Source organism: Scyliorhinus canicula, chromosome 14, assembly GCF_902713615.1.
Source record: "Scyliorhinus canicula chromosome 14, sScyCan1.1, whole genome shotgun sequence".
Taxonomy (NCBI): Eukaryota; Metazoa; Chordata; class Chondrichthyes; order Carcharhiniformes; family Scyliorhinidae; genus Scyliorhinus; species Scyliorhinus canicula.
This window is the reverse complement of record NC_052159.1, coordinates 94,046,462-94,190,640: the sequence shown is the minus strand read 5'-3', so window position 1 is coordinate 94,190,640 and position 144,179 is coordinate 94,046,462. Positions and strand designations below refer to the sequence as shown.

At 46.5% G+C, this 144,179-nt stretch overlaps 1 protein-coding gene and 1 pseudogene across 3 annotated transcripts; both read right to left on the bottom strand.

Annotated features, from left to right (window-relative positions):
• Positions 1 to 27,859: 27,859 nt before the first annotated feature.
• Positions 27,860 to 138,842, bottom strand: LOC119977721 (piwi-like protein 4). Of its 3 annotated transcripts, XM_038818905.1 has the most exons (21): positions 138,657 to 138,755; positions 135,118 to 135,190; positions 122,073 to 122,163; positions 113,621 to 113,746; positions 104,424 to 104,638; positions 94,370 to 94,491; positions 89,572 to 89,652; positions 86,527 to 86,724; positions 84,957 to 85,068; positions 81,335 to 81,461; positions 78,544 to 78,661; positions 74,144 to 74,255; positions 71,690 to 71,874; positions 65,754 to 65,826; positions 61,815 to 62,012; positions 59,089 to 59,189; positions 50,815 to 50,885; positions 48,252 to 48,405; positions 42,092 to 42,217; positions 41,145 to 41,292; positions 27,860 to 28,947 (listed from the first exon to the last, which is right to left on the bottom strand). In XM_038818905.1, exons 2-21 carry the CDS (start codon positions 135,157 to 135,159, stop codon positions 28,831 to 28,833), a joined length of 2,517 nt encoding a protein of 838 aa, XP_038674833.1. In that variant the 5' UTR covers positions 135,160 to 135,190; positions 138,657 to 138,755; the 3' UTR covers positions 27,860 to 28,830. The 3 variants fall into 3 exon arrangements, with proteins under 3 accessions (XP_038674833.1, XP_038674834.1, XP_038674835.1); XM_038818906.1 differs by lacking the exons at positions 135,118 to 135,190; positions 138,657 to 138,755 and adding an exon at positions 138,785 to 138,842; XM_038818907.1 differs by lacking the exon at positions 135,118 to 135,190 and having other exon boundaries at positions 138,657 to 138,667.
• Positions 126,081 to 126,357, bottom strand: LOC119977722 (annotated as a pseudogene).
• Positions 138,843 to 144,179: the final 5,337 nt, after the last annotated feature.

Here is a 144,179-nt window from a genome sequence, read left to right as displayed (position 1 = left end):
CAAGCTGTGGGCACCAAAAGGATGTCCTTCTGTAGCTCGCTGGCTCAATATTGGATGGTTTTGAGTCCAGCAGGAAGGTTAGTCGGAGAAAAGGAGGAGAGTGAGTGTGAGGAAGAGGAGCTCTCAGAGTCAGTGATCCATTATTCTTGTAGAAACCAGTTATCCTGAGTCACTCAGGATAATTTGAACACTATCGTTTCCTGAGCCTCTTCTGTTTTTCTGCTGTAAAAATTGAAATCGAGATTCTATGTATGATGTCAAAACCATTTTTATATTAAATGGTCCTTGTAACTGCCCAGTTGAAAGCCCCTTAAGGATGGTCGCTGCACAAAATGAGCCAGTTCTGGGCTGCTGCTGTCCCCATTGTACCAGGGGTCCAGATTGAAATCAATTATATGTGCTTCCTCTGATGAAATATACAGTATTTGCTGCTTTTAAAAATTGGAAGCAAGAAATCCAACCAGTTGGAACAAACCAAGGGATGGAGGAAGAAGAAGCATAAACCCTGGCCTGGATTCTGTTGGACGGACCGGGGTCTCGTCCACCAGTCGGAGAACTGGCAGGGAACCCCGTCGGTTCTACAGAGGAGGCCCAACCAAATCGGGTGCATTATAGGGACCGAACTATCGCTGTTGAGTCTTCCCGATGATTGATGTCCCTGTCGGTGGAAGTCCCAGCCACTGAGAACTGCCAGCCACTCAGTGTGAGCAGTGGCTACTGGCAGAAATGCAGCTGCTAGAGTGATCAAGAATAATCACGGGACAGCAGGCCAAAGGAGGGCAGGGGTTTGCGGGGTGGGGTCAAGGGAAAGGAGGAGCAGGGACGTCGGGGGTAAGGGCAGGCTGTGACTTTCAGCAGCCACCCAGCTGTCTGATGAAGGTAATTTGATCAGGAACAAAGTGTCTGACTAGAATGGACATCCTCTGGCAAGTTACGGCCTTCCGAGCGTACAGGCAAGCTATGCGGCCTCCATTTATTCCCTGAGCCACCACAAAATTGCAGTGGACTCAGGGTTAATGAGTGTCAATTGAATCATTAATGAGCCTAGTTGACGTCCTGCACGTCTGTGAATTTCACATCAATCCTTCTTTCCCTCAGGTGTAATCGGGGAGGTTTTGTACAATCGAGAGACTGAAGTGCATCCTTTTTAATGATTAAGCTGGCCACCATGGTTCCCACAGGCTGCATAAAGTCCAGGCCCACGAGTCAAGTTAGCTTTGGCCTGTCACAGTCAATTCTGGATTCAATCGCTTGTACAGTTTTTTTCGAACTGGGAAAGAGACAATTTACAAAGATCATTTTATTTGAAACAGTGAAAAAGCATTTAGAAAAAAAATGCTAAATATAGCCAAGTCAGTGAAAAGCATGGGAACAATTAATGTAAGCTTTAAGATGCAGGGGAATTAAGTGAATTTGGAGAAATGTGAAAGAAATAGAGGGATAGAGCAAAGGTTAAAAGTCAATGTTCAAAAACATATAGATTTCATAGTGTCAGGGAAAAAGATGAAATGTTATTCCTGAAACTTGCGTTGAGTTTGGTTTGACCTATGTAGGAAGTCAAAGAGAAAAGGTCAGAATAAGAATGTGAGGGGGAGTTGAAGCAATGAGTCACAAGGAAGTCAGGGTCGTTCTAGCAGGCAGGATGCACATATTTGGCAAAGAGGTCAAAAATAAGCATTCCTCAATACAGTGGAGCCTACCCCATTCAGAAGGCTAAGGGACGTACATAGAAATTGTCTCACAATGGAGTTTTGAAGCCCTAAAAATAGCATATGAATAAGAAACTGTTTCCTTTTCGTTCAGTCAAAATGTTCACAAAATGTAGAAAAGTGAATCTATCTCCTGTAAAACCAGAGAGTTTGCAGCACAGAAAGAGACAAGAAAGTCCATAATTGTTTGAACTTTAACTTCTCTGGGCAACATGCAACCTTGCCCCATGACATATGCCAAGTAGATGTCTATTGAGATCTTGGAAAACTCAACTCTTTGCCAAAATTATCACCAAATCAGCTTTTTCGTTGTGTAGTAAATAGTGCACTTCTATGTTCCGCATGTTCTTCCCAAGTGCTACTGCAGACCAATAGATCATCAATGTACACAACACAGTTGCATAATCCCGCAATGATTTGGTTTGTCAGTCTTTGAAAGGTGCATCCTCATTTCAAATGGCATAAATTTAAACGTCTAAAGGCCATTTTAGGGTTATGAAAGCAAAGGTTGTTTTGGCCGATCTGTTAGTGGAACTTGCCAAAAGACTTTTAGCAAACCAATCTTGCTAACAAAGTCTGAATTTCCAACTATATCAATGTAATCCTCAAGTTGGGGAGTTTGACAAGAATCTGCATTAATTACAGCATTAACTTTCCTGTAGTCAGTGCCAATCTTAGTGACCCATCACATTTTGGAACCAGTATGACTGGAGAACTCCAGATACGTATGACTTGGTTCAATTATATCATTGCCCGCCATAAATTCAATTTCCTCTCTGATTTGAGCCAAGTGGCCAGGACTGTTTCCTTTTCGTTCAGTCAAAATGTTCACAAAATGTAGAAAAGTGAATCTATCTCCTGTAAAACCAGAGAGTTTGCAGCACAGAAAGAGACAAGAAAGTCCATAATTGTTTGAACTTTAACTCAGTAAGGGCTCAAGCATTTCCCACATCAATGTCATGCATAGCTAAAGGAGTTTGCCCTGGTCTGTCTATACACGCTGAGACAATTAATTTTCTACAGCTTGGCTATGTCTGCCTGAGGCCTTTCTGGATGTTGTGTAATATTCTATACAATTTTTTTTAACACCTCCATTTGGCTAATTTAATCACTGAGGGTTCAACCTGAGAACTTTCACTCTCTGACTCATCACTTGAACACTCGAGTGTATTCATATCAACACTTTCCTCCTTTACTACCTGGAGTACACACACTAGTTGGTTAGCCTCGCTGACAACATATTGTTTCAGCATATTTATATGATATGGTCATTGATATTTACTTCTGACTGTGTGCCTAATTACACAGTTTCTCAATGAGTCTCTTTTTAACATAAGAGGGTCCACTAAACCAGGCCTTCAGTGATTGACCTGGCAAAGGTAACATAACACATACCTTTCAACTCCTTCCTCACAATATTTAGGCATGAGGCAAGTATTCCTTGATGAATCAAAACCCAGAGATGAATTAAAATCACTGTCTAACATGCCAGTCATTCCCGGTCCATACAAACTAAGCCTTTCTCTCGCCAGTTTAATTTTTCTTCTTTTTCTCTTTGAAACTGTCATTCAAGTTTTTGCATCTCTTAAGTCCAGTTTGCGTTCTCTGCAGCTGAATCCTGGCTAACTCAAGCTGTGCTGTTCCTGGGTTAGGCTTTTCTTCAAATTCCAAATGCTGTGCTATTGCCTCAAATACCAAAGCTATTTCAGTCCCTGCTTTTAACTCTATTTTCAGATTTTCGACTACTGCTAATAACAACCTTTGTTGATTGTTGCAAATCACTCAAAATCTTCCCTCTCAATTGACAAAGCCATTCTGCTTTCAGATAGGTACAGTAAAATTCACAGTGAAATCCTGTTAGCCTTAACTTTAGCAAATTAAGCTCCAGTATCCTTTCATGGATTCAAATCCTGCAAAGAACACCCAATTTTGTTACATTCCCAGACAAGTTTCCAATTTTGTTATAATCTTGGTAGAGACTAATTACTTCTTTAAAAAATAGAACTCAAAAATCCCAGTTATCTACTGAAAGAACAAAGCCACAAAATTCCACGGTTTAAAACAGAAGAATTTAATTTTTCTTAATACATTCAGTGTACCCAATTCTTTTTTTTCAATTAAGGGGCAATTTAGCATGGCCATCCACCTACCCTGCACATCTTTTTGGATTGTGGGGGTGAGACATGGGGAGAACGTGCAAACTGCACATGGACAGTGACCCAAGCCAGGATCAAACCTGGGTCCTCGGTGCCATGAGGCTGCAGTGCTAACCACTGTGTCAACTTGCTGCCCATTAAAACAGAAAATTTTCTATTGTACAAGAGTCAAACAAAGCAAACACTGAACCCACTGTCCTAGGTACTCTCCTATACTCGAAAACCCAAAATTTGCATTTATTAAACAAGAATAAACCGGCAAATTGTGGTCAGTTATAAATTATAAACTACGCATTAAATGGTAGATACAACTAAGACAGATCTTACAAATTGCCTCAGCAGCCTACTAAATTTGACATAATCAAACACAGCCACAAAGTCCTTCAAAACTTGGTCTTCTTTAAAAAGAATTTCAGAACCACTCCTCCGAGGAGCTAGACCCAACTGACAGCAGCATAAAACCAACCCAAATTCCATGAGCATGGTCTTCAACATTGCAGCCATCTGAGATGGCCACCTGCAAAGGACCATGGGAATTATGGCCAACCCAGGACTCAGACAGATACACAGCCTATGTGTATCTAAAACACAGGTAACCAGACCTGACCGAAACCTCTGCTCGTTTACATTTCAATGGCCAATTTTCCCAGGACAATGGAACTCCAATCAAGCAACCGGTACAGCCACAGACTGATCGGCGCCACTCCCTTTATTCAGAAAGCACAACTGCCAAGGTCAATGACCGCTTATGACCCGCCCAGCTACCAAGGCACCCGCCCCTTTATTGGCCGAAATCGAAGAGAGTTATCAGAGCCCTGTCGAACTATTGGGTCCAAGGTTAAGGACTGCCCCAAAGAGCACGAAATCCAAGGGGGATAAAAGAGAGCAGCCATGTGTTCTGTCTCTCTTGGATCCGGCCTGTGCCACCCAATTGCAGCAGGAGAAGCCAGCTAAGTTCAAGACCAACGATCACTACCTGATGGATGAGCCCAGCAGAGACAGAGCCACTTTCTTCGAACTAGCCAAGTGAAACCCAGATAAAGGCCTTTATCCATTTGCACAGTGCCGATTGCCCTGAAGTTAAGTATAGGTTATTGTAGCTGATAGGTGTAATTTAACTTTTAGTAGATATTGTGTTTGCATGTTGAGATAACTCTTGTGTATGTAAATAAACCATCTTTTGAACTAATTAACTGGTTGTGTGGTCATTTGATCAATATAAGGGAAAGGCTTGTGGGTCACTGAGATAAATAAATAGAGGAACATTATTGGAAACTCCGATGGGACTCGATTAGAAATGACTTTGTCACTCTGAGAGAACCCACAAACGTTGAATCCAATTGTGAGAAAGCGAGAGAACCACAAGTGCAAGTCCCATATCGACCAAATAACCAAATTTCGGAAGTGTGTATTAACCCGCATGCATACCTAACAGGAAGAGTAAGGTAAACTCGTTAGAATTGTGTACAACTATCGAGGAATTGTGAGCCGGAAAATAGCTTAAGCCATACCCACTGTTCAAATCGCTGCCTTATTCCCCTGTCCCGAATTAAAAGTAGAGAAAGAGATAAGAGAAGTAATGGCCACTAAAGCAATGGAAAGATTGATAAATCCACTGGAACCTGAGGTCGCAGCGACCAACAGAGCAGAGCTAAGCCCCATAAGGGAGGAAGAGTTAAGGAAATACTTAAAGGGGAAAGCATGGCCCCTTTGGTCAAATTTTTACGCTAATGATGAGTCAGGTCCAGGAAAGATAGGATAGACTTGGTGGGAGGACCTAAGCGAGGTTCACAAGAAAAACGTAGGGAAAGTCAGAAAGCCGTCCTGTTTAGCACAGTTGGGAGGCACAGAGGAGGTCGTGAAGCAGTTAACTCCACAGGCAGTTAATTGAGAAGGAAGAAAAGAACAAGGGAAACAGTAATGAAAGCGAGAAGATAATTGAGCAACTCTGGGAACAGTTAGCAGCTAAGGATAAGGAAATGGCCGATGTAAAGCACGCACATCAATCTTGTCTAGTTCACCTTAGTAGCTTCCAGACCCAGTATGATAAAGCCTACCAAGATACACAGTGCGCAGTCCTGGTAAGAGAGGAAACAGAACAACAGGTCGCCCAGCTAACTAGCAAATGCGCAGATTTAAAAGCAGCTTTGAGAGCGCTCCACAGCTCCACCAAGGAACAGAGGCAGAGTACCGTTGACCATGCTAAATGCCGACAGAAGATAGACAAGTTACAGTCACTACTCTCAGTACAGGATGGCTTCAGGTAACGTTCGGGCAGAATTTAGATGAGGAAGATGCTCCCGATTGGCAAGAGTTAAACGAAAGCGCCCAAAAATACGTAGGGGACACGGGAAATCAAAAGCGAACCCCCCACACCCCAAAAAGAAAAGCACCCGCAGCACCGACTGCACAAGCAGTTCACACCCCCACTCACAATTCGACCCCCATGAATCCGGTTACCACAGAATGCAGGTCATCGGATCAGGAGGAGCCTGATATCGTTTACACCATCCCACTATCCATAACCCAATTAAAAGACGCTTGCACGAAAATTATTCCATTCCAGCCCACCGCAGACCCACACAGCTTCTTTGAGGCGGTGCGCCAACAAAACATTATGTACGGCCTAGATGAGAAAGAGGAAGTAAAGCTAATAGTTATGAGTCTTAGCCAGTCCGTAAGATTAGCTTTGCCAGAACCCCAAAATGTAGCAGGAGGAACCCTACAGGAAATGAAAACAGCCATATTAGATGCCATCGGGTATAACAAAGGAGATCCAGTCGAGGGTTTAAATCACTGCATCAAAAGAAGGGAGAACATCCGACCGCATTTGCTGGTCATCTATTGATTCATTTCATGGCAGTTTACGGACAATTGAACCGCACACACCCAAATGAGGAGGACACCACTAAATGGTCCCGTACCTTAGTCACAGACTCAGCTCAAAAGGCTTGTGTAAACTACGACCCCGCAGAGCACACAGACAATGAGGTTTGGGTACTTAAATGACTTTCTAGAGCATGGGAACAAACCCTACACCGATGGACAGATCAGGATGATATAGAAGCAAACATGCACCCAGTTACGACTAACCAGGACCCAGCATGGATAAACGAGGGTCGACACGAGGGACAGCACCCCAGAGCACAGGCACCACGAGGTTGTTACAATTGTGGCCACGTAGGACATTACGCCTGCGATTGCCGACAAAACCCCCCGAACCATCAACGATACCACCAACCAAACCCCCCACCTAGGAACAATGTTAGGCCCATGCATAATGTTAGCGCCCGTTCAGACGACTTAGCATTTAACTCCCTAGATTGATGGTGTTCAGACTCCCCAACTTGGGTCTGTGACACACGCTGGGACAAATCAGGCAGACCAGTATTTACAGGCACAGTCCGGGGACATACAGTTGATTTTCTTTGGGACACAGGAGGATCCCGCACCACTTTGAACTCCTCCACCAGGTTTCAACGGGACAAATGGCCCACCACAGACACCATCACCCTGAGTGGATTCACAGGCCACATGCAACAAGGATATATCACAGCTCCCGTACCCATCCAGATAGGGAACATTAACACCAAACACCCCGTCCTTTTAGTTGACTTACCCCAAACTGCAGAACACATCTTAGGCATTGATTTTATGAGCTCCCATAACCTTTTGTTTGACCCAGTAAACAAATGTGTCTGGCGAATGGCTAAAACAGCTAGGGCTCCCGCTATGCTCACAGTAGGGGATTATGAAAACAGGATTTGCTCAGTAGGGGACTATTTGTTTAATCCACAAACAATTAGTGCAGACCAGACAATTAGAGAGGTCCTCATAAAACACAAAGCTTTGTTCGCACAACACAAACACGACTATGGGAAGATCCCAGGTAGAGTTAAGATTTCAGGTCCCAATCCAAAGCCGCAAAAGCAATACGGTTTCCCACAGCAAGCCGAGGGTGAGATTTTGAAGGTTAGTAACAGTTTGTTAGACCAAGGAGTTATTCAACCCGTAGCTTCCACAAATAATGCCTCAATTTAGCCCGTAAAGAAGCCCGATGGTTCATGGCGACTAACAATCGACTACCGAGAACTTAATAAGGTAACCCCTTTAGCAGCCCCCACTGTTGCCACGAGTCCCGCAACCATGTTCAAACAGGGAGTACAGGCAAAGTATTTCACAGTGCTGGACATCAGCAATGGTTTTTGGTCCATCCCGTTAGACAGGGCCTGCCAGTATAAATTCGCATTTACGTTTGAAGGGCAGCAGTACACTGGACATGCTTCCCGCAAGGATTCCATAACTCCCCCTCCATTTTCCACCGACAATTGGCCAACGGACTTTCTAAATTTTCCCGACCCGAATGCCTAATACAATATATAGACGATCTGCTCTTGCAAATAAACACAAAAGAGGGACACATAGAGCTCTTATCTGAATTACTAGGCCTACTGCAATCAATCGGATGTAAGGTAAACCCCAAAAAGGCCCAGATTTTAAAGGAAAAGGTTCTTTATTTAGGCACCATCATCACCCATGGGAAGAGAGAAATTGAGCAAAAACGGATCGAATCCATCATTAAATTGTCCCTGCCCCAAAGTGTCACTGCTCTCCGGTCATTCCTAGGTTTGGTAGGATATTGCAGAAATTATATAGATGGTTTTATTACTAGACGGTAGATTAAAGGACAGTTCAGTCAGCCAAATCAGAGCAGCTCGCTGGACACTAAAATTACAAGGCAGGGATATTACGATAAAACGCACCAAAACCCACACATTTCTGGCTGATAATCTCCAACATGCAGGGACCCCACATGAGTGCCAGATCATAGCAGCCCAACACCACACAGGACCCTTTATCCCAAAGTCACTACACCCACGATTCCCAAACCACAGGGAATACTTAAAAAATGTATGTATATGGTTCTTCCACAATTGAAAATGGAGTTAGAATGACTGGTTATGGAATTTAAGTGGAAGACGCACAAGGACACCCGGTGGAGGAGATCTGTTTAAAATTGCCCGGCCACCTAGGTTCACAAGCAGCAGAACTCGCAGCCATAGCCGATGTAATTCAGCACCCCGACTCTTTTCCAACTCCCGCAGACATACACTCCGACAGCCTGTATGTGTGCAACAGTTTAACAGAATTCCTGCCCCTGTGGGAATCTTGAGCTTTTGTTTCAGCCGATGGAAAACCCCCTACCCTCTGCCCATTCTCAAGACAGACTTAGATCACACATACGGTATCATTAAAGTAAGAAGCCATCATCGCTCCTCCCCACCCGGTAATGTAAAGGTTCCTTAGCTAAAGAAGGATCACGCCATGGTCACTTCTGGCAGCCACACAAAAGTGAACCGATACACTCAGTCCAGGTTTCCCAGATCAATATTTAGGATCTATCTCAAGCCCAAAAAGCAGACGACACCCTCAAACAGGTTTTAGACGGCACCTTCCCAGCCACCTATGATAAATGGAAGGACGCACTGACTGTACAGGACGGCATAGTTTAAAAAAAACGGAATTTATGTGGTCCCCACCCAGGGCAGAAACCAGCTAATTTACCAATTTCATGACAGACACGGACATCAGGGGATAGACAATACCATTGCCCATTTAGGACCTTTGTGTTGGTGGCCCGATTTAAAAAGCGATGTAACCTATTATGTTGAGAATTGCCATATCTGTGCTCAGAACAATCCTGAACGTTACTCAAAGAAAGGACAATTACGTCACACCCGAGCTGCGAATGGCCCGAGGACAAATTTGCAAATTGATTACATTGGCCCCGTTCCCTCTTGCAGAAACAGTTTCAAGTACGTGCTGGTTGTAATCGACACCTTTACTAAATGGGTAGAAGCATTTCCCTCATGGACAAACACAGCAAAGGCTACTGCTAAGATTTTGAGCCAACAGACAATTGCATGCTGGGGTCTCCCCCCGCAGCATTCAGTCAGACCAAGGTTCCCACTTCACCAGCAGAGTCATGCAAAATGTTTCAACAATTTTTATGATCAGGCAGAAATTCCATAGAGCATATCACCCCCAATCCAGTGGCATTGTCGAGAGAATGAATCGAAATTTAAAAGCGACAATTAGGATGATGGTGCAACAGAACAATACCACGTGGGACACAGTCCTCCCATTTGCTCTCATGTTTATTCGGAACACCGTTTCCAGTTCCACAGGTTTCACCCCCCAAACTCTCATGACCAGACGGCCCATGAAGGGTATTGAATATTTATCATACCTTGATCTGGCAAGCCCTACAGTAACCGCCCTCACCCACAAAAAAACAGTCCAACAGGTTACAGATAACATTAAAGCGGCACAACTCGCTGCAGCTGTCCGATTAGGCACTAGAAAGAAGCAGAGTAAAGCTTGCTTTGACAAAACCGTCCACCCCGTAGAGTACACAGTCGGTCAGCAAGTAATGGTTTCACTTTACAACCCCAGTTCTTTCCTCTCCCCAAAATTTTCAGGACACTACTCCATTTCCGACAAAGTGAGCCCCTGCGTGTACAAGATAACGTACCCCCAAAGGTAAAACTGGTTGGTTCCACATCAACCAACTTAAAGTCTACGGATCACAATCTAGCCACTCCTACCACATCTCTCTGGCAATAGAAGAGGATTATGCCCCGCCCATCGACAACCTAGTCCAACCCCTACGACAACCCTCCCCAAGCTATGCCGGCATTTATCCCTTGTCTACGCCCACAGACCCGAACTTGACTCCGCCTACAGGTACAGACTTTCACCTTGAACTTGACTCCGACGACAGCGAGAGCCTCCCGGATTTGATTACTATCCCTGAACACTGGCACGATCTCTCTGCCACCAGTCACCCCAGCCCCCGGAACCACAACTTAGATATCTTTGACCCCCTATATGCCCTCCCCCAGCCTCCGCTACATCCACCGCCCGACCACAGTAATGTGCCATCCACTCCCACAGCCCCTACGCCTCACAACAAACAAGCCCCTCTTTGGCACCGCGACAAGTCTTGCAGACTGGTAAGGCATGACGATTCGGACCATTCGACGGCCCACGCGGCCAAGGCACAGAAACGGCAGACACAAGTCTGGCAACCGGGACTGGTGATGATTCAGATACTGAGTCTCGTTTCGGTAATGCTTTTACAACACTGTAGAACGCTGAGGTGTCCAGATGATGAGAACGAGACACCGCCTAAGTATTAAGGTGTCCAAATTCTGATGAAGCCTGCCCGCCTTTTTCCTTCTTCTTCTACCACATAGTTTAAATTAATGTCTTCCGACACCAAATTACTCTTCTGATTCGAGGGTACGATGCCCTATGACATTTAAAGGCACCAGTTTGTTGGGAAACAGATCACTGTTCTCCCAGTCTTTATGATAGGTTTCCACACGAATACAGACTCTTTCCGTCCACCCAGGTCACCCAGGTAGGGAATCATGGCACTGATTCCCGCCCTACCTGAGGACTCCAAATTCATCCGGTCAGTTAAGCTCGGGTAGTGGAGTAACGGCACTAACCTCCGCCTGGTCCGACGATTCCACCCATTCTTCTCCTGCAGCGGCCCGAACACTACCACCCAACAGACCACCACCAGCCTGGACACTACACCACACATAAAGACAGACATTGAAATTCCCACCTGGTGCAAAAACATTGCCAAACCCCCTTTCATACATAGTAGTAATTCTAGTAATTGCAATAATCTAGTGTCATTCAAACACTCCGACTCCGTAAATGGTGAGCAAAAGCCTCCCGCTCCCCGATATATACAGTCCAGGCCCCATTCTTTGGAATTCAACAAAATTGAACTCATGTAACAATCGCTGCTAAAAATAAACCATGTAGCTCTTTAACTTTATTAGGATTAAATAGAAATGTGATGCTGCTGTTTTAAATTTTGTACTGGTCATAAGTTCTTTGATATTGACCAGCAGCATGAGAGTAGCTTAGATAGCGTTAGCTAGAGATCAACTGTGCGGATAAATTAGTGACCTAAATTATAGTAACCATTAGAGATGAATTAATTTATGAATGTATTAATGGAATATTAGGTAAATGTCCCAAACCATAAGATAGAGAGTAGAACCTCGCCTTGACCAAGGATGACCGGTCCACCAAGAATGAACAGGGATCAATAGTGTGATCCACCACGCTTCGCGTTCAGGATCAAAGGATGGAATGTAGCCATCTAAGATGGCCACCTGCAAAGGACCATGGGAATTATGGCCAACCCAGGACTCAGACAGATACACAGCCTATGTCTATCTAAAACACAGGTAACCAGACCTGACCGAAATCCCCGCTCGTTTACATTTCAATGGCCCATTTTCCCAGGACAATAGAACTCCAATCAAGCAACCGGTACAGCCACAGACTGATTGGCGCCACTCCCTTTACTCAGAAAGCACAACTGCCAAGGTCAATGACCGCTAAGGACCTGCCTAGCTACCAAGGCCCTCTATTGGCTGAAATCGAAGTGAGTGATCAGAGCCTGTCGAACTAATAGGTCAAGTTTAAGGACTGCCCCAATGTGTGCGAAATCCCAGGGGGATAAAAGAGAGCACAGCCATGTGTTCTGTCTCTTATGGATCTGGCCTGTGCCAACCCAATTGCAGCAGGAACAGCCAGTTAAGTTCAAGACCAACGATTGCTACCTGATGGATGAGCCCAGCAGAGACAGAGCCACTTTCTTCGAAGCAGCCAAGTGAAATCCAGATAAAGGCCTTTATCCATTTGCACAGTGCTGGTCGCCCTGAAGTTAAGTATAGGTTATTGTAGGTTGTTGTAGCTGATAGGTGTAGTTTAACTTGTGGTAGATATTGTGTTTGCATGTTGAGATAACTCTTGTGTATGTAAATAAACCATCTTTTGAACTAACTAACTGGTTGTGTGGTCATTATTTCGATATAAGGGAAAGGCTTGTGGTTCACCGAGATAAATAAATAGAGCAACAATATAAATGGCGCATGTTTTCAGAATCTACTGTACCCAATTTAGATAGCATAAATCCCCAATTTTATCTTCAAGCAACAGAAGCAGCTGCAGTGACCTATATATTTGCTTATTCTCAGCTTCTGGTTCGATCCTCTGTCCACTTCTGCCTGCCTGCACTGCACCACTGGACTCACTTCTTTTTAAAAAAATGTATTTTATTAGTACTGGATTCACTTCTAGTGAGCTCTGAGATCTTTAGCATGATTTCAGCCAGGTTCAGATCTCCCAGAAGTTTTGGGTTCCAATCTCAGTTCCCTGAGAAACAGGGTCAGATTATTTTCTCTGTTTCGTTTTATTGTTTCCCTTTTCCGCAAAGGTCTGTTTCAAAAACTACAAGTTTTGATAGAGGATTGACTGACTGGCAGAAAGCAGAGAATGGGGATAAATGGGTCATTTTCAGGATGGCAGCCGGTAACTAGTGGTGTGCCTCCGGGGTTTGTGCTGGGACCATAACTTTTCACAATAGACATTAATGATCTAGATTAAGGAACTCCACATGGACATGACCCAGAGCTGGGATTGAACCCAAGTCCTCAGCGCCATGCTGCAGCAGTGCTAACCACTGCACCACGGTGCCGTCCCCTTCTCTCTACTATCTTAACTTATCCTTTATTATTAATATTTTATCCTTTATTTAATATTCCACCTTTTATTATCGGGGTACTCTAACTCATTTCCACTTTGCACACTTCTAAAAGTGAAGTGTCCTGAAATATTTAGTTCCCAATCTTGGTCACTCTGCAACCACAGCTCTGAACTGGTTATTCGCCCGTACCCATTCATTTCTTACTCTGCTATTAATTCATCTACTTTGTTGTGACTACTTCACACATTCCGCTGCACTAATCCCTTCAATTTTCTCTTTTTTCTCTGTTACTTTAAAGCTCTTTGAATCTGAAGGCAACATATTTGTGGAAAGAACAAAGTGAATATGTTTTTTGTAATTATATTTGCGTGAAATGGTAGCAGTGGGAGCTACTCGGTAATGGGGAAAGTCAGTGGATAAATTAATGTTTAAAACAAGGATACTTCTCCAATGTTCATCTCTGTAGAGAGACATCCCTGTTATTTCTTTTTAAAAATCAGGTAGAAAGGGTCATTATGGTTAAATTTGCTTTATCTGACACTCAATCTTCCTTCACTGCTCAGTAACACCAGCAAGTGTGTGCATGTATTCCATTTTAATTATTTTGTCATTACTTGTCATTAATTATAATATGCACCAAAATGGAGGCAAAAAAATAATGCTGCTGCAAATCACGGATTTATTTTTTCTCTCAAATAAATTTAGAGTACCCAGTTCATTGTTTTTCAAATTAAGGGGCAATTTAGCGTGGCCAATCCATCTTTTTCGGTCGTGGGGTCAAAGCCCACATAAACACGGGAGAATGTGCAAACTCCACACGGACAGTGACCCAGGGCCGGATCGAACCTGGGACCTTGGCGCCGTGAAGCCGCAGTGTTAGCCACTGTGCCACCGTGCTGCCCTGCATGGATTTATTTTTAAATTGCATGGATAAGTAAAGAGACCACTTACCTCCAAAAGCAACTGTTTTCTCAAAAAGAAAGAAAATTAACACCTATTGAAATAAAGTGCCACTGCTAAACAGCACCTAATTGAAGTGAGGAAAAATGAAAATACAGTGTTAATAACATTGTACAGATTCTCTGATCACAGTTTTGTTTAAAGAGGCCCTAACTGTTACCCTAAAGTTTAACCTGTAAAGTTTTCTTTAAAATATAGGTTCAATTTAATTATGTTGCAGGAACTTTATCCATTTGCTTACAGATGACATCGCTAATCAACACATTAATCAGAGCAATTGACTGATTTTTATCACCATAGAGATTTTAGTGGCAATGCAAGAGATGTTCGCAAGCCAGAGGTGGATTTACAATGAAGCAATCAGCACTGCCACATGGGGCCCCCTACTGAGAGGTGGCTGTATTTGCACCCAAAGGTGTAAGTCCCCTCTGCTTCGAAACCTTCACTGAGGCGATGGGAATGCGCTGGCCAAAGACCATTGAGGAGAGCTGCTCTTGACCTTCAGGCTAGGGCTGAGGGCGGGCAGGCAACCAACCAAAACGAACAGAGCCAGATAGCCAGCAGCAGCCAGGCAGCCAACCAGGAGCATACGTAGTCGTCGAGGATGGAGGCCGTGCCACTCAAGCAAGAGTCAAGAGGTTAGCAATGTAGCAGTCGGGAGGTGTGAAGAAGACCAGGCAAGAACTGGCGACGTGTCTTGTGGAATCAGGGAGCAACGGCCAGTGGGATCGGGGCAACTCGACCAGAGCCAGAGCCCAGCCAGACAGAGCTGAGAGTGAAAGGGCTAGGCTGGGCAGCACAGGTGAGAGAGAGCAGAGGCCAGGCAGCAGCCAGCAGCCAGCCAGGAGCACACGTGCGTTGAGGCTCAAAGCCGGCCACCCAGGCGAAAGCCAAGAGGTGAGCAGAGCAGTAATCAGAAGGTGTGATGAAGACCAGGCATGTGCCGACGTTGTGTCTCGGGGAATTGGGGGAGCAGTGGGCGGCAGGAGCGGGGCAGCACGACCAGAGCCAGAGAGGGCTGGGGTTGGCAGTGTCATGATATGCAGACACGCAACCAATGGGTCATCAGAACAGGACACAACCAATGGGTAATCAGGACACCCAGAGGTGGCATTACCACAAGGGGGCACCACACAACCTCTATAAATAGACAAGGCACACAGGCCCTGCCTCTTCCAACGGCAGAAACCTAGAGAGCAAGACAGGGTTGATTAACAGCAACATCACACCCTAGCACGTGGTCTAGAGCAAGCTCATATAGGTAGTAGAGTAGACCTAGTTACTAGAGTCAGATTAGTAGAGTGTAGACCTCATTTAGGAGCTTTGTCAACCGCTCAATAAATACGTTCAACTTATCTCAGAGTCTGGAGTATCCTTCAGCAAAGCCTACATCAAGTAGCAGCCTATGTTACTCAAAGTAACGTAACACCACATGGTGCAGGAGTGGCTACTCAATCTCCCTAGTTCAACTCAGTAAGGTCAGAGACACACTCAGACGAACAGCTACCAAATCCAGGCACAATGGACAAGATTCAGGCTCCTCATCAACTCAGGACCACCAGTAATCGTAGTGCTAACTGACGTTCGTTCAAACAAAAGTTCCAACTACATGTGGAAGCATCTGACCTGAATGGCGTGATCGATGCTTGGAAGATAGCTCTCTTAGTTATCTTCAGCTCGTTTCAATACACAGAAGGGCAGGACAAAACGAAATACCAAACTATCCTGGAAAAATTTGACATCCACTGCGTGATTGACACGAACAAAATATTTGAACGTTACATCTTTAAACAGAGGATGCAAGGTAAAGATGAATCCTTCAATAGTTATCTCACTAACCTTAGACTGCTAGCACAATCCTGCAACTTTGGTGACATAACTGACTCCATGATCAGAGACCAAATCGTTTTTGGACTCCACTCTGATCCTCTGCGAGAGCAATTGCTGAGAATCAAACACATGACAGTTGTGTTAAGCACAGTAAGATAACACGGGCCGCAACTGGATGCAGCTTTACCTGAGAGATACTCCACACCTTGAAGTTAGTTCAGTATGATTTATTGAACCTGTCACACAGTTAGCTCAATCCTCTGTGAGTTTGAGTCTCTGCTAATCTAGTGTGATTAATCTATCTGACTGAACCAGACTAGCTCTTAGCCACGTGCTGTAGGAGTTGTATGATATGTACACCCTGACTCACACTGTAGATGTCACCAGTGGAAAGAGACGGAGTGTAAGTGCCTCGTGCCTTTTATAGTGGGAAATCATCCCCAAGCGTTCTGCCTGCTGATTGGTTATGCCCTGTTCTCTGTATTCATTAGCTGCCTGCTTGTATTTCATTATGTGCATGTCTGCATATCGCGACAATGTCCTTAAAAATCGCTATTGAAACGTGCACTGTGAATGAACATTGAAAAAAATCGCTACTCACAATACAAAAATGCTGAGAGTGAAAAACAAACCTGCCCCGAGGTGGAGAGTGTTCAGGAAATCTCCCAGATACAGCGCCTCCACATCTCTGACGGCAGCCATTTCGCGCGCTCATTCCGGGGCCCGGTGCATGCGCAATACGACTGTGAATATGAAGCGGCTGAGAACCACGCTGCGTAGGTGCAAACGGCCTGGGAACCACACCACGCATGCACAACGATGCACTGAGCATCATGACGCCGACGTCATGACGTGTGCAAACTGTGGCACCGCCCACTTCAGAAAACAATGCCCTGCAAGAGGCAAATAGTGTCTCCACTGTGGGAAACTCAACCACTATGCAGCCCTGTGCAGATCTGCACCACAAGTCAGGGTCAACGGCCACAGTTCAAACAGAATCACATCAGGAGTGTGCAACACCAAATCTGATCAAGGTAGTGCTCCAGATCCAGACGAGGACTACCTGGATAACACATACTGAGTAGGCAACATCACAAAGTGTGAATACGCCACACCAGGCACATCGCAAGTCCAATCAATCCTTGCCGTGGATTCCGAGGACGAATGGAACTCAGTGATGGATGTCAACCAATGCCCCATCCAGTTCAAACTGGACACAGGTGCCTCCCCCAACCTGATCTTGAAGTTGGACTTCACGAGAATCAAGAAGGCTCCCAAAATCCTTCCAGCTGCTTGCAAACTCCAGGACTACAATGGCAATGCAATTACGGCATTGGGGTCCTGCCATCTGACAGTGTCCAACCGACACATAGAGACAAGCCTACGCTTCGAGATTGTTCAACCAGACAGGGCGTCCCTGCTAGGTGAGCACGCTTGCAAGCAACTGAACCTCATCCAAAGGGTCTACACCATGACGCCGTCTCATCAGGATCTTCAGGCCAGCATCGACGACATCCTGAACCAATACCCAGATGTATTCAGCGGAATGGGCACACTTCCGTACAAGTACAAGATTCTACTGCGGCCTGACGCCAAACCAGTGGTCCACGCACCAAGGAGAGTCCCTGCTCCACTGAGGGAGCGACTGAAAGCAGAACTCACAAGTCTACAAAAGAAAGGCATCATCTCTAAGGTCACTGAACCAACTGACTGGGTCAGCTCGATGGTGTGCGTAAAAAAGCCTTCGGGGACCTACATAGTGGAATCGACCCCAAGGATTAAAACAAAAACATTATGCGGGAACATTACCCAATCCCCAAAAAGGGAAGAAATCATGAGCGAAATGGCACACGCGCACGTCTTCACGAAACTGGATGCATCTCAAGGATTCTGGCAAATTCAACTTGAAGAATCCAGCACAAAGCTCTGCACCTTCAACACGCCGTTTGGCAGATTCTGCGACAACCGAATGCCATTTGGCATCATCTTGGCATCAGACATATTCCATTGCATCATTGAACAGATGATGGAAAGAATAGAAGGGGGGCGTGTCTACATTGACAATATCATAATCTGGTCTTCAACTCTGGAGGAACATGTGTCACGACTAAAGAGAGTATTCTGGCGCTTACATGAACATGGCCTCAAACTAAACAAAGCCAAGTGCTGTTTTGGGATATCCACGCTGAAATTCCTGGGTGATCAGATATCGAAACACGGTGTACGCCCGGACACGGGCAAAATAAAAGCTATCGAGGCAATGTGGGTACCCAAGGAGAAGAAAGCAGTGCTACACTTCCTTGGAGTGGGATAAACTTCCTCGGCAAATTCATCCTGAATTTGGTCACACACACAACGGCCCTAAGAAGACTGATCAAGAAATCAACCGCCTTCGAGTGGAAGATGGAACACCAGACAGAGTGGCTGGAGCTAAAGGCCAAGCTCACCATTGCACCTATCCTTGAATTCTTTGACCCAAATGAGAAACTAAGATATCAACTGATGCGAGTCAGGATGGCATTGGTGCCGGACTGCTACAAAAAAAAGACACATCATCATGGGTTCCAGTAGCATACGCGTCACGGGCAATGACACCGACAGAGACCAGGTACGCGCAGATTGAGAAGGAATGTTTAGGTCTTCTCACCGGCATCCGCAAATTCCATGACTATGTCTACGGCCTGTCAACATTTACCGTTGAGATGGATCACAGACTGCTGGTTCACATCATCCAAAAGGACCTGAATGACATGACGCCCCGATTGCAGAGGATTCTGCTCAAACTCCGGAGGTACGGTTTCAATCCAGTGTACACGCCTGGCAAGGAGCTCATCATCGCAGCTGCATTGTCCCGCTCCGTCAACGCACCCAGTGATCCACTGGCGATCATCCAGCACATTGAATTGCAGGTACAAATGTGCGCAAGCCTGCAACAGACGAAAAACTCGTTCTCATCAGAGAAGAGAAGGCCAAAGACCCCCTGTTGCAGCGAGTCATCCACAACCTCAACAATGGGTGGCCAAAAGGGCAATGCCCTCAATTCTACAACGTCAAGGCCGACCTAACGTTGATCAACGACATCCTGCTAAAAATGGACAGAATAGTGAACCCGCTGCGTCTCCAGCACATGGTGTGGTGGCAGATTCACGAGGGACATCTGGGCACAGAAAAATGCAGACGCAGAGCCCGAGAAGCCGTCTACTGGCCCGGCATCAACCAGGACATCACGGACATGGTCCTGGACTACGAGACCGGTCAGAGGTTCCAACCAGCGCAGAGCAAGGAGACGCTCCAACAACACAACCTGGAAACCTCTCCATGGTCCAAGGTCGGCATTGACCTATTCCACGCGAATGGTCGCGACTACATCCTACTCATTGCTTACATTTCAAACTATCCTGAGGTGCTGAAGCTGTCCAACCTCACCTCAAGGACCGTCATCAAAGCGTGTAAAGAGAACTCTCGTGGCATGGCATCCCGAATACCGTCATGAGCGACAATGGCCCGTGTTTCCACAGTCGAGAATGGACCGCGTTTGCTAAGAGCTACAAGTTCAAACAATTTACCTCCAGTCCGCACTCCCCACAGTCCAATGGCAAAGTCGTAAAGGGGGTGCACGTCGTCAAGCAACTTATCCACAAAGCCTTGGACTCCGCCTCCGACATACACCTTGCACTACTAGCATACCGGGTGACTCCCTTATCAACTGGCATGTCACCAGCTCAACTGCTGATGAATAGGGACCTGTGAACAACACTTCCAGCCCTACACCTGCCCAACCCAGATCACCTACCGGTACAAAAGATGCAACAGCTTCGCAACAGTCAGAAACAGAACTATGTCGCACATGCCACTGATCTGGACGTACTATTCCCATCAGACACTGTCAGGATCAAGACATCAGATGATGGGTGGTCTGCCCCAGCTGTCATCGTTCGGCAGGCCGCACCCAGATCCTATGTGCTAAAAATGTCTGACGGCACCATTGTTCGCAGAAATCGAAGGGCACTGCGGAAAATCATACGCCCACAACCAATTCCCCCTCCACTTCCACCTGTTGAAGTGCCACCTCCAGACACCACAAACCACGGGTCCACCAGTCGTGACTCCCACACACCTACCAAGACACCGGCATCCCCTCCGCCACCTCTCCGGTGGTCATCGAGGAGGAAGGAGGAGGGTTTAGTGTCTCCTAGTCTGAAGACAGATGCAAAGAATTTATTTGCTAACTGCCATTTCCTAATAATGTCTTTTCCTGCCTCTGAGGGAAAGAAACCACGTTAACTTTTGCTGTTTTTTTTTCCTTTTCATAAAACTTGACAATGTTTTTTCAGGTCTCATTCCTTTTTCGCTATCAATTTCTTGGTCTTCCTTTGCTCCTTAAAATCTTCCCAATTCTCAGGCTTAAAATGTTTACTGGTAACATTATAGACCTCTTCTTATCAATTTATACTCCTTTTATTAGTCACAATTGGACCACTTTTCCCATCAGGATTGTAATCTGTAATTGATGATGGGTGAGTGATGGGGGTATGGAGCACACGGCAGGGTGCGAGGTTTAGGGTGTGGTGTGTTCGAAATATCACGAGAAGATGTGTTCACAGATAATCCACATAGACATTGAACGTCTTCCGGCACTGCTGCCAAGTCCTCAGGCCAGATTCTGGCCATTGGCCTCTCTAGCCACTTCCTCCCATTCCCTATCAGGGGATAGCTTTGAGAGCCTTGTGGCCCTCTGTGTAAACATGACCTCTCTCCTCCTGTAACCTTCCAATTTTAAAGGCTTCCATGCCAGGTCAATGAAGCTGTCTATTCCATGTTGCTCTGTTTGTGCAGCTGTTACATGTGACCATTGTCAGTGCAGGCCGTCAGCAGAAGCTCTATTCCAATGATTGCAGCCCACTCCCTCTATGAGAGGTAGTCTGCCTTTAAGAGGATCAGGCCGTCTGCACCACAAATATCAGTGATGTACGATCAATTCACAAAGACGAGAGTTGGATGCAATCGAGGCTTTAATACACTAAGATGTGTGGCCTCCTACAGCAGCTGGCGAAATGGCTGCCGTACGGGGAGCACACATATTTATACTCCACCTACTGGGCGGAGCCAGCAGGCAGGGAACTACCCCCGTACCTGTAGTACAGGGCCTTACCACAAATCACCTAATATATACATCAGTGGTGACTACCACAATCAGCATATGCTGCGAGGTATATAGGTATACAGTAATGTGGGTTCTGCTTCGTCCAATAGCACAATCACTGTATTGAGGAGGCAACACAAAATTTTCATGCTAAATGCCTCAGTGGGAACAGGTACAGACAGATTGTGAACTGTGAAAATGGGCCTTTTAGACTTTCTGGGCTTTTGTATACATTCTCTTTCTATGGACCAAACACACAGGGCGGGATTCTCTTATCGCGTTCGGCGATTGGCCAGAGAATCCGTTTTCATGGCGAAATCGGAGGCAGTGCCATTTTCAGATCCTCCGCCCCCTCAAAAATGGCATAATTGCTGAGTACGCTGCACTCCGTCGGGACAGCCTCAGGACCTCACCTGAGGCCCTCCCCCGATGCTCCGCCCACGATGGGCCGACTTCCCGTCGGTGTCGGTCGTGTGTGCTCACAGTTTTTGGGGACGTCACGTGGCAGCTGCGGACTGTGTCCAACGCCGCCACAGTCGGGGGGAGCCATTCCGCTGGCGGGGAGGGGGGGTTCAGTGGGGGCTGGGGGCACTGGTGGGTGTTGGTCCAGGGGTGGCGGGGGGAGTTACAGGGGGGCACTATCTGGCAGGCCGGGTCTGCGTGCCTCCGACGCCATGTTGTACGGTACAGTCGCCACAGGTCACCGCGGTCCGCATGCGTGGTCACGGACCCGTCAAATCTCCATCTATACCTACAGGTAAAGCCAGGGGCTTTACATGGCGCGGCTGCTGGCCCCCTACCAGGTGGAACATTGGTGCAGGGGTGGCGTCGACTATTTCATTGTAAAACTAGACAGTTCCTCTGGACATAGTCTCAAAATCGGTGAATCCAGCCCACAATACCTATCACCCACAAATTCTCCATATTTGTCTTCTCACCAAGAAATTGAATTATAGGCGACTTTTTCCAATTATGGGGCAATTTTTACCGTGACCAATCCACCTACCCTGCACATCTTTGGGTTATGAGGGTGTGTTCCACGCAGACATGGGCAGAATATGCAAACTCCACAAGGGTAGTGACCCGGGGCCAGGATCGATCCCGTGACCTTGGCCACGTAAGGCAGCATTGCTAACCACTGCGCCTCCATGACACACTATTATTGACTATTTTGATCAATCTGATTCACTTTTATTAATTTCACTGCATAAAACTGGATCTAATGTTTACCCCTTGACTAGATTCCAACCAATATACACTAGAACCACATTTTAAATAGCAGAATGTCTATTTTCTTGTGAACAAGACCTAGTCCATCAAGAGCTTCTTTTGGTTGAGATCAACATCATGATGTGGTAGTCACCACTGTTTGTATAATATGTATATGAGAGGTAATACAGTAAGGCTCCTGTACTACAGGTACGGGGGTAGATCCCTGTCTGCTGGCTCTGCCCAGTAGGCAGAGTATAAATGTGTGTGCTCACCAAGCTGCAGCAATTTCGGCAGCAGCTGCAGGAGGCCACACATTTCTGCTTAATAAAGCCTCGTAAGAAGTCTTACAACACCAGGTTAAAGTCAACAGGTTTGTTTCAAACACTAACTTTCAGAGTACTGCTCCTTCCTCAGGTGAAAGAAGAGGTGTGTTCCAGAAACATATAGACAAATTCAAAGATGCCAGACAATGCTTAGAATGCAAGCATTTGCAAGTCGTTAAGTCTTTGCAGATCCAGAGATAGGGGTAACTCCAGGTTAAAGAGGTGTGAATTGTCTCAAGCCAGGACAGTTGGTAGGATTTCGCAAGCCCAGGCCAGATGGTGGGGGATGAATGTAATGCAACATGAATCCCAGGTCCCGGTTGAGGCCGCACTCATGTGTGCTGAACTTGGCTATCAGTTTCTGCTCGGCGATTCTGCGTTGTCGCGTGTCCTGAAGACCGCCTTGGAGAATGCTTACCCGGAGTTCAGAGGCTGAATGCCCTTGACTGCTGAAGTGTTCCCCGACTGGAAGGAAACATTACTACCTGGTGATTGTCGCGCGATGCCCGTTCATTCGTTGTCTCAGCGTCTGCATGGTTTCACCAATGTACCATGCTTCGGGACATCCTTTCCTGCAGCGTATGAGGTAGACAACGTTGGCCGAGTTGCACGAGTATGTACCTCGTACCTGGTGGGAGTTGTTCTCACATGTAACGGCGGTATCCATGTCGATGATCTGGCACGTCTTGCAGAGATTGCCATGGCAGGGTTGTGTGGTGTCGTGGTCGCTGATCTGAAGGCTGGGTAATTTGCTGCAAACAATGGTTTGTTTGAGGTTGCGCGGTTGTTTGAAGCCGAATGGCAATCTCTGCAAGACGTGCCAGATCACCGACATGGATACCATCATTACGCATGAGAACACCACCCACCGCAGCATGTCAGCGGCATTGCCCAGGTGTTGGCCAGCATGGAGTAAACACTGGGCGAGGTAGCCCAGTCCTACAGGGAGATGGTCCTATCCCAGAGGGAGGTGGCCCAGTCACTGGCTGATGTGGCACAGACCCAGAACATATGAACATAATTCTCTGGTCCTCGCCCACACTTTTCACACGCGTCTGTCACTCTCTGAAAGAACCCACTCATTCTCACCCGAGTCATATGTACCCCATGTACCACCTTGAACTGTATCAGGCTCATCCTTGAGCATGAGGTCGCATTTACCCTTCATAGTGCCTCACTCCATACTCCCCAGTTTATCTCTCCTCCCAGCTCCTCTCTCACCTCTCCTTAATCTTCATCACCTGCTCACCTCCCTGCTCTCCCAGGCACCCGTATATTTCTCCTATCCTGCCCGCCCCTTCCACAACTGGAAGCAGCAGTCGCTCCAACAGGATGTACCTCGGCAACCTGGGGAATTCTTTCCAAACCTCCCTTACCTGCAGTTACCTCAATTCACTTCCTCTGGGGAGTTCTACCCTCTCCTTCAGTTGCTCTATACTGGCAAAACCTTCTTCCAGGTATAAATCCCTCACCTTAACCAGCTCCACTTCCTATATGTGGCATCTATCCCCAAGCTCAAAACTGTGGTTTTCGCACAACGGCATTAACACCGACATCCGCTCTATCTAAAGTGCCTCCTCAGCTGGTTCCAGACCTTCACCGTGGACTGCACCACAGGGCTCTCCAAGTGTTTCCTTGGCACCATTGGCAATGCCGCCATCACCATAGCCCTCAAATTCGATCCCCGACAGGATTCTTCCTCCATCCTAACCCCTTCTCCTTCCCACCACTGCCTTACCTTCTCCATGTGCACCGCCCAATAATAATGTAGCAGGTTCAGCAACGTCAACCCTCCCTTCTGCCTCTGCAACAGGGTCCTCTTAACCCTTGGCACCTTCCCCGCCCATACAAAGTCTCAAATAATCATATACAGTTTTTGAAAGAAGGCCTTCGGTACAAAGATCGGAAGTGTCTGGAATATGAACAGGAACCTCGGCAGATTGCTTATCTTCACCACTTGGACCCTCCCTGCCAGAATCAGGTGCAGCGTGCCCCACCTCTTCAGATCTTCCCTAACCTCCTCCACCAGCTTTGTTAAATTCCATTTGTGTAGCATCGCCCATTCCCTCACTACCAGAATCCCCAGGTATCTAAACCTGTCACTGGCCACCTGAAATGACACCCCCCCCTAGATTGACTAGCCGGACCAGTTCGTTCACCAGCAACACTTCACTTTTCCCTACATTTAACTTATATCCCGAGAATGCCCCAAACTTCCCCAACAGGCCCATCATCCTCGCCATGTCCTCCAGAGGGTTTGAAACATACAATAGTAGGCCGTCCGCGTTTAGCAACACCCAATGCTCCCTTCCTTCCCTTGCTACTCTGCTGACCCCTTAAGAGTCATTGCCAGAGGCTCTGTAATCAGCGCAAACAGCAGTGGCGACAGCAGCCACCCCTGCCTTGTTCCCCTGTGCAGTTTGAAGTTTCGTGAACGCATGTCATTGGTCCGCACACTCACCATCGGTGCCACATATAAGAGGTGCACCTATGCCACAAACTTTGTCCCAAACACGAACCTTCAGGGCCTCAGCAAGTACCGCCACGCCACCCAGTCGAATGTCTTCTCCACGTCCATGGACACCACTACCTCCGGCACCTGGGCTCTCAACCGGGTCATGATCATGTTTAACAGCCGCCTTATATTTCTAGAAAGCTGCCTGCCCTTTACGAAGCCTGTTTGGTTCTCTGCAATCACGCCCGGGAAATAACCTTCTATCCTTCCCGCCACCACTTTCACATCCATATTTAACAATGAAATGGGGCCTTTTTGGTATTAACGTGATCATTGCCTGCATCATTGTATTCGGCAGCTCCACCTTCTCCGGCGCCTCATTAAAAGCCCTCAAGAGATGTGATGTCAGGTCCATCGTAAACCCCTTATATAATTCAGCTGGGCAACCATTGGGCCCCGGAACCTTCCCCAACTTCAAACCCCTTGTACTATCCAGTACCTCCCTCAGCCCCAAGGGCTCTTCTAGCGCCTGCCTCTTCTATTCCTCCAAAACTCAAAATCATTTAAGAACCATCCCACGTTCCCCTCTTCACCCCCCAGGCCTGCTCTATACAGCTCCTTATAATAATCCATAAAGACGTCATTTATTTTGCCTGGCTCTGACACCACATCCCCTGCCTCAGCCCGTATTGTCAATATCTCCCTTGACGTGGCCTGCCTCCATGGCTAAAGCACTAATATTCGACTCGCCTTCACCCCGTATTTGTACTGCATGCTTCTTGCCCTACGCAGCTGTCCTACCGCCCTCCCCATCATCAACCTATCAAATTGTCCCTCTAATTTTTTTTCTCCTTGCCAATCCCTCTGTGGTGGGTGTCCTCGAGTACTACCTATCTATCTCCACTATCTCGTTCATTCACCATTCATATTCCTCCCTCCTTTCCCTCCCGCATTTGCCTTGAACGAGATAATCTCCCCTCGGACCACTGCTTTTAGCGCTTCCGAAAATGTGGCCGTGACACCTCCCCATTTTGGTTCAATTCTACATCATCATTAATCACAACCCGCACTTTATCATAAAACCTTCTCTCTGCCAATAACCCCGAATCGAGCCTCCACCTCCAATCGAGCATCTGCTCCCATCCCGATCTAATCCAGCCAGTGGGCGCATGGTCTGGGGAGGCTGAAAGATTGAGGGAAATTGGTAGATTCTGGTAGGTATGCCTTAAGTAGGTTTTAGACTTACTTTAGCGTGTGTTGTTTGGTCCGCCCCTTTTGGGCAGAGTTCCAATTCCAATGCCTCGCGGGACTTGTATATATCCTGCAAGGCGCAAAGGCTCAAGCGTAATACGGCCACTGAATCACGTCCGATGCTCTGGCCTTCACCTCGCTGACTCCTGGATGTGAGTACTGCTGGTGTGGTGGTTGTTGACTCCACCTAATACCTCGGTGTGGCTGGGGCATCTGATGGCGTTCCTATGCGCCGAGAAAGTTAAGTACACCATTAGGGAAGGGGAGGAAAGAATTGGGGATATATATAAGTGGCTGGGGGAGCAGGGAGGCAAGCAGGTGGTGAAGAACAAAGACAAATGGGAAGCAGAGTTGGGAATGGAGATCAATTGGGGAGCATTGAGTGAGGCACTGCATACGATAAACGGGACCTCCTCATGTGCAAGGATGAGCCTGATTCAGTTTAATGTGGTGCATATGACTGGGGTGAGAATGAGTGGGTTCTTTCAGATGGTAGCAGATAAGTGTGAAAGGTGTGGGTAGGGGCAGCGAATCATGCACATATGTTTTGGGGTTGTGAAAAATTGGGAAGATTCTGACCGGGAGTGTTCGCAGTCTTAGCCAGGATAGTGGAGGAGGAGGTGGACCCAGACCCGGTAAAAAAGAGGAAAAGTCTGTAGTTGACTGTTGGGAAGCATGTTCCCAGGGGTGTTTGTTTGCTGCAACCTGTTTTGATACATGTTTGTAATAAAATGCATTTTAAAAGAAAGTACAGCATTCGGGGAGCAATCGCAGGGTCCTATCGGAGATGGCAGCCATTTATTGTTTATTTCAAGGAATTGGTCACCGTTAGTTGCTAAGGGGGGAGCGATATATAGGTTTTGTGAGGGACTGTTCTATTTTCCAGTTTTTTATGCTAGATATAGGTAAATTTGTTCATCTTTCCTATATGGTATTTTATAAATTGAAAATTGTTTATAAAAACATTTTTCAAAAAAAGAAATGATTTGCTTGATTTATGTCTAGTTGACGTCAGTGATACATTGGTGAATGGAAGTATCAGCTTCTTATAATTAACCTTTTCATGTAGCCAAATGAAAAGATACATTGTTCGGTAAAGTAACTGAGAATTACTTTGCCCAGAGGTCTATCAGAATCCAAACCTTGTTAAGAGTCCTAATCCCATGCAGAGCAATTTCATAACCACTGGAATATACCCAAACTGTAATAAAATGCACACCACTCCAATAAAACACATACATAATGATTGAGGAACATTTTTAATCAACAAAAATATGACTAAACTTTACAACACATTCAAGTAACAGTGACACTGATTTCGATCTGAAGAGTGAAATTTTAATCATTATTAGTGTGCAACTTGTCAGGTTGAAACAAAGAATCAGAGGCCGGGATTCTTTGTCCCGCCAGACCTGTTTTCTGGTGCGGTGCACACTCGCTGGCTGCGGGATCCTCCGTCTCGGCAGCAGGCCAATGGGGTTCCCATTGTGGGTACCCCCATGCTGTCGGGAAAATGTGAGAGTGCGCTGCCGGCAAAGCGGAAGATCCCGCCAACGGAGAATCCCGCCCAAAGATATTTTAAAAGTTAACCAAACATATAACAAAGACAACTCATTAATGCTCTATTCAACACCTTTACGTATTGGTTAAACATCCCTGTACCTTCAGCAAAATTAAAGCAGTTTGCTCATTAAAATATAATTAACAAAAATGTGACCATCATTTTAGGTGAACTCTGTTATTCAAAACAAAGTAATTTACATTTAAGCAAAATTGTTCTTTCCTGTTCTAGAAATTACGTAACCTCAGAACAAGTTTAACTTGAATAAAATGAAGACAACATCTTGTTTATAAGTGCTGTAGAATATTATAAAAATATTATAAATATTTTTGCATTTTTCTAGTACATATTTCTGCTTGTATTTTACCATCTTTCAAAGTAAGGTTTGAGGGTTTGGAACGTACTTATAGTTTTCTTTCTTCAGATATAGATTGCATAGATCAGATGACCATTTAAAATGAACTCCGTTTTATTTAGGAGCAAAAGAAACTTTGAGAAACAGGCGACCCCCTATTAACAAACTTATAATCTGGCAAAAAAAACACAGCCTGTAGATTTTAAAACAAATGAACACGCATCGTGTTTCAATTTTTCTGAAAGGTGTAAGAAATGAGCAATTCCACTAACTGCTTCATGGATTGTTAATGCTTTCACAGGAAGAAAAGGCAATCGGCTAGCTCTAAATCAGGCTCTCTGTGCACATTCTGAGCCACCAAAGTTGTAAGCTTGAAGGCATATTGACATGGAGCTGGAACTCGAATCACACCCTGAAAAAGGACAACAGTCACATATTTTTAGAAGTGAAATGTGAACAGGGGCAGAAAGCAGTCAAAACTGTCCACTATTCAGTGAAAATATTTTCAGCAATTATTTATCAATGATTGTTAATGCTGGCCTCAGGTTATCCAGAAAGATTTAATGAAAGCCATTCATTTTGGAGAGAAACGAGGCATGAACTTCCATCTGGGTAACCTTATATTGCTTTAAATATAGTTTATTCATGGTGATCATAAGATGAGGAGCTTACTTAATTTACTAAATATGGATAAGAATAGGAATAAGCCTGTTCAATAAAGAGGAGTTTCCATCCTTGTTCCATGCTTTGGCTTCTTTCTGGAAAATGGTGGTCACAATCTCCAGATATACCGGCTGCATTGCAGCTTGGCATGGCAACTGCTCAGCCCAAGATCGCAAGAAACTGCAGAGTGTGGTGAACTCAGCCCAAAGCATCACACAAGCTTGCCTCCCCCACATTGATTCTGTATACAACTTGTGGTAAACCACTGTTACACCTTTATTGGGTGATATATGGTAGGACCTGTACTACAGGTTCGCCGGTAGTCTCTGCCTGCTGGCTCCGCCCAGTAGGCGGAATATAAATATGTGTGTCCTCCATGCAGCTGCCATTTTGCCAGCTGCTGTGGGAGGCCATACATCTAAGAGCAATAAAGCCTCAGTTGTATCCAACTCTAGTGTTTGTTCAATTGACCGTGCATCACACCTCCCGCTGCCTCAGGAAGGCAGATAGCATTATCAGAGACCCGTCCCACCCAGGTTTTGCCTTCTTCCAGACCCTTCCATCAGGCAGAAGATACAGAAGTCTGAAGACCCGCATATACAGACATAAGAACAGCATGTTCCCCACAGTTATTAGACTCCTCAACGACTCTCCCTCGGACTGATCTGTTCCTTGGAAGAACACTATTCACGACATCCTTTCCTACTCTTGCTTATGTATTTGCTTTGGTTGCTTTGTTTGGTCCCTTGTTCCGCTCTGTAACCATTCACCGTTTGTCAATGTACCATTTGTCAATGTACTCTGTCGATTATCCGTTTTTTGTGTACTATGTACGTACTGTGTGCGTTCCTTCGGCTGCAGAAAAATACTTTTCACTGTACTTTGGTACATGTGACAATAAATCAAATCAAATCAAATCAAATTGAACAGAGAACATTATCTGTAGAATTATATAATTTGGGAGACAATAACAGGCTACTTCTCTGAAGTATTTCGTTTCTTTCTCTGGCTTCCATACTTTCCATTCAGAAAGTGAGGTGAACTATATTAGAACTCTATTAACATGCTTTAAAACAGAATTATAGAAGTTCCTTCTTCCTATGATGATATACAGGAGATCAGCTGTGCATCATGTGCGAGACTGTAGACAGCACATTGAGCAGCACGGTAACACAGTGGATAGCATTGTGGCTTCACTGCGCCAGGGTCCCAGGTTCAAATCCTGGCTGGGTCACTGTCTGTGTGGAATCTGCACGTTCTCCTCCGGGTGCTCCAGTTTTGACCCACAGGTCCCGAAAGACGTGCTGTTAGGCAAGTTGGTCATTCTGAATTCTCCCTGTATATACGCAAACAGGTGGCAGAATGTGGCGACTAGGGGCTTTCCACAGTAACTTAATTGCAGTGTTATTGTAAGCCTACTTGTGACAGTAAAGATTAAAGAAGGTGTCATCTCCCATCCTGTGGAATAGCAATCGGGACTTCAAATCTAAAACTACTTACAATTTAAAACCACCTCAATTTAATGGAAATGATGGCCCCAATTCTAATTCTCCAAAGCCTGGCAGAAGCCAAGCAGGCAAATGCAGTTTAAAGAATGAGCACACTGCCGTCCCACCAGGTTCTAGTGTTGCTCTATTTATTTATCTCGGAGAACCACAAGCCTGTCCTTATATCGATCAAATGACCACACAAACAGTTAGTTAGTTCAAAAGATGGTTTATTTACATACACAAGAATTATCTCAACATGCACACACAATATGTACTACGAGTTAAACTACACCTATCAGCTACAATAACCTATACTTAACTTCAGGGTGGCCGGCACTGTGCAAATGGATAAAGGCCTTTATCTGGATTTCACTTGGCTGGTTCGAAGAAAATGGCTGTCTCTGCTGGGCTCATCTGTCAGGTAGTGATCGTTGGTCTTGAACTTAGCTGACTGTTCCTGCTGCAATTGCGTGGCACAGGCCGGATCCAAAAGAGACAGAAACATGACTGCGCTCCCTTTTATCCCCCTGGGATTTCGCGCTCTTTGGGGCGGTCCTTAACCTTGGACCCAATAGTTCGACAAGGCTCTGATCACTCTCTTCGATTTCGGCCAATAGAGGGCCTTGGTAGCTAGGCAGGTCCTTAGCGGTCATTGACCTTGGCAGTTGTCCTTTCTGAGTAAGGGGAGTGGCGTTGATCAGTCTGTGGCTGTACCAGTTGCTTGATTGGAGTCCTATTGTCCTGGGAAAATGGGCCATTGAAATGTAAACGAGAGGGGATTTCGGTCAGGTCTGGTTATCTTTGTTTTAGATACACATAGGCTGTGTATCTGTCTAAGTCCTGGGTTGGCCATAATTCCCATGGTCCTTTGCAGGTGGCCATCTTAGATGGCTACACTAGTATATGGTGAACCTACACCACATGGACTGCAGAGGTTCAAGAAAGCAGCTCAGCACCACTGGCTCAAGGGAAATTAGGGGTGGGCAATAAATGCTGACTTAACCAGTGATGCCCACATCCCACAAATGAATAAAAATGTCTCCTTTAAATATTCAAATTGAGACCCGATGATGAGATTGGAATACATTGGAATAAGTCGGAGATCTGGGGCAGGATTCTCAGACCGGGGCCAGGCCGGAGAATCCCCGCGGCCCCGGGCTACGCCGCCCCGACGCCGACATGGGATTCTCCACGGTGCTGGCGTGTAGCCGGTCGCGGGCCACTCTACAAGGCCGGGCCGCCAATTCTCAGCGCGGATGGGCCGAGCGGCTGCAGATAAAATGCTGAGTCCCACCGGCGCCGTACACATCTGCTCGCAGCCGGCGGGAACTCTGCGTGCAAGGGTCGAGTGACGTCTGAGTGACAAGGGTCTGTGGAGGGGGGTTGGGCGGCTCCGATGTGGCCTGGCCCGTGATCGGGGCTCACCGATTGGCGGGCCGGCCTCTCTGTCCCCCCGGCCTCTTTTCCTACGCGCCGGCCCCTGTACTCCTGCGCCATGTTGCGTTGGGGCCAGCGCGTTGAAGGAGGCCACCGCACATGCGCGCCTTGGTGCTGGCGCCACTGCGCATGTGCGGATCCCGTGGTGCCCAGTTCGTACTGGGATTGCCAACTGGAGCGGCATGAACCGTTCCAGCGCCGTGCTGGCCCCCTGTAGGGGCCAGAATGACACCTGGCAGCGGCCCGTTTACACCGTCGTAAAACACGATGGAGATTACGACGGCGTGGACACTCTACCGCAGGATGCGAGAATCCCGCCCCTGATTGTGGAGTGGTGACAGCTTCCATGTCAAGCCAAATCTATCGGGAGGTGGATTGTGTGCCAAGAAAATTCGAGGCAGATTACGTTTCCTTGTGGGACTGGAGAGCCAGATGTGCTCAGCTGGACCTTACCAGGATGTCTTGAGCTTTCTTGCCCCATAAGCTCGCTACTTTCCCCAGTTGTGATCAACCTCACCCCACCACCATTCCACGACTTACTTGACTATAAGGAGCGTTTCCACGGGTGCTTATCAGTAAATTACATGCGACTTCCTGCTCCTCAGTGGTTTCATTGGGCGAAAGTCTGAGGAAAGTCATTGAAATGAGTCCTGGCCAGTCCTCCGTGTCATTTCTTTTGAGTGCATGAACAATTTTAAATGTTTTTGCACGACTCTGCACACACACTAATTTAAAGAGGCTGGCAGAGGGACTTTCAAGTGGAAACAGTGGGCCCTGACAGTTGATATTGGCTGAGACTCATATCTCAGTTATTTTGGGTGGACTGCCTGTTTAGCAGCCCACGCCCTCTGCTCCCATACCATACCAACTGCTCCCCCCACCACTCCACTCCCCCCACTGTCAATATAGAGGCTATTTCCTCAAACACTGAAGATGCGCTGAATTTCTGAGATAGTATTAGAATTGAATTAGAACAGTACAGCACAGAACAGGCCCTTCGGCCCTCGATGTTTATGCCGAGCAACTCAAGCCCACGTATCCACCCCATACCAGTAACCCAACAACCCCCATTAACCTTATTTTTTTAGGACACTAAGGGCAATTTTAGCCTGGCCAATCCAGCTGACCCGCACATCTTTGGACTGTGGGAGGAAACCGGAGCACCCGGAGGAAACCCACGCACACACGGGGAGGACGTGCAGACTCCGCACAGACAGTGACCCAGATGGGAATCGAACCTGGGACCCTGGAGCTGTGAAGCATCTATGCTAACCACCATGCTACCGTGCTGCCCCATAGCAGTAACAATCTCTAAAAACTGGATTGATACAGGTCAAATGTTATATATCTTAGAACCATAAAGCTGTTCGGGGAAGGAGACTGTCACTGCTTCAGTTTAGAGCAGTTTCAAATCCAGCTTCCAATTTTCATTTTAAATGTTAAAACACTCCACATCAAATTATTTTAAAGAACCGTGGGCGAGATTCTCCGGCCTTCCAGCCGCTGTTTCTCGGCAACAGGAGGCAGCGGGATTCTTCCCTCCCGTTGCTGTCAATGGGGTTTCCCGTTGAAGCCACTCCAAACTATCGGCAAACCCATGGGCGACGGTCAACTGCCGGCGGGACCTGAGAATCTCGCCACCAGTGAATGGACGGGGAATTCCAGGCTGTATTATTCCTCATAAATTAGAGTCACCTTCTAGCAAAAAGTTAATTGACTAAGTCAACAATAATCAAATTTTGTTCAATTTAAAGTGACAATGCATGTAAAAAAATAATCTATTGGTGCGATTTAACCACAGAGTTGCATCTTGCATGGAACTGGGCACGCCAGGTGAATAGCGAGAAAGGACAAAATTGAGATTCACGACGGACGCAACTAGTTTGCAATTCACCATCCCACGCCGATGGCAAGTTCCGGATGTCACCCAAAAATGGCGAGCACATCACTGTCCCTCATTTCCTTTCATTGCAATCTCATTCACGAGATTGAAGTGTAATGCAGCGGTCTCCAGGAATTACCCGACTTGCCAGCGTGAAATCTCGCAGGCGTTGTTTATTACTCCTTTTAAAAATCGATTGCTGGTGCAATGGTTTCTGAGTGGAAACGAGGAGGCCATTTCCATTTACTGCCATTCAGCTCAAGGGCACCAGAGCTGCTGCCCCAGTGCTCGATGGTGAGGGGGACCCTTCAAGGGGGTCGGGATTAGTCAGTGGGCTGCAGCGATCCAGGTTGGCAGTCATCCCTGGGCCGTGGTTGGTGGAGGGGGGGGTGGGTTGTGTGGTGGTGATGGGCTTCGCGTCTGTGAGGCTTTCAAGTCATTTTTACGTAGCAGGGTCAAGCTGTACCCTATCTAAACACTTCCTGGACAGGGCCTTGCTGTGGCTTCAATGCTGAAATTCAATTTCACTCCCTTTCACTGTGACTAGCCTCTGGCTGAACAACTCAGGTTACTGCAAATGACGAGTTAGCCTTATTAGTTGTGAGTGCACTTCACACTCTTTAACTCTCAAGTGCCTACTCCAGGGTACATTTTCCATGCCTCAGAAGATGATTAGTGCAGAATAAACACTGTGCCTGAACTCTATGAGCGATAGCACCAGAGAGGCAGCTGCCAACAATTAAACACTAAAGAGTTGGGCTTCAGTTCTTGTGACCAAAGGGTAAGCATATGGATCAGGAAGGGCACCTGGGCATGATCTCAATAATGTTCCCGGCTGAGATCTAAGGGTCCAGGGGTTCCTACTGTGGCCAGGGGTGAGTGCGCAGAGTGATGTTTGCCAACACAACTGGCTTGCTGGACGGCACTGTGAGACAAAGTGGGAGAGTCATGGTAAGGGTGAGGGGGGGAGGGAGGGTTGTATTTGTGAGATTTGAGGATCCTGGGATGGAAGCCCTAATGGATTGTTGGTATCTCTCCTTCTCCAATTACTTCTAGATTTAAAAATGTTTGCTGGTGTGCATCCCACAGACGTTGTCCTCGCGTTGCCAGTGGCAGCCAAGGCAGGCAAATGCCGGAGAAGGTAGCAGCAGCGACAATGCAGGCTGGAGGTGGCACTCCATGTGCAGGGGGCCGCCACACACCCCGGACCCGGCTGACCATTGGGCCGAGGAAGAACCCAGAGCGGGAGGCCAGCAATGGCCCAAGCAGTATAGGCAACATTGGTCTTGTGATGAAATGATGGACAGCATGTGCTGCAGGAGGCTCCGTCTCAATAAAGAGACAGGGTGGTACCTGGGCCACGTCCTCATGGACATGGCATCCCATGGAGGAGGAGGACACCCGCTCTCAGTGGCAGTGAAGGTCACCTGTCATGTGAGAGTACCCTTTAAGAAATGGGTGTTTAAGAAATGTATCTTTACCTTTAAGAAATGGAGCTGCTCATGTTACTGGAGTGATGTCAGAGTGTGGGTGGAGCTGAGCTCCACTTCTGCTTTTTAGTTTCAGTTTGAGAGAGCTTGGGTGTGTCTGTGTTTTTCAGGGAGCTGCATCTGAAGTCTGCCATCCAAAGACTATCTTAATCATTTGGTGAATTCAGAATTATGATTTCAGTATTAAATGTAACCCTAATGTGTTCCTGTTTAGAGGTTTGTTAAGTTTTTAGATGTTAAAAGAACAGCATACAGATTACTTAGTGTTGTATTCTTTGGGGGGTGTATTTGATTTACTGGTTGCTAAGATGTTCACTGTTTGTTTTAGAAAGGTTAACTTGAGTTCATAGAATAAACATTATTTTGTTTTAAAAACCCTGGTCCATTTTCTGCTGTACCATACCTGTAGAGTGGGCTGTGTGCTCCCCATACCACAATCTATTAAAAGTTGTGGGTCAGGTGAACTCCATGAAATACTTTGGGATTCTCTAAACCCTGGCCCATAACAATTGGGGGCTCGAGGGGTCTATAAGTCTATCTATTGGATTGGCTTAGTGAACTTAAAGACAGTGAGGGGTGAGCATATTGTGGTTGCTTTTCAGGTGTGGTATTTTAGTTGAAGTGGGGAGTGTTTTGTGGACAATGTCTCTTTCAGAGGCTCAGAAGTTTTTGGGGTTGGAGACTGTCAACGCAGTACCTTATGGACAGAGACTAAAAGCAGACTGTTAGATTTAGCAAAAACATTGCAGTTAACATTACCTGACAAAATGAGAAAAGGTGAGGCAATTATGGCGGTTGTTAAGCATTTAAAGTTGCCTGAGATACAGTTTGATTCACTGGAAATGGCAAAAATTCAGTTGCAAATTAAACAAATGGAACATGAGAAAGAATTAAAGCAGCTTGAATACGAAAGAGATAGAGAGGAAAAAGGAGAGAGAGAGGAAAAAGAAAGGGAGAGAGAAGAAAGGAGAAAAGAAAGACTAGCCCTAGCAGAACAAAAAGAGAGAGAAAGGGAGATACAGATCAGGGAAAAAGATAAAGAGAGAATGTTTGAACTTCAGAAAATGGCCATGAAACATGACAGTCAGTTAAAATTGGCAGACGTAAAGGGAAACACACTATGGATGATAGTGATGAGGATAGTGAGAAAGAGCATCAAAGTCGAAGGCTTGGTGGGAATCTATTTAAATATGTCCAAGCATTGCCAAGGTTTGACGAGGAGGAGGTAGAAGCCTTTTTCATTTCATTTGAGAAGGTAGCTAAACAAATGAAATGACCGCAGGACATGTGGCTATTACTGATTCAAACAAAGCTGGTAGGTAGAGCTAGTGAAATGTTTGCATCACTACCGGAGGAGGTATCTGGGACATATGAGGAGGTGGAAAAAAATCCATCTTGAGTGCATATGAACTAGTGCCTGAAGCCTACAGACAAAGGTTTAGAAATTTAAGGAATGAATTTGGTCAAACATACATGGAGTTTGAAAAGCTCAAACAGAGTAATTTTGATAGGTGGATAAGGGTTTTGAAAATAGACCAAATGTTTGAAGCTCTCAGAGAAATTATACTTTTGGATGAGTTTAAAAATTCAATTCCTGATGCAATGAGAACTCATGTGGAAGACAGAGGGTTAAAACTGTGAGATTAGCAGCAGAAATGGCAGATGTTTATGAATTAGTTCATAAATCAAAGCTTAGTTTCTGACATCAGTTTCAACCTGTGAGGGATAGAAACTGGGGACTCTATGATCAGATTGAACTAAAGTATCTGACTTTAAAGAGAAATGCCGAGGCGTAGAGAATTGGACGGATCATGCAGAGATCTTCTTGTTCAACAAGACTGTCAATCATGAAGGATTTCAGATGGAGGAAGAAGAACGGAAAAAATTAACTTTATTATTATACCTGTTTGCGTGTGTTTTTTTAAACGAACAAGTATATTTACTGTGTGCATTTCTTAAAGGATAGTGCAAAAGTGAAAAATGAAACCATCTTGAAGTTGATGGTTTATTTATTTTTTCTTGGGGGAGGGGAGGTGTCATGTGAGAGTACCCTTTAAAAAATGGGTGTTTAGCCTGGGGGCCCTGTTAACGGCGCCGTGGCCGCTCCCTCCTACGAGGTATACCACGAGTCCGGTGGTGGCGGCTACCCTCAAGATTTGGGGGCAGTGGAGGCGACATAGGGGAGAAGTGGGGGGCTCAATGGAGGCTCCGTTAAGGGGGAACCATCGGTTCGTCCCGGGGAACATTGATGGGGGATTTCAGGGTTGGCACAGAGCGGGCATCAGACAGCTGAGGGACCTGTTTATTGATGGGAGGTTTGCGAGCCTGGGGGAGTTGGAGGAGAAATTTGGGCTCCCCCCGGGGAACATGTTCAGGTATCTGCAGGTAAAGGCATTTGCTAGGCAGCAGGTGGAGGGATTCCCTTCGCTTCCCGCGAGGGGGGTGAGCGACAGGGTGCTTTCAGGGGTCTGGGTCGGGGAGGGGAAGATATCCGATATCTACAAGGTTATGCAGGAGGCGGAGGAGGCGTCAGTAGAGGAGCTGAAAGCTAAGTGGGAGGGGGAACTGGGGGAACAGATCGAAGACGGGACATGGGCTGATGCTCTGGAGAGGGTTAATTCTTCCTCCTCGTGTGCGCGGCTTAGCCTCATCCAATTCAAGGTGCTGCATAGGGCCCACATGACTGGGACGAGGATGAGTAGGTTCTTTGGGGGTGAGGACAGGTGTGTCAGGTGCTCGGGGAGTCCAGCGAACCATGCCCATATGTTCTGGGCATGCCCGGCACTGGAGGAGTTCTGGAAGGGGGTGGCGAGGACGGTGTCGAGGGTGGTGGGATCCAGGGTCAAGCCAGGATGGGGACTCGCGATTTTTGGGGTTGGGGTGGAGCCGGGAGTGCAGGAGGCGAAAGAGGCCGGTGTGCTGGCCTTTGCGTCCCTAGTAGCCCGGCGAAGGATCTTGCTACAATGGAAGGATGCGAGGCCCCCAAGCGTGGAGACCTGGATCAATGACATGGCTGGTTTCATTAAGCTAGAGAAGGTCAAATTCACCCTGAGAGGGTCGGTACAAGGGTTCTTTAGGCGGTGGCAGCCTTTTCTCGACTTTCTGGCTCAATGGTAGGGTACAGGGACAGTAGCAGCAGCAACCCGGGGGGGGGGGGGGGGGGGGGGGAAGGGGGGGAAAGGGGGGGGCGACAATGACTATGTTTGTTTATTTAATTTTAATATATTTTTAAGTTCTTTTGTTGTTCATTGGGGTTGGGGGGTGGGGGGGATGTGATACATGCGCCGATACGATCTGGGGGTGTCACAGTTATTATGGGTTAATTTGTTGCATTTCATTGTTTGTCATGTTTTATATTTTCTGTAAAAAATTCCAATAAAAATTATATTTAAAAAAAAAAAATGGGTGTTTAAGAAATGTACCTTTAAGAAATGCAGCTGCTCATGTTACTGGAGTGATGTAATAGTGTGGGTGGAGCTGAGCTCCACTTCTGCTTTTTAGTTTCAGTTTGAGAGAGCTTGGGTGTGTCTGTGTTTTTCAGGGAGCTGCATCCAAAGACTATCTTAATCATTTGGTGAATTCAGAATTATAATTGATTTCAGTATTAAATGTAAACCTAATGTGTTCCTGTTTAGAGGTTTGTTAAGGTTTTGGATGTTAAAAGAACAGCATACAGATTACTTAGTGTTGTATTCTTTGGGGGGTGTATTTGATTTACTGATTGCTAAGATGTTCACTGTTTGTTTTAGAAGGGTTAACTTGAGTTCATAGAATAAACATTATTTTGTTTTAAAAACCCCTGGTCCATTTTCTGCTGTACCATGTGCTCCCCATACCACAATCTATTAAAAGTTGTGGGTCAGGTGAACTCCATGATATACTTTGGGATTCTCTAAACCCTGGCCCAGAACACACCACAGACCTGAACCTTTATGCAACCTGCTCATTCCAGGGCTGGAGTGGGAGCCTGTGCGACATTTCCCAAGCTATAGCCCGCAGGTGCATCCGGAATTCAAGGGTTCCCTGTATGCCCAGGCATCCAACTACATCACTTTCAACCTGGACCAATGTCATGTGAGAGTACCTTTAAGAAATGGGTGTTTATAAATGGGTGTGTATATAAATATCTGTAGTGAGAGTACCTTTAAGAAATGGGTGTTTATTACTGCAGTGATGTCAGAGAGTGGGTGGAGCTGGGCTGTCTGTCAGCTTTTTACTTTGGTTTTAGGCTGTTTGCTGCAGGGTGTGTTTTAGTTTCGTTTCCAGTGTTGGGGCTGAAGCCAGACCAAGCAGGTGTACTGCTGTTCTCTCTGCCATGAAAAGACTATCTCTTGATCATTTGGTGAATTCAGAATTATAAATGTTCTCAGTAGTTAATGTAAACCTAATGTGCTTCTGTTGAACGGTGTTTCTTCTGTCTCCTGGATGTTGTTTGGGAAGTTATTAAGGATTACTTAGTGTTGTATTCTTTGGGGGCTGTATTTGAATTGATGGTTGCTAAGATGTTCACTGTATATTTAAAAAAGGTTAACTTGAATTCATAGAATAAACACTGATTTACTTTAAAAAATACTTTTCCATTTCTGCTGTACCATACCTGTAGAGTGAGCCGTGTGCTCCCCATACCACAGTCTATTAAAAGTTTGTGGGTCAGGTGAACTCCATGATACACTTTGGGGTTCTCTAAACCCTGGCCCCTAACACCAAGCCCACCAAGATGCCCGGGCTGCAGGATTCTCCACCATCGCAAAGTGACAGGCTCAGACTGGAAACTGGTATGTAACTCCCAAGTTGCACAGACAGTTTCCCCTCCAAATATTGTGCCTCTGAGAGAGAAAAACAAGAGTGGGCATGGTTTACGGCGTCACTCTGGCAGGGTGGGCTTCAAAAGCCAGAAAACAGCTCCACAGAGATCAGGGTGCCATCTTCAAAGGGCACCTCAATCAGCACTGCAGCCTAACAGCCCCCAGGCCCCATCTCAGAGATTTCACCTCATCTCCTCGCCCCCACGACCGACAATCCTCACCAGCATTGCCCCCAGCCCTGACAATCCTCACCGACATTCCAACCCCCCACCCCCCACCAACACTGCAAAAGTATAGCTGGGACTTTCCATTCCCCCCCCCTCCACCCTCAGTGCCCACTCTCCCTCCCTCCGCAACACACCTAAGTGAACCAACCCCCTCCCCAATGTGGTTTCCCCCTAGGATCCGGCCCTGGAACTGCCCCCGGCAGAAATTGGCAGGGGAAAGTTGGGAAGGCATTTTCTCCGATGAGAATCACGTTTCCTGATTCTCGCGGGATTTTCCACCCACGGAGAGTTAGTGCGGGCTCAAAATCGCCCCAGAGTTTTTAGAATCAGGTTAGAATAAGAAAAGAGATGCTAAGAAATCCATATTTGCATGCTGATTTCATTTTTTAAGTCGGCTTTCAGGATTAAAGTCTGTTTTAATCAACATTTTTCTTAGTAAAGAGAATATTACATTGTCCAGAAATTAATACCTGTTGAAAAATCTGATTCCTGAAAAGTGAGATAGTGCCAAGTTTATCATGGTAACGGTTAATGAAAAATAGGTTAATACTGCCGAGCTGAAGAGGAAAAAAACAGCTACACAAAAATAATAATGCATTTTAAAAGTCTACTTACTTGCCAGTTATAATAGAGGTGACAGATCTTGTAAGTTAACCTTTGCACATGGTCTGGTTTCATGCTGCTGTTGTCATATACAACATTGTAGTATGTTGGAGAGACAGTGCCTTGGCGCGCACATTGACTGATGAGGAAGAAGTCATACCTATCAATATTATAATATAAAATTAGGTTATATTCAGCACACTAATCTAACCTGGTATCATTACATTAAAAATTTTTTTTTAGAGTACCCAATTCATTTTTTCCAATTAAGGGGCAATTTAGTGTAGCTAAACCACCTATCTGCACATCTTTGGGTTGTGGGGGCAAAACCCACGCAAACACGGGGAGAATGTGCAAACTCCACACGGACAGTGACAGAGAGCCAGGATCGAACCTGGGGCCTCGGCGCCGTGAGACTGAGTGCTAACCACTGCACCACCGTGCTGTCCCCAGTATCATTTCATGATGGAAGATCGGTAACATTTAAGTACTTGTTGATTATCTATTGATTTATCAAGGATGATTTTCACACATTGTGCTTGTACTATGGGAGGAAATCTCTCTCTGCCTCTGACACGGTTGTGACTGTCAATGTTCCAGAGCCATGGGTGGTGACTCCATATGCCAGAAGCTCTCAGAAGCATCCAGCCTATTACTGGAGCCTGGCATGTCACAAAGAAAGTGAAACAAAGGACCTAGAGTGCTAGATGCGGTCTTGGAAATGGGAGGCAGTGGGAGGAGCTGTTTTTGAACACCACTTAAAGTCTGGTTGTATCGTATAGGCAGGCATGAAGTTATGCTCACAGATCAGTTGGCACTTGGCTCTCTCTTGTAAATGAAGTGGGCACCCACACTCCCCAATGTCAGGTTGGAGTGCTTCAACATTTGTGAACTTTGCGCAACCTCAGTGATTGCTGTTTAATGTGAAAACAACTCCATTTTCTATTGTTCCAACAAACCATTCAGGGCGAGTAGCCTCGTTGTCAATCACAGTGCCAATTGGTGGATTTTGAAGCATTCCGTTCATATCAGCAAAGAATCTGCAGGTACTTTTCTTCCGAACTACAATGATTGTTACTTTGGGGCTAAAAATAAGAAAGATTTTCATTAAAGTATAACTCAAACTGAGGGAGTGTTATGCTCTGTATGATCAATGTGCATTATTGTTCATGAAAATCGTTTTTGCAGCCAGCAAGTTTTGGATTGTAGTCCAGCACATCACCCATTTTTCCCACCACATGATTGAAATTTAAAGTTGAAAGTGAACTATAATTTAACGAACCATTATAGTAAGAATGGCAGCATTGGACCTGACATGATGTGCAGATCTTGCAGGTTGTGCAAGTTTTTAGTGGCAGACACTGGCAAATGAACACACCGACAGGAAGTGTTACAAATTGAATTTACTTAATTGCGAGATTTCTGAACTTCAGGTACACTTGGGGACAACCTGTTACGCCAGGAAAGGAAAAAGATTTTTCAAACAACAGCTTCAGAGGGTAGCCACCCTACAGACAGATAGGAAATCGGCGGTGGTAGATGAAGGAGTGGTAACTATCCATCCGTCAGGGAAAGTCAGGAGGTAGAGGTTAAATCTGGACTCGCAGAACCAATTCTCCTCTCCAATAAGTGTAAAGCATTGGCATCCTCTGGGGAAGATGAAGACTATTGGCAGGACTAGTTGGATTATACTAGATGATATGGATTGGTGTAGACTGGTGCAGGGGTGGGAGCTAATCAATTTAATCAGGAATGTAGTTGTCATGGCCGGGATTTTGTTGTCAATGGCGAAGTGACAGCGTTCCTTGAATGAAAATGACCTTGAATAAAACTTCCCGGAAAGATCAAGGGCTTAATTTTATGGTCCAGTCGTGATGGGGGTGGAAAATGCGCCAAGCCATTCCAAGGCCCTTTGACTTTGGTTGGACCGGAAAATTCCATCGACAGGAGGGGCCATAAGATTCCTCCCCGAGTGATCCATATGGCATGGATTTCCTCTTTCATGAAGTCGGTATGAATCAGGCGCCAACTCTAAGGACACCTCCAAGCATTCAACATAGGTGATGTAATCGAGAAACACAAGCAGCAAATAACACTGAAGTATTTTCACAGACAGCGAATCAGGGAGTCACATATACTACTACCCTTCATTTTTAATTAAGATTTAAAAGACCAATGTTAGTGATTGGGACATACATGTGTGACTACTGTAGAAACTGAAATTGCATAATGTAATGAACCCTGTAGAGACTGATAATTTTAAAGAAGAAATTCAAACTTGAGGTGAATGGCTGAAAGGATCAAACAAGAAAATTTCAAGTTTTAAGGCTTTTTACTGTAAAGTACAAACTAAAAGCAACATTGATTAAACACTATTTCAGTAGGGAATTTATACTCCGGACTACAGAAAAGATTCAACATTTAAAATCACTGAAAATGTCCTCTCGGTTGTTCTTCACTCTGTCCCTTAAGAAGACACTTCATTCTCTTGGAACCAGTACAGGGAATTCCATGATTCCATTTGACCCAGTGACAGTGAAGGAACAGCGATATATTTCCAAGTCAGGGTACAAAGTGGCTTGCCGGGGAACTTGCAGGTGGTGGTGTTCCCATGTATTACTGCCCTTGTCCTTCTAGATGGTAACAATTGTATATTTGGAAGGTGCTGTCGAAGAAGCCTTGATGAATTGCTGCAGTGCATCTTGTGGAAGGTACACACTTCTGCTACTGTGCATCAGTGGTGGAAGGAGTAAGTGTTTGTAGATGGTGTGCTACTCAAGCGAACTACTTTGCCCGTTGATTCTTGCAGACTGACTGTGCCAGTGAGGTTCAATGATATTTAGGAAAACCTGTAATCTACAATGACTTCCTATGGACTCTTCACCTCTCAATGCCCATCTATGGGAACGTGAATCGCATGAGCCTCGATAGAGGTAGAAATCTAGGTAGAACTGCTAATTGGCTACCCTCTAGACCCCAAACTCTATATTGGAATTAAATAAAGAGTTTAAAATATGAACATTTCCAAAACCTAACATTCCTAACACCTCTCTCTGATTTGAAGACCATGGCCTGGATTTTTGTCGGGACCCAGATGTGGAAGATCTTTTCGACTGATTCCTATGTCACCGATAGCTTAAAAATGGCAGGGCGGGAGTCACACATAAGGAAACCCTGAACTCGCCAAAGCAATTAGAACTCAATGCTGAGTTGGCCTGTGTGATATGAGGAGGCATTGGTGAGAGTGGGGCCATGAACTGGCATGAATGGAGCATGGAGAGTGGGGACGAGGGGTGAGGGCTGAATGGCCTAAAATATGACCAAACAATGGGACAAAATCCCACAGATCCATGGAGACCCTTTTAAACGACCCATCTTGGCACTTCAGAGCACCTATGGCTTTCTCTGATATGTATCAGGGGATGTTCGGCCCAACTCCATCTGCATCTGCCCCCCTGGAACAAAGATCTCGCCATTCAGGGGAGTTTCTTCCAAGGTGGGTGTGGTAAACACGGGAATTTCCTAAATCATCCTACCACTTCAGGAGCAAAGGATCGGGTCTGACAGTCTCTCCACTGCCAACACAGTTGCTTGGGTCATTGTTTACAGGTGTAAATATCTTTCACAAGCCTCCTAGTAAAACAGCCAGTCTGTCTCCCAACCCTTAACCTTTAACAACCAAACCACCCAGGCTTGCTATCAACAGTATTCAGCACAGATCACATGGCCCCCTTCTTCATTCCTACATTTTACTGTAAATTAAAGACACAGTCCTGAAACATGACAATCTTATAAAACATCTCACAAGCTGTCTCGGCTGGGGGTGGGGGCAGGGGTGGGGGGGGCTGCCATTCTGTAGGGCAGGGACTCACTTTAGGTATCTGGGGGTGCAGGTTGCCCGGGAGTGGGGAAGGCTTCGCAGATACATCTCTAGTTTGGTGGGGAGAGTGAAAGCCAATTTGGCAAGGTGGGATGGTCTCCCTCTGTCACTGGCGGGTCGGGTACAGGCGGTTAAAATGAATGTGTTGCCGCGATTTCTGTTTATTTTTCAATGCCTACCAATTTTCCTGCCAAAGGCTTTTTTCAGGGAGATTGAGGGAAGGATTACCTCGTTCATATGGGGAGGGAAGGTGGCCAGAGTGAGGAAGGTGCTGCTACAGAGGGGAAGGCAGGCAGGGGGGCGGGTCTCCCGAACCTGTTGTATTACTACTGGGCGGCGAATGTGGAGAAGGTGCGGAGCTGGGTCAGAGGGGTTGATTCCCAGTGGGTCAGAATGGAGGAGAGTTTGTGCAGGGAGTCGGGGCTGAAAGCACTAGCAACAGAGCCGCTCCCGATAGCTCCGGGGAAATACTCAGGGAGTCCGGTAATAATAGCTTCATTGAGAATCTGGAGGCAGTTTCGCCAACACTTCGGGTTGGGGGCAGGGTCGAGGGAAATGCCGATCCGGGAGAACCACAGATTTGAGCCAGGGAGGTGGGATGCAAATTTCAGGAAATGGGAAGAGAAGGGGATTAAGAAGCTAAAATATGTGTTTTTTCGGGGTCGGTTTGCAGGATTGAAGGAGCTGGAAGCGAAGTATGGGCTGGAGCAGGGAGAAATGTTTAGATACATGCAGGTTTGTGATTTTGCCAGAAAGGAGATACAGAGCTACCCGGAGGAACCGGCCTCCACATTGCTGGAGGAGGTGCTGACGACAAGGGGATTGGAGAAGGGGGTAGTGTCAGCGGTGTACGGAGCTATTTTGGAAAAAGATAAGGCACTACTGGAAGAGATCAAAGCAAAGTGGGAGGAAGACTTGGGAGAGGTTATAGAGGAGGGGGTCTGGTGAGAGGTGCTCCAGAGAGTAAATGCCTCCACCTCATGTGCGAGGTTGGGGCTGATACAGCTGAAGGTGGTATACAGAGCACACCTCACGAGAGCGAGGATGAGCCGATTCTTTGAAGGAGTAGAAGATGTGTGTGTCCATTAGTATCTGGTTATTTCAGTCGGGGTCCCTCAACCAACATAGGATTCCAATTTGCATGTTGTGCAGCCTCTCCCATGTTTCAGGCAGAGCTGCATCAGACTGGCCTTGAACAACGGTGGGACAGCAGAGGTGTCCCTGACTCCCCTAAAAGTTTCACCTTCTGGTTGGCCACTTTTCAGGTGAGATCTAGAACATAGAACATAGAACAGTACAGCACAGAACAGGCCCTTCGGCCCTCAATGTTGTGCCGAGCCGTGATCACCCTACTCAAACCCACGTATCCACCCTATACCCGTAACCCAACAACCCCCCCCTTAACCTTATTTTTATTAGGACACTACGGGCAATTTAGCATGGCCAATCCACCTAACCCGCACATCTTTGGACTGTGGGAGGAAACCGGAGCACCCGGAGGAAACCCACGCACACAGGGGGAGGACGTGCAGACTCCACACAGACAGTGACCCAGCCGGGAATCGAACCTGGGACCCTGGAGCTGTGAAGCATTTATGCTCACCACCATGCTACCCTGCTGCAATACTGAGCAAATATTTTTTGCAAGCTTCCAGGTTAATAGAATTTTAGCAAAGGCTGGAATAGATTAATAATCTTTTATTATTGTCACAAATAGGCTTACATTAACACTGCAGTGAAGTTACTGTGAAAATCCCTCAGTCGCCACATTCTGGCGCCGATTTGGGTAAACTGAGGGAAAACTCAGAATGTCCAATTTTATCCAACAGCACATCTTTCGGGATTTCTGGGAGGAAACTGGAGCACCTGGAGGAAACCCACGCAGACACGGAGAGAACATGCAGGCTCTGCACAGTCAGTGACCCAAGCTGGGAATCGAACCTGGGACCCTGGAGCTGTGAAGTAACCACTGTGCTACCATGCCACCCATATAGGGAAGGGAAGGAAGAGAAAGTTACAATCACAAACCATGTGGAAGCTATAATAATGTAGAAAAGACAAAAGGCTGAAATCCTGTAAAAAGCAATAACGAAGCAAACTTAAGAGCTAAACTTCAAAGGTCACAATCCTCCCAAAATCTCATCCTACAATGGGTAAATAAATAAGTTAGGGGAGATAAACTGAGAGTAAGACTAAAGGAAATAGGTTCAAACTAATGATAAATAAACTTGGAACTCATGTCGGGAAACTATTCTTTACACTCAGGGCATGATCTAACTAAAGACAATGGAGTCCATTCCGGGCAGGATTAGCAGCATCATTCCCGGTGCTTGTAGCGCCAGGAATGACCCCACTATCTAACGGTACTCTTTATTTTTACTGCCCCGGCAGGGAACACCTCCTTGAGGCCACACTCAGCGTCATTTCCTGCACTAAGGAGTTCTGTGCATGAAGAGATTGGTACACCATTTTTAAATGGCATCCCGATCTCTTGACCCCACCCTGATGCATTCACCGAGCCCCCACAATGCCCCAACTCATGTATAAGGGGGTCATTGAGCCCCCACGTCACAGGGGCCGGGCACCTCCAGGCAAAATGCCAGCCTGTCACATTGACACTGCCAGCCTGGCACAGTGGCATCCAGGTGGCACTCCCAGGGTGGCACCACCAGGATGCTAGGCTGGCAGTACCAAGGTGCTCGGGTGGCACCAGTAATGCCACGCTGCCCAGAGGCTGACCAACCAGGGGCCTCCGATCATCTGGAAAGCCACTCCAGTGTAGTATTGGTTAAATGGAGGCTTTGTCAACTCTTTCACATGGATGCAAAAGATCCCGTGACACTTATTTATAACAAGGGAGTTGTCCGTGTTGTCCTGACAAATTTTTATCCCGCAATTAACATCACAAAAAAATCCTATTTATTATCACCTTGCTGATTGTTGGCGCATACTTTACAAAATTGGCTACTAGTTTTGTGATATTACAACAGCTGGATGTTCAACTGCAACTATAAATCTATGTAGCTCCGCTTAGCTTCTATTTTGAAAAGTAAGATTTAAACTTAGGAATTTGATGCTTTAGACTAGTAAGAGAGTGTGTTACAGGAGGTTTGCTATATGTATATACATTTTAGTTCTTTCCTATTTTGAAATACTTATGTCATTGAATAATTTAGAGAGCTCACTGCTCACGGAATTTAAATAATTGGTGTTTCTGACAAAAAGTGTTAAATCCTTACCTATAGTCTGGGTTAACCATTTTGAAGCTGTCCAGTATTTGGGGCACTTCATAGTCTACTAACGTCATTAGTTGCCCATCTCCGACACCATCGCGATAAACAACAATGCGGCCAGGCAGGACATGATTCACTTCTAGCCATTTATTTAGAGCACCTATAAAATAATATGTTCGTTGTGAAATGACATTGTCAAGTGGATAATAATTTCCAGACTGATTCACAAGCGCAAGTAAAACATTTACAATAAATCTCTATGGGCTTTAAGTTCACAAAATTAGGAGCTATTGTTTCTGATTGATGACACTTTGTCCATTGCATGATACTTGCTATACATGACCTAGATATCTAGTGCCAGCATGAAGCATTTTCAGGGGATATGCACTAACAGATTAACATAGAGCACTGCATAGTCCACACTGCTGACGAAATGCTTATGATCAAAGATCAGGGGCGCAATTCTCCGCACTCACGACGGTGCGGAGAATAGCGGGGGTCGTAAATTTTTACGGCCACGCTAGTCTGACGCCCTCCCGCTATTCTCCCCCCCCCCCCCCAACCCCACGCCCGACACGAATCGCTGCCGCCGTTTTTTTACGGCGAGCAGCGATCCTCAGCTGGTCGATGGGCCGAAGTCCAAGCCCTTTACGGCCGTTTTTAGGAACGTCAAACACACCTGGTCTGACCGTTCGTGAAAACGGCTGTAAAGTTGGGATCTTGGCAACCATGGCACCGATTGGCACGGCAGTACCAATGGGCCCGCGATTGGTGGGCACCGATCGCGGGCAGCGGGTACTTACCCCGCGCACTCTTTGTCCTTCCGCCGCCCCGCTGTATCCATTCGCGGGGCGGCTGAGGGGCATCCCGGCCCGCGCGATGACGTCATCCACGCATGCGCGGGTTGGAGTCTTCCAATCCGCGCATGCGCGGCTGACGTCATGTGGCGCGTCAGCCGTCGCAAACTCTGGCAAGCGGGCTTAACGAAATTCGTTAAGCCCGCGATGCCGGAGTTCACGGCCGCGGCATGCTAGCCCCGACCGGGGACCAGAATCGGTTCCCGGTCGGGGGGGGGGGGGGGGGAGGCTGGCGTCAAACCCGCCCGTTTTTGACGCGAGCCTTACGATTTCTCCCGGTTTGGGAGAATCGCGCCCCAGGAGCGGGATTCTCCGTTGGCTGTCGCCAAAATCGCGAAACATGACTGGATGGACAATCAGTTCCGATGCCAAATTCGCGATTGGCGGCGATTTGAGGCCAAATCGCAATTCTCCATCACGTCGACAGAGGTGTCAATGCATTCCGTACTGTACGAATGTACAGTAAACACCATTCGCATGTCATTAGCGAGCCTGATCCGGTATTCTCCGGGGCCTCCGCAATGCACTGCCTCTGGTGAGCCAAGTTGCTGATGCTGCGGTTCAAAAAGCGGTTTTTAAAAGCGTGAAACCGGCATCATGGCTGATGAGGGACAGAGAAGTAGGACATACAGAGGTGCAGGTGTGGGTTGATGGGCCGGACACTGGCCGGGCTGGCTGGGGTGGGGGAGGGCTAGGGGAGGGTAGGGTTGATGGGGGAATGGGCCGAGGTGACCCCCCACTGGACTGGGGTGGTGTCCAGCCACGGACCGCCATTACCACTGCCTGCAAAGCAGCCATTTTGCTGCGCATCCCGCTGACCACCCATCTTGGCCCCTGATTCTGCGGAGTGACATTGGTCGTATGGGTTCCCCCATTCCCCCCCATCCCTGCATCCCACTCTCTGCCATACCGCTCCCCCCCCACCCCCCACCCCTCCTATCCAGCACCCGCCGGTCGGGCATCAAGCAGACCACCCAGGGCAACACCAACAGTAGCCCCCACGGGGGCGTTGGCCCACAGATCATACCGCTAGCAAGGGCAGAGTTACCAATGGTATCCTTGGCATCAGGGACGGGTGCCAGGGCCAGAGGCCCACACTGTGTCGGGCACGGACGGGGCCAGGGTGCGGGGATGTGATCCTGGGGAGACATGCGGGGGCAGAGCCCACAGTGCCAACCGGGGCCACTATGTATCCCACTTGATTGTTACTCCTTCCACAAACCTTCAATCCCTTCACCATCAACGAACAGTGGCAGCTATGTATACCATCTACAAGATGCACTGCCTGGAATTCACCAAGGTTCCTGAGGCAGCACTTTCCAATCCCACAACCACTACCTTCTAGAAGGAGAAGAGCAGCAGATTCCTGGGAACGGCACCACCTGGAGGTTGCCCTCCAAGTCACTCGACCATCCTGACTTCACTGCCCCGGGTCAAAATCCAGGGGCTCCCTCCCTATCAGCACTGTGGATGTCTCTACACCTTAGGGAATGCTGTGGATCAAGAAAGGCAGCTTACGCCCACCTTCTGTGAGGCAATTAGGGATGGGCAATAAATGCTGGTCTAACCAGTAACACAAACAACCCGTAAATGAGTTTTAAAAACATTTCCTGGACTATAGCGAATCCCATTAACACTATGTTACCATACACGTGCCATCTATCACCAAACTTTATCATGCTTAAAGTAAAAAGAGGGGGAAATATCAGTACCTCTCATGCAAACCTTCAAACAATCAGCTACTTCTACACTGGAAGGTTGGAAGATACAGCGAGACAACCATCTACAGAAAACAATCCATGCAATCAATCTGAGATCAAAAGGAACCATTTTATTTCAAATTCATTCTAACCATTTGAATTATTATGTGGATCGATTATAAGATTGAATCAAAAAAAATCGTTAAAAAGGTTTAAATCTGTTTTAAATGGTTGAACTATACATCAATTTTGTTTTATCAGATCAGGTTCAATGTGAGCTAAAACTTCATTCTCCAAAAAAAACAAATACTAGCCTACATCTCAAAGGGATGTAGTTTACTTTCTTTTTGAGTTAAGAATTGCACATATAAAATTAATTACACTGTCATATGTATTATACTAAATGTCAGTTCAAATGTACAGTAAATGCAACCTCACTGCAATTTTTTCACTGTCAACAACCGTATTGTCAATTTTCCCACTTGGTGTGAAGCACTTTGGCGATGTTAGACTGCAGGAATATATCAGTGGAGAGCAGAATAGCGGCAACTGGAGTTCAATCCATAAGTGTGAGGCAATGCATTTGCAGAAGGCCAACAGGGTAAGGAAATACCCAATGAAAGGTAAAATACTGAGAAGTGTAGAGGAACAGATTATAATCTTTATTATAATCTTTATTATTGTCACAAGTAGGCTTACATTAACACTGCAATGAAGTTACTGTGAAAATCCCCTAGTCGCCTGTTCGGGTACACAAATGGACGCCTCCTGCTTCTATTTTCTACCTATGAACAAAGAACAAAGAAAAGTACAGCACAGCAACAGGCCCTTCGGCCTGTCAAGCCTGTGCCGACCATGCTGCCCGTCTAAACTAAAAATTGTTTAACTGTAACTGTCGAACTGTTTTTTAAAGAAAAAAATTGTACCCGCCTCTACCACTGCCTCTGGCAGCTCCTTCCAGATGCTCACCACCCTCTGTGTGAAGAAATTTCCTCCTGGTCTCTTTTGTATCTCTCCCCTCTCCCTTAAACCTATGCCCTCTAGTTCTAGACTCCTCTACCTTTGCGAAAAGATGTTGACTCCCCTCACCTGGACTCCCCCCACCATCGTGAACATTCTTTCTAAATCTACCGAGTCTAATCCTGTTAGAATTTTATAAGTTTCTATGAGGTCCCCTCTCCCTCTTTTAAGCTCCAATGAATATCATCCTAACCAACTTTGTCTACCTTCATATGACAGCCCCACCATTCCAGGAATCAGCCTGGTAAGCCTTTGCTGCGCTCCCTCCATTGCAAGAACACCCTGCGGTGATATGCATCACTGTAAATACACAAGGGGTTAATGTAAATACATGTAGACTAGTTAGACACTAGAGGGAGCACCAGAGACATGACACACAGACACTCAACCAATAGATCAGTTAGATAGGACACGACCAATGGGCATTCACGATACACACTGAGATGACATCACCACAGGAGGGCATTACACCAACCCATATATAAAGGACACAACACACATGATCTTCCTCTTTCCAGTGGAGACAGTTAGTGAGTAGAGACACAGGGTTGATTCAATATCACTCCCACCACGTGGATTGTAGCAGACTGGTTAGTCAGTCTGAGCAGCTATAGAAGGGTTAACAGTAGTGGCGAACCCGAGTAATAGAAGTGTAAATAGTTTCATAAACGTGTTGAAGTTATCTCCACGTCTGAACCTTCCTTTGTCAAGTGCACCACAAGGAAGCCGCTTATGCTACGCTTAGAGCATAACAAGACATACCCTTCCTCAGATAAGGACACCAAAAGTGCACTCCAATTTTCCAGGTGTGGCCTCCCCAATGCCCTATAAGACCATAAGACATAGGAGCAGAATTAGGCCACTCGGCCCTTCGAGTATACTCCGCCATTCAATCATGGTTGATATTTTTCTCAATTGTAGTAAAACATTCCTATTCCTATACTCAAATCCTCACGCTATGAAGGGCAACATACCATTTGCCTTCTTTACTGCCTGTTGTACCCGTGCATTTACTTTCAGCAACTGATGCACAAAGACACCAAGGTCTCGCTGAGTGAAAAATGAAAATCGCTTATTGTCACAAGTATCCACCTCTCTCAATTTACACCCATTCAAATAATAATCTGCCTTCCTATTTTTGCTACTGGAGCGAATAACCTCACATTTATCCACATTATACTGCATCTGCCATGCATGTACCCACTTAGACTGTCCAAATCCTGCTGAAGCATCTCTGCATTCTCCTCACAGCTCACCCTCCCACCAAACTTTGTATCACCTGCACATTTTGAGATAATAGTTAGTGGGTTCCTGGCACAGATTCCTGCAGTACCCCACTAGTCATTGTCTGCTAATCAGAAAAAGACCAATTTATTCCATAGAAACTACTCCAATCTGTGGGCAGCACGGTAGCATGGTGGTTAGCATAAATGCTTCACAGCTCCAGGGTCCCAGGTTCAGTTCCCGGCTGGGTCACTGTCTGTGCGGAGTCTGCACGTCCTCCCCGTGTGTGCGTGGGTTTCCTCCGGGTGCTCCGGTTTCCTCCCACAGTCCAAAGATGTGCGGGTTAGGTGGATTGGCCATGCTGAATTGCCCGTAGTGTCATAAAAGTAAGGTTAAGGGGGGGGGGATTGTTGGGTTACGGGTATAGGGTGGATACGTGGGTTTGAGTAGGGTGATCATTGCTCGGCACAACATCGAGGGCCGAAGGGCCTGTTCTGTGCTCTACTATTCTATTCTATATTCCAACTTTTTGCTTCCTGTCTGCTCATCAGCTTTATATCCATCTCAAGATACTACCCATAATTCCATGCGCATTAATTTTAGATAGTAATCTACTATGTGAGACCTTGTCGAAAGCTTTCTGAAAGTCCAAATAAACCACATCCACCGGTTCTCCCTGGTCAACTCTACTAGTCACACATTCAAAGAATTCCAGTAGATTTGTCAAGCATGATTTCCCTTTCGTAAATCCATGCTGATTTTGTCTGATTACACCACTGCTTTCCAAATGCTGTGCTATGACATCCTTGATAATGGACTGTAGCAACTTCCCTACTAACGATGTTAGGCTCACTGGTGTATAGTTCCCCGTTTACTCTTTAACTCCCTTTTTGAATGGCGGGGTTAAATTAGTTGCCCTCCAATCTGTAGGATTCATTCCAGAGTTCAAAGAATTTTGGAAAATGATCACCAATGCATCTACTATTTCTAGTATTCTTGGATGAAGATTGTCAGGACCTGGAGATTTATCCACCTTCAATCCTGTTAATTTCCCCAAAACCATTTCTTTACTAACACGAATTTCCTTCAGCTCCTCGCTGAAACTTATGTTTCTCAGAACTTCCAGTACAATATTCATGTCTTCCTTTGTGAAGTCAGAAGCAAAGTACGAAATTAGCTCCTCAGCCATTTCTTTGTTCCCCATTATGAATTCCCCTGTATCTGACTGTAGGGGGCCTACATTAGTTTTTAACAATCTTGTTCTCTTTACATACCTATAGAAACTTTTAGAGTCAGTTTTTATGTTCTCCGCTAGCTTACTTTCAGACTGTATTTTCCCCATCTTAATCAATCCCTTGGTCTGCCTTTGCTGAATTTTAAACTGTTCCCAATGCTCAGGTCTATTACTTTTTCTTGCTAATTTTTATGTCTCCTTTTTGAATCTAATACTATCTCTAATTTCCCTTGTAAGCCATGGTTTGGCCATGATTTCCTTTCTACTGTTGAGCCATATAGGAATAAACAACTTTTAGAGATGAACTTTTGGAGTTCACCTGTTCGTTCCTTGAATGCCTGTCATTGCCTGTCCACTGTCCTTCCCCAGTCCATCATATCCAGCTCATGCCTCATGTTATATAGTTACCTTTACTGAGGTTCAGGACTCTGGTCTCAGAATCAACTACCTCACTATCCACCTTGATAAAGAATTCTATTATATTATGGTCCCCAAGGGTTCTCTCATATCTAGATTGCCAACTAATCCTTTATCATTGCGCAACATCCAGTCCAAGATGGCCTGTTCCTTTGTTGGTTCCTCAACGTATTGGTCCAGAAAACCATCCTGTATACATTCCAGAAATTCTTCCTCTATTGTACTGTGGCTAATTTGACTCACCCAATCTATATATGAATTACAGTCACCACTAATCACAGATATTTATCACACGCATCTCTGATTTCCTATCTGATGCGAATCCCAACATTACCACTGCAGTTTGGTGGCCTGTATACAGCCCCTATCAATGTGTTTTGCTCCTTGATGTTTCTTAACTTGACCCATACAGATTCCACATCATCTGTACTAATATCTTTCCTCAATATTGTATCAGTATCTTCTTTAATCAACAATGCAACTCCACCACCTTTTCTGTCTGTCTTCCGAAAACTGAATAGCCCTCAGTGTTTAGTTCCCATCTGTTATGGGCCAGGACTTAGAAATTCCAAAGTATATTATGAGGTCCACCTGAACTACTACCTTTATGTTGAGTTTGGCTAGGACGTGCACAAGAGCCTTCCCTGCAGGTGTGATTCATCTGTCTTCCCAGACACTTTAATCAAAACAAGCTTTATTCCAAGAATTTAGTTAATATTTATATAAACACACAGCAAGAATTTTTATCAATTACAAACATAAAGACACCCCACAGCTACAGTAATCTATGTATAACACTTAATGAATTCCCCCTTAACTGTTCCAATTCAAAAACAAAATCCAATAAACCCAAAACCCCTTTTCAAAGGCAGGCCCAGCACTCTGCATTCTCACTTGACTAAGACTAGTCTTGGTCCCTGTGATTCTGATCTGGTTTCCAACCAGCAGATTCAAATTCCTTTCGGAAGGCAATTATATCTCAAAAGCCACCACCAAGGTGACTTTTACCTGAACAGGTATTTAAAATGAAAATAGAGAGCGACAAAATACTTATTATCTGTCCCACCTTTCCATTTTAACCCCCTTACCCCCCACCCCCCTCCTTGCTGACCCCTCAATCCTCCTTAAAGAAATCAATGAACAGCTTCCACCTCCGGGTGAATCCCTCTGTCAACATTCACAGAGCGAACTTGACCTCCAGCCTCAGGAATTCTGCCAGGTCGCTCACCAACACTCCCGCTTTCGGCGACTCCGGGTCCAGCCATCCTAGCAAAATCCGTCTCCAGGCTATGAGGGAGGCAAAGGCCAAGACGTCAGCCTTTCTCATCTCCTGGACCCCAGAGGCTTCCGACACACCAAATATCACCACCTCCGGACTTGGAACCACCCCCACATCCAACACCTCGGACATCGCATCCGAGAACCCTTACCAGAACCCCCTTAGTCTTGGACACACCCAGAACATGTGGACGTGAGTCACGTGGCCCCCCTCCCGCGCACCACACACACCGATCCTCTATCCCCAGAAAGAACCTACTCACCTTCGCCACCATCACATGCACACCTTGAACTGGATGAGGCTTAATCTGGCATACAAGGACGTAGTCACCCTCCGCAAGGCCTCCGCCCACGTCACGGCCCCCACTTCCTCTCCCAACTCCTCCTCCCACTTAATATCCCCCACCAGGGCTCTGTCCCACTCCATTAATTCCCTACATATCCAACACCTTTCCCTCCCCTTTTTCATAATTCAACAGCACTTGTCCTGCAACCCCAGGAGCGGTAGCCCCGGAAAGGACGAGACGACACCTCCTTTCTGACAAAGTTCCGAATCTGCAGGTACCTAAAGCCATACCCCCATGGCAAGTCATACACTTCCTCCAAGGCCTCCAGCCCCGTACATTTGCCCCCTATAAACAAGTCCCCAAAGTGTTCAATCCCCATCTGCTGCCACCCCCTAAACCTCGCATCCATCTCCGTTGGCGCAAACCTATGGATCAGTGCCCACACCTAGGCACCCTCCATACCCAAATACTGCCTCCACTGCTCCCACAGCCTAAGGCTGACACCACCACTGGCCGGAGAGAATGGTAAAGGCGCCAATAACAAAGCCCTCAAATCCGTTCCCCTACACGATACCGCCTCCACCCCCACCCCCACAACCTATTTCCTCACCATTGCAATATTCTCCGCCCAATAATAATTTATCACATTCGTCAACGCCAGCCCCCACAACCCAAACCCCTCCCCCCACTTCCCATTCCAAACAAGTCCACCGCATCTTCCCCGCCCACACAAACCCAGAAATCATCCCATTGACTTTCCTGAGAGAGACTTGGGGACAAAGATTGGGAGATTCTGAAACACAAATGGAAATCTAGGCAGCACCATAATTTTCACTGTCTGCACCCGACCAGCCAGTGACAGCGACAACACATCCCACCTCTTAAAATCCGCCTTCATCCTCTCCACAAGTCGAGCCAAGTTCAGTTTATTCAACTGCGCCCAGCTCCACGCCACCTGGATCCCAAATGTCTGAAACTAGCCCCCGCCAACTCCCCCAATCTCCTTTCTTGCCCTCTGGCATTAATCGGGAACAACTCACTCTTTCCCATGTTCAATTTAGATTCCGAAAACAGGCCAAATTCTCCCCAAATTTCCATTATATCTCCAATATTGCCCACCGGGACCGAGATATACAATAACAGGTCGTCCGCATACAATACCTCATGCTCGGCCCTTGCCCCGCTCAATCCCTCTCCAATCTCTCAACACCCTGAGCACCATTGCTAACAGCTCTATCGCCAAAGTGAAAAGCAACGGGGAGGGCACCCCTGCCTCGTCCCTCGGTGTAGCCCAAAGTACCCCAATCTCATTTTGTTTGTCCTGACACTCGCCACTGGTGCCTTGTATCGCAACTGGTCCCAGTCCACAAAGCCCTGCCCGAACCACCCCAGCAAATATAACCACTCCACCCGATCAAAAGCTTTCTCCGTGTCTATCGCCACCACTACATCTACCTCCAGACCCTCCGAAGGCATCATAATTATATTGAGGAGCCTCCGCACATTCGCCAACAACTGCCTTCCCTTTACAAACCCGGTCTGATCCTCGCCTATCACCCCTGGCACACAGTCATCAATCCACGATGCAAACACCTTTGCCAATAACTTGGCATCTACATTCAACAATGATATCGGGCAGTAAGACCCACACTGCTCCGGATCCTTATCCTTGAGGTCAGTCCTTTTAATTTCCTTGTCCCGTTCCTACTATTTCTTACAGTGTCATTATGTGATATTGGCCCTTGATTTCTCTGCCTATTACTTTCCTTATTCTCCTAGCTGTCTTTTCCTCTTGTTCTTGGTTCCCCACGCTCTGAATCCTAACATAGGTTCCCATCCCCTTGCCATTTTAGTTTAAACCCTCCCCAACCGCTCTTGCAAGTATCACCCCAAGGACATCAGTCCCGGACATGCCCAGGTGTAACCCATATAGTTTGTACAGGTCCCACCTCCCCCAGAACCGGGGCCAATGCCCCAGGAATCTGAAACCCTCCCCCTCACACCACCTGTTTAGTCATGGTATTCATCCAATATATTCTTCTATTTCTACTCTGACTAGCACGTGGCACTGGTAGTAATCCTGAGATCACTACCTTTGAGGTGCGACTTCTCAACATTCTTCCTAACTCCCTATATTCTGCTTTTAGGACCTCTTTGCTTTTTTTACCTAGGTCGTTGGTGTTGATGTGCACCACGACCCCTGGCTGTTCACCCTCCCCCTCTAGAATGTCCTGTAACCGCTCCAAGACATCCTTGACTCTAGCACCAGGGAGGCAACATACCATCCTGGAGTCTTGTTTGCAGCTATAGAATCGCCTATTTCCCTTACAATTGAATCCCCTATAGCTATTCCATTCCGAACCTTTTTTCTCGTCCCCTCTGCAGAAAAATGAACTGTGGTGCAACAAATTTGGCTGTTGCTCTTTCCCCTGAGAGGTCATTCCCCTCAACAGTATCCAAAGCTGTATAGCTGTTTTACAGGGCAATGGCCACAGGAGATTCCTGCACTACCTGCCGAGTAGTTGCTGGATCTTTTCTAAAACCCTTTTTGAACAAGGGTGTAACCTGTAAGCTTCCCCCCAAGTCACACACATGCTGACTTGGAAATACATTGTCATTCTTTCATTGTCGCTGGGTTAGTGTCCTGGAACTCCAGAGCCAACAGTAGTGTGGGATTCATGATCTCAAAGGCAATTTGGGGTGGATAATAATGCTGGCAAAACCCACATCCCATTATTAAATAAAAAAGTGTATTCTGAAAGTTTCTAATGAAATGTAATACTTGAAAGGTTGGAATTTAGTAAAATGAGTCTAAACTGAACTTACTTTGTGATTGTAGTGTTGATACTTGCCACAAATCCAACATACGTCCCCTTTCTGAGTGTGTCACGGTTAATATCAATACCGATCACCATCAATGACTTTAACTGTAAAATAATGTTTAACTTACGTAATTACCTCAAAACCCATGTCGCTCACATATATATATATACCAATAATCTGAGTTTTAAATAAAAAGAAAAAATAAGGGAAATCTAAGTGTAACGTGGACAGTAAACTTTACATTATGCATGAAATTTCCTCCTTGTCTGAGTCTTGAACCATAGGATGTTTCTGTACATTTAGGTACGTGTCCTGAACAATAGAGGGCTGCAGATGAGGAGAGTTTCCATCTGTACTGATGATGGCACCACTTGATTGTGATAGATGTCTGAGATCTGCCTACAAATGTCTTTAACAATTTGTATAGTGGTATAACATCCCCAAATCCGTTTGCAAAGTGAAAATTGAATAAGTAGGTCAAAAAGACATACAAGAGGAACAGTATTAATGTAATTAATGTTTATGATAATAGGGAAATAAACTTAGGACAGACCAAATGTATGCGTTAAAGATTAACCATCTGCACTCAACTAGATCTGGAGAATACGTGAAAACATGTATAAAAACTACAAGATCTGCCCCCCCGCTGTTTGCACTCGCGATGGAGCCGTTGGCCATCGCATTAAGAAGTTTAGGGGTATGGAAAGGAATAGTGTGGGAGGGGGTAGAGCATAGGGTGTCCTTGTATGCCGATGACTTGCTGTTATACGTGTCGGAACCGAGTGTGTCGATAGGGGGAATATTGGAGCTGCTTCGAGTGTTTGGGTCTTTCTCGGGGTACAAGCTAAATCTAGATAAGAATGAGTATATTGTGGTGTCTCGGGGTTGGGGGGCAGGGACTCACTTTATGTACCTGGGGGTGTAGATTGCCCGGGAGGTGGGGGGAGGGGGGCACCACAGGTGCAACATTTCTAGTTTGGTGGGGAGAGTGGAAGCTGATCTGGCAAGGTGGGATGGTCTCCCTCTGTCACTGGCGGGTCGGGTACAGGCGGTTAAAATGAATGTGTTGCCGCGATTTCTGTTTATTTTTCAATGCCTGCCGATTTTCCTGCCAAAGGCTTTTTTCAGGGAGATTGAGGGAAGGATGACTTTGTTCATATGGGAAGGGAAGGTGGCCAGAGTGAGGAAGATGCTGCTACAGAGGGGAAGGCAGGCAGGGGGGTGGGTCTTCCGAACCTGATGTATTACAACTGGACGGTGAATGTGGAGAAGATGCGGAGCTGGGTCAGAGGGGTTGATTCCCAGTGGGTCTGAATGGAGGAGAGTTTGTGCAGGGGGCTGGGATTGAAAGCACTTGCAACAGCGCCCGCTCCCAATAGCCCCGGGGAAATGCTCAGGGAGTCCGGTAATAATAGCTTCATTGAGAATTTGGAGGCAGTATCGTCAACACTTCGATTTGTGGGCAGGGTCAAGGGAAATGCCGATTTGAGGGAACCACAGATTTGAGCCAGGGAGGTGGGATGGAAATTTTCGGAAATGGGAGGAGAAGGGGATTAAGACACTAAAAGATTTATTTCTTAGGGATCGGTTTGCTGAAGGAGCTGGAAGCAAAGTATGGGCTGGAGCAGGGGGAAATGTTTAGATACATGCAGGTTCGAGATTGTGCCAGAAAGGAGATACTGAGCTTCCTGATGGAGTCGGCCTCCACGTTGCTGGAGGAGGTGCTGCCGGCAAGGGGACTGGAGAAGGGGGTAGTGTCAGTGGTGTATGGAGCTATTTTGGAAGAGGATAAGGCACCACTGGAAGGGATCAAAGCAAAGTGGGAGGAAGAGTTGGGAGAGGATATGGAGGAGGGGTTCTGGTGTGAGGTGCGCCGGAGAGAAATGCCTCCACCTCATGCGCGAGGTTGAGGCCGATACAGCTGAAGGTGGTACACAGAGCACACCTCATGAAGGTGAGGATGAGCTGATTCTTGAATGAGTAGATGATGTGTGTGAGCGTTGCGGGGTGGGTGGGGGAAGGCGCTAATCACATTCATATGTTTTGGTCTTGTCCAAAGCTAGAGGATTACTGGAATTAGGTTTTTAGGGTAATTTCTAAAGTGGTGCACGAGAAACTGGACCCGGGTCCCCTGGAGGCCATATTTGGGGTGTCGGACCAGCCAGGGTTGGAAACGGGTGTGGAGGCAGATGTTGTAGCCTTCGCCTCGTTGATCGCCCGAAGGCATATCGTGCTGGGTTGGAGAGCAACCTCCCCACCCTGTGCCCTGGCGTGGCGAGGGGACCTGTTGGAATACTTGACTCTTAGAAGGTTAAGTTCGAACTGAGGGGAAGGATAGAAGGGTTCTACAATTCATGGGCATTATTCGTCATGCACTTTCAAGAACTGGATAACATCGAACATTAGTTGGGGTGGGTGCGGTGGGTGGGTTGAGAGGAGTGTTAATGGTGACTATCGGTGGCTACTGATTCCTTTTTGTCATTTGTTTATGTGAACATGTGGGCTAATGTTTGGGGTTTGGTGGGAGGATGGGATCGTTGTTATTGATATGGGGATTGACATATTTGTTACTGATTATTGTTTATTGTTGGCGGATGTCAATTTGGGAGAAAATGTGAAAAAGGAGAAAAAAAAATTTTTTTTTAAAACTTCAAGGTGATTAAAACAGAACATGTACCTATTGAAGTCAATGAAAGCCAACCTTTAATTTTGGACAACTGAGTACTCACGGGGATATCCACCATCCACAATTCTCCCCCTATTTTGCAAGCCATCTGCAGAGCAATTTTGGTGACAATACTCATCATATTTGCCCTGTTTAGAGTGCGGGCCACCACACACTGACTTGGAATTGGCTTTTCTACGCACAAGAATTTTTTGATGCAGTCGTAACTGCCCTTCTGATTCGAGGGCAGGATGCACAGCACCTACAATTCAAGGAAAAGATCATCAGTTCGGAAGAATACATCAGGGTAGAAATTAGTTTTAAAAAGTTCTGATGAAGGGTTAACGCTCAAAAATGTTAACTATATTTCTCTGACCATACATGGCACCAGACCTGCTGAGTATTCTCAGCATTTTCTGTTTTGCTTTGGGGTAAAGGCATAAAAAAGGGAACAAATTATATCAGTTTAGCGGTGGAATAGGTTGCACCCGACCAGGGCAGAAGTTGATTCCTCTGCCAAATTTGTGGTGTTGCTTTTGAGGTGCCTTTTTAGGGCAGTTACTCAAAACAAGAATTAGGCATTTTCAATACGTAAATTGAAGATCTAAAGCCTGTGAAAGGACATCTTTGACAAATTAGTCACCGCATGAGCAAGGGTGGCAGCCCTCGTGTGGTTTTGTTTTCTAATTTCAAGAAAACCTTCCTACAGAGCCAGGAACGCCTGGACTCTGGAGGAGTCACAATTAAGCCTCATCCCACCACCATCGGAAGTTCTAATCCCTCTCCAAGTACGTACCTCAGGGTCGCTGTTGGTGAGTCAGACAACCAGAGGGTGATTTGTCACACACCATGAGATGCTGGTGGAGGTATAGCCAGCACTAGCAACTCACCCCAGATAAATAGATGAGGCCAGAGTCCAATGCCTATTAATCCTCGCTCATCTTGCTTTGGGCTCAGATTAATTTCTACCCCAATATATCTAGGGATAGTTTTATTCCATTTATATTATTTTTGCAATTCGTAAATATTTTAGGCTAGATTGCCCTTCCGGTGGGAGAGGAAGAGAGCAGAGGAAAAGCAAGCTCCAATATGAGATCCCCACTCCAAAATCTTTACAAAGCCGCTTTTCTGGAGTCTGCTGGAGACAACCATTAATTGCCCAATCTGTGCTCAGTCCACCTGAAGCAAATAATAACAGATGGGTACGGTTTTTCTCAGGCCCTATTTCCTTCCTCTACCATCTAGTAGCTGCTGGCAAACACCTGTGGTTCCATGGATTATTTTTTGGGACCGGTTTACGGGCTCTGCAGAGTTAAAAGTCACAAAAGGCTTAGCGAAGTGCAGGTCATTTGTCTTTTAAATTGTGAAATATATTTAAGTTTTAGAGTTTATTTAATGGCTTTAAATTCCTTTTGTTATGATCAACTTAGAGACCAGTAACTTTAAACAAAAATAAAATCTAAAATCCCAGTTATTTACTGACAAAATGCAGCCACAAGATTCCATGGTTTAAAGAGGAGGAGATTTTACAATAAGAGACAAACATAGCAAATGCTAAATGCTATCTTAGGTAACCGTCTACACTCTAAAATCCAGAGTCAACCTTAGTTAAATGAATTGACAGGCAACTTGCTCGGCAGTCCATTTAGCATATATGTCATCAATCGTAAGTTACAACTGTCTTCAAATCTCTGTCTTCCTCAAGAAGAATATCAGCCCCTCTTCTTCTAGAATTCAGCCTAATTCCCCAACCAACAACAGCGCACAATCAACTTCAGTTCCATGCGCACGGTCTTCACCAAAACTGTCACATGTAGTATGCATAACCTCCTCAATTCAGTGTAAATGGTGTAGATTCACCAATGTTATCTTCAAGGAACATAAAGAGCTGCAGCAACTGTGTATTTTCCTATTCTCGGCTTCTGGATTGAACCTCTGTCTTATTCAGTCTGCCTATACTGTATCAGTCGATGCATCAACTCCTACTGAGCTCTGATGGCACCATCTCCGTTCATATATTTTCACCCAGAAATGTTGGTTTGCAATTCTCAGTTTCAGCCTGAGTTTTCCGAGCAACTATGAAAGGGCAGCTTCTCTTTTCATTTTTCCTTTTCAATTTGGGTCTGTCTCAAAGAATACAAGTTTTACCCACAGATTCCATCACAATGTTTTGGTGCGTTTTTCATTTTAGGTTTAATCTGGGCAACCTGAAGCTATGGAGGAATGGGGGTCACCTTTCACACCTTCTTCATTCCTCCACAACAACACTCTGCCTTTCTATAGCAGCATTCACTTTGCAAAACATCCCAAGGCACAGGTGGAATCTGATGGAGTCCTGAGACAGTACAAGAACAGGAATGGATGTTATTTCCTGTTGCAGCTGAGAAAAAAACTTAAACTATAAACCTCAAATTAATCTGAAGGTGTTGTACTTTCAGCAAATGTAATTTGAACTATTTGCTGAGTTAAATAATAATGTTAAACTTATTGGTATTTACTTGTACCTTTCAAATTATCTGAACAATGCTGAGCAACTGATTTCTTGAAAGTTCAGGGTCGGGATTCTGCAAAAACCGGCGGGGCGGGCAACTCCGGCGCGAAGGAGTGGCGTGAACCGCTCTGATGTTGGGCCGCCCCGAAGGTGCGAGGGGCTAGGCCGGCGCCGGAGTGGTTTGCGCCGCGCCGGCAGGCGCAGAAGGGGCTTGGCGCCATACCAACCGGCGCCGAAGGGCCTCCACCAGCCAGCGCGAGTTGGCGCATGCGCGGGAGCAGCAGCATGTGCTGGCGCCATCCCAGCGCATGCGCAGGGGGATTCATCTCCACGTTGGCCATCGCGGACTGTTACAGCGGCCGACACGGAGGAATAGAGAGCCCCCACGGCACAGGCCCACGCGCCGGTCTGTGGGCCCCGGTCACGGGCCAGGTCACCGTGGGGGCACCTCCCGGGGCCAGACTCCCCCGCGCCCCCCCGAGGACCCCGGAGGCCGCCCACGCAGCCACATCCCACCTGTAAGGACCTGTTGTAATTTACGCCGGCGGGACTGGCTGAAAACGGGCAGCCACTCGGCCCATCGCGGGCCGGAGAATCGCCGGGGGTCCGCTCCAGCAGCCGGGGCGAATCCCACCCCCAGCGGCTCACCAAAACCCCGGCGCCGGAGAATTCGGCAGCCGGCGGGGGCGGGATTCACGCCGCCCCCCTGACGAATCACCAACCCGGCGGGGCTTCGGAGAATCCTGCGCCAGGTGTCAATTAATCACTCTTAGGCAGTTATTGCTAATATTAGTAAAATACTTACATTGATATTGTGTCTCTCATGACTTCCTGGGAGGTCTCGTGTCACAGTGGGTCGTGTCCCTATCTCTGAGCCAGAAGCTCCATGTTTAAGTCTCAGCCCAGGAACTGATGTTTAAGGAAGGTGTGTTCAAAGCATGATTAAACAGGTTGAGTGTGAACCTGTACATCCTTCCAACATGCCAATGGCTGGCGGTGAGAGCGGGAGCGACACCTGGTCAGCCACGCTTGATGTGGAGTGGCACCCCTCAACTACAAGCCCATGGTGACAGACTAGCGAGCTGTTCCGGAAATTACTAGCTATAGAGACGGATCAAAGTCTGTCGTAGTACGCCATTAGATGCGGGAAAAGCATTGGAATTCCATGACTTTAAGACACCCCAAATTGCTTTACAGCCACTGAAAGTACTTTTGAAGTGTAGCCAGTGTTGTGACCCAGGATACATAGCAGCCAATTTGCAGACAAAAATCAATGTGTTAACAGCCAGATAATCTGTTTTACTGTTCATTCAGAGAGAAGTATTAAGTAAGCTTCAGACCAGAGTGGAATTAGTGTAACATGTTGGTTGCATTCTTCAAACCTCATCATTGTTAAAACTCTGTAGTCAGAGAAAACATGCTTATTTTCAGTTTCCTGTGCATGCCAAGAATAAATTCAGAGTTTTGAATTACCTCTTAAACAATAAATACAGATTTAGACTGCATATTTACCAGCTGCGTACTGGGCTCGATGTGTTGCCTCAAAGCTTGTATGATGGATGTGGGACTTTCATTTACTTGAACCCTTTTAACACATAACAAAACAATTATCAAGAAATAAAACCAACTATTTTAAAAACTCAAGGTAATGAGAATAGAAAACATGTACGTTCAAATATTTTTAATGAAAATAATGGGTCAGAATTTCTGATTGCCACTTCTCTCCTTGTTACTGACTTTAGTTGGGATCTGCATATTTCTCACCTTTCTGACTCAGGCCTGCTAAGAAATGTGCAGGCTCAAGGAGTCTTCAGTGAAAGGCAACAGCATCAGGGGAAGTGAGGCCACTCTCTCTCTTTACAGCATCAGCTGCCATAAAGCAGGTAAATTTAAAGGTTCACGCCAATTTTGAGGAGCCAAAGAGAACGTAAGTGTGTAAGAAGGCAGGATGGGTGGAGGGGTCAATAGGATGTTGAGAAATCGTGAGGGGGAAGAAAGGAAGGTAAGATGGGAAGAAAGTATGAGGGAGGAAGAATGAGGGGTAGGTGGGGAGGGGCAGCAGGCCGTAGGATGGGGAGGGGGTACCATGTGCAAGGGAGGGGGCAGGATGGGGAGGGGAGGGGTGCAGGATGGGTGGATGGGGTAGGATGCAGAGGGGAAGGGGTAGAATGGAGAGTGGTGGGTTAGGAGGGAAGTAGGAGGGAGGGGTACAATGGGGAGGGGAGGGTTAGGATGAGGAGGGGAGAGGGGTCGGATAAGGAGGAGATAGAGTAAAGAGGTGGGTAGTATTGGGAGTGAAGGGTTAGGATGGGGAAGTGAGGGGTTTAGCTCAGTTGGCTGGATAGCTGGTTCATGATGTAGTGTGAGGCCAGCAACGCGGGTTCAATTCCCATACCGGCTGAGATTATTCATGAAGACCCGCCTTCTCAACCTTGTCCCTCACCTGAGGTGTAGTGATCCTCAGGTTAAATTGCCACCAGTCAGCTCTCCCCCTCAAAGGGAAAAGCAGCCTATGGACATCTGGGACTATGGCAACGTTACCTTTAGATATTAAAACCAGTAGCCTGCAATGTGTGGGAAACATTTTCCTTGGGTAATCAAATGAGGGCAGTTGACAGGATCTCAAAGTTAGAGGGCCAATCAACGGTCTTCAGCTTGAAAGGAGCAGTAAGCTGTAATGGAACAACATGTAAGGGTTAGAAATAATTTAAAATAGTTTCAAAATGGAGGCAAACCTTGCAAATCTATTTTAATTTAAAATTTAATCATGGATTTTGCGACCAGACCACCACTCTTTGGAGAGCCCTGCACAGGATAGCCTTTGTCTGTTGCTGCACCTAGGCCAGGAGGCATAGGAATGCCTGGAGTGCTAGGGTTTTATCACCAGGCACCTCCCTCCGGATATCTAAACTGACTCATGCTGATTGTAGGAATCAGGGTGCCACCTGGAACCAGTAGACCTCCGTTAACAGGCAATCAATTACGTATAATGTCATCTGTCATGTGTGGGCAAGTATCCTTGCATTCACCCTCCCAACCCCACAGGTAAATAGCCCAGGACAGGATGGAGCCAGGGAAGTGGTACCTAGGCTGTCAGTGTTATTTTTAATGACAGTTCACAGCTCCAGCTGGACCCTAAAGCCCGGACGCATGCGTGCACATTCCATAGAACCATAGAATTCCTACAGTGCAGAAGGAGGTCATTCGGTCCATCGAGTCTGCACCGACCCTCTATGAGTACGGGGAAAAGGCAAGCAGAATGTTGGCGCACCAGCTCAGGAAAAGAGAGGCGGCCAGGGAGATTGGTAAAGACTAGAGACGGTAATACTGTCCTGGACCCAGCGGGGGTGAACGAGGTGATTAAGGACTTTTATAGTAAATTATATGAGTCGGAACCCCCGGCTGGGGTGGAGAGGATGAGGCAATTTCTGGATCAGTTGAGGTTCCCGAGGGTGGAGGAGGACTTGGTGGAGGGGCTGGGAGCCCCAATTGAGATTGAGGAAATAATCAAGGGGCTGGAGGGCATGCAGTAGGGCAAGGCCGCGAGGCCTGACAACTACTCGGTGGAATTCTATAAGAAGTTTTCAGAGATATTGAGCCCACTGATTGTGAGGACATTTAACAAAGCAAGAGATAAGGGAGTCCTCTCCCCCAATAATGTCGCAGGCCTCGATTTCATTGATCCTGAAATAGGAGAAGGATCTGGAGCAATGCGGGTCATACAGGCTGATTTCTCGACTAAGTGTGGATGCCAAACTGTTGGCTAAGGTACTGGCCACAAGGATAGAGGACTCTGTCCCAGGGGTGATAGGGGAAGACGAGACGGGATTTGTTAAGGGCAGGCAACTCAAGGCCAATGTTCCAAGGCTTCTGAATGTTATTATGATGCCCTCAGAAGGAGAGGAGGCAGAGGTGGTGGTAGCGATGGATGCGGAGAGGGCTTTTGATTGGGTGGAGTGGAATTACCTGTGGGAGACTCTGGGAAGGTTTGGATTTGGTGAGGGCTTTATTGACTGGGTGCCGTTGCTCTATCAGGCACCAGTGGCGAATGTGCGGACGAATCGGCTGAGGTCGGAGTATTTTGAACTACACCGAGGGATGAGGCAAGGGTGCCCACTCTTCCCGTTACTGTTTGCTCTGGCCATAGAGCCATTGGCCATGGCGTTAAGAGCCGAAAGGATCTGGAAAGGGTTGGTTCGGGGGATGGGGGGGGGGGGAGGGGGGGGGAGCACCGGGTGTCGCTCTACGCAGATGACCTGCTCTTGTACATTTCGGACCCGTTGAAGGGGATGGGTGAAGTAATGTGAATCTTGGGGGAATTTGGCAATTTTTCGGGGTATAAATTGAACATGGGGAAAAGCGAGATGTTTGTGATCCAGGCAAGAGGGCAGAAGAGACTGGGAGAGCTGCCGCTTAGAATGGTAGGAAGGAGCTTTCGATATCTGGGAATCCAGATGGCCCGGGAATGGGAGGTACTACACAAGTTAAACCTATCCCGGTTGGTATAACAAATGGAAGGGGACTTTAAGAGATGGGACATGCTCCCGGTATCACTGGCGGGGGGGGGGGGGGGGGGGGAACAGGCTGTGAAAATGACGGTCCTCCCCAGATTTCTGTTTGTCTTTCAGTGCCTCCCCATCTTCATTCTTAAGGCATTTTTCAAGCAGGTGAATAAGATTATTTTGGGCTTTGTGTGGGAGAGTAAAACCCCGCAAGTGAAGAAAGTGTTGCTGGAGCGCAGTTGGGGAGGGGAGGGGGTTTGGCGCTGCCGAACTTCTGCAATTACTACTGGGCGGCTAATATAGCCATGATTAGGAAGTGGGTAGTGGGGGAGGGGTCGGCATGGGAGAGGATGGAGGAGGCGTCATGTAAAGACACCAATCTGGGAACATTGGTAACGGCACCTTTGCCGTCATCGCCGGCCCAATACTCCACAAGTCCGGTGGTAGTGGCGGCTCTGAGGATCTGGGGGCAGTGGAGGAGATATGAGAATGGAGGGAGCATCTATTTGACCCCGATTTATAACAACCACAGGTTTGTACCGGGTAGGCTAGATGGCGGGTTCCGGAGTTTTTTTTTACATAGAATTTACAGTGCAGAAGACCATTCGGCCCATCGAGTCTGCACTGGCTCTTGGAAAGAGCATCCTACCCAAGGTCAACACCTCCACCCCATCCCCATAACCCAGTATCCCAACCCAACACTAAGGGCAATTTTGGACACTAAGGGCAATTTTAGCCTGGCCAATCCACCTAACCTGCACATCTTTGGACTGTGAGAGGAAACCGGAGTACCTGGAGAAAACCCACGCACACACGGGGAGGATGTGCAGACTCCGCACAGACAGTGACCCAAGCCGGAATTAAACCTGGGACCCTGGAGCTGTGAAGCGATTGTGCCATCCACAATGCTACCGTGCTGCCCTTTGGCAGAGGACAGGAATTAGAAGGATGGGCGATCTATTTATAGATGGGAGCTTTCCCAGATTGAAAGCTTTGGAGGATACATTTAAATTGCCAGCAGGGAATGGTTTTAGGTATTTGCAGGTGCGCGACTCCCTGGGAAAACAGGTGCTGGCCTTTCTGCTGCTGCCGCCACGGGGATACAGGATAGAGTAGTTTCCAGTACCTGGGTGGGAGAGGGGAAGGTATCGGATAATTACCAGGAGCTTTCGGAGGCGGAGGAAACTTCGGTGGAGGAGCTTAAGGGCAAGTGGGAGGACGAGCTAGGAGGAGAGATAGAGGTGGGTCTATGGGCAGATGCCCTAAGCAGGGTTAATACCTCCTCATCATGCGCCAGGGGGTGGGATTGAGATGGGGGGGGGAAATGTTTCTTTTACCATGTTGATGTCATTGTTTTTGTTACTGTTATAAAAATGTTTAAATACCTTAATAAAATGTTATTTAAAAAAAAAAGAGTCTGAAAGAGCACCCGCCCTATTCCCAAAACTCCATAACCCCACCCGATCTGTACATCTTTGCACTGTGGGAGGAAACTGGAGCAACCGGAGGAAACCCTCAGACAGTGGAAGAACGTGCAATCACCACACAGTCACCCAATACCGGAAGTGAACCTTGGACCCTGGCACTGTGAGGCAGCAGAGCTAACCACTGTGCCACCATACCACAAATCTCTGAAGGTGGCCAGAGAAGTTGATACGGTTATTAAAAAACAATACAGAAACCCTGAATTCATAAACAGAAGCATAGAGGAGAAAAGAAGATAGTAGGCATGGTCTACCGGCGGCGTGTGCTCTCGCTCAAGCGCAATGCGGCCAGTAGATCCCGGGAAAGTCTTTCCTCGGGCTTCCCAACAGCCATCACGCCTTGCGGGATCTACCCAAGTCCTGTGAGGCATCGGATTCAGGATCCCGGAACGTGACCAAATGGCGCACCCAAGTAGGGTTTAAACCTACTTCAAAGCGCTTATGCGGGACCTACCATCCTCCCGGGATCTACCAGCTTCTCCAGGGATGCTGCATTCAGTACTGGTCCACACAAACGTGGGTCTCACAGGCCATCGGGTGGCCAGGGACAGTGCAGGGTGCTCCCTGCCTCTCCCCCAGAACCGTGGTAACCTTGGCACTGCCCAGCTGGCACCCTGGCACTGCAAGGTGGCGCTACCCAGCTGGCACTGCCAAGCTGGCCCCTTACACTGCCAGCGTGGTACTGCCAAGGGTTAAGGCCCGAGAGGGGCCATGCCCATGAAAGGAGGGTGGAGGAGGGAATCCAGGGGCCATCAATATCAGATAGTCCAAACGGAATACAGAGAAATTAGAAGAAACTGCAGAGTTAATGAAGATGGAACTTCCTACCACAGGGAGTGGTTGAAGCAAAATGTAATGATGCACTTAAGGGAAGGCTAATCAAGCATTTGAGGGAGAAGGGAATCAAGGGTTAGATGAGGAAAGATGAAAGGAGGCTAAACTGGAGCGTAAACACCGGCACTGTCTTGGGAGTCGAATGGCCTGTTTCTGTGCTTTTTATCCTGTGCAGTCAGGATACTAAAACTGACATTAGCAACCTGTTCTGAATATTCTACTGTCAACTGCAGAGTAAAGACCCATTCATATGAATAACTTTGCCTGGAATTTTCTGGCCATTCACACCAATCTTCGGGTCCCACCAACGGCACACCCCTGCTGCAGGTTTCCCGGCGGCGAGGGGTGCATTCAACAGGAAACCCCGTTACCAATGATGGGACCAGAAAATCCTGCCACCGACCAATGGCAGGCTGCCAATTTATAACGGGAAAGTTCTGCCTCTTGAATATTAAATAAACACATTGGCAGATACATGACAGTTATTTGTACTATTGCTGGAAACATTTCCAATGTGTAACACGGTGCCCCAGTAATGTTTACTCCGAGAATGAACTTCCCCTTTGATTATGAAGCAATGAATAGTGTCAAATTTGGAGTATATGATTCGCTATTGATCTGGACTTACATTTTTGGATTCTCAACTGTAAAGCCCATTGGTGGTCCCACTTTTTTAAGGCAAGCCAAAAGCTTCCCAGCACTTTCATAATTTCTTTGACTGAAAACTATCAGCCAGTCTTGAAGTGGCCGACTGCCAATAATCCTTGCATTTCGAATATCCCTGGACCAGTCTACTGGTGACACTGGCTGGCACTGGAGGTGGTCAAAAGAAAGGAGAAATGGTTCATATTAAACAATTTAATTCTTCTTATTAAAATTATGTAGTGGCAAGGAGACAGGCTACTCGTCCTTTAACAAGTCCACGTAAGTGCTTATGCTCCACTTCCTTTCTCATCTGACTCTATCAGAACCAGGCTCCAAACTTCCCTGTATGGTTATGTAGCTATCTCTTAAATGCACCTACACCATTTGCTTCAACCTGTGATGGTGAGTTCCACATCCTCGCCAACCTCTGAGTAAAGGTGTTCTTCTGAATCCCCTTATAGATTTCCCTTATTGATGCCAGCAGTATGGAAGACCTGATGACCTAAAATCACACAAGCCCGCTGCAGCCCAGTATTAGAGAAGCCTGCATGGTACCACATGCTGTGCGAGTTGCTAGTAAATGTGGCATACGTTGTGTCAGAAGGGATCCTATCATGAATTCAAATACATGTTCTGCTTGATTCGATGCTCCTTTCATTAACTTGTTCTGTGCACTAATGCCTATGCTAATCACAGCTGAACAGGCATTCAATAGCACAAGAAACCTCCCACAAGTAGCTTCATTTAAAAAGGCTAACTACCAATTTGCAGAGGAGATTCTTTTGACTTGCTTATGCTGAGGTAAAGTTAGTAGAAATGCTGCTGCGGATTGTGTTTGGAGAAGTTTTGGAGAGCTGTTATTTGCATTCAGGCAACATGGTTTGGTGACCCAAGTTCAGCAAGGGGTAAGTGACAGGACCCTGCTGCTTCCTTCAACCTGACCTGGAGTCTGGTACAGGCAGAGGATGGTGCGGTCAGTAGCTGTCAAGGTCGCAATGGCATTGAACATTTCTGTATCTTTTTTCAGGTGGGAGCGGTGATATTTCTAACAGGAAAGTTGGACAGTCTCAGTATGGAAATTCAGGATGTCCTCCCTTTATGCTCCCTTGTCTATTTCATTTCACATTTCACATCTGTTTTTTTGCAGATCACTTCCCATATCTAACAAGCTTAAAGCCTTTGCATCATCCCTATTTATCCTTTCTGGTTGGACTAGTCCCTTTCTGGTTCAGGTGAAGTCCGCCTCTTCAGTACAGCTCCTTCCTGACCCTTTGTTGGTGCCAGAGACCAGTGAAAAGGATGCCCTTTTTGCCACATCAGCCCTTAAACTATGTGTTAATTTGTCTGTCTCTATGCCTATTTTCAGATTGTTTGGGGAATAATCCAGAGATTATCACCCTCTGGGTAATAACAAGGCAACAGTGATCATAATCACAGAGAAAGGAATTTGATTTTAGAAGTGTCATAGGATAGCATTTCAAACACTAATTCCAACTCTCCTGTCTTAATAAGGAGCAGATTCTGGAATCTGAAACAAAAACAAAAAATGTTTACAGAAAGAACAGGGTATCAAACTTTAAAAAAGGCAAGAATTCTCCGGCCGTTCACACCAGCGGATTCTCTGGTCCTGCTGGCAGTGCATCCCTACCACAGGTTTCCCGGCGGCATAAGGAGGCTTCAATGGAAATTCCCACGGACAGTGGCAGGACCAGAGAATCCCACCACCAATTAACGGTGTACCACCTCCTTTTAGCAAGAAAAACACATCTGGAGAATCCTGCCCAAAGTGTGATCATTACAGATAATGGGCGGAATCTTACCAGAATTTACAAAGTGTCAGGCTCAGACTGAAAACAGGCGCCAATCCCAAACATTCCTTGTTGGCATTCCACACTGCAGCACCCCCCTCCCCTCAGTGTTCGCTCTCCCCAATCCCCCACCATACATAAACGCAGCACCCCCCACCCTGGGGCTCCACTAGGGACCGACCCATTACTGACCCTGGAACTGCCTAGGCATGACCCTCTCACCCCAGGGGCTATTCTTACCTCTGTGCCCCCGGAGGGATCCCCTCGACTGATTCTCATTTGGCCAAACCTGTTGTAAACTTTGTCGACATGTTAGCGAGGTGTGAATATTTAGTGAGGGGGGTCATGTGACAAGGGGCCCGTTAATAACATTTATAGACATTAAAATCTATTCAAATGCGGTTCATGCCCATGTGATATCGACAGCGAGGGGGAGGGGGGAATTTCTCTCGGGATTTTCCAGCCATGTCGTCAATTCCACACAGGGCTACTGCGGGTTCAATATCACCCACCGATTATATTTATCATGTTTGAATAATCCACTGAAATGCAAGCTTAATTACACAACTCAGCACAATGAAGTTTTTGGAAGCAAAACCTTGTTATGTTCAGAGAAGAGGGATACTCACAGAATGTTCAAACATATGAATCTTCTCAGTCGGAAGGACACGGCCTACCAATGAGATTTGCTCATCAAGACGTAAACCCCAACCTTCCAACTCAGTCCGTGCAACTTTATTTCTGTAAAGAATATTGTCAAAATGTTATACATCTGCCCTTAAGTAGTCGAGTTAAGTTCGATTTTCCCCTTGGAAATGGGAAATAGGAGCCTGGTATTTTTTTGTGATAAACCTGCCCAGCGGGAAACCGACGGAGTATCAGATTTTAGGGAAGCCCTTGATAGATTGGAGATACAGTTTCTGTTAATTTCCAGCTAGTGGAGGCATGTTTCAGACACCCAAGGCAGCTAACATGGGTAGCTGGCTGTCCTGAAGGAGAAGGTTTGTGTCAAAGCCTGTCACTACACCACAGGGACCCAAGATGATGCAACGAATCCGGAGGAAAGAATCTTCCCTGAGGATGGCAAAAAGATGCCACAGTATCATTGGTAAAGAAGGAATCTGTTAGCTGGGTGATGGTCCAGCATGTAGACGCCTATGAGATGATACTGAGGTCCACATCTAATGATGGTGCAGATATCTGTGATCATCTGCCAATAGTGTCACAGTATCCTTTAGTACTAGTTCTCAGTCATCTCCAGGTCTCCTCGACTCTGCCCGTAGATTTTGTGCTCAAGATAGTGGCGTAATTCTGCAGCCTCATCGCGTTCTCACTCAAGCGAAACATCGCCGGTGAATAGCTGGAGACGAGAACCGTGCCAGGCGGCAAACAGCTTGCAATGCAAACAGCCTACTCCCCTAGGCAAAATCGGGGTTTCTCCGGAGGGTTGGGAAAAACCAATTCTCATCACTATTTCCATACAATTAACGGGGGTGACCGCATATCCAACGGCCTTTCATCATTCATCAGCCTCCCCAGCATGTGATCACACTGGAGTCGAAAAACGTCAACCTGGAGGAAGGGTTTCTGGGGGGGGGGGGAATTGAAGGAAGAGGGGGTGAACGGAGGATTGGAAGGGAAGGAAGGGGGGGTGAACGCATGGAGAGTTGGGTGGGGGGAATGCTCATGTGAGGGCGGAAAGGTCTCGGTGGGTGGGGGGACTTTGGGGTCACTCGTGCTGCCCGGTGTAGGTCATTGACCTTTTTTCGACACTGGAGGCCAGGCCTCCTGGTCACACTCCCGAAGATTACAGCCGCCGCCACCTCGTCCCGGGCAGCACTGGCTGCCCTGTGACTCACCCTCCAGGACTCTCGGTGGAACAGGACATCTCTCCAGGCCCCCACTGAGTCTAGGAGGCCCCCCATGTCTGCATCGCCGAATCTCGGGGCCGGTCTCCTTGGCCCCAATGTTGCAAGTTGATTGATGTTGGTTGAGCAAGTGCTATTTAAGTGCTGGTCGGCCTTGTTAGCAGGGAGCTAGTGAGCGCAATGCCGATAAATTGGCTGGTGAGCCTTCATTTGCGGCAAAAAGCCTGTGGGGCCTCGTTAACTGGACCAATTAAAGTTATATAGCATTGCCGGATCGATGGGCCGAGCGCCGGGAAGCTCGCAGTAGCTCCCGCTCGCTACCACACATAGAAATCTTTCCGGACAGTCTTGCCCAGTGTCTCGTTTTCCTTCAAGTTCCTAATTCTCTTTTCTGGCCTCCTGGTGCCTGGTGCTCCGTCTGTCCTGTGTAGGTTATTGTTCTCTTCTTCAGTGGCCTCGATTACTGAGGGTGCAACACACACTTCCAGTTGCAGCTTCCTGATGCTGAGATGGAATCCAGATGCCCTTTCCCTTTTTTAATATTTAGATTTCAAAACTGCAGAATCTTTATTTGCACTTAATTTCTCCTTTTCAGTTAATAACAGTACAACAGATCAGTGAACAAAGCAAATATGGCTTCACAGATAATATGGTAATTCTTACTATGAATACACAAAAGCAACACAAAACTGAGAAACCAAAGTAAAATTCCGGGGCTGCATTCTTCGTTACTGTGGCTAAGCGCTGGGGCCAACGGAGAATTCATGGTGCTCCACGATGGGAAAATCGGCACAAATCCCTCACTAATTCCAGTAACGGTGAGGGGCTGGAACTCCTGGGGATCGTGCGGAGAATGGTCAGAGAATGGCCGGGCCCCGGCTGCGTATGCGCAGGGCTGACAAGCTGCAGCCGCGCACGCCTACGTCCCCACCGGTCACGCCGGGAAACATGGCGCCGGCTGTGCTGGACCCTGACCCCACAGCCCACCTCCTGGCCACACCCCCACCAGTAGCAGAATCCTCCCCAGCCAGCAGCACAGATCCCAGCAGAGTGTGGCGGCCCTGAACACTATCCGCAGCCGGTATACCAACTTCCCGACCATTTGGACTACACATGGCCCACGCCATCGGGAACTCGGCCCATCGGGAGCAGATCATCATGGGTGAGCCGACTGATGACACGCCAACGGCACTGCAACTGCACACGTCCCGATTATGCCAATTTAGAGGGGCGGAGCATCACCAACTGCCGTCAACTGCCTGCCCCGATTCCGGCATCGGAAGCCATTCTCCGCCTGATCGCTGATCCCGATTTCAGCGTCGGGCTACAGAGAATCCCACCCCCAATTATTGGGCCATACGCAAGTTTTACCGAATCTGGGGATAGGAAGTCCATAGCAATATTAATGCTGGTCCAGAATCTGACCTTATCTGATCACACCAGGAACAAATTTTGATGTGTATTAATATAGTATTGTTGTAGTTTCCTATTTATGCCACAAGTAGGCCTTACTGAAACAGCCTAAATGGTAATGGTGCTCTCTAGTGGTAAAATATTGGTATTATAGCATTACAATTCAATGTTCTCTGGCCTTTTCACATTATCTGTAATTTTATAATAATTTTCTCAGACCAGACATTTTGTTTGTTCTGATATATTGAATTCGATTTGGCCTATGTTTCTCAATTAATTGCCCCTGATAAGAAATGCCATGCTTACCAGAACTTTAAACCTACTAAGAAAATGTTCTGAACCTAACAGCAGTGAATTCCACAAACAAAATTTTCAAGAATGAACAGAAATCTCTTAATTTGAGGTCACTTTGATGTTTCTGTGGACTTCCAAACAACCTTTCCCATTGCATCAATGACCACACAATGCCTGGCAATGTCAGAAGTGTGTGGTTCCCCTGAACTGGCAGAGTTCTCAACTCTGGTTTCTTCCCCAATCTGTGTTGCAACTTTAATTTAAAGGATTAAGCTCTTTCAACTTTCAAAAAGCTTTTTACTTACTTTTTAAATTCTCTCATCTTCATGATTTGCCCCAGACATTACCTTCACCTCCATTCAACTGGCCTGACACAGACAACCGCTAAACTCCAGCCACCTCCAGGAAAATTCTGAAGTAGTGGGAAACGGGCTTTTGATAAGTCTGTAGCGAGTTTGATTATCTTATAATAAGTGCAGGTGAGTTCTGAGGTCCATGCTCTATTCCGCCGACGTGAACGCCGGGAAGGATGGTAACGGAGATGGGAATACTTTTTACTTGCCAGTCTGTTCCAGGATAGGAAAATCCAGTTCATTGTCATTGGTGGTAGTGGTAGGGCAGAAGGGTGGGACTAATTGGATCCTACCTTCAAAGAGTGACACAAACATGATGAGCTGAACGTCTCCCTTCTGCGCTGCATCATTCTATAATTCCCTATGATTCTAAGGATATTCCCTATGAATTAGCCATGCTGAATTACAATTGCTTTCTCTTACTCTAACTACTGTTTCAATATGGTGCATCCCCTGTGGCTCCAGAAGAGGCAGAGACAGAGCCAGGCTGCTTATATTGCTGTTCCCACTGATGAGAATGGGATCGGAAAGATCCCGGCGCGAGCCGAAAGCAGGCCATGGGAGGTGCAGAAAAAAATCCTAATATTTCAGGTCAATCACATTTGATCAGAGTGCTTGTGCTCACTTGTGAACTATGAATCACCAGGTGCAAACTTCATTACCTGTTTAATTGGTAAAATTATAAGTAAGATTATAACTAAGTTATCATATTGATATTTTACATTTCAATGAACAAAGAAAAGTACAGCACAGGAACAGGCCCTTCGGCCCTCCAAGTCTGTGCCGACCATGCTGCCCGTCTAAACTAAAATATTCTCCACTTCCTGGGTCCATATCCCTCAATTCCCATCCTATTCATGTATTTGTCAAGATGTCCCTTAAATGTCACTATCGTCCCTGCTTCCACCACCTCCTCCGGCAGCGAGTTCCAGGCACCCACTACCTTCTGTGTAAAAAAACTTGCCTCGTACATCTTCTAATGTACAAAATGCACAAAACATTATTAGTTGCTCGGGGATTCTCTTGTGTGAGTTTGGCTTGTTCTTCCAAATTTATATTTAGAAATGAAGCTAAACATTTGTCCTCTGAACCATCTTTTACCTCTGAATATTATCTATCAGATCATGAAGTCGCTGCTGCCTTTTCTGAGGTGTCAGCTGTGTTTCTGCGGCCAGATCCTTCATTATTCGAAAATCAGAGCGTGCTTGGTTACTTAGCCCTGTGGAAAGAGGTTTGACAAAATGAATCAATATTGTTATTTGCACAAGTGAAATTAAACACAATTAGAATTTCATTTCACTGCAGCCTGTTCTGGTGACATCAACCATGGGGAAGCTGCTCCACTCCACATGGCGGGCACACCTGAGAGCAATGCTAATGACAGCTGATTCCAAGAAATGATACAGCAAATTGTAGATGATTTTAAAAGCCTGGTGAAATATTAATCCTTTCGTTCATTGAATTAAAAACTTTTATAGGGCCACTTAACCAAACCTTGTTTGTTAGTCCTCACAACCAAGTCAGTTCTCTCTCTTCTCACTCCAAATGCAGCTTTTTCTAAACAGAAAATTGATCGCTCTGGAACAGATTGATATTGATGCAAAAAGGAGTGATGATAGCTCTCAGCTGGCAAGAAAGCCTCTGAGGTTTTGGAAGGACCCCAGGGTAACATGAGAACTCATCCACTGAGAGGTTTGAGATGGTTAAAAGGAAGACCTTGGAGGATTTAATCACAAGGATAATAATTTTACATTTAATGCATTGGAAGGTTACAAATGCAGTGATAAATTGCAAATACAGTAGGCACTGAAGTGGAATTTTGACAATGGTGTGACACTGGACAACTGCTATGCAGAATCTATCGATAATCTTTAGTACATAATTCCACATGTTTCTCACACATAGGCAGTCATTATGTTAGTGCTCAATGTTTAGAATTTAGAAAGTGTCAACTGTCATTTAGTGTATATCTATCTCAATTTTTGTACTAATACTCAGTTCATTCACCTCCATGTCCATAACATCACTTGACTTTGTCCCTTACTCAACTCATCTGTTGCTGAAATCCTCATTCAAGTTTTTGTTAACTCTAGACTTGACTATTCCAACACACTCCTTGCTGGTATCCCACATTAAACCCTCAGTAAACCTGAGGTCACTGAAGACTCTGCTACCCATATCCTAACTCACACCAAATCCCATTCACCTGTCATCTCATGTCATCCATAGAATCCCTACAGTGCAGAAAGAGGTCCACCAAGTCTGCACCAACCCTCTCAAAGAGCACTACACCTAGGCCCATTTGCTCACTCTATCCCTGTAACCCCATGAATTGATCATAGACAATCCACCTAGCCTGCACATCTTTGGACACTAAGGGGCAATTTAGCATGGCCAATCCACCTGACTATCGCATCTTTGGATTGTGGGAGGAAACCAGAGCACCCGGGAGAAACCCATGCAGAAACAGGAATCCACACAGTCACCCAAGGCTGGAATCAAACCTGTGAGGTAGCAGGTAGCAGTGCTAACCACTGTGACACCGTGTGACATCCCCCACCTACAATGATTCCTGGTCACGCAAATCCTCGCGTGCAATTTAACGAAACAGAGTTCCATGATGGGTGGGATTAGTGGGATGTTTCCTGGCACTTCCAGCTCTGGGTACGACCCTGCCATCAAATAGGACTCTGTTATTTTTTCGGGCCTCGGCAGGGTACGGCACGTTGAGGCCGCATTTATCTTAATTTCCTGCACTCAGTGCAGGCAGAGATTGGGGTGCCATAAACGCAGCCCCCCCCCCCCCCCCCCCCCAAGCACCTCAATGTACCTGTTGGGGGGTCCTTGAGCCCTGCCAGCGCGACCTGGTGTCCCGTTGGCAGTACCAAGGGTCTGCCTCACTCGGGGGTCTCCATTCGCCAGGGAGACCTGCCCAGTGCCATTCCGCCTGGTCCCCAATTGTGGAGACCAGTGCAAAACGGTGCCCATCTGGGGTCTCCACTTCTGTGCCTTCTGTATTTGCAAGGCTGTTAGATCCCAGGGGCTGGTTAGCTCTAGCGACGACATATTTAAGTATGCCTAACTGCACACTTAAATATGCATATTTAGGTCCCACCCACAAATACAGGATCTAGATCACCACATATTGCGAGATCCCATTAGAACTCGCAAGGCTTGGCAAGTCAGGTAAATCTCACAAGAGACCTCTCGCGAGATTTACTGGCCCATCACATCCCATGTTGGACACGATAAGGCTGTTAGATCACGTCCCTTGTTTTAAATCCCTCCATCATGCCTCACCTCTTCAGAACACCATAATCGCTGTAGCCCATCAACCATCTGAGGTATCACCTCGAATTCTCGTCTATTGAGTGTCCTCAATTGTAGTATCTCCAGCATTAGTTGTTGTAGCTTCTGTTGCCTCGGCCCTAAGCTTTAGAGTTCCTTCCCTGTACTTCCCTTCCTAGCTTTTCTCCTTTAATTCACTCCTTCAAAAGAACCACTTTGGTCAAGCTCTTGGTCACCGATTCTGATGTCCCAGTCAGTGGCTCAGTGACGTATTCTATTTGCTCCTGCAAAGTACCTCAAGGCATTTTATTACGTTAAAGTTGCTATGTAAAAATAGTTACTATCAGCTACACTTTTCAAAAATAAAGTTTGAATTTCTGGTGCCTAACCTCCCAAATAATCACAATACAATAAGTGACCAGATTTATTTTGCCTGCCTTTCTGTTATGAAAACTGACAATAGGCCAGCACAAAGGTAGACAGATCAGTTTAAAACTGGACAACCAATGGCAGATTCAGACGTAACGAGGATGTGATAAGTAAGTATACTGTATTTACAGCACTCATGCGAAAAATAGCCTTTTGGATAGAGATTTTTTGTTACCTGTGAGAAAGCAGAACTCTGGAATGAGGTGAGCTACACGTGGAGCGACATCTTTGACATCATTTTTACTTTTTAACTGGCTGACTAACATAGGTTGATTCAGGTCAGTGATGGAGGCATCGTATTGCTGTGCAGATAAAAATTAAAGGCGCTATCAAACCAAACATGTTCATTGTCAAAATAAACATGTAAAGGGTGAAATTCACGACAGGGTATTGCGAAATGGTTGATAGCAAATTTCAGTCTGTTTCATATAACTACTGATTTTGATAATTTCACTTCTACCTTCTTTTAGCTTATTTACACAAGAGTAACATGTTCATATTCAATGACTTTCTTCTTCGAGGTAGCTTCCTGAATGTGCACCAGTAATGAGGAACTTTGCCCACTCTCAAGGTGCATCAGAAAATCAACTTTGCTGTCCATAATTTACTGTCCATTTTAATGAAAATATAATGACAGTTCACCCATGGTTTCCAATATATGCTGGCAACAGGCAAGGTCTCTTGTTGCCGGTATATATCTGGAAATTGTTGTTTCTTTGTTTTCAGTAAAAACGATTTTGAGCTAAACTTATATTTTAACCAGCAGCAAAGGTGGGTGGCACATGGGTAGCACTGTTGCTTCACAGCACCAAGGTCCCAGGTTTGATTCCCAGCTTGCATCACTCTCTGTGCAGAATCTGCGTGTTCTCCCTGTGTCTGCGTGGGTTTCCTCCGGGTGCTCCAGTTTCCTCCCACAAGTCCCGATAGACGTGCTGTTAAGTAATTTGGACATTCTGAATTCTCCCTCTGTGAACCTGAACAGGCGCTGGAATGTGGCGACTAAGGGCTTTTCACAATAAAACTTCAATGCAGTGTTAATGAAAGCCTACTTGTGACAATAAAGATTATTATTATGGACATCAGTTTTTAAACAATAGTTGAAAAACAATTTCATATCTATGTGAACTCAACTAAATATCTCATGAAATACCGATTTAAATAATGCTGGAACAAACAAAAGATAATGAAACAACCTATGATGACAAAAGCCGTAAGGGGGACATACTTCAAAATACTAAGATCCTGTCACGTGATTTGAAAAGTGTCTGACGTTAACAATGTTTCATCCATCTTAAGGGCCTAAAACAGGCATAAAATACCAATTTGTCAGTGCAGGTGCCTTTTGGCCACCTGAAATGAGCATAAACCCCATTTTGGTATTGAGCTCCTGTGTGAAACCCAGACTTCTAAATTTGTCAGTCGTTGAGAAGCATAAGCTATGAATGGTATTTCCAAACCTACAGATTCCTAAGCGGTGACTCCTTTCAGGGGACTACTGAAGGAAGCTTAAAAAAGGTCTAAAATGTGGAAAATGTAAGTATTATCTTAAGTCAGAGTGTTTATCCTGGCTACACTAAAACACTATACGCCAAAATCAGCCTGCTCTGACCCTCCTGCCAATAATGGTGCCTGCACCCCTTATTCCACACCAACCTCGCCACTCTTTCCCCACCGTCCCTCCCCAAAACAAACTTGATTGGGGTCTCAGTCGCTGCACAGGTCTACATTTTGTAAAGCCTCGCTAGACAAGCTGCATCGAGGCTCCTGATCTGCACATGCAGCTTGCTTGATTTATTCTGAGGATAAATTTATGAGCCTTTAGGCCTTGTTCCTGCGACAAATTTGGAGTACTTAGGAATTTAGGCCTCAAGAATATATTACACTGCTTGTCGATCTATTCCACACTTGATGAACAGATCTTTGCTCTGACTTTTAGCTCCATTGTGGCCTGTGAATGCACATATGAATAAGGAACAGCAAGAGGCCATTCGACGCTCAAGCCTGCTCTGTCATTTGATAAGTTCATTGCTGATCTGATTGTGGCCTCTGTCGTGATATGCAAACATGCAACCAATGAACACTCAGAATAGGACACAACTAATGGGCAGAGGTGGCATCACAAGGTGGTATGACATAAACACTATAAAAGGGATGAGGCACTCACACCCTGCCTCTTTCCACAGACAGACATCTAGAGAGTTAGACAGGGTTGATCAGCAGCATCACACCCCAGCACGTGGCTTAGAGCAAGCTGGTACAGTTAGACTGAGTTACTACAGTTAGATTAGCAGAGAGTCGAACTCATTTGAGAACTGTGTTAATAGTTCAATAAACATGTTGAACTCATTTCAGAGTCTGGAGCGTCCTTTAGTTAAGACTGCATTAAGTAGCAGCCTGTGTTATGCGAAGCAGCATAACACAACAGCCTCAACCCTACTTTCCTGCCTACCCTCTAATACCTTTGATTCCTTGTCAATCAAGAATCTAGCTAACCCAGTATTAAAAATATTCAATGATGCTGCCTCCAATACTCTTGGGTGAAGAGAATTCCACAGATGAATGACCCTCTTGAGAGAAAAACTCATCTTAAAATGGTGTTAAATACGGTCTGCAACATCATGCCTGCAATCTGCTTTGTGCCTCCATTTTAGATTTCCTTTCACTTCAGGTAAAAAAACAGGACATGCTGGAAATACCTGGCACATCTGGCAGCAGCATCTGTCGAGGGAGGAACAGACTTAACAACTGGGTTCTACTGGCTCACATGTAGCAGGAAAGGAGATGGACTGGGAAGCCGGATCGGGTGACTCCCCATCACCGTCAAACTCTGCCAGTCTAAGGGTCCAGAGCTGTCCGCCCCCTTCTGGGGCTCGCAGTGCGAGAGGCCCACACACTGTCCTTAATTGGAAATTGCCACGATTATGCTGCTGCTGGCAAATGTGGGCTCAGACTTAGTTTTCAGGCCAACGTCAGGGTCCCGAAGCCTGCGATAAAATTTAGCCCACCGTTTCAGGTTTGTGATCTTTCAGTAGAACTAGTTCCTGAAATGTTAACTTTTCTTTCCCTCTCCACAAATGCTGCCAGACTTGCCTAGTATTTTCAGCATTTTCTGTTTTATTTCAGATTTCCATCATCTGCAGTATTTTGTTTTTGTACTTCTTCTATTTCATGTGCTACTTTACTACGCCTGATTATTGTTATCTATCTTCCCCGTCAAAATTTTTGATTTTTCCAAAAGCTGAAATAATTGCTGGCCCCATGCTTTAATCGCGTTCAAATGATAAATTTCTTTGCTTGCCCATCGTTGGACAAGCTCACTTCTGATAGCCAAATCTGCGCAGGAAACTATGAATAAATATGCAGATAATGTCATCATGGAAAACTGTGTGCATTGAACGTATTGTATTTCTGACCAGCAGCAGGCATTCTCAAATGAACTTTGCATAATCAAAAAAGTTATCCTTACTTGTCACATCTCTAGAAAATGAATTTAATACAAAATGATAATTATTTTGTTCAACAGTTTGAAATTCATGTCCATTGAAAAACAACGTAGATTTAGCTCACACATAATACACTTATCCATTACCCTTCCTTCTTTGTTTAGTTTTTCTCCATTGGTATAGAGCTTGAACAATCAAGCAAACCTTTTAAGTCTCTTGATAACACCATAAAGCATATGGATAAGTTATATTACCAGCAAAATTCACAAACAAGCTCCTCATTTATATGACCCCTTTATTGACCTCGCAGATCAGAAAATGTACCTTATTTTACTTATGGTTCATTTTTCCCACCTGTGAATAATAGTCAATATAAGTAATCTCAGTTCCATCAGCCTTTTTGAATGCGTTGGTAGGTTTCACAGACCAGTCAATATCATCAATTCGATATGTTTTGTTATTGTACCTATGAGACGGAAACAGTGCATTACTCTTTTTACCTTTTTAAAAAGAAAACGATGGTCTAGATTTTCATTTAAGCTGTGCCCCTTCTCAGCATAATTCAACAAAAGGACAGTAAGTTTTTTTACCAACTCCTATGCTCGTTCTCCACTGGCCACTGCCACCACTGGCATCATTGCTGAGCTGATATTGAGCATATCTGTCCAAATAGGGGTGCGCACATAATAACATACAAATTTCAGAAAAACACCACCTTTCTCATTATTTATACCGTAGCAATGCTGTGATGTGGAGATGCCGGTGTTGGACTGGGGTGAGCACAGTAAGAAGTCTTACAACACCAGGTTAAAGTCCAACAGGTTTGTTTCAAACATGAGCTTTCGGAGCACTGTTCCTTCCTCAGGCGAATGCTGGACAGAGGAGGCTTGCTCATCCTGAAATCCAGTGTAAGTAAAAAAGGTGGAAGAGTTCTGTCAGATTATAATTGCCATACTGCTTAGGATCTTTAAACTTGGAAGTTTTGTATTTCTTCAAATATCTGCACTTAGGAAAATGGCTATGCAATACAGTAGCAGACCTCCAGGCCATTCCCTGGATAGTACAAGTCTGGGGTCAAAAGCCAGGATCGAGATACATCCAAAACGTGGACAGAAATCTTACTCTTCTTATCTCCACTATCACACCAGCCAAATGGAAAGTGTAATTTTCATCTGCAACAATACATGTTAATGTTTTTAAGTCTATAGGACTGAAATTGTGTTGAATCTCTGCTCTGAAAGCAAAGGAGCCCAACAGCAGTCATTCCAATTTCTACAATACTACAATATCAACTTAGCACTAATAACAGCGAACAAGAACTTAACAAGATACCCACAAAATCCTAATATTTTGATTTTATCAGCTGCATTTCAGATTTTCAAAGGACATTAATTTGCCTTGACACTAACCTGAAAGCTTTCACTAAAAATGGTGATTGGCATTGTTCACAATTAATCACTGCACTAGTTGCTCAACTCTGAAGAATTACAGTTGCATTTTTATGTGTGAAATATCCACTGAGTTTTCTCTTACAGGAATTACAACACTGCAGGTATAATTTATGAAATCGCAACCAACATCAAAAGGAAAACTTCGAACCCAGAACCTTTTACTACAACTACAACTAACTGATGAATTATGAGATAGCAGTACCAGAAATGCTGCAATTCAGCTGGACTTATTAGTTACAATTTCAGCAACTGAGTGAGAAAGTTGCTCCACTAATAATTACAAGGATTACAATTTCTGTTTGGTTTTGATTTTCTTCTTTGTAGTCATAATTTTTTAATCAGTGTAATTTAAAAAATATTTTTATCTTTGTTGTTATTCTGACTATCACTTCAAAATAAAATGATAAACACTTGCATGCCAAGCAGCATCATACTGTTCCACCTTTCTATTTTGAACCAACTTTTTTCTTTACCTTGTAAGGACAATGAATCCCACTAATTCCCTCATACAGGTATCAATGAAACGCTGATCACCAATTCTGTTGTACAGCTCAGTCATGAAGTCCAACACTGTTTCACTGCGTAGAACCTTATGGGTTACATCAACAGACAGTAAGATCTTGGTCTCATATCTCAAGATCGAAGTGGAGAAACCTGGCCATAGAGTCAACCTGAAATTAGAAAATATATAAAATTTAAATACCCTCTTAACAATAATACTATAGTATTGAGAGCAATCCTAAGTTTGATTGTTTTAGGATAAAAGAGGAAGAAAACTCAAAGATGACTGGATAGAAATCTGGGGCTGGATTCTCCATTTCAGGGACTATGTCCCCACGTCGTTGCGAAATCTGTGGTCTTTTATGCCAGGAAAACTGGCGTCAAAAGTTCACAGATTCACAGTCTCGCAGGGCACCAGCAGGCAGCTGCCGTGGATCTCGAAGCTCCAGCTGCCGATACGGCCTCCCGCACTTCATGGCCTCCAGTGGCCACGCCGTGCTCCGTGGTGGACTCAGCCCACGGACCTGGACCGCCGTAATAGTACCCCCAATCGGCCGCTCGCCCGACCCGGACCGCCCGCACACATAGGCCCCAGACTTGAATGAGGCCCCCCCACTCTGCCCTCTAATCGAACCCTGGTCCCTGGCGCTGTGAGGCAACAGTGCTAACCACTGTGCTACCGTGTGGCCACTGCCGGCATCGGGATCCTCCGTCCCTGCAGCTACCCAATGGGGTTTCCCATTATGGCCATCCCCATGCCATTGGGAAATCCGCTGGCGTGAGTGCACTGCCGGCAAAGTGGAGGATCCCGCTGACGGAGAATCCTGCACAGCATGTTTCAGAAACTTGAGAAACAGTTTGGAATTTGAACATTTTCTATTGATTGTACCTGGTTTCTCTGTCTGTATTCTACCATCTGGCAGCAGCTCCGTTAGGTTCAGTTCCTACTTCTCTATTGGGACATTTCACTCTTAGCTGATCACCGAATTGTTCCTGCTGGTCTCATGCTGCTCTGAATACTGTTCCCATGACACTAAACTCTCTCTGCTTTATTGCTGGACAGGGACCGTGGAACGTACTGCTGGCATGGATAGCGCCAGCCAACAATGCCTCTGGCAGCAGGGTCAGGGCCAGAGGTCCCCACAGTGTCTGGCACCGATGGGGCCAGGGCTGCAGAAGGCAGAGTGCTAGAAGGAACAACTAGATGTGGGGATGGGGAAGGAAGCAAACGGGGCAGGATCTGCAGTATAGACCGGGGCCACCATGTAGCCTGGTGGACCTGGTTGGGCTCAGGAGTATGCACCATGCTAACATGTCTGACTTTCATCCCCACCCAGGACCCTCAAATCCCCTCAAGCATTCTCCATCCTTGCGTGTCCTACCTTCTCTCAGAGTGCCATCCAGCGAGCCAGTTATGCTGACAAACCTTGTACATTCATCCCCAGCCACATTAGGAACCACTAGACGCCAGACCTCTGCTGGGAACATTAGGGAGATGGTGCTCAGCTACCCTCCGCTGATCCACACACTTACCCTTTGGTCGCAAGAAGATTCACAGTGCACAAGGCCTACTCTTTATTGTTTGATTGTTGGCAGCTGCTTCTAACGTACTTTAGAAATTTAGAACAGTACAGCACAGTACAGTACTGATGCTCCTAGAGTTCAGGCACAGTGTTCAGGCATCTATGTTTGCTGGACATACAGTGCACTGATCATCCTATGGTACATGGCACGTGTTCCCTTGAGGAGGCTCATAAGAGTTGAGGAGCGTGAAGTGCTATCACAACTAAGGCTACTTCCTCATTTGAAATAGCCTTCAGCTATGAAGCTAGAGGTCGCTCACAGTCAAAGGGAGTGAAATTGAACTTCAAAATAGAAGCCGCAGCAGATCTCTGAGCTGGAAGTGTTTGGTAGGACAGGCAGACAGCAGCTGTGGTTGCTCCTGTTATGGATCTCCACAATATTTAAAGGTGGTTTGAAGACCTCACAGTTGCAAAGCCCCTCACCCACCCCAGCCCAGGGGTGACCATCCACACCCCCGACCTCGAGTGCTTCAACCCCCTGACCAAGCCCAACCCCCTGAGGAGTTCCACCCACCCACTCCCCGAGTGCACTGGGCAATAGGGAGAGAAAAGAGCTAGCGTATCAAGTCCGATGACTCTTTGTCAAAGCTTTACAACGGCATGGTTGGCGGGGCATGCGTCGGTTGGGGGCTGCTCTTTGTGGTCCCGCGGTCCCCCCCCCCCCCCCCCCGGTGATTCTCCATGCGCGATGGCCCGCGTGGCCACCGAGATAGGCCAGTCCCGCCGGCGCCGTTCACGTGTAGTCCTACCTGGCGGGACTTCGGCATTCATCCTGCGGCGGCGGCGGGGGGGGGGGGGGGGGGGGGGGTGGGGGGGGGGGGGGGGGGGGTCCCGACCCCGGGGTGGGGGCCTCCACCGTGGCCTGTCCCGCGATCGGGGCCTACCAATCGGCAGGCCGGCTTCTCCTGGCGGGGGCATATGTTCCTCCGTGTCGGGCCCCTGTAGCTCTCCGCCATGTTGTGTCGGGGCTGGCGCGGAGAAGAAATCTAGTGCACATGCGCAAGTTCGCGCCAGTCGTCGCGTGAATTCGCGCAGGCCGTAACGCGCATGCTCAGACCAGCGGCACCCGTTTGACGCCGGTATCGGCAGCTGGAGCTGTATGAGTCGCTCCAGTGCCATGCTGGCCCAATGTGGGGTGCAGGACTGCTGCTCCAAGGGGCTTGTTGACACCATCGTAAAACGCGTTTACAACAGCGTCAGCACTTACCCTCGGGATCAGAGAATCCCGTCCAGGTTTTCTCAAATCACCTGTGTGCGAAGTGTAGTAACCAATAGGGGTAAAATTCTACAAAATACAATCACTGACTATTTCTAATCAAGAAAGGAAAAAGCGTTTATTTTCTAATAACAGTACAGTAATTCACTATGGTTCACAAAGTCATAATATTACCAATATTGCAGAAGATTAGGTCTATAATCAAATAAATGTCCTACCGATGTTGAGGAATCTGAATTGGAGTTGATGGATTATAAAAGTTTCGCCCAATTTGGTACATTGACAGCATTTTCAGAACCCTATTTAAAAACATAAGTGTTTCAAATTTTTTATTTATGTAAAAGCTTGGCCTATTGTACAGAGAAATAATTTTACTTGCATTATGAATGAATTCATTTGGTTTTCTTTGGTTGTTTCAAACGCATTTTATTCAAACTTGTATCAAAGTAGGTTACAGCAAATAAACACCTCAGGAAACATTTTTCCCAACAATCAACTATAGTTTGTACAGATTTTCCTCCTTTTTCCGCCACTCCAGCAACAGCCGTCACCGTGCAATCAGAGAAGCGAAGCCCATGACATCGGCCTTCCTCCTCTCCATGAGCTCCGCCCAAATATCGCCACCAAAGAGTCCGGGTCCACTCCGTCCTCCACTATCCTGGCTAAGACCGCGAACACTCCCGCCCAGAATCTTCCCTATTTTTCACAACCCCAAAGCATGTGTGCATGATTCGCTGGCCCCCGCCCACACCTCTCACACTCATCTGCTACCCCCTGAAAGAACCCACTCATTCTCGCCCAAGTCATATGCACCCTGTGCACCACCTTGAACTGTATCAGGCACATCCTTGCACAAGAGGAGGTCCCATTTACCCTTCGCAGTTCCTCACTCCATATTCCCCAATTGATCTCCATTCCCAACTCCGCTTCCCATTTCTCCTTGATCTTCACCACCCGCTCGCCTCCCTGCTCCCCCAGCCACTTATATATATCCCCAATTCTTCCCTCTCCACATCCGGAAGCAGCAGTCGCTCCAGCAAGGTGTAACCCAGCAATCTAGGGAACCCCTTCCAGACCTTTCGTGCAAAGTCCCTAACCTGCAGATACCTGAACTCACTACCCCTCGGCAGCTCTACCCCCTCCCTTAGCTCCTCCAGATTGGCGAACCCTTCTTCCAAATACAAATCCCTCACCCTGACCAGCCCCACTTCCCTCCACCTCCTGTACACACTATCCATCCCCCCCAGCTCAAACCCATGATTCTCGCACAGCGGCGTTAGCACTAACATTCCTTTCACCCTAAAATGCCTCCTCAGCTGATTCCATATCTTCACCGTGGACTGCACCATTGGGCTCCCTGAATACCTACTCGGATCCATTGGCAATGCTGCCGTCACCAGAGCCCTCAAACTAAACCCCGAACAAGATTCCTCCTCCATCCTAACCCACTGTACCCCTTCTCCATCCCGCCCACCCCCCCGCGCCTTGTCCACATTCGCCGCCCAATAATAATGAAGCATGTTTGGCAATGCCAACCCCCCCCTGCTGCCTCTGCCTCTGTAGCAGTGTCCTCCCCACCCTCGGCACATTCCCCGCCCATACATAATCAGAGATGATTGTGTCCACTTTCCAAAAAAGGCCTTTGGTACAAAGATCGGGAGAGCCGGAAAGATAAACAAGAACCTCGGTAAATATTCATTTCCGCCACTTGGACCCTCCCCACCAATGTTAAGTACAGTGTATCCCACCTCTTAAGATCCTCCCTGACCTCCTCCACCAGCTTTGTTAAGTTCCACTTATGGAGCCCCTTCCATTCCCTCGCAATCTGAATCCCCAAATACCTAACCTATCCCTCGCTACTATAAATGGCATACCCCGAAATTAGCCCGCTGTGCCAGCTCATTCACCAGGAATACCTCGCTTTTCCCTACATTAGGCTTGTATCCCGAGAACCCTCCAAACCTCCCCAACAGGCCCATAATCCTTCCCATGCTCTACAATGGATCCGAAACATACAGCAGGAGGTCATCGGCATAGAGTGACACCCGATGCTCCCTCTGTCCCTCATTATCCCCCGCCACTCTGTTGAGCCCCTGAGAGCCATCGCCAATGGCTCTATAGCCAGCGCAAACAGCAGCAGCTATAGCAGGCACCCCTGGCTTGTGCCCCTGTGTAAGTCAAAGCTTTGTGAGCTCATATCATTCGTCCTCACCCTCGCTCTTAGCACCACATACAGCAATCGCACCCATGCCACAAATCTCAGCCCAAACCCAAACCTTCCCAAAACTTCGAACAAGTACCACCACTCCACCTGATCAAATGCTTTCTCCGCGTCCATGGACACCACCACATCCGGTACCAGAGCTCTCGACTGATTCACCACCACATTCAACAGCCGTCTTATATTATTCGCGAGCTGCCTGCCCTTCACGAAGCCTGTTTGATCTTCTGCAACCACCCCTGGGAAACAATCCTCCATCCTCCCCGCAACAACTTAGCCAATACTTTCACATCCGTGTTCAATAGTGATATGGGTCTATATGACCCACATTCCACCAGATCCTTCCCTTTTTTGGGATTAGTGTGATTACTGCCTGCTTCATCGTCTCTGACAATTTCCCCTTCTCCAGTGCTTCATTAAACGCCCCCAACAGATGTGGTGCCATGTCTGCTGCAAATTTCTTATAAAATTTTGCCGGGTACCCATCTGGTCCAGGGGCCTTCCCCAACTTCATACCCCTGATACTATCCAGCACCTCCCTCAGCCCCAGAGGCTCCTCCAACACCTGCCTCATTGCTTCCTCCACCTGGGGAAATTCCAGCTTGTCCAGAAACCACCCCATGTCCCCCTCCTCTCCTCCTGGGTCTGCCTCATAAAGTCCCTGGCAATACTCTCTAAATGACTCATTTATCTTTCCTGGCTCTGACACCACATCCCCAGCCCCAGTCCGGATCTTCAATATTTCCCTGGATGCAGCCTCCCTCCGCAGCTGGTGTGCCAGCATGCGGCTCGGCTTCTCCCCATACTCGTATTGCACCCCTCTTGCCCAATGCAGTTGCCCTACCACCCTCTCCGTTGTCAGGCTGCCAAATTGCCCCTGCAATGTTTTCCTCCTTGCCAATCCCTCCACAATGGGCACCCTCGAATATTCTCTGTCCACCTCCACTATCTCGCTCACTAGACGGTCATGTTCCACCCTCCTTTCCTTATTCGCACGAACCGTAAATGAGATAATTTCTCCCTGGACCACTGCCCTCAGTGCTTCCCAAAAATTGCCCGCCGACACCTCCCCATTCTGATTGAACTCCACATAATCCCTAATCGCCAACCGCACCTTATCACAAAAACCTCCATCTGCCAACAACCTCAAGTCAAACCTCCACCCCGGCCTCTGCTCTCATCCCGTACTGAACCGAATATCCAGCCAGTGCCGTGCATGATCCGAGATAACTATCCCCGCATACTCTGCCCACTCCAATCAAAATCTCCCGACTCACTACAAAGTAATCAATCCTCGAATATACCTTATAGACGTGTGAAAAAAAGGAATACTCCCTTCCCCCTGGGTTCTGAAAGTGCCATGGATCCACCATACCCATCCTCTCCATAAACCCCCCCCAGCTCCCTTGCCATTTGTACCCTGCCCATCGACCTGGGGCTTGATCTATCCACCCTCGGCTCCAGGACACAGTTAAAATCTCCTCCCATGATCAACTGGTACGTGGCCAAATCTGGGATTGCTGTAGCAACACCCTCATAAAACCCACATCATCCCAATTTGGGGCATATATATTTACCAACACTACCGGTGTCCCTTCCAATACCCGACTCACAATCACATATCTCCCACCTGGATCCCTCACCTCCTTCGCACTCACTAATCCCATTTGTTTGCTCATTAAATTCACCACATCCCTCGATTTCGAATCAAACCCCGAGTGAAAAACCTGCCCAACCCACCCCTTCCTTAACCTAACCTGGTCCTTCACATGGAGGTGTGTCTCCTGCAAAAAGACCACCCCCGCTTTCAAGCTCCCGAGGTGCGCGAACACCCGCAACCTTTTAACCGGCCCATTCAGTCCCCGGACGTTCCCCGTTACCACCCTTACCGGAGACTTGCGCCTCCAATTCCCTCTACCGTCTGTCATCTTCCCCACTTAACTCCTGTCCCTTAATGAATTCATTTGTATACATTGACGAAAAGTTCAAAATGTTTTCAACTTTGGAACCAGAAGATTCTTATTATCTATTTGTCTTCTGGCAATTCCATTAAAAAGATTATTGAGAATACAAAACATCCTGGGCAGCAGAGGTTGTCAGTTGAATTTATGCCTCGTGTACCGGATTCGATATACCAGTTGCACTCAGATTCTTATTTTGACTGGGCCTTTAAATTCCAGGTGGAATTCCAGGAGTAAACTATCACTCAAGTAAGGTTATTAATCCCAGAGGATATTGATTACCTTCTCTGTTCCAGTGGGAGCTGAAGTGTTTACAGCTCACGTCGGCATTTAGAGTGCTACATTCTGCCTTACAGGATTGGATTAGCTTGAGCTGGGGCAGGTGCCATTGATGCATCCTTGCAGATGCCAGCAGCCTAACCTGGCTATAAAGGTGGCCCTGCCAACTGTCATTTATTTCCAAAATTTGAGAATGAGTCTCCTGCCTTGGGTGAAGCAGGCATGAGTTCCATGTTGCTAGCTTAAATAGACTGGAACAGGATCCCAAGAATGGCCACACACCAGTACTTAAGTAAGTATGGACTGGGAGTATACAATGCTCCAGGGTACACAATTGTGTGCATATTGTAATGGTTTTGAAATGCAGAAAGCATCCATGCTCCAGAAAAATAAGCACATAGGTGACACCTTCTTTGTGCCCAAGATGTTCAGTGAGCCTCAATGGGAAAACACATCTGGGAGCCTGTGAACAACTGTTTCCTAATTTCCAAATATCGTTTGATTACTCCAATCAATGTTATGCAATTTATTTTATATCACTGAGAATTAACTCACTTTTTAATTGTGATATTGAAGAACTGGATGCACATGGGAGAATCCTGTGGAAACTCACTGGTCAGAGTTATTACTATATTAACTATCTGGCCATTTTTCATCATGCTTGTCACTTTCGTAACCTAAAATAAGATATGAGTTTAGTAGAGCATTTAAAAGCAAGTGAAATAAGACCCGCAATGTTCTTTACCTCGGAGAGCTACCTTACAACCTGAGACAAAATAAAATGCTTTACCTCTGTTTTGATGACCACTGGTGCACGCTGGAAGTACTGATACGAGAACTAAGGTACCAGAGGGCCTCACAACAAAAACTGAACAGTATTTCTCCTTGGAAGCACTGGGAACACTAAACAAACATGGGCTGGGAAATTCCTCAGACCTGTTCCTGCTCTGCCATGTGTATGTATTTAAGCAGGCTTTTTGAACTTCTGGTAAAGTAAAGCCGGCAGGTCGTCAGCAGCTTTGTGGAATTTGCAAGATAAAAACAAGAACAAAATGATGAGAAAGAGAATTTTTATTAAGTAGTGGTGAGCAAGAAGATGGGAGAGGGAAAATTAAACAAGAATGAGAGGCATTGAAGAGATAAGAGGGCAACAAGAATGTAGCGGCACAGATGCTTTTGCAGAATATCATCAGGGGAGGTGCAGGCATAGTGGTATTGTCGCTGGACTAGTAATCCAGAGACCCAGGGTAATGATCTGGGGACCTGGATTCAAATCCGTGGTGAAATTTAAATGCAATAAAATATAATGATGGGCATGAAACCATTGTTGTAAAAACCCATCTGGTTCTGCCATCTTGGGCCTTGACTGACCTACAACCGCTCCAAAAACACAGCATCCGAGGGACAACTGCTAACCTATCTGACATCCGGGGGCTTGTGCCAAAGTTGGGAGAGCTGTTTCACAGACTAGTCAAGCAACAGCCTGACATAGTCAAACTCATAGAATCATACCTTATAGATAAGGTCCCAGACACCACTGTCACCATTACCACGTACCGTCCACCAGCAGCTAGTGAATCAGTACTCCTCCATGTTGAACACCATTTGGAGGAAGCACTGAGGATGGCAAGAGGTCAGAATACACGCTGGACGGGGGACTTCAATGTCCATACACCCCACTCTACCATTACCACCAAGCTCGGGATCAACCCTGGTTCATTGAAGAGTGCAGGAGCAACATCGGGTATACTTAAAAATGAGATATCAACCTGGTGAAGTTACAACACAGGACTACTTGTGTGCCAGACAGCATAAGCAGCAGGTAATAGACAGAGCTAAGCGATTTCACAATGAACGCATCAGATCTAAGCTCCGCAGTCCTGCCACCTCCAGCCGTGAATGGTGGTGGACATTTAAACAACTCAATGATGGAGGAGCCCAGCATATCTGTGCAAAAGATAAGGCTGAAGTATTCACAATAATCTTCAGCCAGAAGTGCTGAGTGGATGATCCATCTCAGTCTCCTCCTGAGGTCCCCAGCATCACAGACGTCAGCCTTCAGCCAATACCATTCCCTCCATGTGATATCAAGAAATGGCTGAAGGCATTGGATACTGCAAAGGCTATGGGCTCTGACAATATTCTGGCAATAGTACTGAAGGCTTGTGCTCCAGAACCTGCCGCACCCCTAGCCAAGCTGTTCCAGAATAGCTACAACACTGACAATGTGGAAAATTGTCAGGTGTGTCCTGTACACAAGAACAGGACAAATTCAACCTAGCCAATTACCATCCTATCAGTCTACTCTCCATCATCAGCAAAGTGATGGAAGGAGTCATCAACAGTGCTATCAATCAGCACTTACTCAGCAATAACCTGCTCACGGATGATCAGTTTGCATTCCGCCAGGCTCACTCAGCTCCTGACCTCATTACAGCCCATTTGAAACATGGACAAAAGTGCTGAACGCCAGAGGTGGGGTGAGAGTAACTGCCCTTGACATCAAGGCAGTGTTTGACAGAGTATGGCATCAAGGAGCCCTAGCTAAACTGGAGTCAATGGAATGAGGAGGAAAACTCCCCACTGGTTAGAGTCATGCCTGGCACAAAAGCAGATGGTTGTGGTGGTTGGAGGTCAATAGTCTGAGCTCCAGAACATCTCTGCAGGAGTTCCTCAGGGTCGTGTCCTAAGCCCAACCATCTGCAATTGCTTCATCAATGATCTCCCTTCCATCATAAGGTCAGAAGTGTGGATGTTTGCAGATGATTGCACAATGTTTAGCACCATTCATGACTTCTCAGATAATGAAGCAGTCCATGTCCAAATGCAGCAAGACCTGGACGTTATCCAGGCTTGGGCTGACAAGTGGCTAGTTATATTCGAGCCACACAATTAACATCAATGACCATCTCCTGCAAGAGAGGATCTAACCATTGCCCCTTGAAATTCAATGGCATTAACATCGCTGAATTCCCTACAATCAATAACCTGGGGTTACCCTTGGGCTTTGACAAAGGGTCACCTGGACTCGAAACATTAGCATTTTTCTCTCCCTGCAGATGCTGCCAGACCTGCTGAGATTTGCAGCATTTTCTCTTTGGTTCCTGGGGTTACCCTTGATCTGAAACCGAACTGGACTAACCATATTAATACTGTGGCTACCAGAGCAGATCAAAGGCTAGGATTCCTGCAGCAAGTAACTGACCTCCTAACCCCTCAAAGCCTGAGCAGCATCTGCAAGGTACAAGCCAGGAGTGTAATGGAATGCTCTCCACTTGCCTGGATGAGTGCAGCTTCAACAACATACAAGATGCTCGATACCATCCAGGACAAAGCAGCTTGCTTGATTGCTCCCCCTTCCACAAATATTCAAACCCTCCACCGCTGACAAACAGTGGCAGCGTGTGTATGATCTACAAGATACACTGCAGTAACTCACCAAGGTTCCTTAGACAGCACCAACCCCACGACCACTACCATCTAGAAGGACAGTAAGAAGTCTTACAACACCAGGTTAAAGTCCAACATGTTTGTTTCAAACACTAGCTTTTGGAGCACTGCTTCTTCCTCAGGTGAATTAAGAGGTATGTTCCAGAAACATATATATAGACAAATTCAAAGATGCCAGACAATGCTTAGAATGCGAGCATTAGCAGGTGATTAAGTCGTTACAGATCCAGAGATAGGGGTAACCCCAGGTTAAAGAGGTGTGAATTGTCTCAAGCCAGGACAGTCGGTAGGATTTCACAAGCCCAGGCCAGATGGTGGGGGATGAATGTAATGCGACATGAATCCCAGGTCCCTAGAAGGACAAGAGCATCAGGTGCCTGGGAACCCCACAACCTCGAAGTTCCCCTCCAAGTCACTCACCACCTTGACTTGGAAATATATCGCCGTTCCTTCACTGTCACTGTGTCAAAATTCTGGACCCCCCTCCCTAACAGCACTGTGAGTGTATCTACACCACCGGAACTGCAGCGGCTCAAGAAGGCGACTCACCACCACCTTCTGAAAGGCAGCTAGGGATGGGAAATAAATGCTGACTTAACTAACGATGTCCACATCCCGTAAATGAATTTTAAAAAGGCTTTACAACACTCCATAGAATAAATGGCACAAAAACAACACAGTTGGTTGAAAAAGTCCTGTATTTATCCTCCACTTCAACATCCTCCCATCGATCATTGTAAACCTCTACTCCCTTCTCCTTCATATGATTGTTCCTCACAGATAGAGGCGTCATTTTGTCCGTCAGCCCTGATCTTATCCCTCTTCCCTTTCAGGCCCCCCTCCAGGTTGTGACAACCCCCTCACTTGCCTAACCCTGGGGAGGCCCCTGGTAATGGAATGAGGAGGAAAACTCCCCACTGTACCAACAACATAGGCAAGTCTAGGAAAGAGGACCTGTTTAGAGATTATAAAGAGCTAGGATTCAAATTAAAAAACAGGTCCTCAAGGGTCATAATCTCCGGATTACTGCCCGAGCCACGTGAAAATTGGCATAGGGAGGCAAGAATAAGGGAAGTTAACACGTGGCTGAAAGAGTGGTGTGGGAAAGAGGGGTTCCTTTTCATGGGACACTGGCATCAGTTTTGGGACAGGGGGGACCTATACCGTTGGGATGGTCTCCACCTGAACCGAGCTGGGACCAGTGTTCTGGCGAAAAGAGTAAATAGGGTGGTCAATAGGACTTTAAACTAGAGATTGGGGGGAAGGGAAAGTCAGGGAACCAAGAGGTGAAGGAATCAGTGGGAAGCGTAGCTGCTTAGGATTACAAAAAATCACGAAAAGACAGAGCTCAGGAGAGGTTACGATAGTCCCCATCTCACAAAATATGACACAGTGTATGGAAAGGCTCAGTAAACCAAGGTCCACCACACTAAGAAAACAAAAAGGGACAGTCAATAGGGAATTAAAGGTGCTATATTTAAATGCCCGCAGTGTACGGAACAAGGTAGATGAGCTTGTGGCCCAGATTGTGACTGGCAGGTATGATGTGGTAGGCATCACAGAGACGTGGTTGCAGGGGGTTCAGGACTGGCAGTTAAACATCCAGGGATTTACAACCTATCGAAAAGACAGAGAGGTGGGTAGAGGGGGCGGGGTTGCCTTGTTAATTAGAAATGAAATTAAATCAATAGCACTAAACGACATAGGGTCAGACGATGTGGAGTCTGTGTGGGTAGAGTTGAGGAACCACAAAGGCAAAAAAACCATAATGGGAGTTATGTACAGGCCTCCTGACAGTGGTCAGGACCAGGGGCACAAAATGCACCACGAAATAGAAAGGGCATGTCAGAAAGGCAAGGTCACAGTGATCATGGGGGACTTCAATATGCAGGTGGACTGGGTAAATAATGTTGCCAGTGGACCCAAAGAAAGGGAATTCATTGAATGTTTACAGGATGGCTTTTTGGAACAGCTTGTGATGGAGCCCACGAGGGAACAGGCTATTCTGGACTTAGTGTTATGTAATGAGCCAGAATTGATAAAAGATCTTAAAGTAAGGGAACACTTAGGAAGCAGTGATCATAATATGGTAGAATTCAGTCTGCAATTTGAAAGAAGGAAGGTAGAATCAGATGTAAAGGTTTTACAGTTAAATAAAGGTAATTACAGGCGCATGAGGGAGGAACCGACGAAAATCGACTGGAAGCAGAGCCTAGTGGGAAAGACAGTAGGACAGCAATGGCAGGAGTTTCTGGGAGTAATTGAGGACACAGTGCAGAGGTTCATCCCAAAGAAAAGAAAGGTTATCAGAGGGAGGATTAGGAAGTCATGGCTGACAAAGGAAGTCAGGGAATGCATCAAGGCAAAAGAGAGAGCCTATAATGTGGCAAAGAGTAGTGGGAAGTCAGAAGATTGGGAAGGCTACAAAAACAAACAGAGGATAACAAAGAGAGAAATAAGGAAGGAGAGGATCAAATATGAAGGTAGGCTAGCCAGTAACATTAGGAATGATAGTAAAAGTTTCTTTAAATACATTAAAAACAAACGGGAGGCAAAAGTAGACATTGGGCCGCTCCAAAATGACGCTGGTAATCTAGTGATGGGAGACAAGGAAATAGCTGAGGAACTTAATAAGTACTTTGTGTCAGTCTTCACAGTAGAAGACATGAGTAATATCCCAACAATTCAGGAAAGTCAGGGGGCAGAGTTGAATATGGTTGCCATCACAAAGGAGAAAGTGCTAGAGAAACTAAAAGGTCTGAAAATTGATAAATCTCCGGGCCCAGATGGGCTACATCCTAGAGTTCTAAAGGAGATAGCTGAAGAAATAGTGGAGGCGTTAGTTATGATCTTTCAAAAGTCACTGGAATCAGGGAAAGTCCCAGAGGATTGGAAAATCGCTGTTGTAACCCCCCCTGTTCAAGAAGGGAACAAGAAAAAAGATGGAAAATTATAGGCCAATTAGCCTAACCTCGGTTGTTGGCAAAATTCTAGAATCCATCGTTAAGGATGAGATTTCTAAATTCTTGGAAGTGCAGGGTCTGATTAGGACAAGTCAGCATGGATTTAGTAAGGGGAGGTCGTGCCTGACAAACCTGTTAGAGTTCTTTGAAGAGATAACAAATAGGTTAGACCAAGGGGAGCCAATGGATGTTATCTATCTTGACTTCCAAAAGGCCTTTGACAAGGTGCCTCACGGGAGACTGCTGAGTAAAATAAGGGCCCATGGTATTCGAGGCAAGGTACTAACATGGATTGACAATTGGCTGTCAGACAGAAGGCAGAGAGTTGGGATAAAAGGTTATTTTTCGGAATGGCAACCGGTGACAAGTGGTGTCCCGCAGGGTTCAGTGTTGGGGCCACAGCTGTTCTCTTTATATATTAACGATCTAGATGACGGGACTGGGGGCATTCTGGCCAAGTTTGCCGATGATACAAAGATAGGTGGAGGGGCAGGTAGTATTGAGGAGGTGGGGAGGCTGCAGAAAGATTTAGACAGTTTAGGAGAATGGTCCAAGAAGTGGCTGATGAAATTCAACGTGGACAAGTGCGAGGTCTTGCACTTTGGAAAAAAGAATAGAGGCATGGACTATTTTCTAAACGGTGACAAAATTCATAATGCTAAAGTGCAAAGGGACTTGGGAGTCCTAGTCCAGGATTCTCTAAAGGTAAACTTGCAGGTTGAGTCCGTAATTAAGAAAGCAAATGTAATGTTGTCATTTATCTCAAGAGGCTTGGAATATAAAAGCAGGGATGTACTTCTGAGGCTTTATAAAGCACTAGTTAGGCCCCATTTAGAATACTGTGAGCAATTTTGGGCCCCACACCTCAGGAAGGACATACTGGCACTGGAGCGGGTCCAGCGGAGATTCACATGGATGATCCCAGGAATGGTAGGCCTAACATACGATGAACGTCTGAGGATCGTGGGATTGTATTCATTGGAGTTTAGGAGGTTGAGGGGAGATCTAATAGAAACTTACAAGATAATGAATGGCTTGGGTAGGATGGATGTAGGGAAGTTGTTTCCATTAGCAGGGGAGACTAGGACGTGGGGGCACAGCCTTAGAATAAAAGGGAGTCACTTTAGAACAGAGATGAGGAGAAATTTCTTCAGCCAGAGAGTGGTAGGTCTGTGGAATTCATTGCCACAGAAGGCAGTGGAGGCCGGGACGTTGAGTGTCTTTAAGACAGAAATTGATAAATTCTTGATTTCTCGAGGAATTAAGGGCTATGGGGAGAGAGCGGGTAAATGGAGTTGAAATCAACCATGATTGAATGGTGGAGTGGACTCGATGGGCCGAATGGCCTTACTTCCGCTCCTATGTCTTATGGTCTTATGGTAACTCCCCTCACCCACTTATACCTGTCAAAGCCCCCCTGGGCCTGACTCCTGGCAGTGCCAGTCTGGGAACCTTGGTACTGCCAGCCTGGCACCCTGGTTATGCCTCTGTCACACTTAGCAGTGCCACGTGGGCACCCTGGCACCGAGCCATGGTGCCAGGCTGACCGTGCCATGGTGTCTAGGCCAGAGAGGGTGCCAGGATACCACCCTGTCCTGTCCCAGACCACTCGGGGTTCTTCAATGGCCTGGGAGGCCCCCTCATATGTCATTATGACAGGTCCACGTTTTTGTGGACCAGTATGAAAGTGCGCCCTGGCGAGGTCCCTCAGGCACAGTTGGTGAGACCAGGGTGCCAGGTGAATCGGAGTCTAGGTATTTAGATGAGAAATTGTGCTCATTTAAATATTCAGATTTGTATCTCGCCCAGCTAGGGTGAGATTCAAATCACGCTGTCTGAGCGAGCCGGGTGACTTGGGGCTTGCGCGCAATTCACCCGTTGCGCACAGATCCACACTGGGCGCAAAGAGGTCACTGAATCTCACCCCCTGTGTGCTGATGAGTTCCACATTCTCACCACTCTTTGGGTCAAGGGGTTTCTTGTGAATTTCCTATTGAAATTAAATGAATTGAAAATCGCTTATTGTCACAAGTAGGCTTCAAATGAAGGTACTGTGAAATGCCCCTAGTCGCCACACTGCAGCACCTGTTTGAGGAGGCGGGTACAGGAATTGAACCCCCGCTGCTGGCCTGCCTTGGTCTGCTTTAAAAGCCAGCTATTGGATTTCTTGGTGACTGACTTATATTGATGGCCTCCAGTTATGTTCTTCACAAGTGAAAACAATTTCTCTGTACACTCTGTACCAAACCTTTCATAGATTTAAAGACAGCCAGGTCACCCTTCAGCCCTCCTTTTATCGAGAGAAAAGAGAGCCAGCTTGTCAATCCTTTCCTGGTATCTATACTCACTCATTCCTCGTATTATCCTTGCAAATCTTCTCTGCACCCTCTTCAGTGTCTCTATGTCCTTTTTATATGATAACAGTAACCTAGCCAAAGTTTAACAACTTACCTACTTTTCAATTCTAGATGATTTAAAAATGCATTGATAGAATCCACCTGGAAGTGGCGGAGGGGGAAAGGTGGGGTGGATTAAGGGCTATCCTCTTTGAGTTTCACTGAGTCTATTCAATATATTTCTTTTCAATTTTAAATGCACTTTTCTCATGACTCTCATCATTTAATGTCACAACTACTTGTTCCAGCTCTCCAATAAATACTGAATTAAAATAATTATTTCATATTTTTGCTATCTCTCTATCATTAACTGTGATACAATCCTGTCTATCCCTTAATGATCCTATTCCCATCCTAGTCTTCCCTTTGTTTTAATTGATGTGCCTGTAAAATAGTTTGCCTTTTTAGGTTTCTTGATAATTTAATTTCATAGTTCTTCTTTGCTTTCTTAAGTTTTTTGACTTCTCTCTTAATTTCTTCACATTCTGACTATCATGCATTTATTTACTGTTTATATACTCTTTCTTAACCCCCAATTGGTACTGTATGTCTTTATTCGTCCTTAAAGTATTAATCGTGTTTAGTTTGTTCTTTAATTTCAGCAGAATGTATTTTTCCTGCATTCTGTTTTACGGCAATCTTCAGGGCAATTGATACATGAGGGCTGGAATTCTCCAGTTGTTGGGATTCTCTTTTCCCGCTGGCAGCGTACCCCCGCCCACGTGTTTCCCAGAATCATGGGGTGGCTTCAATGGGAAATCACATTAACAAGTGGTGGGAGTCGAGAATCCCGCCGCCAGAGAGCGGCGCGCTGCTGAGAATCCAACCCAGATCTGACAAGGATAAAGTTTGATGCTGGTTGCAGTGGTAAATTTGGTCAGGAACTGCAAATTATTTAAAATAATCTTTGGCAACGGCATGCAAGTGATATTCTTTCACCTATGCCAATCAGTAACCTGCCAATTTCCTGAAGGGTAAATGCAAGTAAAATACCTACGTACAGGTGAGTGCTAATGAGATCAACACAGAAATTAACTTGGCACAACCACTGACCCAAATAGATGGTGTAATTTTTCAAGTAACTCAGGCTAATTTTTAAAAGGAAGTACTGATTGCACGGCTCCACTCTAAAACTGATATATTTGACAATAAGTAACCATAGTAACTGATGCACTATCAATTACGACGAGACGAGAGTAGAATGTAATCGAGGCTTTATTACACAGAGATGTGTGGCCTCCTACAGCAGTTGACAAAATGGCTGCTGTACGGCGAGCACACATATTTATACTCCGCCAGCTGGGTGGAGCCAGCAGGCAGGAATCTACCCCCGTACCTGTAGTACAGGGCCTTACCGTATAACCCATATATATATCGTATAATACATCAATGGTAACTACCACAGTAACAATAATATCATTCTTTTTCAGTTAATCATTATTCTGAAGCAAATCAATATCCTTGAGCTAACACAACATGCACCTATACGCCTTTCAAATGTAACTGAGAGTGAGTGTCATTGAGGTTGATTAAAATTCTGACCTATTTTTAAATAGCTCATTCTCAAAACAAAACACAGCTCTATTGTCTAAATTATTTGTAGCAGCTGTATGGTACCCTGTCCATGTGATCTTCAAATCCTTGCTGGTCACAAGGGGATCTATCACGCTATCACCGATTGAGAGGTGCTAAAACTGGTCTGGTTTTCGTATTGCTTTTCTACATTCATTCTCACCCTTTACGTTTTCTCAATGTTAAAAGATTAGCATTAGTGATCCGGAACAAAAATAAACTTCTTACTTTGTTTTGCAGTTTATTTGGAAGGAACAGCATAGCACCATCAAATGCCCTGACACTACCTAACAGGTCACTGTGGCTGAACAGCAGTGCCATCCGTAAACGTTTTGATTCAATGTCAGGCATGAAGGTCACTTGGTACTGGTTTAGGCACCATTTTGGGGGGGATCTGAAGGCAAAAAGATTTGTGACGATCTTCACTGGAATCCCGCTGGAACCTACAAAGATCCAATATTGAACAATTCAGCAAATTCAGGAGAAATTTCACATTTCATTGGAAAATATCACAGTGGGTTACATCCTGTATGCTACAAATGTGTGCAATGGTTTTGATTCAATGGAGCACATGGTCAATCAAATTACTAAAGAGAGACAGGTTCCACAGAATCAATAGGCTGAATTTTCAATCACAGCCAGTACTGGAGGCAGCGGGACAAAAGATTAGCCCCATTGGCTGTTGTGCCAGTTCCCTAGCTCCATCCCATCTCTGGGTCATTTTTGTAAAGATGGAATCGAGTTGCCAGGGTTTCCCGCCTGCACAGTGAATAGTTGATCAGGCTCATTAAGAACCTAATTGAGGCCAATTAAAGGAGACTAAAATAAATTTTCCAGTCTGCCTCCAGCAGGGGTCCACTTTAGATTCTGGGAGGCCAGCATTTGGTGCAGATGGGTTAGGATTCCACACAGGCCCAGAGGTCTTTTCTGTGGCCTCAGTGTAGGAGCAACCACATGTCATCCTGTTGAAGGACTTCCCCAGAGACTAACCCCCAGTATCCCCCACCCATAATGGTGCCTGCCTGCTGAATCGATTTTTAAATCTAAGATTTGATAAAGTTGGAGGCTGGGATTTTCTATCCTCACCTAATGTCATGATCTTCCTGTCCCACTGAAAGTCATTGGGCTTTTGGCTGGCCCACTTCATCCCCCACGCCAGGTCCCAGCGAGGCCGAAAATCCAAGCTGAAGAGTGGGCATGTCCATGTTGAAATGCCCTGTCATTTACTTAGCTTCCATTATAGCCTGTTGCTCAACTCAAGTTGAAAGGCCTCTGATTGATCCTCCAGCCTCAAGAGCCTTCTCTCCATCCTTAATTGGACAAACATCTGCCTTCATGCCATTTAATGTGGGTTCCCTACGGAAAATCCGAATGAAGTCTCCTCCTGGGGAGCATCTGGAATCCATATACAGTTTTGACATTTGTTTCTGGTCTTGGAGGGAAAATACAGCCCAATATCTTTAAAGAATAATTATTGCAAATACTTTAATGGATATCATGAACTTCTGAGCCAGCGGTTATCTAGTTTTCTCTGAAATTCCAAATGACCACACATAAGCCTTAATATTTTCTAGCTCTTGAAGGCACAGCAGTTATGCATGGCTCTTTCTGTCCCAGACAATAGATCTAGCCAAGACTATTAATCTAGTAAATAAAGTAGACTTTATCAGCTTCAACCCAGTTTACATGAGTTCAGTCTCCTCTACAACTTACCATTACTTTGATGAGCTAACTGAACTCTGATCACCTCTAGGGGGCATAAGTAGAACACCAGGGTTGTGCTTCACAGAAGTATTTTCCCCATTCCATATTGATGTGTAAGAGTCAAAATAAATATATACATCTATTATACTTCAATGATATCCAGACCACATCTTACCCTTGGTTCCAGCAACATGTTGGATGGAGTGTGGAGGACATTATCTTCAGCGTCTTCTCACCTCCTAAAGTCTGGGCACGTTGGATATTTATTCAAAGAGGGCAAAACGCAGCAAATGAGATAAATCTTAATGTGGTCATGTGTGTACATGAAAATTCCTATAATTCTCCTCCCCCAGTCAACAGGGATCTTCGTGTAAACCAACCGATCTACCTCACGGTTATGATATCTGATATTGCAATTTTCTAATAATAGTAAAAGCTGCCAACATATAACAGGTTAAAGTATTGTATGGTGCTTTGGAATTATTGCTGCCTTGTAAAATTCATGGGTGTCACAAACCATGCTGATGGTATCTGCGAGGGGATCCCAACTTGAAACACTAGGTTGTGGGGGTGTATAGTTTTGTGAGGGGTCACGTGACATCCCAGTAAGAATAACCAGCCAAGTTGTCATACAACAATTATTAAAGATTATTTATTAAATTACAGAAAAGACAAATATTCACAAATAGGAAGACAAAACTCTGTCATTTAAATATGTGAATCACTAAATACAAAATCAGTTTATGTAGGACGTACCCTTGTTCCAAAATATATCTACGATCCCTGAACTTCTTAAGACTTCCCCTTTCCCAAAACTACATCCAAATTAAATAAATCTATAAATCCAAACCAGTTTATAGTTACCACACAATAGAGGGCTAATAATCCAAGTCTGGGAAATGTCATTCCTGGTCCAGTGAAGATATGTAAACTGCCTTTATGAAGGCTTCTACACGGCCTTGGCTCTAAGACTTAGTTGAGGAACTAGCCTCCTGGGAGTTGTAGACTGGTCTCTCAGGTTGTTCGATATAAACAGTATTATCTGTTCCTGAGGGTGCTGGTAATTATAGAATTACAAATCTGTGTATTTGGCTTCTGCCTCTCTCAAGTTCCTTGACTCTAGAAATTACCATGTGTATACCCACTGATCCCTCAGTCGTCTAGTAAGCTGTTTCTACTAACAGTTTCTACTAATAGTGCCATTTAAACCAGATTCTGTCAAGATGCCTGCTAATCTTGTTCCTGGGAAAGTTGCATGTCATAATGCCTTTAAAATGCTACTGTCACTAGGTTGTCATTTTCCATTTCCCCCCCCATTAACTACACCTCCCCACCCACCTGAAGGCAGCAAACAAATACTTGAATAGACACAGAAAGAGCCTCCATCTTACATAAAATCCTTCTTCTGACCCTCTAACAGTGCGGGTCTCCGTTGGTCTCCCCCAACCACGCCGACACCTTTGGCGATGCCGCTGACCTCCATCCCAGTAGGATTCGCCAGCGGGCAATCAGAGGTGAAGGCCTAAACATCTGTCCCCCTCCCCTCCTGTAGCTCCAGCAGCTCCAAAACACAGAATATTGCTACCAATGGGCATGGCACCATCCTCACCCCCATAATGTGACAGCATCTTGAAAATCAATGCTCAGAATCCCAATTGCAGACAAGACCAAAACATATGAGCATGATTCGCAGGCCCCCTCTTGCATCGCTCGCATTTATCCTCAACCTCAGGAAAGTACCAACTCATGCAAACCCAAGTTATATGGCTCTGTGCATCATCCTATCTCCTCCACTGGCACCTTGTCCATTTCCAACAATATGTATAAATATCCGCAATCTTCCCTTCCCCAGCTCATCCTGAGTTAGGAGCCTATCCAGTAGAGTATTATTTGGCAGCTGAGGGAACAAAGGGAGCTCCTGCACTTTATGTACCTAAATTCAATTCCCCTCGGCAACTCCTCCAGTCTCGTGAACCTCTCCTCCATAAACAGATGTCTTACCCACTCTACCCCTTCCCTATGCCAGCTCCTGTACACAATGTCTATCCCTGCTGGCATGTACCAATGATTCCCACATATTGGGACCAGTACCGACATTTCCCCTACTCCAAAGTGCCACCTCAGCTGGTTCCATATCTTGAGGTATACCTACCCAGGGAGAACAGAAGGGGGCCATCCCAGGGTTCTTAACCACACCCCCACACAGGAGACCTCCTCCACCTGACACATTCTGATCCCCCCTACCCCCACCACCGTCTCACCTTCTCCACAGTTGCAGCCCAATGGTATTATAGCAGATTTGGGAGCACCAGCAACATCCCCCACAACACGCCGTCCTCTGCAAAAAATCTGTCCGGATCCTGGGTGGCTTACCTGCCCTTACAAATGCCGAGATTATTTTATCCACCTCCAAAGGATCGCCTGAGAAAGAATCTGCACCCTCCCCACCAAGAACGGTGACAAAGAGTCAGCAGACTCGAAACGTTACCTCTTTTCTCTCTCTATAGATGCTGTCAGACCTGCTGAGACTTTCCAGCATTTTCTCTTTCATTTCAGATTCCAGCATCCGCAGTAATTTGCTTTTAACCAGTGTTCATCCTCACGCTTGCCGTAGGGGCGGCATACAGCAAATGCACCCACAAAATGATCTTTGCCCAAACCCAAACCGCCCCAGGATCTCAAACAGATACCTCCTTGCTACCCAGTCAAAAGCCTACTCTGCGTCCCTTGATATAACTTCCAGCGCTTTATCCCTAGATGGAGTCATTACCACATTCAGCAGTCTCCTGATGTTGCTTAACAAATACAAAGAGACCACCTCTGTCACACACCCCTCCAACCGCATCAGCACCTTAGCCAACAGCTTCACATCAGTACTTAACAGGGAGATGGGCCTATAAGACCCACAATCCACTGGATCCTTATCCTGCTTTGGGATAAAAGAGATTAATGTCTGTGTAAGCGTGGCCAGCAGCTGCCCCCCGCCAACAAGTCATTAGACATCCCGAGAAGATAGGTTGCCAACTCTGCCGAAAACTGTTTATAAAATTCTACCAGCTAGCCATTCGGCCCTGGTGTCTTTCCTGACTGCATCAACCCAATGCATTGGGACGGCATGGTAGCACAGTGGGTAGCACAGTTGCTTCACAGCTCCAGGGTCCTAGGTTCGATTGCCAGCTTGGGTCACTGTCGGTGCGAAGTTTGCACATTCCCCCGTGTCTGCATGGGTTTCTTCCGGGTGCTCCGGTTTCCTCCCACAGTCCAAAGATGTGCAGATTAGGTGGACGGGCCTTGCTAAATTGCCCTTTGTGCCCAAAAAAAAAGGTTAGGTGGGGTTGCTAGGTTATGGGAATAGGGTGGAGGTGTGGGCTTGGGTGGGGTGCTGTTTCTAAGGGTCGGTGCAGACTCGATGGTCCAAATGACCTCCTTCTGCACTGTAAATTCTATGATTACAAATACTCAACCTACTCCATTATCTCCTGTAATCCCAATGGTGCCGCCAATACTTGTCCCTTCCCTCTCTCCACCACCGGCAATACCAACCCGTCCAAGAAATGCCCCATCTTGCATCCGCCACCGGGGCTCCGATCCATATAGCCCCCGATAGAAGGCTTGAATGCCTCATTCATTTTCTCCAGATTCACCAACCCTCCTCCCCCATCGCTCACCTGTGCAATCTCCCATGTGGGCACCAGTCACCTCAACTGATGGGCTAGCAGTTGGCTGGCCTTCTCCCCATAAAACACTCACATTGAGTGGTGAAGCTGACCTGTCGCCTTCCCTGTCATCATTAGGTCAAACTCCCCCTGTAGTTTCTTCCGTTCTGCTAACAACTCCCTCGTCGGGGCCACCGAGTACTGTCAGTCCACCAACCTCTGCCTCTCTTCCCTCTCCTCTTTGTCCCTATGGGCCTTGTAGGATATAACCTCTTACGGACCACTGCCTTCAAAAACGTGGAGGGTGAGACCTCCCTGTTTTGGTCGAAATCCACATCGTCCTTTATCACCAAGTGCACCTTCTTGCAGAAGCTCTTGTCAGCCAGGAGCGCTGAATAAAACCTCCATGCAGGTCACTGGGCTCATCCTGTTTCAAACCTCATGTCCAGATAATGTGGCAAGTGGTCCGAAATCATTATTGCTGCGTATTCCATCCCCAGAATCCCTGGGTGTATTGACCTCCCCAACAAAAAGTCTATTCAGGAGTATGCCCGATGTCCATGGGAGAAGAAAGAAAACTCCCTCTCTCCCAGATGCCTAAGCTTCCACAGATCCAGCCTCCCAATAAATACCCCCAGCCCCGACCTGGCCACTGACTTGGGGCTCGACCTACCCATCCTGGGTCCACCCCCTCCCATTATCAACTGATGTGATCCAAGTCCAGGATGGACGCTAATGTCTTCTTAACACAGTCTGCATTGTCCCAACTGGGAGCGTAGACACTCACTATAACAACCGGCACCCCCGCCAAGAACCCGCTCACTATAATGAACTTTTCTCCCGGGTCCTGCCTCTCACTGGCCACCACAAAAAACATCCTTTTACTAAACAGGATCACAACCTCCCTTGACTTGAGGTCAAACCCGAAGTGGAACGTATGCCCCATTCACCCCATTCTTAGTCACGCCTGGTCCATCACCCGCATGTACATCTCCTGAAGGAAGACCACATCTGCCTTTAAACCTTTTAAATGCGTGAACACCTGAAACTGTTTATCTGGACCATTCAGCTGCTGCACATTCCATGTCACTACTTAACTGGAGTTTGTGAACCCACCCCCCATCCCCACCTAACTCGAAATTATCCCGACCTCCAAGCTTCCCTCTTTCTGGGCCCACCCAAAATGGCCACCACCTCCATTCTGGGGCTGGTTTAGCACAGGGCTAAAGAGCTGGCTTTTAAAGCAGACCAAGGCAGGCCAGCAGCACGGGTTCAATTCCCGTACCAGCCTCCCCGAACAGGTGCCGGAATGTGGCGACTAGGGGTTTTTCACAGTAACTTCATTTGAAGTCTACTTGTGACAATAAGCGATTTTCCTTTCATTTCATTTCATCCTCTCCTGCACCCAACCACAAAGTCACCTGTATCACCAGCACATTTCCCTCCACCCACTCCCCCTGTCCTACCCTTCTCCCCCCAGCACCACCCCTCCACCCAACCAAAAGCAAAAGACCAACATGTGTAAAGAACATAACACTTACAAAATTTGTACGTAAATATCAAGACAAAAAAGTTCCCACCATTAGCCTGCCCCCAAACCATGCTCCTTGACAAAGTCAGTGACCTCCTCCACGTCATAAAATAATGTTCTTTGCTCTTGAAAGTTACCCAGAGTTTGGCCTCGTACAACACCCCAAACCAGACCTTGCTCTGAAAGGCCGTTGCCTTGGTCTGCAGCCGCCAATTGGTCAGGTCGGACCCAATGTCCTGCTCAATCTGCATCTGATTCCCCTTCCAGCCATAGTCTTGCACTGACTTCCCCCCACCTCAGAATCGTCTCCTTCTCCTGAAACAATCACTGCATGCAGTGGCTCCCCAGCTCTCGGCCTCTTTCGCAGCAACTGGTTGGCCCGATCCACCTCAGGGGCCTTATCGAAGACCACCTCCTCGATCAGTTCAGGAACATCCTTGACACCTAGTTCATGGCACTCGTTCCTCCACCCACTTCGGCAGTCCTACGATCCTTACATTCTGCCACCTGAACCGATTCTTCTGGTCATCCACCTTTGCCTTCAACATCTTGCAGGCGTCTCTCAACATCGCCACCTTAGCCTCCAACATGACAATCCGATCACTATGATCCGACACCACCCTTTCCAGCTCTCGGATTGCCGCACCCTGCATCTCTAAATGCTTCTCCACCCATTCCAAAGTCCTGAAAAGAGGGGCTACCGCTCCCTCAATTGCCTTGGATCAGTCCTATTCCATCTCTTTCCGATGGTGCCGAAACTCCCCCTTGATAAATTCCATCAACTGCTCCACATGCAGTGGGGTAGGCAATGGCGACGCTCTCAACTCCACCATTCTTTCAGTTGCTGAAACACGCGGATCCTCCACCTCTTGAGCCAAAGCTTTACTCGACTTTTGCCAGGTGTTGTCACCCACCGACATTCCACTTTGGAGGGGAAACCAAGTTCCTTCACTTATTCTGCACATTTTGCAATGTGCCCATTAACCGCATAGAAAGGGCCAAAACCAGAGCCTCCAAGCAGAAGCCAACTGGTGTGGAACCCATCAGCTCATGGCTGCCACTGGAATTTCCCACTGCCTAAAGATGATAGTTTTAAAGAGATATGTGCTTATGCTAGCAGCATTGCAGCAATTAAATATATATCCACTGTTTAAAACAAAAGTAGTGTCAGAAAGCAGTTCAGCTCTCTTGGAAGGGTCGGAGATTAAGAAAATAATGCTGTGAGACAAAAAAGGAGCACGACACGTGCGGGGAAGAGAGAAAGAGCCTGAGCCTTAAGGGAGCATTAGCTGATTGTGTCAATGAAGAAGGCTGGACTTCTCTGTTTGGGAGACGACGGGCACAATTCAGTGGACCTGAAACAAAGTCTGCTTTTGGGTGTGTTTGGCGGGATGTTTCTTAACAGCTGCATCCTGATATTCACCGAACTTTGGTGGGGTTTTTGTAATTGGGGCGTTTCTCCCCGGTGAGGCACCCGGACATCCTGGCATTGTTAACCTGGCTGATTCAGCCACTGCGTTGCACCTGGTTCAACAGGTCAACAGGTGATCCTGTGAGAGTCCCAAATTGGGGCTGCACGGCAGATCGATCGCGGGTCACGCAAATCACTCCGCCTGGCTCAATCTGGATCACTTCCTCGCAGGGTATGATCCAGGCCAGCATATTTAAAAGAACTATTAGGCTCATTCCCCACGCTGTCGGTCGCGTGTGGCCTCATCCGTTGAGAACTCGGATAGGCGGCTGCGGACTCAGTCCAGCACCGCCACAGTCAGGGGAGGGCCAATCCACGGGCAGGGGACTTTATTAGGGTCTGGGGGCACTGGGGTGGGGTGGTCTGGGGGCGCAAGCCGGCCAAAGCGGGGGGCACTATTTTGAGGGCTGGGACCGCGAACGGCCTCCGCCATGTAGCATGGCGCGGCTGCTGCATACCGCGGCTGTGCGCATGCGCGGCCACAGACCCAGCAATTCATCGGGCCATATTGACAGCTAGAGCCGGGTGTTCTACGCTGCTGGCATGCTAGCCCCCAGCACAATGGGGAATCAGTGGCCTTTTTACGCCATTTGTTCTGTTATAAACCACCACCGTTCCCTTGACGGTGTCCAAAATCCAGCCCCAGGACGTTGAATAATCCAGCCCTGTCTGGGCAGGAACCTCGTCAGGGCTGGTGGGCCCAAAGACTCGCCGTGGGGTTTTTGGCCTCAGGCCCGGTTCAACAGGCATCACAATTCCCGCCACTAGCTAGCAGACCAGAGAATTGCCTCCAGTGTGTACAGCATCTTGAAGTTCATAATTATGTTATATTACAAACTACTTGTTCTCGTGTAACTTGTGGTTATTTAGCTTGCTGGCAGTCATGTTACAAAGAAACTATTTGTTCCAGTGTAACTTATGATTATTTAATTTGCTGCCCGATAGCTCAGCTTCAATTATGTGCAATCATGACCACTTAAGACAATTTTTTCTTATTAATGATTTCTACAGCAGCTGATTGATAAATTATTTAAAATATTTATATTGAGTAAGATTTTTTCACCTGACTTAGAATCTTGCACATGTTCCATTGTTTTTCTTGTATTTACACCAAAATCGAAGAAATTCCGCCTCCTTGAACGTCCTCTCTCCATCATTATTTGTCGTTCAAAACCAGCAGATACTGTCACTGTTAAGTAAGATAGTGATTATTTGTAAGCCTGATTGGATTTGTTTATTGTCACGTGTACCGAGGTACAGTGAAAAGTATTTTTCTGCAAGCAGCTCAACAGATCATTCAGTACATGGAATTAAAGGGAATTAAACAAAATTCAAGAAAATACATGAGAATACATAATAGGGCAACACAAGATATACAATGTAACTACATAAGCATTGGCATCGGTTGAAGCATACAGGGTGTAGTGTTAATGAGGTCAGTCAATAAGATTTTATGAATTGTTTCTTCAGGGAACCTTGTCCACTGGAAGCATATATTTTAGTGAAACTACCCCCCAATGTAAATGCTAGGGAACATGTGTTTATAAAATTCCACAGTTCTCCTCGTCTCCCAATAAAAACCCGACAAATAGAATCCCAAAGGAAATGGGAAAGGTTAGAATTTTGCAATATTTGAGTTCCCCACATTCCTGCAGAACGCCATTGCAGTAAAACTAGCATGTACAGGACCATAAAAGACAGCTTACGTCTGTCCAGTCAGCTTTTGAATTTGGGAGGAAAACACAACAGTTCACTGTTTTTTATTCCGTAATTAATTTTCCTACCATGTGCCTTTTGAAATTGCTGATGTTACCAGCTTGATTATTCCACTGAACGGTGAATTCCAAATGCTTCCTTGTGCTAATGTGACAGTGCCACAGTGGTATTTCTAAAAGTGAATTGTGTAATTTAGAAATGGTACCATAGCTTCCAGGGTTATGGGCCAAGCATTGGAAAATGGGGTTAATGTAGTTATATTGTTATTGACCAAAATTGACATGATGGGCTGAATGTCCTCCTTCTGCGATGTAAATATCGACAAATCTATTAGAACATTATACCGTTGGTCCCCGACCTGCTCTACTGTGCAATCTAGTAACTATTAACACATAACTGTGTGCAATACAGCTCATATACATCATTTAAAGTATATCTGGGATGGTTGATAATTTTTTATGAATGACAATTATAAAGGGAATCACAGTCATATCTTATGGTGAGTTCTATCATTTTAGTCCATATTAATAATACTTAGTGTGATCCAGTGACAATAACTTTGCATAATTACCTTTAACAGTTAATAACTAAAATGTCAAGTAAAAAATTAACAAGGAAAAAACATAACTAGGGTGGAAGAATATTCCAGAACTACTTCATCTGCAGTTATTCAAAATTCACACAGATGTATAACCAGTTTGGTAAGTGGAGAGCTTTGTAAAATGCCTGATATTAAGCCCTGTGCCAACTCACCACTGGGTTCATTCAAATCACAATCCCATTATTTAAGCAGAGGTGGGAAGGGCAGAGAAGGGGTGGCCAAGAAAAGCCAAAGAACCCACAAATGCAGAGGTGCTGCTGAATTTAAAAGCAGGACATCATTAAAAAAAATTAACTCCATTTTCTGAAGCCAATCAAATGGACAGCCTGGCCTCCAGCGAGAAAAAGCAATGGCCGGGGGCTTGAGAATAAACTTCCGCAATCAGAAGGGACGTGAGATGTTGGCATGGTAAGGTAGGGGGAAAAACATAGGTTTGCAGGTTACCAGATAGGGAGAAAGGGGTCAGAAAGGAATAGAGGGGGAAAGAAAAGCTTAACAAAAAATTGGGGATGGAAGGAAGAGAGATTGACAAGTAGGAGAGCTGGAGAGAGTGGAGGGGGAGTACAGAGACTGGCGGTGAGGAGCGGGGGTGGCTAAGGATCTCCTCGATGGTCTGGGGAGCACTCCTGCTCTTCCTGATTCACAATGACTATTCTTGTCTCCCTTGAACTATCAAGTATCCCAATCTTTGGAAAGCCCATACAGCAACAGCTCATTTAAAATTGTGCTCCCAAGTGAGCCTGTTCAAGATATGCAAATAAGGGAATGGCTGTCCACCATTCATCTTACACCTTTTGCCCCAGAGAAGCAAAACTGTTGCTTTGGCAATTAAAAAGCAGAAATCTTTTGCACCTCACATCCTGGGATTTCAGTCATTTTTATTTCTCAGGTGTGCTGACTTAAGAGTTGGGAGACTTTCCTTATCCTCTGACTCTTTTTGCTGCATTATTACATTTAGTTAGCAGCATTTTTGTTGGCATTCACCCCACTTTTTTTTTGAGTTTTTATTATTTTAGTTTCTTTCATTTTCTCCCCCTTACCTTTGTGAGGAGTCTAACTTTCATTTAGGACCTTTAACATAGAGGATGAGTGTTCTTCTGGGAATTCCTCTTTGTAAGGTGGAAGTCAAGGTGAATACTGAGAGGGAAGCCCATGCTGCATCTGAGATCATATGTCCCAGGCCACCATTACCCAAGTGTAGGATCCAGGCAAGCAACCACAGGGAAGCGATGTTGAATATGGAACAAATGTTTTAATACACAATAACAACTTACACTCATCAATCCCCGATGGGTTTCCTGCATCTCGACGCACACTTGGGTTGGAGCTTTTATGTCCATAGGGCTTCCCAATTAAGGGTGTAACCCCCACCCCCTCATAGGGGAAGAGTGTATTCAGGTGATGCCACGGGGAACCTAATAGTCTAGTCCCTGTGACCTCCGTTCGGGTTATAACACCAAGTATATAACCTCATGGTCCCCACCAAAACACGGCACAGTGGTTAGCACTGCTGCCTCACAGCGGCAGGGATCCGGGTTCGATTCCGACATTGGTTGACTGTCTGTGTGGAGTTTGCACTTTATCCCCATGTCTGCGTGGGTTTCCTCCGGGTGCTCCGGTTTCTTCCCACGTTCCAAAGATGTGCATGTTAGGTGAACTGGTTATGCTAAATTGACCGTAGGTGGGTTACGGGTTTAATGTGGGGTTTGGGCCTATGTAGTGTGCTCTTTCAGCCTTGATGAATATGGCTAGCCCAGTTCAGTTTCTGATCAATGGTAATCCCAGGATGTTGATTATAGGGGATTCAACGATAGTAATACCATTGAATGTCATGGGACGATGGTTAGATTCTCTCGTTAGAGACGGTCATTGCCGTCTTGTGTGGCGTGGATGTAACTGCCAGGAGTTAATAATGGAGATTGATTTTAAGGACACAGTTAGGTAAAGGTATGTGTATTTCAGTCATTCCTTGACTTTTTTCACATTTCCATGTGTGTTTTTGAATGATATCCAGATTCTCAGCGTGCATTGAGCCAACTGATTAAAAATGTCTCCAGTTTTATTACTATCATCAAGTCTATAATCTGAGTGTTAACAGTTTCTTCTTCACTTCTGAACAGACAACAATTTCTCTTAACACTGAAAACTATCACAGTGTCAATTTGACTGATTGAAAGAACTTGCATTTAAAAAGCACTGTAAGGATCCACTTAGAGCACATGAGATGAAACTTTCCCAGGTATTGGCAAGGGCTGATAGCGGGAGGGAAAAACAATGTTGATTCTGCTAGCAGCAACGGCAGCTTTCTCTGCCAAATCGTTCAGGATTTAGGTTTAAAAACCTCAATGTCCCACGATCGCGCCCCGCCAGCAACTTAATTTCTCGAAAATCGGGGTACAAGTTCTAAAGGACACTACAGCGTACAATAGTTCACCAGGAATGGTTTCTGTGCTGCCATTCTTTGTGTATCTGGGATTGTTGATTCTTTTTTAGTAATTGTAATTAGGAAACAATTACCCAGTTATATCTTCTGGTGAATAGCTACGTTTTAAAATTGCTCAATAATTTTAGTCCATGCAAATAAAACTTGTGATTCAATGGCAGTAGTTCCACCCAAGAAGTTTTTAACGATTATTGTCTGTATTTTCAAGCATAAACCTAACAAGAACAAGGATAGAACAAAGATCATGGGGAATTCTAGTCCTTTTTTATCTGCTATTGTATACTCAGGCCACAGATATGTGCAAACTGTGTGGGTCTGCTGCTGGATGCTTACATACCACTGATCAACATACTACTTCACAAAGTAAAGAAAGTTAACATGGCCATTCAGCCTATCATAGTTCATCCATCAGAAAGGCTCTCCTTATTGCTGCATGTTATTTTTAACAACTGATTACAGAGTTTTTAATCTGCAATACTCTACCCAAAGTTCCACACATCGATTACGCTTTGTGTGAAAAAGTTCCTAATATCAGTCTTAAACTTTCCCATTACAGCTTGAAGCAGTGTCCCCTTTATCCTATTCTCAGAGTTTAAAGCTATATTCCAGATTTACCTTTTCAACACCGTTTAGTAACATGCATACCTCGACATGGTGGTCTCCTCCTTCCGAGACTGGAAAGTACACCCTCAGAACACCACTAATATTTTAATGAGACTTTTACCATGGAATGGCTCGAACTTCTGCCTCACTGGTGCTGACCCTGTACAAATCCAGCATGGATAAAATTCCAGTTTTTTTTCATTCATTGCATCATAACTTGCCAGACGTGCAAAGGAGCCCTTAACTAATGGTGTAGAAATGTACATCTAGAATATTACTCAAACCTAAATCACAATGATATTTTGGGATGGGAAAGAGCGAGATGTTTCCGATTGAGGCCAGAGGGCAGGAGAAGAGGTTAAGGGAGCTGCCGTTCAAGGTGATAGGGGCAAGTTTGGGCGCAACTGCATAAGTTGAATTTGGCTCGTTTGGTGCAGCAGATGAAGGGGGATTTTAAAAAGTGGGATGGGTTGCCATTATCGTTGGCGGGAAGGGTGCAGGCAGTGAAGATGCTGGTGTTGGCAAAGCTCTTATTTGTATTTCAGAACCTCGCAATATTCGTTCCAAAGTCATTTTTAAAAAAGATTTCAGGGTTTGTGTGGGTGGGAAGGACCCCGTGGTTCAAGAGGGTGTTTTTGGAATGACCCTGAGGACTGGGGGGTTGGCGTTGCTGAATATAATTAATTATTACTGAGTGGCTAACATCGCTATGGCTAGGAAATGGGTAGAGTGGGAGGGGTCAGTATGGGGGCGGATGGAGGTGGCTTCTTGCAGGGGAATGTGTTGAGGAGCATTGTTGACAGTGCCTCTGCCATTCTCGCCAGCCAGGTACTCCATGAGCCCAGTGGTAGTGTTGGCCTTGAGAGTATGGGGGCAGTGGAGGCAGCATCTGAGATTGCCTCGGTGTGGGCACCGATTTGTGATAACAGGAGGCGGGTCAGAGACTCGCCGGCGGGCTGCACGAATCGTGCCACGCCGCCCAACGCTGGCACGCAATTCTCTGCGCTGGTCGCGGGCCGCTCTACGCCGCCGGCCCACCAATTCTCCAATCCGGATGGGCCGAACAGCCATAAGAAAAGAGCCAAGTCCTGCCGGCACCATTCTAACCTGCTCTGGGCCGGTGGGACCTCGGCGTGTAAGGGTCGGGTAGCAGCCTTGTGGGGGGGGGGCCTCCGGTGTGGCCTGGCCCGCGATCGGGGCCCACCGATTGGCGGACTGGCCTCTGTGGCTGGGGGTGTCCTTTCCTACGGCCGGCCCCTGTTGTCCTGTGCCATGTTGCGTCAGGGCCAGCACGTTGAAGGAGGCTACTGCGCGTGTACGCGTTGGCGCGGTGCCACTTCGCATGTCCTCGTTGATGCTGGCGCAACTGAGCATGCGCGGATCCCACGGCGCACAGTTCGCGCCGGGATCTGCAGCTGAAGCAGCGTGAACTGCTCCAGTGCCGTGCTGGCCCCCTGAAGGGGCCAGAATTAGTTGTGAGAGCAGCCCGTTCACGCTGTCGTAAAACACGACAGCGTTTACAACGGCATGGACACTCTGCCGGCGGATTGGAGAGTCCCGCCCCATAGGTTTGCACTGGGGGGGGGGGGGGGGGGGGGGGGGGGGGAACGGGACATGAGATTTCTGGGGCGGCGGTAAACTGGGATTGAGAGGTTATGGGGATCTGTTTGTAGCGGGCAGTTTTGTGAGCTTGGAGGACCTGCAGAAGGAATACAAGCTGCCCAGCGGGAAAGGGTTTAGATACTTACAGGCCCAGGACTTTGTGAGGAGGCAGGTTATTTATTGTGCTGCACAAGTTTGCTTTTGCTCTTCTTTGTGTGCTTGCTGTTTATATAAATGCCTTAATAAAATATTTTTTTAAGAAGGAGTCTTTCCTGGGATGGGGGTCATTTGGGTGCTATTCCCATCTGCAGTCTTTAAACAGTCAGTCAGTATGACAAAAACACAGTTCTCTGACAATAAAGTGAAAGTCTCCCCATCTGCAGCCTTAAACTCTTTAAACAGTCTGTCAGTATCACAAAAACATAGTTGTCTCATAATAAAGTGAAAGTGTTCCCATCTGTACCCCTAAGCCCTTTAAACAGTCTGTCAATATGCAGAGTGCAATGATCTGTGACATGAAGGTAAAAGTATACCGTTTAATGTAGTGGAAACCTTTGAAGTGGTTTTCTCATGGTCAATTTCATTGCCCTTTAGTATTGAAGCCTGTTTGAATGACTCAAAGGCTAAAAGTTTTGAACTGCATTGTTTACATTCAATTTCATGGACTAGTGTCTCTTAAAAGCTTGTTGATTGGCAGATCCAGGCAGTTTCAAATGGGGGATATAGTTCTGCAGGAATCCATTAACTCAGAGGAGCAGACTTCCGTTGGCAGCACGTATGAGGAAGTTGCACATTGGGTGGCTCCTGCTCGAGGTTTGATTTTTTAGAACTTAATGCCCGGTCCCATGGGCAATTTTTTGACATAATTGCAGGAAGACATAAGGAAGGAGGGGGATGTCGAAAAACCAAAAGAAAGCCGGTGTGAAGAAGGGAGGGAGTGAAGGTTCACCATCAAGCAAAAGGATCAGCTTGGCATCTGGAATGATGGTGGAGGCTGGATCGATGGGTGGGGCCGCACTGTTCACGACAGAAAAGATGATCGAGGTGATGGCTTTAGAACTTGAGAAACAGTTTGCAAAGCACATGGAAGCGATGAAGAAAGAGGTGATGGCGGCGCTGAAGGTTCTGGTGGAGGAGTAGATTGCTCCAGTGAAGGTGGCGGTGTCGAGGACTTCGGCTGAGGTGCTGGAGCAGGGTGAGAAAATAAAGGGAGTGGAGGAGGCCTTGTTGCATCACAGCGATCAGCTCACCTCGATGGGTGAGGAGCTGCAGAGGGTGGTCGAGGCCAACAAAGCCTGCGAGCCAAGTTGAAGGATCTGGAAAACAGATCGAGGTGGCAAAATTTGAGGATCGTGGGTCTACTATGTTCTATGAGTACTTTGCCAAGAAGTTGGCAGTGCTGTTGGGGGAGGAGGGAGATCCCTCCCGGTACGAACTGAAATGGGCTCATCGGTCATTGAGACCCAAACCAAAGGCAAATGAACCACCAAGAGTGGTGATCATTTGCTTCTACATGTACCACATGAAGGAGAAGGTCCTGAGTTGGGCAAAGCAGAAGCGGGAGGTGCAGTGGGCTGGAGCTGGTATACTTATTTACCAGGACTTCATTGAGGAGTTGGCGAGTAGGTGGGCAGCCTTCGGCTGAGTGAAGACGGCACTGTGTAATAGAGGTGTGTGGTTCGGCATAGTGTACCCAGCTAAGTTGAGGGTGACCTACAACTTCAAAGACATTTACTTTGAGACGGTGGAAGCGGCAGAGGCATTTGTGAAGGCAGAAGGACTGGGGCAGAAGTGAGAAATGGGACTGAGGATTGGTCTTGGACTGAGGGTAGGGGGTTGGGGGTTGGAAGATTGTATATCATTCAATTTTTTTATTTAATGTTGTTATATGGGTTAAATGAGGTAAAGCTGTCTATCTGGATCAAGAAAGAGTGAAGATTGTTTGTAACTATGGTTTTCTGGGGGGGTTTTGTTTGCACTGGGTTTGTTTGTTTGAAGGGGATTTCTTTGTTTTCCTGGGACTGGGTGGGGGGAGGGGATTGAAGGGGAGTGGGGCCTGGGTGGGGGACTCCACACTAGCAAATTTAAGTAAGCTAGTGACCGGAGATGTGGTGGGAGGGCAGGGCTGCAGTCATTGGAGCCTGGTTGAACAGGTTTCCAGGACAATTTTACTAGCTTGGTGGGAAGGGTGAAAGCGGATTTGGGAAGGTGGGATAGCCTTCCTCTGACATTGGCAAGTCAGGTGCTGCGATTTTTATTTCTATTTCAGTACCTGCTGATCTTTTTGCCGAAGGTTTTTTTTTAAGGAAGTGGGTAAACTGATCACCTCGTTTATTTGGGAGGGTAAAGGTAGCCAGGATTAGGAAGGTGGTCCTGCAGAGAGGACGGTAGGGTTAGGAGATTCAAAGTGCCATTGAAAGACACGTCAGGTTTGCTCCTACTGCCCGAAAGAATCACTGGTTTTCCCGCTGGCGGGGAACACTTGTCTCCAATCGGGAGAATCACGCCTTTAATCTCTAATCCTCCAATAATAATTTACAATGAGCTCACAACTGCATGCTTCTGATTTTCGTTGAATGCGGCTATTTCCAACGTTCTCCATTTGTGTAAGGGAAGATGTGCTCGGATTCACAGCCAATACCTGAAAGAAAAGGAGAGAAATTATAACAGTGCAATAGTGACAGATTTATTATATCGTACGTCAACATTTTTAGATTTTATATGGTAACTTTATTGCAGAAAAATGTTTCACAGTTCTTCCTAGAGGCAAAATAAAATAAAATTGACACTGTTCCAAAACAGAGATCAGGATGTGTGACAAAAGCAAAATATGCTGGAAACACTCAGCAGAACAGACAGCATCCACAGAGAGAGAAACAGAATTAACGTTTGAGGTTGATGACCTTTCTTCAGAACTGGGAAACATCAGAGATATAGTAGGTTTTCACAAGGAATGACGAGACAAGGACAACAGGAAGGTCTTTGATAGGATAGAAGACAGGAGAGATTGAATAACAAAGGAGTTAATGTTTCAGAACCAAAAGGGGCAAAAAAGAAGCCAAGAAACGAAAAATGTACCGAGAGCAGATGTGCTACTATCTGATTGTAGCTTTGCCATGCATGGCTGCCGCGCAGATCTGGGACACAATCTACTGGCCGAGTCTCGCCCGAAAGGGAGTGCAAAGCGGCCGGTAGATCCCGGGAGAAGCTTCTGCGCACTTCCCGGCAGCCAGGACGCCTCGCAAGATCTATCCAGACCTCGCAAGGCATTGCGATCAGGATCCCGACCAAGCCTCGTGCGCCTCGTGATCAAGCCTCGCACGCTTAAGTCAGTTTTAAACCCACTTAGGCATGCTCACCCGGGATCCAATAGGTTCCCAGCATCTAACGGCCTCCTCAGGGAGATCCCAGCCAAGTACGGTTCAGTACTGGTCTGCACAAATGGTGCAATGGTCTCCCTGCCATTGTAGGCCCCTGAGCGGTCAGGGCAGGGTGCTACCCTGGCCCTCCCCCGGACTGTGGGCACATTGGCACTACCAGGATGCCCAGGTGGCACTCCAAAGCCTGAATATGCTCCGCCAGGGTGGCAATTCCAAGGGGACCAGGTGCCATGGTGGCATTGCTAATGATTAAGGCCTGGGAGAGCCATGGCTATGAAATGAGGGTGGAGGAGGGGTATGAAGGGTGGGGGTGCAGGGTGTGTATGAAGGAACCTCTGGACGGTTGGGGGGAGAGACAGATGGGGGTCCTGGAAGGGGGGCCTGAAACAGGGCTGAGGAAGGCATGGAAAAAGGGGGCCATCAGCCACCCCATTGTGGGGTGTCATCACTTGGGGGGTGTAGGTAATGCCCATGTGTGGGGGGGGGTTGTCATTGCCCATTGGTGGGGGTGACCCACAAGCCCTAATTGCAGCAGGTTCTGCATTTTTATACACGGCAAACACATTCCCGCCTTGTCCTCAATTTTTGAATGTAGCCAAGGCCACCAAAAATAGTTCCTGGTCATTTCCTTCATCCTGACAATACCACAGTGGTCTTCATGTAAATGGTTTAAAACACATTTTCTTAATAATGGTGCAATGATGACTCTTATTCCCCAGGGGAGACAACAACTCGCCCGGTATGAGGTCCAAGAATCGTTGTATCCGTTTTATTCCAAAAATTATTCTTTCTCTATCTGCGCAAAATTGCTTCCGGCTTTATTCAATGGCCTCGACTCAAAGGTTATCGCTTCTCTTCATCTGCGGGCAGCACGGTAGCATAGTGGTTAGTACAGTTGCTTCAGCTCCAGGGTCCCTGATTCGATTCCCGACTTGGATCACTGTCTGTGCGGAGTCTGCATCTTCTCCCCGTGTCTGCATGGGTGTCCTCCGGGTGCTCCGGTTTCCTCCCACAGTCCAAAGATGTGCAGTTAGGTGGATTGGCGATGCTAAATTGCCCTTAGTGTCCAAAAAAGGTTAATTGGGGATACGGGGACAGGGTGGAGGTGTGGGCTTGGGTACGGTGCTCTTTCCAAGAGCCAGGGCAGACCCAGTGGGCCGAATGCCTCCTTCTGCACTCTAAATTCTATGATTCTATGTGGGATATCACTACCCCAACTCCATAAGGTGATACACATGGCAATTGCATGGATAATTCTGGATCAAAATGTGTCAGGACATCTGGGGAGGAATTCTCCGGGGCAGGCAGAAACGGCGCAGTGGAGTGGTGGGAATCATTCCGGCATCGGGCCATCCCAAAGGTGCAGAATTCGGCCGGCGCTGGTCCACGCGTGCACGGGAGCGTCAGCAGCTGCTGGCGCATCCCCGCGCATGCGCTGGGCGGGATCACCTTCGCGCCGGCCATCGCAGAGGCTTACACGTCCGGTGTGTAGGAAGAGTGCCCCCACGGCACAGGCCCGCCCGCGGATCAGGCCACCGTGGGGACACCCCCCCCCCCCCACGAGGACCCCGGAGCCCACCTGCACCTCCAGGTCCCGCCGGTAAGGGACCCACTCCAATTTACGCCGGCGGAACTGGCATAGAACGGGCGGAATTTCGGCCCATTGCGGGCCGGAGAATCGCCGTGAGGAGCCCGCCGTGGCGCAATTCCCGCCCCCACCATAATCTCCAGTGTCGGAGAATTCGGCAGCCAGCGGGGGCGGGATTCACACCGCCCCCCCCGGCGATTCTCCGACCCCACGGGGGGTCGTAGAATCCCGCCCTTGATTTCAGTAGCGGCACTTCTGCTTGTATAAATGCTCTGTCACATTGATCTGCCCCCCATTTCTACTTTTTATTTTGACACAGTAGATTGTTTAAAGGTTTTAGATAGTCACCAGGGTGACACCAGCTGGCATGGCCAGGGTGCCCAGGTGGCTCTGCCAGGGGGCCAGGCTGACAGTGCCAAGCTGCCCAGGTGGCGCCAGCAGTGCCAGGGTGCCACTCTGCCTGGAGGCCAACCATCTGGGGACCTGGTGGCATGGTGGCGCAGTGGTTAGCACTGCTGCCTCACATCACCAAGGTCCCAGGTTCAATCACGGCTCTGGGTCACTGTTCGTGTGGAGTTTGCATTCTCCCCGTGTTTGTGTGCAACCCAAAGATGTGCAGGGTAGGTGGATTGGACACGCTAAATTGCCCTTTAATTGGAAAAAAAAATGAATTGGGTATTCTAAATTTATTAAAAGAAAAAAAATGCACCTGGGGACCTCCGATCGCCCAGGTACGATTCCACCTGGTCCCCGTTTGTGGGGATAGTTCTGAACGGAGCCCAGCTGGAATCTCTCCAGTGAGGCCTGAAGATGCCTAGTCGCCATTCGATCCGGCAAATGGACAGGGAGGTCAGTTTCTAAGCCGACTTCACTTTGCAAAACTGGATCCCGCCCAACTCGACCTTTTGCGAGACCTGGTTAGATCTTGCAGGATGTAACGTCGGCCAGGAAGCCCGGAGGACGCCTCTCCCGGGATCTACCGCCACCCTTTGGGCCCAACGTGGCCGGTAGATTGCACCCTATGAAAACACAACCAGCTGCATTACTTTTTTTAAAAAATCATTTTATTGGCATTTTCAATATTATGTACATTGACGTTCGTGTTAATTTATTGTACAGTGCAAAGCAAAAAGGCTTTTATCATACTTTATACAGATTTCTGCCGTCTAGTTGTCATGTTCCCTCCCCCCCTCCCTTCCTGCACCCCATGCCCAGCCCCTCCTTTCCCTAACCCCTCCTGTCTGCACCCTCATACCACCCCTTGCTATCCTCCTTGGTCGATATGGGGGAGTTTCCCCTTTTTTTGGTGGATGAGTGGGGTGAGTGGCGGATTTCTCCCCTCCCCCCTCCCCCTCCCCCCCCAGTGTTGTCCCTCTTCTTTTTGGAATTCAATAAATTTACTTATAACGGCAAGTAAAATAAACAATTTCTGGTACCAAATTACAAACATAGTAAACCTTTGGCAAAGGCAATGCCTGAACCATCGTGCAATGGACCACAAAGAATTATTTCTCACAGTTAGAAATCAGTGAATAATTGGGTCCTCCATAACTGTTATGAATTCTGATACAGTCGAGTTCCTTGGGTACTGAACTTCACTTTAACTTACTGAAGGTTTTTTCAGCCACACAGTGGTCCCGGGCATGCAAGTTGTTAAACAGCTCCTCAGTACAGGTTTCTTTGGTTTGTGATTGAGAACTCACTCGCTCTGTACAGGTTATAAATCAGCCTCGGCAAAAGCAAGGCAAGTTTCAATCTGCTCGCATTGCTCCCTGATGTTTATTAGGGGATCCACCACTTCTTCTTCTTCCTCCTCTTCAGCATCCCCAGGTCCTCCGGTCAACATCAGCTCATCCGCCATCCCCATGGCGCGGACCTTGTGAACAGAACGTGTTGTACCTCTTTGCCCGTCTCAGACTCTCTGCCCCCCCCCCCCCCCCCCCCCCCCACCACCCCCCCTGCCTGCCGTAGCTCCTGGTCTTTTTTTCCCCCTCTCTACTCCTTCCAGTTCTCCCCCTATTGGTTGTTGCTGGCCTCAAACAGGTTTTGGAACAGACCGACAAATTGCCCCTTGCAGTAAAGAAGCCTTCCTCCGACCCTCAGATCGTGTATTTTAACTTCTCCAGGTGGAGAAATTCCGAAAGGTACAGCTGTGGGTGGTGCTGCTCATCACCAGCCGAGCAGGATTTTCCGGGGAAGCGAAAGCTAGGGCGTCGGCCGCCTTCTCAATGTGTAGCTCTGGCTGCTCTGATACCCCGAAGATTGTCACATTTGGACTCCGCTTCACCCTCACCCCCACAACCTTGGACATTACCTCAGAGAAGGCTGTCCAGAACCCAGCAAGTTTTGGACAAGCCCAGAACATGTGGGTGTGGATAGCCAGGCCCTTCTGGCACCATTTACATTTATCCTCCATTCCGGGATGAACCTGCTCATTCAGGTTCTGGTCAGGTGTGCTCTGTGCACGACTTTGAACTGGATGAGGCTGAGCCTTGCGTAGGAGGAGATGCAGTTGACACTGCTCAGTGCTTCGCTCCAGAGTCCTCAGTTTGTCCTCCCATTTCTATCTGGTCTCGTCCAGTGGTGTTCGGGCTCTGTCCAGTAGCTGTCCGTATATTTTCCCACAGAGTCCCCCCTCCTTACTGTCCATGGTCATCAGGTCCTCTAATAGTGTAGTCTCCGGGGCCTTGGGTATCCTATTGTCTCTTTGCAGAGGAAATGTTTTATTTGTAAGTGTCTCATTTCCTGTTCTGTCGGTAGTTCCCATTCCTCCGTCAGTTTGTTCAACGTCGCTAGTCTGTGCCCTATGTAGAAGTCCCTAACTGTCAGCGTTCCCCCGTCCTGTCTCCATTTTTTAAACATTGCGTCTAGCATGGCTGGCGGGAATCTGTGGTTATCGCAGATGGGGGCCATCCCGGTTAACCCAAAATGCCTTCTCTGGCCCCATATTTTCAGTGTGGCCATTACACTGGGCTCGATGTGTATTTCGTCGAGGGGAATGGGAGTGCTGCCGTGGCCAGGGCCCGGAGGGTCGTTCCCCTGCAGGAGGCCTCCTCCATCTGTATCCACTCCGAGTTGGGCTCGTGCACCCATCCCCTCACCCTTTCAGCTGTTGCTGCCCAGTGGTGGTATTGCAGGTTTGGCTGTGCCAAGCCTCCCTTAATTTTCCTCCTTTGCTGTGTTGATTTGGAGACTCAGTGTTGATTCGGAGACTCAGTGTTGATTTGGAGGCTCAGTGTTGATTCGGAGACTCAGTGTTGATTTGGAGGCTCAGTGTTGATTTGGAGACTCAGTGTTGATTCGGAGACTCAGTGTTGATTTGGAGGCTCAGTGTTGATTTGGAGACTCAGTGTTGATTTGGAGACTCTTGGATTCTTGCCCCCTGTACAAATGCTATAATTAAGCTATCTAGGTTCTGGAAGAAGGCCTTCGGGATGAAGATCGGTATGGACCGAAACAGAAAGAGGAACCTCGGCAGCATATTCATTTTCATTGTCTGCACTCTCCCCGCCAGGGAGAGTGGGAGTGAGCCCCACCTCTGCAGGTTATTTTTGACTTCCTCCACCAGGCTGGTTAGGTTCCGATTGTAGATCTGTGTCCTGTCTCTGGCTATTTGGACCCCCAGGTATCGGAACCTGTTTATGGCTATTTTGAACGGGAGTCCCTCCAGCTCAGTCCCTCCCCCGTTTGGGTTCACTGGGAATGCCTCGTTTTTGCCCAGGTTAAGTTTGTAACCTGAGAAGGTTCCTAACTCTTTTAGGATCTGTATGATGGCTTTCAGTCCTTCCTGTGGCTTTGAGACGTACAGGAGCAGGTCATCCGCACAGAGCGAAACTCTGTGCTCTCTGTCTCCTCTTTGGCTGCCCTTCCAGTTTTTCACACCCCACAGGGCAATCGGCAGGGGTTCAATTACTAATGCAAACAGGAGTGGGGACAGTGGGCATCCTGGCCTTGTGCCTCTTTGTAACTGGAAGTATTCAGAGCTGGTGGTGTTGGTTCGAACATTCGCCTTGGGAGCATTGTACAGGAGTCTCACCCAGGCAGTGAATCCTGCTCCGAGCCCAAACCATTCCACTACCTCGAGTCGACTCTGTTGAAGGCCTTTTCTAGGTCCAGGGAGACGATCACCTCTGGTGTTCTCTCCCTGGAGGGGTCATCAGCCACCTGATGTTCGCAGTGAGTTGCATACCCTTGACAAAGCTCGTCTGGTCTTCAGCGACCACTTCCGATACGGCGTTCTCCAGCCTTTTGGCCAGAACCTTTGCAAGAATTTTCGCATCCACATTCAGCAACAAAATGTGTCTGTATGATCGACATTCCATCGGGGTCTTTGTCTTTTTTGGGTATCAGTGAGATTATGGCCTGCACTAGCGTAGGCGGCAAAGTGCCCCTTGCCAGCGAGTCTGCGAACATATCCCTTAGATGTGGGGCCAGGGCTGTTGCGAATTTTTTGTAAAAGTCCGCCGGGAACCCATCAGGTCCCGGCGCCTTCCCCGCCTGCATGAAGCTGATGCTCCCCATGATTTCTCCCAGATCTATTGGTGCTTCCAGGTCCCCCCCATCTGTCCTCCCCCAGAAGCGGCATTTCCAGTCCATCGAGGAACTGTTTCATCCCCACGTCCCCATCGGGGGGGGTTCGGAGGTGTAGTCCTCGGTAGAAGGTCTCAAATGCTTAATTGACCTCTTTTGGTCCGCTACCAGTCTACCTCTGTCATCCTTTAACTGCGCTGTTTCCCTCGTGGCTGTCTGCTTTCTCAGCTGATGAGCCAATAGGCGTCCAGCCATTTCTCCATATTCGTAAAAGGACCCCATGTTTGGCGGAGTTGGTACACTGCTTTCCTCGTTGATAGCAGGTTAAAGTCCATTTGTACCTTTTTCCTCTCCACCAGCAGCTCTATGGTCGAAGTATTTTCTGCCAATCAGCTGTTGCCTGGCCGCCCTCATCTCTGCGTGCCTTGTACGCTATTATTTCTCCTCAGATCACAGCCTTCAGTGCCTTCCAGAACGAGGAAGGTAATACTTCCCCGTTCCAGTTGTTAGTCGCGTAGTTGCCTATGGCCGGCGATGTTTTTTGGCAGAAGGCGTTATCAGCCAGTAGGTCCGTGTCCAGCCTCCATGTGGTGCGCTGAGCATGGCCCGTCTCCAATCTCACATCCAGGTAATGCGGAGCGTGTTAGGAGATGACTATCGTGGGATACCCCACTCTTTTAATTCCTGGAACTACCGATTTCCTCACTGCAAAGAAGTCGATACGGGTGTATACCTTGCGCACTTGTGAAAAAAACGAGAATTGTTTCTCTCCTGAGTGCATGAACCTCCATGGGTCCACCGCCCCCATCTGCTCCATAAATGCTCCCAGTTCCTTAGCCATGCCTGTTATTTTACCTGTTCTGGGGCTCGATCGGTCGGTCAGCGGATTCTGGCCGCAGTTAAAGTCGCCCCCATAATCAGTTGTTACGTGTCAATGTCGGGGATACGCCATGGTCTTTTTTATAAAGCCTGTGTCATCCCAGTTGGGGGCATACACATTTACCAGTACTACCGGTGTACCTTCCAGGACACCGCTGACCATGACGTACTGTACCCCGGGTCCATAACCATCCTAGTCTCAGTAAATCTCGTCCTCTTGCTGATCAGTATGGCCACTCCCCTAGCCCTTGCCCCATAGCATGAATGATACATCTGCCCCACCCAGCCCTTCCTTACCAGTAATCTGTCCTCCCTCAGGTGTGTCTCCTGCAGGTAGACTACGGCCGCCTTCAGGCTTCTCAGGTGGGCGAAGACTCTGGATCTTTCACTGGGCCATTAATTCACCTTACGTTCCAGGTGACTACCCTGGTGGGGGGTTTCTGACCCCCACGGTCCTGCGGGATCAACCATACTGACCTGGTGGACGTGCCCCTGCACTCCAGGGTTTCCCTTTGTTAAAGGCCGTTCAAAATGGCCGTGGTAACCGCTCTCCCCATGAGGTCGGGCCCCTGCGCTCCGGGGTTTCCCTTTGTCCAAGGAGCACCCAACATGGCCGCCAACTCTGTGTACGCCATTTGGGTGCGCCCCTGCACTCCGGGGTCTCCCTCTGTTTAGGGACCCTCCAAAGTTGTTGTTTGCGGCACCATCTTGATTCCTCGGCCTGTTCCATGCCTGCTGAGGCAAGTGTCTGTCTTGCTGCCAACCCCTTCCTGTCCTTCTGACCTTTTTCTGTTCTGTGATATCTCCCCCATTCCCTCCTTCCCCTCCTCCCTTTCCTCCCCACTATATTATAGGAGCTGGTTTAGCACAGTGGACTAAACAGCTGGCTTGTAATACAGAACAACGCCAGCAGCGCAGGTTCAATTCCCGTACCAGCCTCCCCAAACAGGCGGCGGAATGTGACGATTAGGGGCTTTTCCCAGTAACTTCACTGAAGCCTACTTGTGACAATACGTGATTATTATTATTATTCCCCCCCCCTCCCTTTCTGTCCTGTCATCCCCCCTTGACCAGATGTTCCCTCTCCCCAGTGAGGTGCACCGCGGCCCCCCTTACTGCTTGTCTTCCCCTGCTAGCCCTCCCTGCTAGTATGGAGGCTCCCCTTCCTGAGCTGGTCTCGCCCTATCTCTGTTTTGTCTGCCCATCTTTGTTCCCTTCCTCGCCCCCTCACCTGTCTCTCCTATCCTCTCTTCCCTCTCTCCATCTTTCTACCTTGGTCCGAGAACGAGGCAGCACAGCCCCCGCAAACACAGAGTCCATACGACAGCTCCTGGTTCCGTTTTGTCTTCCACTTTCCGTCTTTTACCCCGCTGCCCTCACCGCTGCTGCGTTCTAGACTGTTAGTTTTCACAAACTGCTCGGCCTCCGCCGGGGTGCCGAAGTATTGCTCTTTTCCTTTGTATGTTACCCAGAGTCTGGCCAGGAAGAGCACGCTGAATCTCACCTCACTCTTGTAGAGAGGCAAATTCACCTCATTGAATTCGGCCCTTTTTTTTGCGAGGTCTGCCCCAACGTCCTGATAAACCCTTATTCTGTATTCTTTCCACGAACACGGCTTTGTCTGTCGGGCCCATCTCAGGATCTTTTCCCGGTACTGGTACCGGTGCAGCTTCACGATGATTGCTCTCAGCTGCTCCCCAGTCTTGGGTTTTGGCCAGGGCGACCTGTGTGCCCTGTTGAGTTCTGGGGGATTTGGGAAGCTGTTCCTCCCGACCTGGTTGCCCAGCATGTGGATGATATAGGCCGTTGGATCCCTTCCCTCCACCCCCTCTGGCAGACCCACAATACAGGCGTTCTATCGCCTGGACCTGTTTTCCTGGTCCTCTACCTTTCCTCTCAGGTTCCCTTAGGCCACGATCCTATCACTCTGGTCGGTTGCTGCCCTTTCCAGGTCCAGGAATCATCCCTTCTGCTTCTTTGTTTTTAGTGTCTTTTAGGCTTATAGGAGTTTTGGGTGGCTTTTTAAGCCAAGAATCCTGGAAAATTTGCTATTCTGGGTCCGATTGGGAGGAGAGCCACCTGATGTGCATCCGCTCAGCACATCGGCACCACCGGAAGTCGTGTAATAGATCCTTGCGGAACCAATTTACGGCCCCTACATTACTTTTTTAAAGACACAATCCTTATACAAAGTAAGTTACAGCAATGCCTTGCAGGTTGGTGGATAATTGTTCTTTTTAAACATTCAGGGAGAAGCAATGGCCCACCATGAAGAGAACTCTGAAATTTTGTGATGCTGTCCGTTATGCTTGGCTGAGCTCGAGGACTCATGGATTAGCTCAGCAGGGGTTCTATTTTGGCAGGTGGAGTGCTTGCTTTGATTGCCATCTTTATGAGCTAAAACAATTATTAATTCTTTGTTCTGTTTCATCAATATATGGATGTTTATTTAGACAAGTGTGAAGTGAGGAAAAGTTTGTGTTACAATTATTATTAACGGCTCTGCCTGATTGACACTGAGAAATTGAAGCAGTCCATATCCATATGAAGTAGGAACTTCTTGGACTGATAAGTGACAGGTTGCATTTGTACCATACAAGTGCAAGGCAATGACCATCTCCAACAACAGAGAATCTAACCATCTCCCCTTGACATTCAAAGGCATTACCATCACTGAATCCACCGCTAGCAACATTCTGGGCATTACCATTGACCAGAAACTGAACTGGATCAGCCATATAAATACTGTGGCTACCAGAGCAGGTCAGAGGCTGTGAATTCTGCGGTGAATAACTCACCTCCTGTCTTCCAAAGTCTATAAGGCACAAGTCAGGAGTATAACAGAATGCTCTCTACTTGCCTGGAATCATGCATATTCCATCACATTCAAGAGGCCCAGCACCATCCAGGAAAAAGCAGCCTGCTTAATTGGCACTCCGTCTACCGCATTCAACATTTACTCCCTTTACCATTGACAGTGGCAGCAGTATGTACCATCTACAAGATGCACTACAGCAACTCACCAAGGCTCTTTTGACAGCACCTTGCAAACCCATGACCTTTACCACCTAGAAGGACAAGGGTAGCAGCTGCATAGGAACACCACCACCTGCAAGTTCCCCTCCAAGTCACACCATCCTGACATGAAACTATATTGTGATTCCTTCACTCTGACTGGGTCAGAATCCTGGAGATCCCTTCCAAACAGCACTGTGGGTATATTTGCACCACATGGACAGAAGCAGTTCAAGAAGGCAACTCACCACCACCTTCTCAAGGGCAATTAAGGGAGGACAATAAATGCTAGGCTTGCCAGCGATGCCCACATACCATAAACACATTTTATTAACACTTTGCTTGTTGGAAAAGCTGTTTGTTTTCCAAAGCAGATTTCGGAATGTTTTTGCTTCTCTCAGTATCTCAAGACTCGCCAGTGTTATTATACGTCTTATTGGTCTGTTCATCCTCCATGCTAGGTGAGTGGACTTGAAGGACATGAGGGCATGGAAGGCCCATGGAAGACATGAAAGGGGGCGTGAGAAGTGGCTGGGATTGGGTTATGAGAGTCAAAAACTGAAGAGCATAAGGGCTTTTAAAACAACTGGGGTGAAGTTCCAAGGAACTGAGGTGGGCCCTCTAACCAGCCACCTTGGCACTTGCCCACTCCTATGGCCACCTCCGATCTGATTTGAGTGTTCACGGGCCTGGCTCATTCACACCCACACCTTCCCAGAGTGAAAATTGGTTTTGACGGGGCCCTTTATCTCAAAAGCATGTCAGTAACTAAATTCTGGACCATATGATTATCTTATGCAATGCATGGCTAAGTTTACAAATTTGTGCTCCTGGTAGGAAGCTTGAAAATACATTGGGAAATTGCTCCCCAGAATTTTCCCTCCATATGGACAAAATCTCACTTCTAAGCGTCTGCAATATTCAATCTAGGTGGGTGAGGTTCCCCCCGCATGTGAACTTTTAAGATCATTGCTAGGTCATTAAGATCCTTAAGATTCACACGGATGATCCCTGGAATGGCGGGTCTAACATATGATGAACGGCTGAGGATCCTGGGATTGTATTCATTGGAGTTTAGAAGGTTAAGGGGAGATCTAATAGAAACTTACAAGATAATACATGGCTTAGAAAGGGTGGACGTAAAGAAACTGTTTCCGTTAGGCGAGGAGACGAGGACCCGTGGGCACAGCCTTAGAATTAGAGGGGGTAAATTCAGAACAGAAATGCGGAGACATTTCTTCAGCCAGAGAGTGGTGGGCCTGTGGAATTCATTGCCGCGGAGTGCAGTGGAGGCCGGGACGCTAAATGGCTTCAAGGCAGAGATAGATAAATTCTTGATGTCGCGAGGAATTAAGGGCGACGGGGAGAATGCTGGTAGGTGGAGTTGAAATGCCCATCAGCCATGATTGAATGGCGGAGTGGACTCGATGGGCCGAATGGCCTTACTTCCACTCCTATGTCTTATGGTCTTATTGTAATTGCAGCAGCAAAATAGAAAATATAACCCATTAAGTTGGCAACAATAGTACCCTGGAAATTAGTTTGGAACAGTTCTGAAGCATGCAGTGTGTGCAGGAAATGATGAGCATGACAAATCAGCAAGCTACTGTTGCCTATCTTGCCTCTGTCTGCAGGTCAGCCAACCAAAGAATATAAATTTTGGTCATCTGCCTCAACAGCAGCAGTGTTCCAGAGCCAGGAGACGCACTCATCATCAACGTTAACAAATAAATAACTATACATACCCTTTGGAGGCAGACCCTGGCTGGGCTGAATACAAGTCCAGAAAATCTAAGCGGAATGGACCAAGGCCTCAAATGAACAAAGCGATTCTTAATATAGCCCAGCAATAGCAAATGCCTATTTTGGGGGATCAGGGGCAAGATATTCTTTAGGCTTCCTTGGAGCACAGGATATTGGCCTCAGTGTCTTATTGCAACCGTTTCACATTCATATAATTCCTGCCCCATCAATTCTAATCAGATGTAACATGTCCAGATATATTAAATTGTATAAAAAGAGGAAGTTTAATATAACAGCACTACCTGCAAAATGAGATTTTAAAGCTGCTTTCATTTGAAACACATCATCCTCCCACTTACAATTAACGGTAGACACAAGAAAATTTGCAATGATGCCTATAATATTTTGATTTTCACATTAAAAGAAATGCTCGTAAACTCGAAGATCTAACAAGACGTACATTTGAACCTTCATACAGTGAGGCCTGCTCTCTTCCCGTCATCTTTTGGACTCCTACACAGATCAAGGAACACCTGCAACAATTTTACAACAAATTATTAACTTCATTTTTCTTTGAACAACTTGAGCAAAACTGAAAATTTGCTGCCTTCAAGTACATTGGAAAGCAGTAGCTAATATATTTTACATACAAAGTTTAGACAGAAATTTCAGATTAACCATAGCACATTAATTCAAAGCATATTTCCACAAGTAAAAGTAAAAAATCACAATAGTCTACAAAGTTTTTTTTAAAAATGTTAAGTCAAACAACAAACTGCATATCTGACAGACGAAAAACAAGCTTAGCTTTAAATCCTACTTTTCAGTAAAAGCTGGGAAGGCAACCCTGCTGTCAAAGCCTTGCCTACTCGGAGCACCAGCATATTGGGATAGATTTTGACTGTGGGAAGAGTAAAAAAAGATGATAGCGACTCCTCAGTCTGTTTTATATCTCATCGGAAGTGAGGGCCTAAGGGTGAAAATTGTGGAAGTACCAGTCATAATCTTCCAATCATCCTCAGATACAGACAGAGAACTGGAGAATTGCAAATGCTACATCATTGTTCACCAAGGATAAACCAAGCAACTACAGGCCAGTGAGTTTAACTTTGGTGGTGTGAAAGCTTGCTGAACTGATAATCCAGGACAAAATTAGTAGAGTCCTTATATTAGAAAAGTCCTTGTTCGGACAGTACTGTGGCGCAGTGGGTTAGCCCTGCAGCCTCGCAGCGCCGAGGTCCCAGGTTTGATCCCGGCTCTGAGTCACTGTCTGTGTGGAGTTTGCACATTCTCCCCGTGTTTGCGTGGGTTTCGCTCCCACAACCCAAAGATGTGCAGGCTAGGTGGATTGGCCATGCTAAATGCCCCTTAATTAGAAAAAATGAATTGGGTACACTAAATTTATAAAGAAAAAAGAAAAAAAAAAAAAGTCCTTGTTAAAGCATAGAGTTCAAAAGCAAAGAATTTGTTTGTTTGGCCCCAGCTGGAATACTGCATCCAATTCTAGCACTGCACTCAAGGAGAGGTGGGAAGGCTTTAGTGAGGGTGAAGGAAAGGTTTATGAATGGTTCCAGGGATAAGGGTCTCCAGTTCCATGAATAGATTGGAGAAGCTGGAGTTGTTCTTCTTATAGAAGAGACGCTGAGAGGAAATTTGATAGTGGTGTTCAAAAATCATGAGAGGCCTAGGCAGAGCAGGTAGAGAAAAACTGTTGTCATTGGCGGAAAGGTCAAGAATTTGATGACACCAATGGTGAAATGAGGTATAACCTATTTTACACTGTGAATTGTTAGGATATGGAATGCACTATTTCAAAATGTGATAGAGGCTGATTTAATTGTGGTTTTCTAAAGGGAAACGCATAGCTACCTGAAGGCAAGAAAACATTGCAGGGTTATGGGGAAAGTATGAGTGAGTGGGAATAGCTGAGATGTTCTTGAAGAGATGGAACAGACATGATGAACCAAGTGGCCTCATCCTTCGTCACTGTAATCATTCCATGATTCATATGAAGTTCATTTGTCCACTATTAATAATCAATTGGTTAAAAATGGGTTAACACCTCCATTTAGGGAGGAACGGTAGCACAGTGGCTAGCACAGCTACCTCAAAGTGCCAACTACCCAGGTTCAACTCTGGCCTTGGGTCACTGTCTGTGTGGAATTTATACATTTGCCCCATGTCTGCGTGTGTTTCCTCCGGGTGCTCTGGTTTCCTCCCACAGTCCAAGGATGTGCAGGTTAGGTGAAATTACCATGATAAATTGCCCCTTAGCGTCCAGGGATGTGCAGGATAGGTTATGGGATTACGGGGATAGAACAGGGTGGACGGGGGAGTGGACATGGGTAAAATGCTCATTTGAAGGGTCAGTGGAGACCTGATGCACCCTATGGCCTCCGTCTGCACTGCAGAGATGTTATGATTCTAAGACAAAAGACAACAAGTTCAAAAGAATATTTGAATGTCTTATCAATATTTCAGCTACAGCAAGAATAGAAATCCACATCCCACCATTACAAACAGTACAACTTGGAATTATCATAATATATTGACTAGAAAACATTACAATCCTGGAGATCTGGTGGCTCCTTTTAAAACACGATTCTTTATCACCATAAAGTGCCTGTATCACAAAGGGTATTGTAGCAGAATTCCATGGGGCTTCTCCCAGTGGTAACTCTGACTGCACATAAATTTGATCAAACCAAATTGATGTCTAAACAAAAGTGGGGAATGCATAAAAGGCCAGATGAAGAGAGTTCTCATAGGCTGTACAAGGTTGGGGGCTGGTTTAGCTCTGTTGAGGGAACAGTTGGTTCACATTACAGAGCGAGGCCAACATTGTGAGTTCAATTCCCATACCCGCTGAGGTTATTGAACCGTGCCTGAGGTGTGGTGATCCTCAGGTTAAATCACCATCAGTCAGCTCTCCTCCTCAAAGGAGAAAGCAGTCTATGGTCATCTGGTACTAGGTGACTTTTTTTTAAATAGAGGGACTAGGTGACTTTTACAAGGTTATAAAAACAAAGATAAGAATTTCTAAGTTTGTGGTGTTTGGCAAATGGGAGCCAATAATGTAGGTAAGCAATGCTAAATGAGGTGTGTGAGAAGGTGTGTTTGATTGCATACAGGCTGCAGAGATTTGGATGAGTTTAAGTTTACCTCACCCAACATTTTGTATCAAATTACCGTTCTGACCATGCGAAAGCAGCAAGAAGAGAAGCCATTTGTAAGATGCGACAGCAAAATCAGACAGGCAAAAGTAGCTCAAACTTTTTATTGAATGCAAAGCTGAGGTTGTTCATTTGTAATTTTCATTTAGTACATTTACAGTACTCTTTATGCCCTTCTACAATCCGAGTATGTAAAATTTAGCAACACTTGGAATTCAAAGATTTCTGGCCCCTCAAATGTTGCCAATTGTAGTTTATTCACAATAACCTCATATTGACATTTTATCAAGAGCAACTATTTATCTTTTTCACTAGCTCATTTAACGCGAAGCCACAATAGTAACTTACTAGCAACCGAAAATGCTTTAAGAGATAGGTTAAACGATTCAAATCAAGCAACATATATAAATTTCCAGGCATCCTAAAGTTTGCGAATTGATCGAATAATAAAACTGAAAAGATGGCCCCACCGTTATACATTTTAATCTGTTGGAAGAAAGTTTATTTAAATTTGTCAACATTACAGCTTGCTCAGAAATATTTTGTAAAATTGATAGTTGGCAAAACCAGCAGAGTTTAACATCTCTCAAACACAACTCGAAGATCTTACATTCCGCAGGTTATTTACGTTGGAGAAACGCTTAATTTTACGTCGCATTAAAGCCAATAAATTAACATATTGTTATCCACTTTGCAAAGGAAAGCTGAATGAGCTAGGTCTCATATTCAAACAAGCTGCCAACGCGCACCCATTTGGCCCTGCAAACGAACGGACTCTGGCACTAATCCTTCTATTTAACAATTGGGGGAGGGACGGATTACTCACGTTTAACAACTTCGAAAAGACAACTTCGAAATGACTTCCCAATTAGGTGGGAGGGGGGACTGCCGCTGCTGCTTAATTCGCGAGGTTGCACAGGCACTCCCAATTAGTAATGTCATCGGCTCACAAACCTGAAACGCGCGGTGAGCCCCACCTCAGTGATCCGCACCAACTCCGCCTACCCGCCAGTCATCAGGAGGGACCACCCCTCATCACCTGTCAGTCACCAGGAGGGACCACCCCTCATCACCTGTCAGTCATCAGGAGGGACCACCCCTCATCACCTGTCAGTCATCAGGAAAGACCACCCCTCATCACCTGTCAGTCACCAGGAGGGACCACCCCTCATCACCTGTCAGTCACCAGGAGGGACCACCCCTCATCACCTGTCAGCCATCAGGAGGGACCACCCCTCATCACCTGTCAGTCATCAGGAGAAACCACCCCACTCCTTTGAATCATCAGGAGGGACCACCCCTCACCTAATGTCAGTCATCGGAAGTGACCACTCCTCACCTCCTGCCAGTCATTAGGAAGGGCCACCCTTCACCTCCTGGCAGTCATCAGGAGGGACTACCCCTCACCTCCTGTCAGACATCAGGAGGACCACCCCTCACCTCCTGTCAGTCATCATTTGTTGAGAGAAATAATACACAACTGCAGCATTGTAAAAGATGCACCATCATTACACATTCTTTCAGTTTGTGTGCCCTGGGCATTACCAGCCCTTCAAGGTAAGCAGCTGGACAACTTCAGAATATTTCACCAGACCTGCCATTTGCTTTGAAACTATCACAGCTTGTCACTGACATCAACATTTTGGGAACCTAATTGACTAATATGTCAGTGATTGATAACAGAAAACAGCATGAATTAGGTTTTTCAACAACTAATAATTCTCTCTACATAGTAGGCAGTAATTCCACTTAGAGGCTGAAGAACTGTCCTTCTTGCGAGCAGCACCATTGGTGAAAGAGGGGCCCAATCCAGTATTTTGGTAGTTAGATCCAAATAAGCATGTGATTCAGGAATGAAAAGGGAATTATAACAGTGACAGGGAAAGAACATAAGAACATAAGAACTAGGAGCAGGAGTAGACCACCTGGCCCCTCGAGCCTGCTCCACCATTCAATGAGATCATGGCTGATCTTTTGTGGACTCAGCTCCACTTTCCGTCCTGAACACCATAACCCTTAATCCCTTTATTCTTCAAAAAACTCTCTATCTTTACCTTAAAAACATTTAATGAAGGAGCCTCAACTGCTTCACTGGGCAAGGAATTCCATAGATTCACAACCTTTTGGGTGAAGAAGTTCCTCCTAAACTCAGTCCTAAATCTACTTCCCCTTATTTTGAGGCTATGCCCCCTAGTTCTGCTTTCACCTGCCAGTGGAAACAACCTGCCCACATCTATCCTATCTATTCACTTCATAATTTGATATGTTTCTATAAGATCCCCCCTCATCCTTCTAAATTCCAACTAGTACAGTCCCAGTCTACTCAACCTCTCCTCGTAATCCAACCCTTTCAGATCTGGGATTAACCTAGTGAATCTCCTCTGCACACCCTCCAGTGCTAGTACGTCCTTTCTCAAGTAAGGAGACCAAAACTGAACACAATACTCCAGGTGTGGCCTCACTAACACCTCATACAATTGCAGCATAACCTCCCAGTCTTAAACTCCATCCCTCTAGCAATGAAGGACAAAATTCCATTTGCCTTCTTAATCACCTGTTGCACCTGTAAACCAACTTTCTGTGACTCATGCACTAGCACACCCAGGTCTCTCTGCACAGCAGCATGCTTTAATATTTTATCATTTAAATAATAATCCCATTTGCTGTTACTCCTATCAAAATGGATAACCTCACATTTGTCAACATTGTTTTCCATCTGCCAGACCCTAGCCTATTCACTTAACCTATCCAAATCCCTCTGCAGACTTCCAGTATCCTCTTCACTTTTCGCTTTACCACTCATCTTAGTGTCATCTGCAAACTTGGACACATTGCCCTTGGTTCCAAACTCCAAATCATCTATGTAAATTATGAACAATTGTGGGCCCAACACGGATCCCTGAGGGACACCACTAGCTACTGTTTGCCAACCAGAGAAACACCCATTAATCCCCACTCTTTGCTTTCTATTAATTAACCAATCCTCTATCCCTGCTACTACTTTACCCTTAATGCCATGCATCTTTATCTTATGCAGCAACCTTTTGTGTGGCACCTTGTCAAAGGCTTTCTGGACATCCAGATATACCACATCCATTGGCTCCCCGTTATCTACTGCACTGGTAATGTCCTCAAAAAATCCCACTAAATTAGTTAGGCACGACCTGCCCTTTATGAACCCATGCTGCGTCTGCCCAATGGGACAAGTTCTATCCAGATGCCTCGCTATTTCTTCCTTGATGATAGATTCCAGCATCTTCCCTACTACCAAAGTTAAACTCACTGGCCTATAATTACCCGCTCTCTGCCTACCTTCTTTTTTAAACAGTGGTGTCACGTTTGGTAATTTAATCCCTGATTCTTTGTTGCCAGTCTGGACTCAATAAAATCTGAGATGGATTAGCAGGTATCAATTATTGTTTTATTTCCACCAGCTTGCAAGGCTGACTCACTCGTAGGACATTAGAACACACACAGCTGTCTTCTAAAGTTCCCAAAAGTTAGTGAAGACTAAGACAAATAAATCACAGCACATATTGATTGAATCACATCAAGATTCGCATACAAGCTTCCCATAGGCCAATGTATACACCTTCTGACCTGGCCATATATCCTGATTGGCTCACTTCGCATTTTCCCAATCCTGGCCTCTTGTTACCCAGCATCCTTTTCACTATTCTCTCCACGAGGCAAAGCTCCCTTCCCCCCTTCCTAGCCATGCTGTGCTCATCCCTTTGTTCTCTGGCTGTGAACTCATTACCCTCAGGGTCCTACTGTCCATCATATTCGTTTGTTCACTTCCTCAGGACCACTCCAGAGTCTAGTGAATTTTGATAAATTATCACTAGTGCATTTGCAATTTCCCTAGCCATCTCTTTCAGCACTCTGGGATGCATTCCATCAGGGCCAGGAGACTTGTCTACCTTTAGCCCCATTAGCTTGCCCATCACTACCTCCTTAGTGATAACAATCCTCTCAAGGTCCTCACCTGTCATAGCCTCATTTCGATCAGTCACTGGCATGTTATTTGTGTCTTCCACTGTGAAGACCGACCCAAAAAACCTGTTCAGTTCCTCAGCCATTTCCTCATCTCCCATTATTAAAACTCCCTTCTCATCCTCTAAAGGACCAATATTTACCTTAGCCACTCTTTTTTGTTTTATATATTTGTAGAAACTTTTACTGTCAGTATTTATATTCTGAGCAAGTTTACTCTCAATCTATCTTACTCTTCTTTATAGCTTTTTTAGTAGCTTTCTGTTGCCCCCTAAAGATTTCCCAGTCCTCTAGTCTCCCACCAATCTTTGCCACTTTGTATCCTTTTTCCTTCAATTTGACACTCTCCCTTATTTCCTTAGATATCCATGGTCAATTTTCCCTCTTTCTACCGTCCTTCCTTTTTGTTGTTATAAACCTTTGCTGAGCACTGTGAAAAATCGATTGGAAGGTTCTCCACTGTTCCTCAACTGTTCCACCATAAAGTCTTTGCTCCCAGTCTACCTTAGCTAGTTCTTCTCTCATCCCATTGTAATCTCCTTTGTTTAAGCACAAAACACTAGTATTTGATTTTACCTTCTCACCCTCCATCTGTATTTTAAATTCCACCATATTGTGATCGCTCCTTCCAAGAGGATCCCTAACTATGAGATCATGAATCAATCCTGTCTCATTACACAGGACAAGATCTAGGACCGCTTGTTCCCTCGTAGGTTCCATTACATAATGTTCTCGGAAACTATCGCAGACACATTCTATAAACTCCTCCTCAAGGTTGCCTTGACTGACCTGGTTAAACCAATCGACATGTAGATTAAAATCCCCCATGATAACTGCTGTACCATTTCTACATGCATCAGTTATTTCTTTGTTTATTGCCTGCCCCCCATAACGTTACTATTTGGTGGCCGATAGACTACTCCTATCAGTGACTTTTTCGCCTTCCTATTCCTGATTTCCACCCAAATGGATTCAACTTTATCCTCCATAGCACCGATGTTATCCCTTACTATTGCCCGGATGTCATCCTTAAATAACAGAGCTACACCACCTCCCTTACCATCCACTCTGTCCTTCCGAATAGTTTGATACCCTCGGATATTTAACTCCCAGTCGTGACCATCCTTTAACCATGTTTCAGTAATGGCCACCAAATCATAATCATTCACGATGATTTGCATTATCAACTCATTTACTTTATTCCGAATACTACGAGCATTCAGGTAAAGTACACTTATGTTGGTTTTTTTACCTCTGTTTTGAATCTTAACATCTCCAGTTTTATTCCTTTTAGTATTACTGGGCCTATTCACTGAGCTCCCCTCAGTCACTGTACCTAGTACTGTCGCTCTTTTTGATTTTTGACTATGACTTCTCTGCCTTACACTTTCCCCCTTACTTCCTTTTCCTTTTGTCCCTGTTTTACTACCTTCCAACTTCCTGCATCGGTCCCCATCCCCCTACCACATTAGTTTAAACCCTCCCCAACAGCTCTCGCAAACACCCCCGCTAGGACATCGCTTCCAGTCCTGCCCAGGTGCAGACCGTCCGGTTTGTACTGGTCCCACCTCCCCCAGAACCGGTCCAATGCCCCAGGAATTTGAATCCCTCCCTCTTGCACCATCTCTCGAGACACGCATTCATCCGATCTATCCTGACATTCCTACTCTGACTAGCCCGTGGCACTGGTAGCAATCCTGAGATTACTACCTTTGAGGCCCTACTTTTTAGTTTAACTCCTAACTCCCTGAATTCAGCTTGTAGGACATCATCCCGTTTGTTACCTATATCGTTGGTGCCCATGTACACCACGACAGCTGGCTGTTCACCCTCCCCCTGCCAGAATGTCCTGTAGCCGCTCCGAGACATCCTTGACCCTTGCACCAGGGAGGCAACATACCATCCTGGAGTCTCGATTGAGTCCACAGAATCGCCTCTCTATTCCCCTTACGATTGAGTCCCCTATCAATATAGCCCTGCCATTTTTCTTCCTGCCCTGCTGCGCAGCAGAGCCAGCCACGGTGCCATGAACCTTGCTGCTGCTGCCTTCCCCTGGTGAGCCATCTCCCTCAACAGTATCCAAAGTGGTATATCTGTTTTGCAGGGAGATGATCGCAGGGGACACCTGCACTGCCTTCCTACTCTTGCTCTGTCTTTTGGTCACCCATTTTCTATCTCCCTCAGTAACTTTCACCTGCGGTGTGACCAACTCGCTAAACGTGCTATCCACGACCTCCTCAGCATCGTGGATGCTCCAAAGTGAGTCCATCCGCAGCTCCAGAGCCGTCAAGCGGTCTAACAGGAGCTGCAACTGAACACACTTTTTGCACGTGAAAGAGCCAGGGACAGTGGA

Coding starts and splice junctions, on each gene's coding strand:
- LOC119977721 (XM_038818905.1), bottom strand. CDS start 135,159: ATGACGGGAAGAGAGCAGGCCTCACTGTATGAAGGTTCAAAT. Junction 113,747..122,072: donor AAAATCAGAAGCATGCAGTT/GTGAGCTCATTG, acceptor CTTACTTAACAG/TGACAGTATCTGCTGGTTTT. Junction 62,013..65,753: donor TCGAGCCCAGTACGCAGCTG/GTAAATATGCAG, acceptor CTTGAATTGTAG/GTGCTGTGCATCCTGCCCTC.